Below are 144,179 nucleotides of genomic sequence, written 5' to 3'. Positions count from 1 at the left end.
CATAAGACCACCCCTCCAGCCATCCCTGTCTAGTGAACGGCACTGCCTAGACCTGCTGTCCCATTTCTGTAGCCTCATCTGCAGTAAAATTGTCTCCTTCAGATATTAGACAACAAATATTATTTTACTTAAATGCTATTTAATTCTTTAATTTAATTTAATTTATTTAGTTTTTATAAAGACGAGGTCTCACTCTATTGCCCAGGTATTGCTGGTATTGCGGGTATATTGCTGGTCTCCAATTCCTGGGCTCAAGGGATGCTCCTGCTCGGCCTCTGAAAGTGCTGAGATTACACGTTTGAGCTACCATGCCCAGCTTTAATTGCTTTCCATTCCTTTACTCAACATGTATTTTACTGGGCACTCTCTACCTGTCAATGTTCTAAACACAGGTAAGAAAGTAATTAGCAAGATAGGTGCTTGCCTTCAGGGAGGAGAGGGTGGAGGTTAGGGGGAGAACAGCCATAAAGCAAGAAACACACATACAAGATAATTTCAAGCAGTACTGGATGCTATGAAGACAATATAACGGCATGATGTAGCCAGGGGTATGTGGGTTTAAGAAGGCCACTTTAAGGAGGGCGGTCAAGAAAGGATTCTCCGGGCAGGTGACATTTGAGGTAAAACTTGAAATATGAGTAGGAGTTTGACAATCAACGATCTATGTGAAAATTATTTCAAGCAGGGAAGAAAATAAGTACAAAATCCCTGAGGCAGCAGTTCCGGTTCCAGGTAAGACCATGTAAGCACATTCCATCCTGTCTCTCCCCGTGAATGTAGATATAAAACCTAGGCAGAAGTCATGGAGCTTTCTTAATTTAAGCACTAGAAGCAGATTGGAGAAGACCATAATCTGAAATACCACTGAACCAGCTGTGAATTTCCCTTTTTGTTGTTGTTCTGATTTCAAGACATCCTGATGCCCAAAGTTGGGCACTGGACACAGAGAAGGCGTGAGGCAGGAGAATCCCTCCAGTTTCGGCTTCAGGAGAGAGAAAGGGAATGCCTAATGCTAAGTAGAATTAAGATTTTTCTTTTCATGGCTGGGCACAGTGGCTGACATCTGTAATCCCAGCACTTTCAAGGCCAAGGCAGGTGGATCACGAAGGCAGGAGTTCAAGACCAGCCTGGCTAACATGGTGAAACCCTGTCTCTACTAAAAATACAAAAATTAGCCAGGCGAGGTGGCACGCACTTGTAATCCCAGCTACTCGGGAGGTTGAGGCAGGAGGATCACTTGAGCCCAGGAGGCATAGGTTGCAGTGAGCTGAGATCATTCCACTGCACTCCAGCCTGGACAATGCAGTGAGACTCTGACTCAAAAAAAAAAAAAACTTTGTCTTTTCTTTTCTCTGTTCTCTCACATGCCAGCCCAAAGCAATCCAATGGTCACAACAGTTGCAATGAGTGCCATGGTAACAGCAGTAGAGGTGCCCAGGGCCTAACCTTCTGAGGAGGTGAACCATCCTCTCCAATCAGAGGTGCTGTAGTCCCAACAACGTGGGGAGAACACCTGCTGTTTTTGTTTCTCTTGCTGTGCTCCCACCACCTGGCCTGCGAGGACAAAAGCACAGTTGCAGGAAGTGCACAGCTGAGTGTTGTTCTAAAGGCCTAAGGACTGAACAGGATGGCAGCAGCGACCTGAGAGGCCTGGAGACCACAGAAAGGAGCAGCCAGGAAAGGCGTCCAACACAGTTGTTAATGATGGACCCCAGTTTGCTGATCATTCACAAAGAAAGAGCTAAATATAGAGAAAAGACCAACTCTATAGCAAAATAGATGAGAGACATGAACACAGGTCATAAAAAAGAGAAATGTGAATGACTTTTAAACACATGAAAAAATCAATCTTGCTCATAAGGAGAGAAATGTGGCGTAAGGCCATGATAAGATACCATTTCTCATCTATTGGATGGGCAAAAAAATCCAAAAGATTGACAACGTATTCTGTGATGGTATTCTGAAAGAGATCTTTTCATTTGTCGATGGCAGGAAGGCAAAAGGGTACAATTCCTATAGAAGAGAATTGGGAAGATGTATAAAAGTTTCCTTTGCGGCTGGGCATGGTGGTTCACACCTGTAACCCAGCACTTTGGGAGGGCAAGGTGGGCAGATCAATTGTGGCCAGGAGTTTGAGACCAGCTTGGCCAACATGATGAAACCCCATTTCTACTAAAAATACAAAAATTAGCTGGACACGGTAAAACCCCATCTCTACTAAAAATAAAATAATTAGCTGGGCATGGTGGCACACGCCTGTAGTCCCAGCTACTCAGGAGGCTGAGGCACAAGAATCTCTTGAACCTGGGAGAGACTCCAGCCTGGAGGACAGAGTGAGACTTTGTCTCAAAAAAAAAAAAAAAAAAAAAAAAAAAAGTTTTTTCCTTCGCATTTTCTTTTTGACCCAGAAACCCGTGTCTGTCCCAAAAATACACTTACAGAAATATGAAAAGCTGCACATATACTATGCCAAGTATAACTGGGCATTAATAAGAATAGCAAACGACTGGAAACTGAATAAACTTGGCTGAATAAATAATAGTACATGCCTGCAATGGAGTTGTAAAAATGCTGTGAAGTGATAGCTAAGATATAATAATGAATGAGAAAGCAAAGCCGAGAAAAATATTTTTAGTAAGCTACTGTTTAGATGCATATGCACTTGGCCGGGCATGGTGGCTCATGCCCGTAATCCCAGCACTTTGAAAGGCCGAGGTGGGCAGATCACCTGAGGTCTGGAGCTCAAGACTAGCCTGGCCAGCATGGTGAAACCCCATCTCTACTAAAAATACAAAAATTAGGTGAGTATGGTGGCATACGTCTGTAATCCCAGTTACTTCAGAGGCTGAGACAGGAGAATCGCTTGAATCCGGAAGGCGGAATTTGCAGTGAGCCAAGATCACATCATTGCACTCTAGCCTGGGCAACAAGAGTGAAACTCTGTCTCAAAAAAAAAAAAAAAAAAAAAAAGACATGTATGCAGATATGTATGCACTTGTATGTATATTACACAAACCTACACACACATATGTATAATATGCTTATATATATTTGAAACAGAGTTTTACTCATTGAGGAAGGCGGAACGGGTAGAGGGGATAAGGTGAGAAGCTAGTCTTAATAAAACTTATTTCATAGATTTGACTTTCAACCATATTGTTTAAGTGATTAGCTAATAAAAATAGAAGTACTCCCTTTTATTTCACAAAACTATTAGTTTACAAAAACTAACAGTACTTTGAAAGGAATTATTTCACATGGCTTTAGTAATCTGAATACATATCCCCAGTGGAATATCTCGAAGGAAAGAAAGAACTACAAAAATAATCTTAAACTATTTTCAGTAATTATATTGTTAGTAATAATTTTGCTATTATTATTCTGAAGCCAAATACCACAATCTGGGTATTAGCAGTGCTCATTTCTCATTGTAGGATATGTTATGCTCATTGTAGGATAAAGCAAGTATGTCATTTTTGTTTGTTTGTTTTCTGGGGTTTAAAAAATTTTTTTTGTTCTGTCGTCTAGGCTGGAGTTCAGTGGCTTGATCATAGCTCACTGCAACCTCCACCTCTCAGGCTCAAATGACTTTCCCATCTCAGCCACCCAAGTAGCTGCCACTACAGGTGTGCAACACCATGCCCAGCTAATTTTTGTATTTTTTGTAGAGATGGAGTCTTGTCACGTTGCCCAGGCTGGTCTCGAACTCCTGAGCTCAAGCGATCCTCCCCGTTCAGGCTCCCAAATTGCTGAGATTACAGGTGTGAGCCACTGTGCCCAGCCGTAAGCCATTGTTAATGTTAAGACCCAAGATTTTCAGAATAGGAGAAAAAAATACAAATAAAAAATCGAAGAATTAATACCCCGTAATGATAAATTTTGAATTATTACAAACTCTTGCCTTTCCTTTTAAAAATAAAAAGTATTTCTAAGCTCTGTCAATGAAAAAGTCCTAGAAGTAATACTAAACCCAATAGAAATGAGCACTGCTAGTACCCAGATTGTGGTATTTAGATACCATTTCCTTAGAGAAATGATTGACTCGGCCAGGTGTGGTGGCTCACGCCTGTAATTCCAACACTTTGGGAGGCTGAGGTGGGCGGATCACCTGAGGTCAGTAGTTTGAGATCAGCCTGGCCAACATGGTGAAACCCCCACCAAAAATACAAAAATTAAGGCTGGGCGCGGTGGCTCACGCCTGTAATCCCAGCACTTTGGGAGGCCGAGGCCGGAGGATTACCTGAGGTCAGGAGTTCGAGACCAGCCTGGGCAGCATGGTGAAACACTGTCTCTACTAAAAATGCAAAACTTAGCTAGGCGTGATGGCAAGTGCCTGTAATCCCAGCTACTTGGGAGGCTGAGGCAAGAGAATTGCTTGAACCTGAGAGGCAGAAGTTGCAGTGAGCAGAGGTTGCAGTGAGCCAAGATGGTGCCACTGCACTCCAGCCCGGGCAACACAGTGAGATTCCATCTCAAAAAAAACAAAAACAAGAAAAAAATTAGCCAGGTGTGGTGATATGCACCTGTAGTCCCAGCTACTCAGGAGGCTGAGGCAGAAGAATCCCTTGAACCCGGGAGGTGGAGATTGCAGTGAGCCGAGATTGCACCATTGCACCATTGCACTCCAGCCTGCACGAAAGAGCAAGAATCTGTCTCAAGAAAAAAAAAAAAGACATGATTGACTAATGTTGGGGTCTGCCAAAATGAAGATGCGCCTGGATATCATGTTGTAATAAAAAGCAAGGAAGCCACATATATATATATATATATATATATTTTTTTTTTTTTTTTTTTTGAGACAGAGTTTCACTCTTGTTGCCCAGGCTGGAGTGCAATGGTGAGATCTTGGCTCACTGAAACCTCCGCCTCCCAGGTTCAAGCGATTCTCCCGCTTCAGCCTCCCAAGTAGCTGGGTTTATAGGCATGTGCCACCAAGCCCGGCTAATTTTGTATTTTTACTAGAGATGGGGTTTCTCCATGTTGGTCAGGCTGGTCTCGAACTCCCGACCTCAGGTGATCCGCCCGCCTCAGCCTCTCAAAGTGCTGGGATTACAGGCGTGAGCCACCCGCCCGGCCTAAGGAAGCAATATTAAAGAAGACTGTGTTGTATCAGAAGGACTCAGCAGCTATGGTGGAAAAGCTCCCATGGCCAAAACTGGGATAATGTGAATATCCAAAACAGCAATAACTAATTAATCGAAACAGGTCAAATGTATTAAATGTCATGAGTTCATTAAAAAAAAAAAAAACAACTACTCACTTTTGAAAGATACTAGGGAACCAACTCATTATTCTGAATACCTGTAAATAAAGAGACAGAATCAAGTATTTATCCTTGTTCTCAGAATTTCTAAATAATTGATGAGGGAAAAAAATCATCTTTAGAAAAGAATTCCAGTTAAAAGAAATGAAAAGGAATGACAGAATTAGAGCATGACCGGCCAGGCATAGTGGCTGATGCCTGTGGTCCCAGGAATTTGGGAGGCTGAGGCAGGCCAATCTCTTGAGTCCAGGAGTTTGAGATCAGCCTGGCCAACATGGCAAAACCTCATCTCTATCAAAAATACAAAAAATTAGCCAGGCACCATGGCATGTGCCTGTAGTCCCAGCTACTCTAGAGGCTTAGGTGGAAGAATCGCTTGAGCCCAGAAGGTGGAGGTTGCAGTGAGCCAGGATCACGCCACTGCACTCCAGCTGGGTGACAGAGTGAGACCCGGTCTCAAAAAATGTAAATAATAATAATAACAGAATTAGAACCTGACTACTTTTGCAAACTCCAAATGAGATAATGGATCTAAGAAACAATGATCAATGGCAGCAAATATTACCATAGAAAGAGACATCCCACACTATGTGCCTCCTAATGGACATTTCCATCACCACCTGTACTAGTTTCTAGGGCTGCTGTAACACAGTGCCACAGACTGGGTGGCTTAAACAACAGAAATTCATTTTCTCCAGTTCTGGAGGCTAAAAGTCCAAGATCAAGGCATTGCCAGGGTGGATTTCTTCTGAGGCCTCTGCCCTTGGCTTACAGATGGTCATCTTCTCTCTGTGTCTTCATGTGGCCTTCCCTTTGTAACTGTCTGTGTCCAGATTTCCTCTTCTGAAAAGGACACCAGTCATATGGGAGTAGGGCCTATCCTAATGACTACATTTTAATAAAATTACCTCTTAAAAAACCTCATCTTCAAATACAGTCACAGTCCAAGGTACTGGGGGATAGAACATCAACATTTGAATTTTGCAGGGGTACAATTCAGCCCATAACACCACCCACAAAATAGTCTTGTCAAAAACCAGAATGTGAGGCCAGGTATAGTGGATCATGCCTGTAATCCCAGCACTTTGGGAGGCCGAGGTGGATGGATCATGAGGTCAGGAGTTCGAGACCAGCCTGGCCAACATGGCGAAACCCCGTCTCTACTAAAAATACAAAAGTTAGCCGAGTGTGGTGGTGGGTACCTGTAATACCAGCTACTCAGGTGGCTGAGGCAGGAGGATCACTTGAACCCGGGAGGTGGAGGTTGCAATGAGCCAAGATCGTGCCATTGCACTCCAGCCTGGACGACAAGAGCAAGCCTCTGTCTCAAAAAAAATAAATAAAATAAAAAACTAGAATGTGAGGCCGGGCACGGTGGCTCATGCCTGTGATCCCAGCACTTTGGGAAGCTGAGGTGGGCAGATCGCCTGAGGTCAGGAGTTCGAGACCAGTATGGCCAACATGGTGAAACCCTGCCTCTACTAAAAATACAAAAATTAGCTGGACTTGGTCATGAATGCATGTAATCCCAGCTACGCTGGAGGCTGAGACAAGAGAATCGCTTGAACCCAGGAGGTGGAGGTTGCAGTGAGCCAAGATGGCACCACTGCACTCCAGCCTAGGTGATGAGGTGAAACTGTAACAACAACAACAAAAAAAGATAGAAAGAAAAAAGAAAAGAAAAGAGAGAACGGAGGGTGCCTGCAGATCTCCAGAGACTTAAGAACTATGTAAACCAAATGCTAGATGTGGGCCTTGTATGAATCCCAATTAAAACAAATACCTTTTTTTTTTTTTTTGACAGAGTTTCACTCTTGTTGCCCAGGCTGGAGTACAATGGCGTGATCTCGGCTCACCACAACCTCCTCCTCCCAGGTTCAAGCGATTCTCCTGCCTCAGCCTCCCAAGTAGCTGGGATTACAGGCATGTGCCACTACACCCAGCTAAGTGTTTTGTTTGTTTGTTTTGTTTGTTTTTTTTTTGAGACGGAGTTTTGCTCTTGTTGCCCAGGCTGAAGTGCAATGGTGCAATCTCGGCTCACTGCAACCTCCGCCTCCCGGGTTCAAGTGATTCTCCTGCCTCAGCCTCCCAAGTAGCTGGGATTACAGGCATGCGCCACCACGCCCGGATAATTCTTTTTTTGTATTTTTAGTAGAGATGGGGTTTCTCCATATTGGTTAGGCTGGTCTCAAACTCCCAACCTCAGGTGATCCGCCTGCCTCAGCCCCCCAAAGTGCTAGGATGTGAGCAACCGCATCTGGCAAAACAAATACTTTTTAAAAAGATACACTATGAGGCAATTGGGAAATCTGAGCATTAACTGATTCTGGATTGTTTTACAATACTAAGGAATTATTGTTATTTTTAGATTGATAATGGCATTGCAGTTATGTTTTTTAAACCAGTCGTCATCTTTTAGAGATATATATTGATACATTTACGTGGATGATTCGATGTCAGGAACATATTTCAAAGTAATCCAGTAGGGAAGGAGATGGCGTATAGGTGAAATAAAAGCAGCAATGAGTTAGTGGTTGTGTCTGGGTGATGGGTACCTCGGGGTCTGTTATACCACTCTCTACTTTTATGTTTATGTAAAGTTTTCCATAATAAAATGTTTATAAGTGAATGAATGAATAAATGAACAGACGGATAGATGGGTGATTATGTCATGCATCCCTTTGGGCAAAGGCAAAACCACTGAGATGAAAATAGGGAAGACTAATGTACTAAAGGAGCAAAATTAGAAATAAAGCATGGCTAACAAGTAATAGAAGTTACCCTTTGTAGCGAACCAGCAAGGTTCCAGGGCAGGCCCTAGGCAACATTATCCATCTATATTTATAGTTAAAAATCTCTATTGCATTTCATTTTTATAACATTCCTGGAGCAGGGGAAAAATGGGTCATCCACATTTTACATATAGGGAATCTAAGACTCAGATGCCTAAAACCACAAGCTGGTGAGGACCTGAGATAGACCAGCACCCAGGATTTTGGTCTATAACATGTATGTCCTTCCCTTACCCCTTTCTGCATCTGGAGCCCAAAAAAGAATGAAATAATGGCAGATCCTTGAGTCAAGAGAGAGCCTCAATCTGGAAAAAACCCTTTAGTTTTCTTTCTTTGTTTTAGGAGCTTACTTTGCCTGTCTTCTATTATTGCTTTATTTATTTATTTATTTATTTATTTATTTATTTATTTGAGGCAGGGGTCTCATTCTATCACCCAGGTTGGAGTGGAGTAGTCTGATCTCCACTCACTGCAACCTCTGCCTCCCAGGCTCAAGCGATCCTCCCACCTCAGCCTCCCAACGAGTAGCTGGGTCCACAGGTGTGAGCCTCTCGACTCACTGCAACCTCCACCTCCCAGATTCAAGTGATTCTCGTGCCTCAGCCTCCCAAATAGCTGGGATAATAGGCATGCACCACTGCAACTGGCTAATCTTTTTGGGTATATTTTGTAGAGACCGGGTTTTGTCATGTTGCCCAGGCTTGTCTTGAACTCCTGAGTTCAAGCTATCTGCCCACCTCAACCTCCCAAAGTCCTGGGATTACAGGTGTGAGCCTCGGCCAGTGCTCTTTATTTTTGAAAGACAAAAAACAAAAACAAAAAACAAACAAACAAAAAAACCCCACTTAAGAATGGCCCTCAACCAACAGAAGCGCTTATAGTCACATTTATTCTGCAGGTTTGTTTTTATAGCAATGAATACCAAACCTTCTCTATCCTCATGATGACAAATTTTGAGTTATGACACTGACGTGAAAATGTGAAGGAAGCACAGAGCGGGAAAATATGTGTGCATCCTTATCTTCCGCTGTGAGTTTCTAGATGCTTCTCTACGTAAAATGAAACTACTCAGACATGATTCACGTGCACATGGTATCTCAAATAGAATATCAATCGTTTTCATTTGGAGAGTATGCTTTGGTTCTGTTTTTTATTTTCACTATGCTCTTTTTAATAATACAGGGAAGTAGCTCCATTTTAGAAAGATTTCCATCAAAACAGATAAAAATGAAAGGTTAAGCCCAGGAAACTCAAGCTCAGCTCTCCTGCAATATTCTACAACCAGGCATTACTGAAACTACTAGCATGTTAGCATTTCTATCCCTCCAGATTTTTACCTTCCTCATGAATATTAGGAAAAGAGTTTGCCCCTTCCAGAATCATCTTGACACTGCCCCTTAAGCTGCTTATTCTCTGGCCACTCCTCCCTCTGCAAAAGTAGTGTGGACGGGTCTGAGGAGTGGGGCCTCTGATTTCCCTTTATCAATCTGTGTGGAGGGGTACAAAAGAGTTTCGGCCAGAAGCAGTGGCTCATGCCTATAATCCCAGCACTTTGGGAGGTCGAGGTGGGTGGCATGCACATGTAGTCCCAGCTACTCAGGAGGCTGAGGTGGGAGGATCCCTTAAGCCCAGGAGTTCTAGGCTGTGGTGAGCTGTGACTGCACCCCTGAAATCCAGCCTGGGCAACAGAGTGAGACCTTGTCTCAAAAAAAAAAGAAAGATCTGGCATCTCATTCTTGAAAAGACTAAAAAGTTCCCTTTAAAGTTATTTCCAAACTGGGTGCAGTGGCTCATGCCTGTAATCCCAACACTTTGGGAGGCCAAGAAGGCAAATCACTTGAGGTCAGGAGTTCAAGACCAGCCTGGCTAATATGATGAAACCTCGTCTCTACTAAAAATATGAAAATTAGCTGGGCATGGTGGCGCATACCTGTAACCCCAGCTACTCCGGAGGCTGAGACAGGAGAATTGCTTGAACCCAGGAGGCGGATGTTGTACTGAGCTGAGATTGCGCCACTGCACTCCAGCCTAGGTGACAGAGTGAGACTCCATCTCAAAAATAATAATAATAATAATAATAATAAATTAAAAATAAATAAATGAATAAAAAATAAAGTTATTTCCAAAAGAGGTTATATACAAAGATAGAAAGGCTGACAGAACTGGAAGATGTTGATGTTTAGCTTTAAGGCTGTATCTAATCCCTGAGCTACAGTGTTCAGAGTAAGCAATTTGTACTGTGTAAATACCCTGCAAATAGCACAGTTTTATTTATTGCTTGTATCTTTTTGTGTTGCAAAGTATTAATTTTCTATATGTATTTTTTTTTTTTTTTTTGAGAGAGAGTCTTGCTCTGTCACCAGGCTGTAGTGCAGTGGTGTGATCTCGGCTTACTGCAACCTCTGCCTCCCAGGTTCAAGCAATTCTCCTGCCTCAGCCTCCTGAGTACCTGGGACTACAGGCACGCGCCACCACGCCCAGATAATTTTTGTATTTTTAGTAGAAACGGGGTTTCCCCATGTTGGCCAGGATGGTCTCAATCTCTTGACCTCGTGATCTGCCCACCTTGGCCTTCCAAAGTGCTGGGATTACAGGCGTGAGCCACTGAGCCTGGCCTATGTAAATGTTTTTAAAGCATACCACAATATTTGAAGTCTTATTTTGTAATTTCCTTATTTTTTCTTACAAGTAGCCTCAAAAAGTGGAAGTGGCCCTGGCTTCTCTCAATATTGGAAAGGCCTTGAGGAAGATACCTGAAGATAGCTCAATATCTGAAAGACCTTCCTGAAGAGGAAGAAGAGGAGAAGGTGGTGTGGTTAACAGCTGCAACAACAGTTAGCACACACTGAGCACTTTTCTGTGCCAGGCACTGGCAAGTGTCCTAACTTAACTCACATTTATTAGCACATTTAACATGCAGTAATTCATTAAATCCTGAAGACAACCCTATTTAGGCAGGAGAATAGGGTCTGGAGGCAGGGAACCTAAGGCCCATTCGAGCTGACTTCCTAGAACTGAATCAAAAGGAAAACTCCACCTTTCTAGTCTCAAGTAACAAAAGGATCAGAGGCTACTCCTTTTGCACTGCCTTGCAGATGAAAAATGGAAAGTACCTCTGACTGATCCCCTCCTGCAACCAATCAGACTGGTTGCAGGCCTAGTCTTCATTTGCATAGGGGTGTAACTTTGTAACTTCAATTCAGCCTCTGATTGGTCACCTTCCACAAATAATCAGACTGCTCACAGGCCAGTACTTCATTTACATTGGTGTAAACCAAGTAACCAGTGGGAAACCTCTAGAGGGTATTTAAACCCCAGAAAATTCTGTAACCAGTGCTCTTGTACTTTCATTTCAATAAATCTGTGTTTCCATTGCTTCATTCTTTCATTGTATTGTTTGTGCATTTTGTTCAATTCTTTGTTCAAAATGTCAAGAACCTGGATGACAATTTGTAGTCAAGACCCTCCACTGTTAACACTGTGAAGAAGGTATTATCTCCAATTTACAGATAAGGAAGCTAGAAACTGAGGCACAGCTAGTAAGTAGCTGTGTATCACATTTTACTGAGAGGTTGTTGGAGGAAGCTAAGGGGAATTGCAGACTATGGGGAAATACTTTAAAACTATATAGAAAGTATAACTTTACAGGGAAAGCACCTAAAAGTTTAAACCTTTCATAAGGGGAGTTTCCTTTTGGGAGCCCTAACATCTTAACCTTATTTCTTGATCCTCATATTCTTTTATTTATTTATTTATCTTTTCTTTTCTTTCCTTTTTTTTTTTTTTTTTTTTTTTGAGACAGAGTTTCACTCTTATTGCCTAGGCTGAAGTGTAATGGTGTGATCTCGGCTCACTGCAACCTCCGCCTCCCAGGTTCAAGTGATTCTCCTGCCTCAGCCTCCCGAGTAGCTGGGATTAGAGGCATGTGCCACTGACACCCAGCTAATTTTATATTTTTAGTAGAGACAGGGTTTCTTCATGTTGGTCAGGCTGGTCTCGAACTCCCGACCTCAAGTGATTCACCCACCTCAGCCTCCCAAAGTGCTGGGATTACAGGCATGATCCACTGCACCCAGCAATCCTCATATTCTTATATGAGAGCACTGCCTTCCTCTCTGCAAAATTCCACCCGTCTTCACAAGGGATTTTCTTGCCCCAGGCCAGCCCTCTTCCTCCACCAGGTGAAATGTGTTCCCCACAGGGGAAAAATATCCAAGTGTGAGTTAGTCCAGAATAACACTGAGAAAACTGGCAGGGGGAATTGTTGGTACTCCAGGTGTCTGGTCGTCTTTGGTGTCTCTCTAACACAGTAGATGACAGTTAAAGATCTTTATTCTATCATGGCCTGTCAATATTTGTTGGGTCATATTTGCATCTCCTAAATATTAACATTAATTGTCAGAGGCAGTTTCATCTTAATCAATCCTCAAGGATGTCAAGAAAGGTCTTTAAATACTTCATAATTTGCAAATGTATCTTCTTCAACAATGGAGTAGGTGCTATGGACTACTACGGTTAGTTTATTTGATTCACTGTCCTCTTCCCCTCAAATTAGGATTCCGTTGGGCAGACCATCTTCCTCCCCATGACTGCCTGGGATGGGAGGAGAGGTGGTCTTCCAGCTCCACCACAATGTGAATAAGGTCATCTGAGATTTTTTTTTTAAAACATACTTTCTCTACATTGTAACTGACCAATAAAAGAAAGACTATGGTTAATATTCTTCCTGGTCACATTGTATCCCAGCACCAAAACTATTTATAGAGAGTTCCCTGAGGGCCTGGTTGTTATTAAATCCTGTATAAATACTTTCTTTGAGCCAAGTATCAGGCTCTGGTCCTTACCCGGGTAAGAGGTGAAAAATCTCATGTTAATGTTTTATTGTGGTAAACATTACTCGGGGCTAGTCCCAGTAAAAGGAATCAATCTGGCATTATAAACAATTCAAAGGCAATTTTTAGAACGAAAGCAAGCAATTCTCTATGAATCCTTTACAATGCCCAGAATAACAAGTTAAGTGTTCCAAACCACTTTTACACCTACTACATTGCTTCAATCTCACAATAACCCACAAAGGTCATTAGACTTGGCATCATTACCTACATTAAATAGACCAGGAAATTGAGACTGGGAGAGTTTCAGTGATTACACAAGGTTACCCAGCTAATTAATCACACAGCAAAGCTTGCTTTTGACATCCTAGTCCAACTCTTGCCAAAGCATTGATGTTTGCCTTCTTTATATCTGTAAAGCATTTTACAATTATTCCCTCTAATGCATAGTTCTATTGACAACTTTTTAAATTCCTTTAATCCCCACAACCACCCTATGGGCAAGTATTATTTTTTTTTTTTTTTTTTTTTCTTGAGAGGGAGTCTCACTCTTGTTGCCCAGGCTGGAGTGCAACGGCACGATCTCGGCTCACTGCAACCTCTGCCTCCCGGGTTCAAGCAATTCTCCTGTCTCAGCCTCCCAAGTAGCTGAGATTACAGGTGCATGCCACCACGCCCGGCTAATTTTTGTATTTTTAGTAGAGACAGGGTTTTATCATATTGGTCAGGCTGGTCTTGAACTCCCGACCTCAGGTGATCCTCCCACCTCGGCCTCCCAAAGTGCTGGGATTACAGGTGTGAGCCACTGTGCCCAGCCAAGTCTTCTTATTATCCCCATGTTATAAATTAGGAAAGTTTACAAAGTTATTTACCCACACACACTTATCTAATCACACTGGGAGCGCCCTTCTGGCCCCTTAGGGTGTTCATTGTTGTGTTAATCAAGATTACAAATTTGAGATCCTGGAATGATCTCTGAAACAAATGTGCTCAAAGGGAAAGGAGCAAAGGTTCTTGATACAAACCAGGAGCCAGCAAATTTCTAGTCATTATTAACATTAGGAATAACTTCTAAGAGTTACCATCAATTAATTTTTAACCAAGTACCAAAATAATTCATTGGAAAAAGAATAGTCTACTCAACAAATGGTGCAGGAACAACTGGTTATCTACATGCAAAAGAATGGAGTTGGGTCTCTACTTCATAGCATATACAAATATTAGTTCAAAATGGATCAAAGAACTGAATATAAGAACTAAAACTACAAAACTCTTAAAAGAAATGTAGGCCTGGGTGCAGAGGTTCATGCCTGTAATCCTAGTGTGTCCAGAATTGGTGGGTTCTTGGTCTCACTGACTTCAAGAATGAAGCCGTGGGCCCTCGCGGTGAGTGTTACAGCTCTTAAGGCAGTGCGTCTAGAGTTGTTCGTTCTTCCCGTTCGGAGTTGTTCATTCCTCCCTGTGGATTCGTGGTCTCGCTGGCCTCAGGAGTGAAGCTACAGACCTTTGCGGTGAGTGTTACAGCTCACAAAGGCGGTGCGGACCCAAAGAGTGAGCAGCAGCAAGATTTATTACAAAGAGCAAAAGAACAAGGCTCCCATGGTGTGGAAGGGGACCCTGGCAGGTTGCTGCTGCTGGCTTAGGCACCCTGCTTTTATTCCTTTATCTGGCCCCATCCACATCCTGCTGATTGGTCCATTTTACAGAGAGCTGATTGGTCCATTTTATAGAGAGCTGATTGGACAGTTTTACAGAGAGCTGATTGGTCCGTTTTGACAGGGTGCTGATTGGTGCATTTACAATCCCTGAGCTAGACACAGAGAGCTGATTGGTGCATTTACAATCCTCTAGCTAGACATAAAAGTTCTCCAAGTCCCCAGTAGATTAGCTAGACACAGAGCACTGATTGGTGCATTTACAAACCTTGAGCTAGACACAGAGTGCTGATTGGTGCATTTACAATTCTCCAGCTAGACATAAACGTTCTCCAAGACCCCACCCAACTCAGGAGCCCAGCTGGCTTCTCCTAGTGGATCCTGCGCTGGGGCCATGGGCGGAGCTGCCCGCCAGTCCCGTGCCACGCGCCTGCCCTCCTTAGCCTTTGGGTGGTCGATGGTACCGGCCGCTGTGGAGCAGGGGGCAGCACCCATCAGGGAGGCTCAGGCTGCACAGGAGCCCACCGCGGGGCAGCTCAGGCATGGTGAGCTGCAGGTCCCAAGCCCTGCTCTGCGGGGAGGTGGCTGAGGCCCAGCAAGAATTTGAGCACGGCGCAGGTGGGCTGGTAGTGCTGGGGGACCCGGTGCCCACTCCACATCTGCTGGCCTGGTTGCTAAGCGCCTCACTGCCCAGGGCTGGCCGGCCGCTCCGAGTGCGGGGCCTGCCAAGCCCACGCCCACCTGGAACTTTTGCTGGCCTGCAACCACCATGCGCAGCCCTGGTTCCCGCCCACGCCTCTCCCTCCACACCTTCCCGCAAGCAGAGGAAGCCAGTTCCGGCCTCAGCCAGCCCAGAGAGGGGCTCCCACAGTGCAGTGGTGGGCTGAAGGGCTCCTTGAGCATGGCTGCCAAGGCCCAGGAGGTGCTGAGAGTGAGTGAGGGCTGCTAACACGTTGTCACCTCTCAATCCCCCCCTGTAAACAGGACACCCCAACTGCTGTTGGGAATTTGGCCGATGACCACTCTAGCTACTGCCTACTGCATAGGGGTGAAGAAGGGGCCCTGCAGTTGTAGTGTCCTCCAGAGGGGAACTCTTTAGGCCAGTGGAAGGGCCAGTGGATCAGTCCAGGAGTCCTTGGTAAAATTGTTAGTTGAACTCATTTGAGGTTCCATTTGTAAGACCATCTGTAGCTTGATGGCCTCAATTCTAGAGGAAACAAATTTAATAAGGAGGTTAAAAATACAGGGTCCAAAGGTGAGTAACAGCAAGATGGCTGCTGCAGGACCTAGAAAGGGGAGAAGACATTTTGCCCAACTCCAGAGGTTGGTGTAAGAATTTGAAAGGTGTTGTCTGATTTCAGAAGCCTTTTCCTGTAAACGCTGGGCAGCATCTTGCATTATCCCTGACTGGTTAGTGTAAAAACAACACTCTTCTCCTAAGAAGGTGCAGAGTCCTCCTTTCTCAGCAGTGAGGAGGTCTAGGCCTTGGCGGTTTTGGAGAGTCACTGCTGCCAACAAGTCTATTTGGGATTGTAGAGTAAGGATAGATTTTGCTACTTCTTGCAAACTGTCTAAAAAATCATTTGAGAGTGTGTGGTAGTAGGATAATGAAGTAGATAAACTGGCTATTCTGGTTCCTGTAACAGTAGCCATTCCTAACCCTATAAGTAGGGGTGTTAGTTGTATGGCTCTGTGCTGACAGACTCAAGCTTTGAGGGGTACTGATAAGGTCTGATTTCCTGGGGCAATGTTAATGTTGGGACTTAGAAATACTAAGGTACAGGTGCCTGTCCAGTTAGTGGGGAGGCAGATATATGTCAATGTTCCACATAAGAAGAATATGCCTTGGCTGGGTAGACAGAAATTTACCCTGGCTTTTAAAGGAATAGGGTACACTGTTTTTTTCTTTACTACTTCCATCTCTCTTTCGTTCTCTTTGACTTCTTCTTTGTCTCTTCCTCTCTTTCTGACTCTCTCTTTGACTTTCTGTGTCTCTCTCTTTCTCTCTGACTCCATCTTTGTCTCTCTCTTTCTGACTCCCTCTTTGTCTGTCTCTTCCTCTCTTTCTCTTCTTTCTTTGACTTTTTGCCTCTCTGTTTCTGTCTCTCTTCCTCTCTGTCTCCTTCTTTGACTTCCTGTCTCTTTCTCTCTTTCCTTTCTGCTGCCTCTGCCAGCTGCTTATGCTGCTGTTCTCCCATCTCCTTCCCATTTTGATGGCTTTGGCAGTGTAAGACTGCCACCTCCTTGGGTTTTTGCATTGCATGCAATAACTCCATAATTTCCTTGTGGTATTTAATGAGGGTTCCCCCCAGAGGTTAGGAACTCCCTTTCTTTCCATATTGCAGCATGGGCATGTAGGATTGGATAAGCATACTTGCTATCTGTATATGCATTTATTCTTTTTCCCTTTCCCAGTTCTAAGGCTCAGGTAAGTGCCACTAGTTCTGCTAACTGGGCATTGGTCCCTGGGGGAAGAGGCTTACTTTCAAGTACAGTTACATCACTAACTATGGCATAACCTGCCCTTTGTATCCCATTCTCCACAAATGAGCTTTCGTCGGTATATAGGTTAAGGTCAGGATTAGCTAAGGGGAGTTCTAACAGATCATCTTGGCAGCATAAGTCTGGACTATAATTTGTTGGCAGTCATGCTTGATTGGTTCCCCATCCTCTGGGAGAAAAGTGGCAGGGTTGAGGGCCACACACATACATATTTGAAGCACTGGTCCCTCAAGGAGTAGCGCCTGGTATCTAAGTAGGTGGTTTTCTGATTGCCATAAACTTCCTTTGGCACCTAGTATGCCATTTACATCATGAGTAGTCCAGACAATGAGTTCCTTTCCTTGTATCATCTTGATAGCCTCTGACACTAAGACAGCCACCACCACAACTACCCATAAACAGTGAGGCCAGCCTTTTGCTACTACATCACTTTCCTTACTTAGACATGCCACTGGTTGTGGGGTTGTCCCACGAGTCTGAGTAAGGACTCCAACAGCTATCCCTGCTCTCTCTGTGATGTATAAAGAGAATTTTTCTCCTGTGGGAAGGCTTAAATCTGGAGCTAGTACTAGGGCCTGCTTTAAGGTTTTGAAGGCTCTTTCTGCCCCTGGTTCCCATTCTACTAGATGAGTATTTTCCCTCTGGGTTTCCTTGATTAGAGTATAGAGGTGCCTGGCTATCTCGCTGTATCCAGGGATCCATAGTCAGCAAAAGCCAGTGATTCCAAGGAACCCCCGCAACTGTGTTAATGTCTTAGGGCAAGGACAAGCCAGTATAGGCTGTGTTCATTCCTTGCTGAGGGCCCTGGTCCCTATGGCTAAGATTAGGCCTAGATATTTGACCTGCTGTAGGCAAAGCTGGGCCTTTGACCTAGACACCTTGTACCCTTGATTAGCAAGAAAATTCAAGAGATCTAGAGTAGCCTTCTGGCATGAGGCTTCCAAACTGGTAGCCAAAAGTAAATCATCCACATACTGAAGGACCAGAGTGCCTGGACTTGAGAAGTGGCCTAGATCTTGGGCCAATGCCTGACCAAACAGGTGAGGGCTATCCCTAAACCCTTGGGGCAAGACCATCCATGTAACTTGGGATGTGTTTTCTGTGGGATCCTCAAAGGCAAAGAGAAACTGGGAGTCAGAGTGCAGGGGAATACAGAAGAAGGCATCCTTGAGTTCCAGAACTGTGAACCATTCTGCTTCCTCTGGTATTTGAGAGAGCAGGGTATAGGGGTTTGGTACAACTGGATATGGAGAAATTACTGCCTCATTGATGAGTCTAAGATCTTGCACTAGTCTCCACTGACTGTTCGGTTTTTGTACTCCTAGAATTGGGGAGTTGCAGGGACTGCTGCATTTCCTTACTAAGCCTTGAGCTTTTAAATGTTTAACAATATCCTGTAGTCCTTTATGAGCTTCAGGTCTTAAAGGATATTGACTTTGATAAGGAAAAGTGGTGGAATCTTTTAGCCTGATTTGGACTGGGTGGCAATTTTGCCCTTCCAAATTGTCTTTCCAATGCCCAGACTTCAGGGTTGATTCCCTCTTCAAGCAGGGGACAACAAATGAGTAACTTGTTCTCCATATTCGTGTAGATAATAGCTCCAGCCTTGGCTAATATATCCCTCCCTAATAAAGGTGTGGGACTTTCAAGCATAACAAGTAAGGCATGTGAAAAGAGCAAAGTCTCCCAATTACAACTGAGGAGGTGGGAGAAATACCTGGTTACAGGCTGTCCCAGGATTCCTCGGATGGTAACAGACCTTGAGGACAGTCATCCAGGACAGGCGATTAACACTGAGAGGGCCGCACTAGTGTCAAGGAGGAAGAAAATTTCCTGGCCCTTAATGGTTAAACGTAGCCGGGGCTCATTGAGGGTGATGACATGAGCTGACACTTGCCCCAGGCACCCTCAGTCCTGTTGTTGGATCATCTGGTTGGGGGCTTCTGACCCAGAGAACATTTGTCCTCTGGGGCAGTGCACCTTCCAGTGATTGCCTCGGCATAGTGGACATGGATGAGGGGGCGGCTTGTTTCTCATTGGACAATCTTTTTTTAAGTGTCCTTGCAAATCACACTGGTAACAAGCCCTACAGGGCAATTGGCCTGCTCCATTTTCTGTCCTCTCTGAACCACCAAAGTTTGATTGTCTGAGGGCCATGACTAAGGCTGTGGCCTTTCTCTGATCTTGCTTTTCCTTTTGGGCCTGTTCCTCTTGGTCCCTATTATAGGACACCGAGGTTGCCAGGTTTAATAATGCCTCCAAATTTTGTTCAGGGCCCAGGGCTTTCTTTTGGAGCTTTCTCCTGATATCTGCGACTGATTGGGTAATAAATTTATCTTTTAGAATCAATTGACCCTTGAATGATTCAGGTGACTGGGCAGTATATTTTCTTAAGACCTCCCACAGCCGCTCAAGGAAGGCAGAAGGATTTTCTTCCTTTTCCTGAGTTATGGTGGACATCATTGACTAATTCATGGGCTTTTTCCTAATTCTCCTTAGTCCTTCTAGAACACAGGTCAACAGATGTTTACAACTCCAGTCCCTGTGATCTGCGTCAAGGTCCCAGTGGGGATCCATACTGGGGATGGCTTGCTGACTGGTAGGGAATTTATCCCTTTCTTTGGCTGTCATTCTATCATTTACTTGACTAACATACCAGGTATCTCCAAACTCTTGGGCTGCAACTAAAGCCGCATTCTTTTCATTAAAGGCCAGGGTTTGATCTAACAGTAGCATGACACCTCTCCAAGCAAGGGCAAAGGTTTGCCCTAGACCCTGTAGGACATCTATGTACCTATCAGGATCATCTGAAAACTTTCCCAGGTCTGCCTTGATCTTCTTTAAATCAGAGAGGGAGAAGGGGACATGTACCCAGGTTGGGCCAAATTCCCCTACCCTGACAGCTTGAAGGGGACATAACCAATAGTCTGGGGGTTTTTGTGGTCCTTCAGAGATTTCTTTGCTTATTTCTTTCTGGGCAGGAGAGATTAGAGGAGGATTATCATTAATATAAAGGGGAGCTATAGGAAGGCTAGGATAAGGGGGTAAGCTGAGAGGTCCTCCTGTGGGATGTAAATTGCAAGCTTTGTGTAGTTGTGGATTCTCCCTCAATGAAAAGAAGGCTTGGACATAAGGTATTTCACTCCATTTGCCTTTCCTCTTACAGAAAAGGTCAAGCTGCAGGATAGTATTGTAATTTGTACTTCCCTCAGGTGGCCATTTTTCTCTATCAGAGAAAATATTGGGGCCAGGCCGTAGGGCAGAAAAAAATGAGCTGCCTCTTTTTCAGGGTTTGTGGGTCAAATTGGTCCCAATGGCTTAGGATGCATTTCAAGGGTGAGATTGTTGATGCCTGAGTGTTTCCCATCTGACAGACAAAAACCGCCTGTGGTTTTGGTTTGTTTTTTTCTCGCCCTGCCCAAGAACTCGCAATGGTCCCTGGCCCCTGCTGATCAGAATAGTTGTGCTCACTGACACAGCAGCAGAAACAACCCCTGCCCAAGAACCCACAACGGTCCCTGGACCCTGCTGATTGGAATAGGTGTGCTCACCAATGCAGCAGCAGAAACACTAGTTTTCCTCCCAGACCACAAGGAGGACCGAGGAAGGTCAGATTTAGTGGCCCTTACTGACGCATTCTTGAAAACCTGCACCCTTGCCTGTCCTCCTAGACCACAAAGAGGACTGAGAAAAATCGGATTTAGTGGCCCTTACTGACGCATTCTCGAAAACCTGTTAGAGTCCTAAGCATTCTCCTGTTAGTATTGGGACCTTACCCATGTCCTGTAAAGATGTTATGCCCAGAAAATGAAGTGGAGGGCCATACCCTGAGGGAGGGAAGGGATCTCCAGAGTTGGAAGAGTGATGCCTTTCGTCCTCACTTATATGAATAGGAAGGATAAAATTTCTGAGGTTCCCCATCTCCTAGCTTCAGGAATAGATTTTGTTCGGCCTGCTCGTCTGAGGAGGGATCCTAAAATTCCAAACAGTACCCCCTACAATGGATCTTTGGCCAAAAATTATGTCTTTCTGATTGGTGAGCCTGGGTGCCTACAGAAGGTAACAGAGTCATGGAGTTTATACTAGAAATCATTCTTATAGAAGAAACTAGAAAAGCACCAGAGACAGGGAGTGATTTTTAGAAGCAGGACTAGCCTCGGAGAAGAGAGGCGAGAGGAAGTTTGTCTGGCAGGCATTAGGACACAGAGGGCAAGGATCAGGATAGATAGGATAGATGGGCAAGTCTTGCTTGGGCGACATGCCTTTGAGAGTTCCACTCATGGCCACAGGCTCAATCAACTTGTTGTCGGGACCCCAGAGCTGAATGGCTTTCCTCTCTGTCGACCCTCAGCTCAGCCCAGAAGTACAGGAAAAGCAGAAGCTGGTTCCAGGCAAACCAACCCTCCCAACTCTGAAGAGTCAGGGGTTTTTAGAGAGAGCCCTTTCCCAGAAAGCCTGACACCCATGTCTTTAGTCCAGCGGCCACACTAGTTGCTTTTAACTGGCCGACAGGTGCCCAGTGTTTAGCCCCTGAATTCTAAGGAAAAGTAGGGCAGAATAGCAAGTGAAAGGGGTCCGATGGTACTCACTGCTTGGCGATAGGTGACAGTCTCACTGCTCAGCCGTAGGCAATGATCTCACTGCTTGGTGATAGGCGATAGTCTCATCTGGGTTGCCAAAATGTGTCTGGAATTGGTGGATTCTTGGTCTCACTGACTTCAAGAGTGAAGCCACGGACCCTGGCGGCGAGTGTTCCAGCTCTTAAGGCAGTGCGTCTGGAGTTGTTCATTCCTCCCATCCAGAGTTGTTCGTTTCTCCCTTCCAGAGTTGTTCATTCCTCCCAGTGGGTTCGTGGTCTCACTGGCCTCAGGAGTGAAGCTGCAGACCTTCGCAGTGAGTGTTACAGCTCATAAAGGCAGTGCGGACCCAAAGAGTGAGCAGCAGCCAGATACATTGCAAAGAGCAAGAGAACAAAGCTTCCACAGTGTGGAAAGGGACCCGGGTGGGTTGCCACTGTTGGCTAGGGCAGCCTGCTTTTATTCCCTTATCTGGCCCCACCCACGTCCTGCTGATTGGTCCATTTTACTGAGAGCTGATTGGTCCGTTTTACAGAGAGCGGATTGGTCCATTTTACAGAGAGCTGATTGGTCCGTTTTGACAGGGTGCTGATTGGTGCATTTACAATCCCTGAGCTAGACACAGAGCACTGATTGGTGCATTTACAACCCTCTAGCTAGACACAGAGTGCTGATTGGTGCATTTACAAACCTGGAGCTAGAAACAGAGTGCTGATTGGTGCATTTACAATCCTCCAGCTAGACATAAAAGTTCTCCAAACCCCACGTGATTCAGGACCCCAGCTGGCTTCGCCTACTGGATTCCGCACTGGGGCCGCAGGCAGAGCTGCCTGTCAGTCCTGTGCCACACGCCTGCACTCCTCAGCCCTTGGGCAGTCGATGGGATCGGGTGCCATGGAGCAGGCGGGGGTGCCCATTGGGGAGGCTCAGGCCGTGTGAGAGCCCACCATGGGGGGGCTCAGGCATGGTGGGCTGCAGGTCCCGAGCCCTGCCCCGCGGGGAGGCGGCTGAGGCCCAGCGAGAATTCGAGCACGGCACAGGTGGGCCAGCAGTGCTGGGGGAACTGGTGCCCCCTCCTCAGCTGCTGGCCCAGGTGCTAAGCCCCTCACTGCCTGGGGCCAGCTGGCCGCTCTGAGTATGGGGCCCGCTGAGCCCATGCCCAACCGGAACTTGCGCTGGCCCTTGAGCATGCCCGCACCTGTCCCTCCACACCTCCCCACAAGCAGAGAGAGGTGGCTCTGGCCTCAGCCAGCCCAGAGAGGGTCTCCCACAGTGCAGTGGTAGGCTGAAAGGCTCCTCAAGCATGGCCAGAGTGGATGCCAAGGCCGAGGAGGCACTGAGAGTGAGCGAGGGCTGTTAACACATTGTCACTTCTCACTAGCACTTTGAGAGACCAAGGCAGATGGATTGCCTGAGCTCATGAGTTTGAGACCAGTCTGGGCAACACGGTGAAACCCTGTCTCTACCAAAACACACAAAAAAAATAGCCAGGTGTGGTGGTGTGTGTGTGTAATCCCAGCTACTTGGGAGGCTGAGGCAGGAGAATCGCTTAAACCTGGGAGGTGGAGGTTGCAGTGTGCAGAGGTTGCAATGTGCAGAGATTGCACCACTGCACTCCAGCCTGGGTGACAAAGCAAGACTGTGTCTCAACAAAAAAAAAAGAAATGTAGGGGTAAATCTTCAGGACCTCAGATTAGGCAATATTTTTATTCATTCATTCATTCATTCATTCATTCATTCATTCATTCATTTAAATAGAGATGGGGCCAGGCGCTGTGGCTCATGCCTGTAATCCTAGCACTTTGGGAGGCCAAGGCAGGCAGATTACCTGAGCTCAGGAGTTCGAGACCAGCCTGGCCAACATAGTGAAATGCCATCTTTACTAAAAATACAAAAATTTGCTGGGTGTGGTGGTGTGCATCTGTAGTTCCAGCTACTTGGGAAGCTGAGGCAGAAGAATTGCTTGAACTCAGGAGGCAGAGATTGCAGCAAGCCGATATCTCATCACTGCCCTCCAGCCTGGGCAAAAGAGCAGGACTCTGTCTCATAAATAAATAAATAAATAAATAAATAAGGCAGAGAGCGCAATGGCTCACCCCTGTAATCCCTGCACTTTGGGAGGCGGAGACGGGTGGATTACCTGAGGTTGGGAGTTAGAGACCAACCTGACCAACATGGAGAAACCCTGTCTCTATTAAAAATATAGAATTAGCTGGGCGTGGTGGCAGGCGCCTGTAATCTCAGCTACTCGGGAGGCTGAGGCAGGAGAATCACTCGAACCTGGGAGGCAGAGGTTGCGGTGAGCTGAGATCACACCATTACACTCCAGCCTAGCTAACAACAGCAAAAAAAAAAAAAAAAAAAGTACAAATGGCAAATAAGCACATAAAAAGATATTCAACATCACTAACCAACAGGGAAACATAAATCAAAACAACAAAGAGATACTACTTCATACCTACCAATAAAAAAGACAGATGATAGTAAGTTCTCTTTTCTCTTTTTCTTTTTTTTCTTTAACCTCATGATGCAACAGTAGATAATACATCGTAACCAGGATGTGGAGAAATTAAAACCCTCATACATTGCTGGGAGGAATGTAAAATGGTAATGCCGCTTTGTAAATCAGTCTGGAAGCTACTCAAAAACTTAAACATAGACTCCAGAGGCTGAGGTAGGAGGATTGCTTGAACCCAGGAGTTCGAGGCCAGCCTGGACAACATAGCAAACGCTTGTGTCTAAAAAACAAACAAGCAAAAATATAGAGTTACCATGTGACCTATCAGTTCCATTTGTAGGTATATACTCAAGAGAATTGAAAACATTTCTGCAGAAAAATTTGTACACAAGTGTTCAGAGCAGCATTATTCATAGTAGCCAAAAAGTAGAACCCAAAAGTATATCAATGGCTGCATGGGCTGGGCATGGTGGCTCGTGACTATAATCCCAGAACTTTGGAGGCTGAAGCAAGAGGATTGCTTGAGGTCAGGAGTTCAAGACCAGCTTAGGCAACATAGCCAGAATATTTTTTTAGAGACCTTGTTTCTAAAACAAAATTTTTTTAATTAGCCAGGTGTGGTGGTGGTGTGGGCCTGTAGTCCTAGGAGTACCGGGAAGTTGAGGTGGGAGGATCGCTTGAGTCCAGGATTTTGAAGCTGCAAATGAGCTATGATTGCCCCACTGCACTCCCTCCTGGGTAACAGAGCTAGACCCTGTCTCTAAAAAAATTTTTTTAATGAAATAAAATAAAATCTGAAGCATGGGACAGGGCACAGTGGCTCATGCCTATAATCCCAACACTTTGGGAGGTCAAGGTGGGTGGATCACTTGAGATCAGGAGTTTGAGACCAGGCTGGGCAACATGGTAAAACCCTCTCTCTAATAAAAATACCAAAAAAAAAAAAAAATTAACCAGGCACAATGGCAGAGGTCTGTAGTCCCAGCTACTTGGGAGGCTGAGGCAGGAGAATTGCTTGAACCCAGGAGGTAGAGGCTGCAGTGAGCCGAGACTGCACCACTGCACTGCAGCCTGGGTGATGGAGTGAGACTCCATCTCAAAAAAAAAAAAAAGATTCATGGGCCAGACACGGTGGCTCACACCTGTAATCCCAGCACTTTGGGAGGCCAAGGCGGGTGGATCACGAGGTCAGGAGATCGAGACCATCCTGGCTAAAACGGTGAAACCCCATCTCTACTAAAAATACAAACAATTAGCTGGGCGCGGTGGCAGGTGCCTATAGTCCCAGCTATTGGGGAGGCTGAGGCAGGAGAATGGTGTGAACCCGGGAGGCGGAGCTTGCAATGAGCCAAGATGGCGCCACTGCACTCCAGCCTGGGCGACAGAGGGAGACTCCGTCTCAAAAAAAAAAAAAGATTCATGGATTAAACAAAGTACGGATATCATACAATGCAATAATAATCATTCATAAAAGAGAAATGAAGCACTGATATATGCTACAGCATGAATGAATCTTGAAAACATCACTTTTAGTGAAAGAAGCCAGACACAAAATACCACATATTGTATAATTCCATTTATAAAAACTGTCCAGAATAGGCAAATCTATAGACATAGAAAGTATACTAATGGTTGCTAGGTGTTGCGGGGAAAGAGGGAAGGGAGGTAACTGCTAATGGATACTGGTTTTGAAGGGATGGTCATGAGGATTGCTTGAGGTCAAGAGTTAAAGACCAGCCTAAGCAACATTTGCTGGGTGTGGTGCTGTGCATCTGTTCTGGAATTAGATAATGAAATGGTTTCATACCTTGTGAACATACTAAAAAAAATCACTGAATTGTCCCAAGAGTGAATTTTATCATATGTGAATTATATCTCAATTTTCATAAAATTAACTTCTGGCTTCTCATGGGTGCTACATTAAGGAAAACAAATCACTAATTCAGGGTACCTAAGCTCATCCTCACGGACCCAAGTAAGGAAATAACAATGCTCAGCAAACCATCAGGGAGACCAGATTGGTTCTTGAACCTCTAGAAGCATTCTAATATCATCCATGCCAATCTCTAGTGAGTATGCATTTATACGTTATAAAATGACTAGCCCCAAAATGACACTGTGGCTGAAATCTGGCTTCAGGGCCAACCGACTCTTTTCCTCACTAATCTTCCTACTTCAGTCTTTCAGGCATTTCCTCTGTAGCATCAGAAAGAAGAAAGGTCGAGTTTATGATTCATTCACAGATAAGTGAACTTAATTCTGCATATTTTACTATTTTACCGAGCACTTGGGAAGTGCTAGACATTTGCTAGACACTAGGGAATCAGCTGCAATCAGGATGGCCATGCCTTTGCCTTCAAGGAGCTTATATTCTTATTTGAAAGACAGATAAAACTATAGTAGGCTGGGCACGGTGGCTCATGCCTGTAATCCCAGCATTTTGGGAGGCTGAGGCAGGTGGGTCGTTTGAGTCCAGGAGTTCGAGACCAGCCTAGGCAACATGGCAAAACCCAGTCTCTACAAAAACTACAAAAAATTAGCCGGGCATGATGGCACGTGCCTGCAGTCCCAGTTCCTCAGGAGGCTGAGGTGGGAGGATCACTTAACCCTGGGAGTTGAAGGTTGCATAAGGCCCAGCCAGGTATTTGTTTTTCAAAGTCATTAGGTTTTGGGGTGGTCTCTTTCACAACAATAGATAACTGAAACAGGAAGTAATGGTGTCACAAGTGTCTCCACATCCTTGATAATACCCTTAATCCTAATCTTGCCTCCATAAATAGTTCCTTCCCATCATTCTGTTCAATAAAACCCTTTTGAGTTCTGTTTTCTGCTGTGGCCCTGCCTAATACAAGCAAATTAATAAATTCATTAAATAATCACAGATATTTGTCGGTACCAGGATGAAAATACATAGGCTACTGTGACAGGGAATGACAGAAAAAACCAACCTCAGCTAGGGAAGACCTTTCTGACTCACTCTGTCTGAGCCGGTTTACATCTACAGCAAAGAGGCAGATGGAAACACAGTGCTAGAATGGGCAAGGTGGTGGCAATCTCACTGGAGGAACCCGCTTCTGATGTAAGTCATTCTTTTTCGTTTTGGTGTCTCTGCCATGGGCCACTGAACTAGAGTCTGCAACTGCTTTCGGATCTCTGGATGTATCATTCATTTCATTATTTCTATTAGGCAAAGCATTTGAAGCAGAAGAAAAACAAATAATGGGAATGACCCCTTCCCTGGTTGCCTGCCTTGCATCTCCCAATACACCTAAAAGAGCAGTTTTGACAGGTCTGAGCCGTATTGACCAAGACGAAATAGAACTGAAAAACAAGAGAGATGTTAAAAGGCATTTCTACAGAAGGTATAAAAACACAGGTTTGCCTCAACTATAAACACTTTGAAATCAAAGCAACTTATTTTTATCAATCCAATTGGCAAGCATTCCAAAGAGCAATGGCATCCAGTGCTCGTGAGGATGTGACAAAACAGGCTGTTCAATGTGTTGCTTGGTGAGAGTGAGAACCGCCCTATAACTTCTTTGGTATACAGTCTGCCAACATCCAATTAAATAAACACAAATCTTCCCCTATACCCATGTTTGAGAATCTATTCTAAATACCATATGTAAAGATAAATGTAGAAACATCCCTTTTTGTTTTTGAAATGGAGTCTCATTCTGTCACCCAGGCTGGAGTGTGGTGGCACGATCTCGGTTCACTGCAACCTCCACCTCCCGGGTTCAAGCAAATTCTCCTTCCTGTCTCCCGAAGTAGCTGGGATTACAGGCATGTGGCACCATGCTCAGATAATTTTTGTATTTTTAGTAGAGACAAGGTTTCACCATGTTGCCCAGGTTAGTCTTGAACTCCTGACCTTAGGCAATCCACCCATCTCGGCCTCCCAAAGTGCTGGGATTACAGGCATGAGCCATTGTTACTGGCCAAGAAATATTTATTTTATTGCAACATTATTTACCATAGCAAAGCCAAAAATAGAAATAATCTGACTTGGCCAGGCAAGGGGACTCATACCTGTAATCCCAGCACTTTGGGAGGCCTAGGTGGGCAGATCACTTGAGCCCAGAAATTCGAGACCGACATAGCAAGACTCCATCTCTATTTTTTTTTATTTTTGATAAATAAATACATGATCTAAGGCCGGGTGAAGTTGCTCACGCCTGTAATTCCAGCACTTTGGGAGGCCGAAGCGTGTGGATCACTTGATGTCAGGAGTTCGAGACCAGCTTGGCCAACATGGTGAAACCCCGTCTCTACGAAAAATACAAAAATTAGCCGGGTGAGGTGGTGTGCGCCTGTAGTCCCAGCTACTTGGGAGGCTGAGGCAGGAGAATCACTTGAACTGGGGAGGCAGAGGTTGCAGTGAGCCTAGATTGTACCACTGCACTCCAGCCCGGTGACAGAGTGAGACTCTGTCTCAAAAAAGAAATAAAAATAAAAATAAAAATAAAATGAATACATGATCTGACTATTCATCAATAGGAGAATTGTTCAATAAATTATGGTACATTCATATTAAGGTATTACACCATTATTGAGATATGAGAAAAAGAATGAGTTACATCTATATTTATCAAAATGGAGGCATATCCATGATAAACTATTGAGTATTTTTTAAAGCAAGCACTATAGCATGATCCCAAAACAAAATTTACATATGTGCATGTATTATTGTTTATATCTGTCTGAGCATGATGGATGGAGTGTGAAAAAAAATACTGAGATTTTAACAAAATTACCATATTAAATTTTTCTTTATACAGCTTTGGACTGTTTTGCTTGTTAAAATGAATGTATATTACTTTTATTTATTTGTTTATTTTTGAGACAGGATTCCACTGTGTTGTTCGGGCTGGTCTCAAACTCCCAGGCACAAGAAATCCTCCTGCCTCAGCCTCCCAAGTAGCTAAGACTATGGGCTCATGCCACTATGCCTGGCTCTACTTTTACTTTTTTTTTTTTTTTTGAGGTGAAGTCTCACTCTGTCACCCAGGCTGGAATGCAGTGGCATGATCTCAGCTCACTGCAACCTCCATCTCCCAGGTTCAAGTGATTCTCCTGCCTTAGCCTCCCAAGTAGCTGGGACTACAGGTGCATGCCACCACGCCCGGCTAATTTTTTGTATTTTTAGTAGAGACAGGGTTTTGCCATGTTGACTAGGCTGGTCTTGAACTCCTGACCTCAGGTGATCTGCCCGCCTAGGCCTCCCCAAGTGCTGGGATTACAGGCGAGAGCCACCGCGCCCAGCCTACTTCTAATTCTCTTGTTCTCACTGCTCCATCTACCTCAGGCAAACGTGGTAATTTTTTTTTTTTTTTTTTTTACCTTGCATTAGTTTTTCCTGTTCTAGAATTGTATATAACTGGAGCCATAACTTTTTGTGTCCAGCTTCTTTTGCTCACTATTTTTTTTTTTTTTTTTTTTTTTGAGATGGCGTGTGGCTCTTGTTGCCCAGGCTGGAGTGTAGTGGCTCAATCTCGGCTCATTGCTACCTCCACCTCCCTGGTTCAAGTGATTCTCCTGCCTCAGCCTCCCAAGTAGCTGGGATTACAGGTGTCTGCCACCACACCTGGCTAATTTTTGGTTTTTGTTAGTTTGTTTGTTTTTTGTTGTTGTTGTTTTGAGACAGAGTCTTGCTCTGTCACCAAGGCTGGAGTACAGTGGCACAATCTCAGCTTACTGCAACCTCCGCCTCCCAGGTTTAAGTGATTCTCATGCCTCAGCCTCCCGAGTAGCTGGGGTTCCAGGTGCATGTGCCACAATGCCCAGCTAATTTTTGTATTTTTGTAGAGACAGGGTTTCACCATGTTGACCAGGCTGGTCTCGTACTCCTGACCTCAAGTGATCCACCTACCTCAGCCCCCAAAGTGCTAGGACTACAGAGCCACCATGCTCAGCTTCTTTGCTCACTTTTATCTGTGAGATTCATCCAGATTGTTGTATATATCAGTCATTCATTCCTTTTTGTTGGTGAGTCATACTCTATTCCAATGATATTCCACAATTTGTTTATCCATACCCTGTTGAAGGACATTTGGGTCATTTCTGGTTTTTGGCTATTGTGAAAAAAGCTGCTATGGAATATTCTTACACGAGAATTTTAATATAGCTTTTTATTTCTCTTGGATAAATACCTACGGGTTGAATTGCTGCATCAAAGGGTAGATAGATGAGGATGTATGACCATATTTTACTTTTGCAATTAAAAAAACTAATAAAAACATTTCAAAGAAAAAATTTGAAGAAACGGAATAAATCTGTATTAAAAATGATACTACTACTACTTGCTATCTTACTTTCCACTCCCTCCCCTCCCCATAGGTGTTTGAATCTGTCAGATGTTGGATTTCAATTAGTGACCCACCACTTTTCAGGATGAATCATCAAAAACGGGGAAATTCTCATAAACCTTCCCAAGAGGAACTAGGTTTGAATACCACCCACCAGAGGCCATAAGATGCAAGTGATCCTCCTGGAGAACTGCCAGCACACAGGAAAATCAGTTTCCATGGGCAGACACCACTTGCAAACAAAGCAAAACGAAAGTCATGACACTTGTATTCTCTAATAACAGGGTGTCACCAGAATAGATATGTAGCATTAAAAAGAAGAAAAGAGTGTGTTCTGAAATTAGTCAAATTAACACAGCAAAGAATGAGAATATCAAGAAGTAACCTCACTGCAGGGAGGGCTTGTAAACGAATTGTGAACCAAACCTTGGTGACTTCCAAATCTAAACAGAAAGTCTAAAGTGCTACAAAAATTCAATCAATACCCTGAAGACTGATTCTCAGGAAGGATTGGCTAGAATATAAATATGATGTAAAAGAAGAATGTACAGAATTCCCCTCTTATTCACAGTTTTGCTTTCCACACTTTCAGTTACCGATGCTCAACTGCACTCTGAAAATATTAAATGGGAAATTCCAGAAAGAAACAATACTACATTTTAAATTGCTCAATGTTCTGATCAGCCGTTCTGAGTAGCATGATGAAATCTCATGCCATCCAGCTCCATCCCGCCTGGAATGTGAATCATTCCTTTGGCCAGTGGATCCACGCTGTCTACCACTGCCCGTTAGTCATGGAGAGTTTCTGCTCCTGACATCCAACCATGGATATTGTCATGGCTGGATGATCCAGGATTACCTGAAACAGATACTTCTCCTTCTGATGAATCATCAGAAAGTCAATACTAGCCTAATACTACACCACAAGGCCTATGACATTCACCTAACTTCATTTCATCAAGTAGGCATTGTATTATCTCACATCATCACAAGGAGGGTGAGTATGGTACAACAGGATCTTTTTCTTAATTTTTTTTTAAGAGACAGGGTCTCGGTATGTTGCCCAGGCTGGTCTCAACCTCCTGGGCTCAAGCAATACTGGGCATTGTCCTCCTAAATTGCTGGGATTACAGACATAAGCCACCATACCCAGCCAACAATAGGATATTTTGAGAGAGAGAGAGAGAGAGAGAGAGAGAAAGAGAGACTACATTTACATAACTTTTATTACAGTATATTTTATAATTGTTCTCTTTTATTATTTAAATTTTTTGAGACATGGTCTCATTCTGTCACCCAGGCTGAAGTGCAGTGGCACAGTCTTGGCTCACTGCAACCTCTGCCTCCCAGTCTTAATCTATTCTCCCACCTCAGCCTCCCAAGTAGCTGGGACTACAGGAATGTGCCACCACACCAGGCTAATTTTTTGTATTTTTTTTGTAGAGACAGGGTTTCACCACATTGCCCAGGCTGGTCTAAAACTCCTAGGCTCAAGCCATCTTCCTACCTCGACCTTCCCAAGTGCTGGGATTACAGGCATGAGCCACCACACCCAGCCAATTGTTCTATTTATTATTATTGTTGTTAATCTCTTACTGCATGTATTAGTCCACTTTCTTTTCTTTTTTTTTTTTTTTTTTTGAGATGGAATTTCGCTCTTGTTGCCCAGGCTGGAGTGCAATGGCACAATCTCGGCTCACCGCAACCTCCACTTCCCAGGTTCAAGCGATTCTCCTGCCTCAGCCTCTCAAGTACCTGGGAATACAAGCATGCACCACCATGCCCATCTAATTTTGTATTTTTAGTAGAGACAGAGTTTCTCCATGTTGGTCAGGCTGGTCTTGAACTCCCTACTGCAGGTGATCTGCTCGCCTCGGCCTCCCAAAGTGCTGGGATTACAGGCGTGAGCCACTGTGCCCAACCAAGTCCATTTTTATACTATGAAGAAGTACCCGAGACTGGGTATTTATAAAGAAAAAGACACGTTTTTTGAGACAGAGTCTCGCTCTGTCACCCAGGCTAGAGTGCAGTGGCGCGATCTTGGCTCACCGCAACCTCTGCCTCCCAGGTTCAAGGTGTTATCATGCCTCAGCCTCCCAAGCAGCTGGGCTTATGGGTGCCCGCCATGACACCTGGATATTTTTTGTATTTTTAGTAGACATGGACTTTCACCATGTTGGTCAGGCTGGTCTTGAACTCCTGACCTCAAGTGATCTGATCTGTCCACCTCAGCCTCCCAAAGTGCTGGGATTACAGGTGTGAGCCATGGTGCCTGGCATGAAAAAGAGGTTTAATGGACTCACAGTTCCACATGGCTGAGAAGCCTCACAATCATGGTGGAAGGCAAAGGAGGAGCAAAGGCATGTCTTACATGGCAGCAGGCAAGGGAGTGTGTGCAGGGGAACTGCCCTTTATAAAACCATCAGATCTCCTGAAACTTATTCACTATCACAAGAACAGCATGGGAAAAATCCACCCCCATGATTCAATTACCTCCCACTGGGTCCCTCTCACAACACATGGGGATTATGGGAGCTACAATTCAGGAAGAGATTTGGGTAGGGACATTGCCAAACTATATCACTGTGTTTAATTTATAAATTAAACTTTATCATAGGTATGTATGTATAGGAAAAAACATAGTATATAGAGGGTTTGGTACTATCTACAGTTTCAAGCATCTCTTGGAATATATCCTCTCAGGATGGGGGGAATACTGTACTGCCACAGTGTCAATGACCAATTTTAGTGGTAACTGCTGAGCCTATGGCCACCATCACCCCTTTTTCTGGGAACTGGCCTTGAGTCCCAATCCACAAGGTATAGACACCTGGTAGATCAAGTTTGGATTCCAAGTGCCATGGGGAGCCATGGAAGTATTTTGTGCAGATAGTAACGTGGTCGAGTTTGTGATTCAAAAGGCTTTTGGAGTCCAGATGTGGTGGCTCACGCCTGTAATCCCAGCACTTTGGGAGGCTGAGGTGGGCAGATCACTTGAGGTCAGGAGTTTGAGACTGGCCTGGACAACATGGCAAAACTCCATTTCTACTAAAAATACAAAAATTAGCCAGGCATGGTGGTGGGTGCCTGTAATCCCAGCTACTTGGGAGGCTGAGACAGGAGAATCACTTGAACCCGGGAGGCAGAGGTTGCAGTGAGCCAATTGTACGGCTGCACCCCCACCCAGGCGACAGAGTGAGACTCTGTCTCAAAAAAAAAAAAAAAAAAAGGATTTTTGGAGAGACAAATACAGGTATTTGCAATAGTTCAGTTATCTAGAGAGATGACCGTGGTTGACGCTGGCAGCAAAGGAGAAAAGTAAGCCCTAGAGACCCCACCCTGCCAATATCTAGAAGCTGGGAGAGAAAAAATGAAAGTTTTCCAAGGAGCCTGAAATACAAGAAGAACTAGAAGATTCTGGGGCCATGAAAGCTAAGAGAGGAATTTTGAGAAGGAAGAAGTGGTCAACTGTAGCTTAGGAAGTAATGAAGAGGAGCCTTTTTGTGAAGAGGACAGCCTTCTGTTACAGGGAGCAGAGAAATGGGGCTACAGCTGGGAGAAGATAAAGGGACACGGAAGTGACTATAGCATGTCTGTAGCTTCCTGTTGCACCTAAAATAATCTAAGACGGCTGTGTCCTTAACTTGACATACAATTCCCTCCATGTTGTGACCCCTTATGTTAGTCAGCGTCCCAGCAGGAAACACTGGCATTCTCAGGAGTGTAGCCAAAGACCCCGTAGTGAGTAGACAGTTTACTGCAGTGCCAGCAGGGTGAGGAAGCCAACAGCATTTGGGGAAGCATCCAGGGGTTCGCATCATGGTGAAGACATTGCCACCCAAAGCCTGAAGAGACAAGGGAAGGAAACTCAGAAGGGGAGCTGCCTGACACCAGCAGTGGCCACAGAAGGCCCAATGCCAGAAGCACGTGACAAAGCAGGTGTGCAGGGGAAGAAGTACCATGACTTCTCTTTCTTCCATCTTTGGATCCCCTCACAAAATTGGCAGAACCCTCTGGAAGCCAGAAGCCATGAGAATGCAGGTCATGGAGCTCTTAGAGGTCAGAAGGGCATGGGGCAGGACAGAGGATAGAGAATGGATTGCACAGACAAATAACCAGCAGGTCCACGCTCACCTCCCAGGCTCATCTCTGCCCATCTCCCCAACCCCGCCTCAGGGGCCTTCTTTCAGGTTCCAGAACACACCGAGCTACATCCTCCCCAAGGCCTTGGTGCAGGCTGGTCTGTCTATCTGGAACATTCTTTACCTCATCAACTCAAAATTATCCTTACACTCTCATCTTAAATGTCACTTTCTCAGATAGGCCTTTCCTGGGCCACGCCCCTCCCCAATCTAGATAAAATATCACTGTTATAATCTCTTATAGCACCTTGTTCTTTTCTTCCACAACATTCATCATGGTTTGCGATGATAGATTTATCATGGCATTATTTGTTTGATATCCATCTCCTCTATGAGACTGTAAACTCCATGAGAACAGGAATTATGTCTGTTTTTCACAGAACAATTCTTAGCAATGGGCAAGTGCCCAAACATATATATTTATTGAAATACTTAATGAACCTGCTCTAACACTCTCTCCCACATTGCTGAGATCTCCGGATACAAACAGTTTAGCAGTAATGGATCTTTCTTAGTCCCTGTTACACTCCAGGTGCTATGCTAGAAATTTATGTCATCTCATTCACTCCTCACAACAATCCAATGAGACAGGGACTCTTATTAGCCCCATTTTTCCAGTGAGGGAGCTGAGACCTGAAAGGTTAAGTTATCTGGCCAAGGTCACACAGCTCTGTGGCAGAGCCTGGGTTTGAATCAAAGTCCTGCTGACACCAAAGCTAGTGTTCTGAACTCCTCCCCACACACTGCACTGCCTCCTTAAATATCTTACTGTGATTTGGGTTGGCTTATATGTCTATCTTCCATATTAGACTATGTGGGGACCCACGTGGCCCCCCAGAGTTGATATAAAGATTATTTTAAGCTGAAGACATTTGAGATTCAACAGATGCAGAAAGAAGCCTTCTTGGAGCTTCTCTTGTCTGACTCAAGGCAGAAACTCTATGCACATTGCACATATACACATATAAACGAATTCTTCCTTGCTAATTGGTTGTTTGTCTGAGTTGTGAAGACTGCCATAAATTCCTTTTCTGGGGCAGCTTCTACCCTTAGGAGACAGACCAAGAGTAAATCTACCAGAAAGCCCTTCTCTGGGAAGTTTCATGGCCCTAAAGGAGACAGAAAGACTATTCATATCTATATAGGAAAACATGGCCGGACGTGGTGGTTCACGCCTATAATCCCAGCACTTTGAGAGGCTGAGGCAGGAGGATTGCTTGAGCCCAGGAGTTCAAGACCAGCCTGGGCAACACAGTGAGAGCTGAACATACTGAGAACTCATCTCTACAAAAAAAAAAATATATATATATATATATATATTTCCCTCTACATATGTATTTTTATATATATATATGTCTCTACAAAAATATATATATTTGTGCTTAAAGAAAAACATGATCACAAACTTTCTTATCTCCCATTTGTTCTCCAAAAAAAACCTATTTGTCTTCCCTGGGGAAACCTACTTGTTCTTCCCATAGGAATCTTTTCTCCCTGCTCCTCTTCCCCTACTAAATTAGGTATCTAAGCCTCACATTCTAAGCACCCCTTTGAGTTACTCGAGTTACTCATCACTGAGCACTCCCTCTTGTATGCACATTGTACACATAAACAAATTCTTTCCTGGTAATCTGTTGTTTGTCAGTTAAATTCACAGGCCCCGGATACAAACGTCAGAAGGTAGAGGAAAAGTTTTTCCTCCCCTACAACTATAAGTTCCTTGGGTAACAAGTGTTAGTTATCTCTTTAACCCCCATGCACATTGCAAGTGCTCAATAAATGTTAAATATTGACTCTTTCCCACCAGCAGAGTATGGCTATGCTGACTGACCTCCCCACCCCACCCAAGTCTTTAGCCACACGCACTCTGTTTACTAAAGAGCAGTGATCTGTGCATCCATCTCTTCTAAGCTCCATTTTAGTAAGCTCTTTCTCTACAGCACAGTTATTTTCTTACTTATGTATTTTTTAAATATTGTTTTTTCTTTTCTCTTGTTTTTTTGAGATGCAGTCTTGCTCTGTTGCCCAGGCTGGAGTGCAGTGGCATGATCTCAGCTCACTGCAACCTCCGCCTCCCAGGTTCTTGCCATTCTCCTACCTCAGCCTCCTGAAGTAGCTGGGACTACAGGCGCCTGCCACCATGCCTGGATGATTTTTTATATTTTTAGTAGAGACGGGGTTTCACTGTGTTAGCCAGGATGGTCTTGATCTCCTGATCTCATGATCCACCTGCCTCGGCCTCCCAAAGTGCTGGGATTACAGGTGTGAGCCACCATGCCCGGCCTTAAATATTGTTTTTACAAAGAAATTGTTTTTTTGTTTTTGAGACAGGGTCTTACTCTGCCGCCCAGGCTGGAGGGCAGTGGCGCGATCACAGCTCACTGCAGCCTCTACCTTTCCAGACTCAAGAAGTCCTCCTGCTCAGCCCTCCGTGTAGCTGGGACTACAGGCATAAGTCCCCAGGCCTGGCTAATTTTTTTTTTTTTTTTAGCCATGTTGCCCAGGTTAGTGTCGAACTCTTGGGCTCAAGTGATCCACCCACCTCAGTCTCTCAAAGTGCTGGGATTACAGGTGTGATCCCCACACCTGGTCTAGAGCACAATTCTTTTTTTTTTTTTTTTTTTGAGACAGAGTCTTGCTCTGTTGCCCAGTTGCCCAGGCTGGAGTGCAGTGGTGCAATCTCAGCTTACTGCAAGCTCCGCCTCCTGGGTTCATGCCATTCTCCTGCCTCAGTCTCCCAGAGTAGCTGGGATTACAGGCGCCCGCCACCATGCCCAGCTAATTTCTTTTGTATTTTTTAGTAGAGATAGGGTTTCACTGTGTTAGCCAGGATGGTCTCGATCTCCTGACCTCAAGATCCGCCGGCCTCGGCCTCCCAAAGTGCTGGGATTACATGTGTGAGCCACCGCGCCCGGGCCTACAGCACAATTCTTTTGATGAACTGATAGAGTTCAGGTTCTGTTGGAGCTTCAGTGTGAACTCTGGACACATAGGAGCTTTCTGACCTTGTCCAGAAGGACTCTGCCTCAAAAACCAGCCAGCCCATCCTTTCTGACATCCACCCCACTCACCCCTGACTCTGACTTGACCATGCAGGATAAATTCCCGCAGTCACAAGTGCCCTCATTGCTTCACTGATGGCACTTTGCTGTGAGTGGCATTTTCAGAGGCCTAGACTCTAGGAACAGTACATCCACTCCAGGTTCGCCTGTTTCAGGAGACAGAAGACAGAGCATCCCAGGAGGCAGGGAAATGATTCTAAGAGCATTTCTGCCTCTATCTCTTCTCCTGCTGGAGCTTGCCCATTCTCACAGAAGGAATGCAAATATGTTAGCCCTTTAGAGCACCTATCAAGCTTTCTGAATAGGCCCACCTGAGCCCCACTGACAGCCCTGAAAGGGGACTGAATGTCAGCCAAGAAGAGCCCAACTGTCGGCAGAACAGGAAGGAAGGCATGCCCCACCATCAGTCTACCTGCTGCAGAATGCCAGCAGCGCCACAGCAGCCTCAGACCACTTAACTCCTTCCTTCTGCATTGCTTCCTTTTCTTTTATGCTGCTCCCTATTATAGTTTTTTTCTTTTGTTCTTTCTCTCTTTCTTTCTTTTTTTTTTATTTTTTTGAGACAGAGTCTTACTCTGTTGCTTAGGCTGGAGTGCAATGGCACAATCTCGCCTCACTGCAACCTCCGCCTCCCGGGTTCAAGTGATTCTCTTGCCGCGGTCTCCCAAATAGCTGGGACTACAGGCGTGCGCCACCATGCCCTGTTAATTTTTATATTTTTAGTAGAGACAGGGTTTCACCATGTTGCTCAGGCTGGTCTCAAACTCTTGACCTCAGGCCATCTGCCCGCCTCAGCCTCCCAAAGTGCTGGGATTACAGGCGTGAGGCACCGCGCCGGGCCTCCCCTATGATAGTCTTCTCTGTTTTGCTCTTCCCAACCCAGCTACTTTTGTGGAATTCCAAGAGCTGGGAAGGACTTGTGTCATCTAGCCCAGGGCATCACAAATCCCAGCAAAATCACTTAGAAGCTTTTTTCAAAGTACAATTCCCAGACCCCACCTTACATTTAACAGTTGTAAACAACTCTTGCTTTTGTCTGCCAGGGCATGATTATCTTCAGAGTTCCTTCAGAGAAGTCTTTCTTCTTTCCCCACTCCATGTGGTTCTACTAGGGCTACAAATTCTGTAAGGCAGGCCTCTCTAGAGGTGATAGGACCCAAGATAGGCACATGGTCCAAACTGGGCCAATCAGAGTTATCTTTTGAGATGTCAGAGTCAGTGGATGAAAGACCAAAGTGCCTCTTCTCCCTTGGATGCCTAACAGAAAATGTGGTTACAGCTGGGTGCAGTGGCTCACGCCTGTAATCCCAGCACTTTGGGAGGCCGAGGCAGGTGGACCACCTGAGGTCAGGAGTTCAAGACCAGCCTGGCCAACATGGTGAAACCCTGTCTCTACTAAAAATACAAAAAAAATTGGCCAAGAGCAGTGGCTCACACCTGTAATCCCAGCACTTTGGGAGGCCAAGGCGGGTGGATCACCTGAGGTCAGGAGTTCGAGACCAGCCTGACCAACATGGTGAAACCCTGTCTCTACTAAAGATACAAAAAACTAGTTGGGCTTTGTGGCAGACGCCTGTAATCCCAGCTACTCGGGAGGCTGAGACAGGAGAATCGCTTGAACCCAGGAGGCGGAGGTTGCAGTGAGCCGAGATTGCACTACTTCACTCCAGCTTGGGTGACAGAGCAAGACTCAATCTCAAAAAAAAAAAAAAAAAGAAACCAATATTCTGACCTCTGGAGATGAGCAGTCAGGTGTGATCAAAAACAAGACTGGTGAGTCCAAATACTGAAACCAAGGTGCAAATGTTCACCTGCTGTGTCAGTTTGGGTACTACAGGAAACAGAAGCCAAGATGGAATTAGAAGTATAAGATATATTAGGGGAAATGCCTATGAAGGAAAAAGGGAAGTGAGAGCAAGAGCAGGTGGGGAGGGTCTGAGACCGCAAGGAAGTTCTGACACCTGTCAAGGAAGAGAAGGAAGGAAGGAAGATTGGGTAGGAAGAGTATCTGATTGCAGCAAGGCTTTGAGGAAATCTGGGCCAAGTCGATGGGAAGCCCAGGTCAATGATTGCCCAGTGAAGGAGTCCAGCACTAGGCAGAAATGGCCTGGCTCCAGCACACCTTTCTCAGTCATTGCTGGGAATAGCCCTACAGAGAGTATGCCATTGGCATAAATGATCCCAGAGGAAGACAGCAGGAAGCTGTCAGTCAACCACACTCCTTGCAACTGGTTCTCTTGAAAGTAGGTCTGGATGGTGCTTTTCCATGGCTGCCATACCCATGTACCATGAATTAAACTCCCCCAAGGAAACTCTAGGGAGGTGACCACATGAGATAAGCAGTCAGTGTCCATTGTCTACACTGCTTCTTACAACACACATCATTAACATAACTGAGTATATGTGTATATATAGATATATTTTGAGATGCGTTTCGTACGCAATCTCAGCTTACTGCATCCTCCACCTCCCGGGTTCAAGTGATTTTCCTGCCTCAGCCCCCTGAGTAGCTGGGATTACAGGCATGCGACACCACGCCCAGCTAATTTTGTATTTTTAGTAGAGACAGGGTTTCTTCCTGTTGGTCAGGCTGGTCTCGAACTCCCGACCTCAGGTGATCCACCTGCCTTGGCCTCCCAGAGTGCTGGGATTACAGGCGTGAGCCACCACATCCGGCCTTTTTTTTTTTTTTTTCCTTCAAAACATGTGTTGTTTTGGCCTTACTAAAAGTGTCAGCTCATTTAGTAAAAAATATATGTTTTCCTGAAGAGGAGTGGGCGGAGCATTTTCTCATTTATTTTTCTACCATGAACATATTTGAATTGCCACAAAGAAGTTACTATGGAAACTGCTCTCAAACTTGCAAGATAAAAGGTAAAAATGGAACACTTTGTTGACATGCAAATAGTCTCTGGAGATCACTTTTTAACAAAGTCTCCTGGTCTGATTTTTCTGAGTCCTTTAAAGGCTCTCTTGAATTAGAAGTGGACAGGCAGATTTTTTGGCGTTACATTCCAGATGGCTCCAGCTGACTGTGCAAATGTCACAGGTGACAACTCTAGGATGGGTCTAGACATACGCAAACTTGGTTTTGGAATGAGCAAAGAGGCTGACAGTTCCCTGCTGTGAACACCCAAACAGGCCCAGGGGAGGGAAGGTGGTTGTTTTTGGGCCAGGCCCGTTCTGCAGGTGTACTCTGGACTCACTTGTTTGAAAGTTAACTTGCTGAGCTCTTATTTATGCAAAGTAGTTTCTCTTTCTTATCTCCTCTGGCCACATTCCATCTCTGGGATCTTGAGCTGGATAGTCTTTTCAACAAAAAAACACAAACTTCTTATTTAAAAGCCCTATTCCTCTACCCATCTCTGCTCATCTTTACCTGCTTCTCCCCACCCACCTCTCCAACTCACTTCATATCAGCCCAAGTACTCCTATCATTACAAAGCTCTGAGATAACTTTGGATTTCTGCTTGTTGTACTTTTCTGCCTGTCAGTTCCTTCAACCTTGCTTCTTTCTCTTGGGGCCTCAATCCGAAAGCCTTACTGAAACTTTTTTCAAAGCTGCTTTCGGTAATTAAGTGAATGCAACTTGGAGAGGGTTTCCTGTAGTCTCAGCTACTTGAGAGACTGAGGTGGGAGGATTGCTTGAGCCCAGGAGTTTCAGATCAGCTGGGGCAACAGAGTGAGACCTCCAACTCAAAAAAAAAAAAAGAAAAAGAAAAAAAGAAAAGAGGTGGTTTCACTTGAGGGACCCAGGTCAGAAGTTGTTTATTTGGGATTATTGTTACCTAGCTTCATGACTAGCAACCATCAATTTCACTTCTTTGTGAATTGGAGTCTTTATTTGATCCTTTCAATGGATCCTCCCATTTCAACCTCCTAAGTAGCTGGCCTCACAAGTGTGTGCCCCAATGCCTGGCTATTTTTTTTTTTTTTTTTTTTTGTAAAGACTGGGCGGTGGGAGGGGTCTCTCTTTCTTGCCCAGGCTGGTCTCAAACTCCTGGGCTCAAGTGATCCTCCTGCCTTGGCCTCCCAGCCTCCCAAAATGCTGGGATAACAGGCGTGAGCCACTGTGCCTGGCCTGTAATGAACTATTGTAGAACCTAGGATTGGCCTTTTAAGACGTCTTTTCAGGCTTTTGCATTTCTGACAAACGGATGGCCCCACCCAGACCAGCCACTCCTCTGCTGGCCCTCCATCCAGAAGCCGATTCAGCAAAGCAGAACCATTTTCCATACTCCTCTGATTGCATCCCTAACCAATCAGCAGCACCCATGCCCTAACCCTCTGCCCACCAAACTATCTTCGAAAAACTCTAGCTTCCAAATGTTCAGGAAGATTGATTTGAGTAATAACTCTGTCTCTCAAGTGGCGTGGCCAGCATCATGTCAAACTCTTCACTGCAATGACTTGGTCGCAGTGAATTGACTTTATCTGTAAAGTGGGCAGAAAGAACCCGCTAAGCAATTACACTATATGCAATTATCTTAAATGTTTCCTTGATTATTATATGTTTCTTCCAATTACCTTTGAATTCCAAGAGAGCTGGGTCTTTAACTGTATTCCCCATTTCTGGAACATACAAGATGCTCAATAAATATTTGTAGAATGAAAAGAACTGTAAAATTTCAGCAGATGGATCAAATGAAACTTAAGGTTGCTTGTAGTTTTAACATGAGCATTGATAAAAATGGGTAAGTAGAGAAGGAAGTGATGACAACCATTGCAACAAAGCAATGGAAGCAATGTGCATATTTATCCTTAAAAAACACAAACCTGTCATATATATGTGTGTGTGCGTGTATATATAATGTTGGCTTTTTAGTTTCCCGTGGAGTGTGAACTGAGTTTCTGAGGTTTATAGTAAAGCATTTAACAAGGATTTCAGGTAGTTGTCTAAATATAAAACATTGTATCATAGAATTAGAGCGGAAAAGGATTTAGAATACAAGTTCTTCAATTTTACAGGGGTGGAAACTAAGGCCTAGAGATCTAAGTGTACTTGGGCATTGGGAAATAAATACAGCAATGTGTCTGTCGATGAGGAATGCATATGCCAATCATACTTCTGTATAATCATTACTAATAACATAGCAATACTGCCTTACATTTGAAAAGTGTTTGAGTGTGACTAGATCCTGCACCAGTGGTTCTGAAACTTGAGCGTGATCAGAATCACCTAGAGGATTTGTAAAAGCACAGATCGCTGGGCCCCACCTCCAAAATTTCTGGCTCGGTAGGTCTGGTGCTGGGGACTGGGAAAGCTTAAGAGAAACCATCCCAACTCCTCTCAGCTCTCGCAACTCAACCGGCCCCGCTCGGCACTCAGGGAAAACTACAAGTCCCGGCGTGCCCCGCGCGCAGCGGCGGAAAGTCGGGCACTTCCGCTCCACGCAGCGCCGCTGCTACCGCGTCTCGACGTGTCACCGGCGGCGCCGCTGCTGTGGCAAAGGAAGGAGCTGACTGGGGGAGTTCGAGGAGGCGGGCGGCGGTGACCCCGGCCTGGAACTGCCCCGGTACGGAAGTGTTCCGGGATCCGTGGGGAGCAGGAGAGGGAGGCGGCGGCCCGTCCCGCGAGGGGCACGATGTTGAACATGTGGAAGGTGCGCGAGCTGGTGGACAAAGCGTGAGTATCGGGGGGCAGTTGTGGCCGAGGCCCACGTGGGGGAGGTGGGAGGGGGAGAAGGAGCTGGCCTTGGGCTAGGGGTTGCCCACGTCACGCCCCCCGGCTCTGCCAGCCCCATCATGGCGGCGGCCCGCTCCTTCCCGGCCCCGGGCCTCAGACCCGCTGGCGAGGCTGGGGAGGACCCTCCCTCGTTTTAAAAAACATCCTCTTGGCCACCCTTCTCTCTTTTCCAGGCCTTCCCGTCCCTTCCCCTGTTCCAACCCCTGGGTGCCGACGCTTTGGTCATAAGGGGCGGGTTGTTTGGCTCTGGGTCACTGCCCTGGCCGGAGGACTGTCTTGGCCCCAGGCTGTGGGCTTTGCCTCCTGGGGAGCAGGGAAGGTTTGGGGGTGGGGGACACTATGCACTGGTTCCCTGTGTCCCTCAAGGTGTAGTACGGAGAGATCTTAGACCTGGTTGGGGTGTGTCTTTTACCTTCCTTGCCTCTTCTTAATTCCTAATGAACCTGAAGTGTTGGAGTGGGTGGTAGTAGTGTAACAAGTGGCTATTGTGGTCAGCCTGAAGTTACTCAAGAAGAGACTCATCCTTTGCTTTTCTAACACTAGTGAAAGTAGATCACTATATGACTTCTTGCGATTTTTTCTTCTGTTTCTTTTTCCACTACACATCATTTTTGGTGTGCTACTTGTTCCATTCGATTAAATTAAGAGGTCATTAAGAAATTTCCTCTAAAGAAAAAAAAACCCAGGTTTATATCCTGTTGATCTGCTTTTAAAAGCAGATAAAACGACCAGTACGTAGTTGATTTCCTTTAAGACTGAAATAACTTTAGTCTCTTACTTGCACAAGGAAAACCTTAACTTTTAAAATGAGTATATCAGATACAACAGTGGTTAAGTAAGGTCTTCTAGGCCAGCAGGAAATAAAGTTTAAGAATTTAAGCAGTCCTCTTCCTTTTGGGTTTTAATGATTATGCAATAAGTGTGCTGAGAAAAACAGTTGATTTGTGCCACCCACCTAACCTAAAATCAGGAAGTATAGATAGCAAACTGTTTTCTTGACACCAGGAAACAAAGTAATTTCCAGTGCTTTGTCTAATACATCAGGTAGAACTTAGAGCTTGACCATATTTTTATATTTTCTATGCTACCAAGAAGGCAATAGAGTGCCTAAGGAGCACAGGTTTCGGAACCTGCAAAGCTGGGTTCAAGCTTTGTAACCTTGGGGAAGTTACTTATCCTCACAGTGCCCTAGTTTTCTCTGGTGCAAAATGAAAATGCAACGATACCTACCTTAGAATGTTGTTGTGAGGCTTAAGGGTTAAGGGATTGTATTGCATATAAAGCCCTTAACATAATATGTTTGGATTAGTGTACTTTTGAAACTAGCAAATGTTTTGCATTTAGAGTGAAATAAACCTCTTTAAGAAAGAAGCTTCAAGTTTGAAAAGTGATTTGCTTTAATAATTTTCCTTTATAACAACTCATTTGGCTATTAAGGCTTCAGCTATTTATTTTGGACTATTTATTTTGGACTATTTAGCAAAGAATATATATTCTTTGCTTTTGCTTACCAAAGATGAAATAAACTAGATCTTTTCCAGATCTAGGTTCATTGGCATTTTTTTAGTATATTGTGTAAAGATTAGGATATCAACTTAAATAGTTTTTTAAAGGCCAAAAGAAGACTAAAAGCTACCTTTTTTTTTTTTTTTTTTTTTTTTTTTTTGACGGGGTCTCATTCTTTTGTGTGATCATAACTCACTGCACCCTCCAACTCCTGGGCTCAAGTGATCCTCCCGCCTCAGCCTCCCAAGTGGCCAGGACTCCAGGCGTGCACCACCGTGCCTGGCACTGCCTCTTTATTTCTCAGTCAGAGGTCAGCAGAATAAAACCATTAAGAAACACCTTGTTCTCTTAGAGGACCAAATTTGTGGTACTCAAAAATTTGAAGAGGCAGTACATTGTTCATAAGACAGAAATCAAGGCAATATTCCTACTATTGTTGTACCTTTCATATTTGCTTATCACACTTGTTACTAATCTTCATGTGCTTTAGGTTAAATTTGCCATCTAAGTAGTTATCTAAAGGAAAAGCTATTGTTGAAAAATATTATCTATCTTTTTACTACCCAATTTAGGATGTAGACTTGAACCAAATTATTCAAGAACATAGAAGAATGTTGTCACCAAAGACTTTTTAAGGCTTTTGTGGGTGTCTGACACATATTAAGATTAGAACATGAGGTTAATTTACTGATGAGTACTCGGGATTTTAATTTTCATCTTTCACTGGCAAGAAGAGAAGAAATTATTCCCCCTAAATGTAAGCATCTTACAGAACCGTGGATCTGTTAGACTGTGCACCTTATAATGCCATAATAGATATGCAGTATATCCATAGAATGGCTGGTCTGATTATCAGAGGTATAAAATGATGAAGGAACTTGCAAATGAAGAAGCAGTGACGTGATTAAGGGCTAGTCAGATAGATGGATCAATAGAATGAGGGCTTATATGAGAGAAAGGTTAGGGGGTTTAACTATCTGGTTGATATTCTGGCATTACCTTTTTAATTAGTTGTATGTATGATTTGAGGCAGAATCACATGAATCTCCAGACTTTGGGTTCCTTATCTGTAAAATGAGGGGACCCAGCTAGAGTAAGACTTTTTCCACCTTTGATGGCTATTGGAGAAATGCATTTCCATCAAGGAAAAATAGTTGGAACTAGTTTTTACAATAGCAGACAAATTTTGGAGCCATTATCCTCTGTAGACAATTTAGGCTGAAAAGGGAAATTTTCTTAAAAAGTGGTAATCAATAAACGTTATACTTAAATATTTTATGCAATAAATAAGACCATGACTCAGGAAGACTAGGACTTTTAGTGTATATTGATACCCAGTGAGGTTTTACTTCAGAAAAAGAAATGTACTCTTTGAAAAATGTGTTTCCTGGAGCCACTCTTAGATTCAGTATGGTAGCGGCTCTTAAGTATGATGATGTATTTCTTTTTTTTTTTTTTTTTGAGATGGGGTTTCGCTTTTGTTCCCGGGGCTGAAGTGCAGTGGCGAGATCTCGGCTCACTGCAACCTCCACCTCTGGGGTTCAAGCGATTCTCCTGCCTCATCCTCCCTAGTAGTTGGAATTACAGGTGCCTGCCACCACACCCGGCTAATCTGTGTATTTTTTGTAGACATGGGGTTTCGCCATATTGGCCAGGCTGGTCTCGAGCTCCTGACCTCAGGTGATCCACCCATCTCAGCTACTCAAAGTGATAATGATGTATTTCAAACACTGGCTTTTGAGAAAGACTTTTTCTGGAAGTGGGGGTATATTTTCCACAATCGCTGCACCTCCTGGTGGCAGTAGAGGGATTTGTTTTGCAGAATATTGTGGAACTGAGGGAAGCAGATAAAACCATAGGTCTGCCAGAGCTTGGAATGCCAGTATCTTCCCACTCGTCAAGTTGCATAAAAGGCGGTGTGGCAGGAAAGGATAAGTGGCACCATTCCCACCAACTAGGAGCACTAGTTAACCATTGTCATCCTATGACCTATCTTTACTTGTGACTGTAATAAAATTGGACATGTTTATATTTTGTCATCCTATACATGGTAAAATTGAAAGTTGCTGCAGTTCTATTTTCTCTCCAGATTTGAGGAATGTAATGAAGGTGACACGGTAGTGGTAGATCAAAACTGCTACTTATTTGTTCAAGCTCAGCGAATCCTTCTCTTTCCTTGCAAGGAGTAATATTAGTGGTAAATCTATTTCATCAGTGGCCCGCCCCCCCACCCCCTTTTTTTTTCCCCAGAGACAGTCTCACTCTATCCCCCAGGCTGAAGTGCAGTGGCGTGATTTTGGCCCACTGCAATCTCTACCTCCTGGGTTCAAATGATTCTCCTGCCTCAGCCTCCCGAGTAGCTGGGATTACAGGCATCTACTTCCATGCCTGGCTAATTTTTGTATTTTTAATAGAGATGAGGTTTTGCTATGTTGGCCAGGCTGGTCTCAAACTTGTGACCTCAGGTGATCCACCCACCTCGGCCTCCCAAAGTGCTGGGATTACAGGCATGAGCCACCTTGCCCAGCCTCAGTGGCCCTTTTTATGATAGTGATTCAAACAGCTCTGGCTAAGGTCCTAAGGCAACAGCTATGGGTAGTCCATTTTAAGTTATTCTCCTAAGCATAGCTTGCATTTTCCCTCATAAGTTGATTTTTATTGATGTATATTTGCTTGGTTTTAGTTCCTAAATGTTTAGATAATGTAATAGAGCTGTAGAAACTGCTGTTCTAGTCTCCTGATTCCAGAGGGAGAAACTTTTGCTTTTATAAAGAATAGTACATTCATTTATTTTAACAGGCAATACATTTGTTATTTATTGGATTAGTAGTCTAGTTTCTTTTTATTTTTTATTTTTGAGACAGGGTCACACTCAGTTGTCCAGGCTGGAGCACAGTGACGCAAACATGCACACTGCAGCTGGGACCACAGCTGCGCCTCCATGCGTGGCTAATTTTAAAACTTTTTTTGTGGAGAAGGGTTCTTGCTATGTTGCCCAGGCTGGTCTTGAACTCCTGGGCTCAGGCAGTCTGCCTGCCTCAGCATCCTGAAGCGCAGGAATTACAGGCAAGAGCCTTTGCACCTGGTCTAGTACTGTATTTTCTGAACTTGAAACATACAGTACCTGCCTTCAAGAACCTTGCCACTACAAATATGCTACAACTTGAACGGATTATTTTTCTTTTCTTTTCTTTCAGTCTTCAGATATCATCCCCTTTATTTTCTTTATCTTACCGGTAAATCTCTGTTCAGTTTGCTTCTTGGAATTTGAAAGCAGAGATAGTAAGATAGTTGTTAGCTTTCTAGTCTTCCCATGTCAACTTTTCTTTGAACCAATTGTAAGTAATTGTTATTGCTGAAACAATGAATTATTCTCCTCCTTTTCTAGTAACTGGACACAAGTAGATATTAGGAATTTAATTCCAAAGAAAGATGAGTTTGGTTTATGTCTGCTAGCATTTCTTAGGGGTAATTTTCTGTAGTTTAATCTATTTAGTACTACTGTCAGGGTGCTTTTAAAAAGCACTTAACTGCCTCTTATGTTTTCTTGCACGCTTTAGTATTAGTTTACAAGCAGTTTTTCTTTTTTTTTCCTTTTTTTTTTTTTTGAGACGGAGTCTCGCTCTTGTTGCCCAGGCTAGAGTGCAGTGGCGCGATATCGGCTCACTGCAACCTCTGCCTCCTGGGTTCAAGCAATTCTCTTGCCTCAGCCTCCTGAGTAGCTGGGATTACAGGCACGTGCCACCATGCCCAGCTAATTTTTATAATTTTAGTAGAGACGAGATTTCGTCATGTTGGCCAGGCTGGTCTTGAACTCTTGACCTCAGGTGATCCGCCTGCCTCAGCCTCCCAAAGTGCTGGGATTACAGGCGTGAGCCACCGTGCCTGGCCTACAAGGCAGTTTTTCATCTGTTTACTGATATATCCATTGAAAGTACTTAGCCTTTTTTATTTTGAGTGCCATTTGCTAGTAGTCTAAGGTTTCACAACGTGGCTCCACAGTTGAATCTTTTTCTTTTTCTGGACTTTTTTTTTTTTTTTTTTTTTGCTTGAGATGGAGTCTTGCTCTGTCTCCCAGGCTGGAGTGCCATGGTGTGATCTCAACTCACTGCGACTGGCCTCCGCCTCCCGGGTTCCAGCGATTCTCCTGCCTTAGCCACCCAAGTAGCTGGGATTACAGGCATGCGCCACCACGCCCAGCTAATTTTTGTAGAGACGGGGTTTCGTCATGTTGGCCAGGCTGGTCTCGAACTCCTGACTTCATGTGATCCGCCTGCCTTAGCCTCCCAAAGGGCTGGGATTACTGGCATGAGCCATCGCCTCTGGCCTTTTGTATTCTTATATTATTTTCCTACTTGTTTCCAATGTTTGTTTTAGTGAAGATCACTTCACAGATTCAAAGTACATTTTTAGTACTTTTGAAGGTCCTTATATACAGTTAACTTTTTAGTCTCAGCTACCTTTGGTGACAACATATTTTACTGTTTACTCTTCTGGGTTTTTCAGGTTAACACTTCATGTGAGCTTTCCTTGTTTAGCTTAATTATGTGTGTTTGTCCATCTATGTATTTTTATAATAATTTGCTAGCCAAATATACTTTGCCACTATACTTAGGTGCCTCCAGATGGTGTTTAATAAATCTGGGAATAGCCAGTGGTTCAGAGGTGAGAATTGGATTGAAATCTTAGGTCTACTACTAGAAATGGTGATCTTATGTGTTAGAATGGTATCTTCATTTCTCTGTAAAATGGAGATGATATTTTATAGGATTATGAGGATTAAATGTGAAACAGTATAGTACTTGACATACAGTAAACTCTTGAAACATCTATTACTATTATTACTGTTACACACAAAACTGTATAACACTAGAAAAATCAAAGGAATACAGTGTTTGTGAAAATAAAGATATCATTGTCAGACTAGGTTATTTATAAGTATGTAGGAACTATATCTTCATCCATGAAATCATTATTTTCAGTGAGTACTCTCTCTTAAGACTCAGTTTAGCCTACATATAGGACAGCTCATTTAAATACCTCTGTTGTTTGTGCCTTGTATTATTTTTGCTAAATCATAAATGGCTTCTACTTTAATATTGCAAAGCATATTGCAGAAATACCCTTTCAAAAGACATGTTGAGGAATAAAGTCTTTGGAAAGACATATTGCGAATTCCATCTGCCAATTCTTAATATTCTGTTCAGCTTGTTTTGTGTATTCTCAAGATTTTAAAGTAACTGCTAATGTAAAACATTTCTAAAACATAAAAAGATTTACTTTATAAATGCAAATTGAAGCAGACAATTTATTCTTAAGAGACTGAACAATATCAAAAAAAAGAATCCTCTAAAATATGTGATACCAAGTTCATGGTGTTTGACAATGGACAAACAGTATATACAAGGACAGCACATTGGAGAAAGGGCTTTGTGGTTATTCACCCCCTCTTCCAAATTGGCAAGAAATTATTTGGCTTACCAGGGCTCTTTTGCCTGAAAATTAAGTACAGGTAAAGGAACATAATATATTCCTATGTTTGAGCCAATTTATAGCTATTTATTACTTGTGGATAGATTTAGCTAACGAATTATTAAATGTGAGTGATTTTGTTAATGTGCAACAGTGCACATGAATGGTTTATACTTCATTTAAGAAGAGTCTAGTTAGCCAATTTTAGAATATTTCATTTCTGTTTTTTTTGTTTGTTTGTTTTTGTTTTTGAGACAGGGTCTTGCTCTGTCACTCAGGCTGGAGTGTAATGGTGCCATCTCTGCTTCAGCCTCCCGGGTTTAAGCGATCCTCCCAAGTAGCTTAAGCAATCCTCCCAAGTAGCTGGGATGACAGACACATGTTACAACGCCCAGCTAATTTTTGTATTTTTGGTAGAAATGGAGTTTTGCCGCATTTCCCAGGCTGGTCTCGAACTCCTGAGCTCAAGCAATCTACCCACTGTGGCCTCCCAAAATGCTGGAATTGCAGGTGTGAGCCACTGTGCCTGCCCTAGAATATTTGTTTTGTCATGAATTTTATTTAGCTTCTCAATTCTTAGGACAGTATTTAAGTTCTAGATAACTTTAATATAAATAATCTTTTCTAATTTTGCACACACTCATCATTATGTGGTAAACGTACATGCATGCTTTTTCAACAACTGTTGAATGAAATGTTTCATTCAAGAATTCTCATTCAAATAGCCTACATTTTTATAGTAGAAAAAAGATATGCATCGAAAATTCAATTTTGGGGTTGTTTTGTTTGTTTGTTTGCCATTTGTTTTCATGCATTTTTGGTAAATCATTAAAGAACAGTGCGAGGCCAGGTGCCGTGGCTCACACCTGTAATCCCAACACTTTGGGAGGCCGAGAAGGGAAGATCTCTTGAGCCCAGGAGTTCAAGACTAGCCTGGGCAACACAGACCTTGTCTCTATAAAAAAATTTAAAAATTAGCCGGACATGGTGATGCATGCCTATAGTCCCAGCTACATGGGAGGCTGAAATGGGAGGATCACTTGAACCCAGGAGTTGAAAGCTGCAGTGAGCTGTGATTGTGCCACTGCACTCTAGCCTGGGCAACAGAGTGAAACTTTGTCTCTAAAAAAAAAATTTTTAATATTAAAAAAAAGAACAATGCAAATAGGCATACTGAGCCTTTTTCTATTAATTTTTCTCATACTCATTTTTCATTTGTCACTTTTTAAAGTGACTTAGGTTATACAGTTCAAACTACATGTCTTAATTTGTAGTTAAACCCCCATGGTTAAATAATACTTTTTTTTTTTTTTTTTTTGAGATAGGGTCTCACTTGTACCCAGGCTGGAGTGCAGTGGCATGCACGATCTTGACTTACTGCAGCCTTGACCTCCTGGGCTCAATCCATCCTCCCACCTTAGTCCCCCAAGTAAGTGGGACTACAGGTGCTTACCACCATGCCCGGCTAATTTTTTGTAGAGATAGGGTTTCGCCATGCTCCCCAGGCTGGGCTCAAACTCCTGAGCTCAGGCAATCCACCCGCCTCAAGCCTCCCAAAGAGCTAGGATTATAGGCGTGAGCCACTGCGCCCAGCCAGTAATATCCTTAGTTTGATATATTTGGCTTATAAGTTCAGTACTGAATGGGGCTTTGAAGGATGGCCTGTTTCTCATGAAGCACGTAAAATGTTTAGCCCTATTATCTGCTGTCCACTCAGCAGCAAGAGGGATTCTTTAAAAAAACCCATTCTAAGTCAAATGGGTTCAGAACTCTCCAGTGGCTTCTCATTGCTTACTGGCCTGTACAGATCTGGCTCTTTGCTGCCCCCACTCTGATCTCTTCTCCCACCACTGTCCCTCACTTTCTCTCTTCTGTTCAGTGGACCTCCTGTATTACATAGTATGCACTCACACTCGTCACTATTTTTTTTCTGTGCTTGCCTTCCCCTGTTACACATATTCATCTGCTGCCTCTGATACGCAAGTTCCTTGAGGGCAGGAACATTTGTTTTGTTTACTGCTGTATTACTAACTCTTAGAACAATTATGACACATAGTAGGCGCTCAAATATTTTTGAATGAATACATTAAATTTGGTAAGTTGATATTTATTACAGAGGATATCCTTTAAATCCAGATATTTCTAATAATAAAAGCTAATAGTTATTGAGCATTTGCCATGTGCCAAGAACAAAGGTGACAACATTGTTATGTTCAAATTTTCTGATGAGGAAATTGGGCACAGAATGCCAAGAGTGTGCCACAGATAACACATCTAGAAGATAGTCTAGATTTAAATCTAGGTGATATACTTTCAGAATATATATTTAGCAGTTTATGCTAATCTTTTACAAGACATCATGTAAACAAAAAAATTGTTATACAGGCATACCTCAGAGATATTACAGGTTTAGTTCCAAATCACTGCAATAAAGTGAATATTGGAATAAAGCAAGTCATCAAATTTTTAGTTTCCCAGTTCATATAAAAGTTATGTTTCCACTATATGGTAGTCTATCAAATGCACAATGGTATATTTTAAAAAGTACATACCTTAATTTAAAAATATTATATTGCTAAAAAGTACAGCCATCTGAGCTTTCAGCAGATATTTATCATTCTGCTGGTGGAAAATCTTGCCTCCATGTTGATGGCTGCTGACTTATCAGGGTTGTGGGATTGCTGAAGTTTGGGGTGGCTGTGGCAATTTCTTAAAATAACAGTGAAGTTTTCTGCATCATAGATTCTTCCTTTCACAGATGATTTCTCTGTAGCATGCAATGCTGCTCGATAGCATTTTACCTAAAGTAGAACCTCTTTTATAATTGGAGTCAGGCTGGGCGCGGTGGCTCACGCTTGTAAACCCAGCACTTTGGGAGGCCAAGGTGGGCAAATCATTTGAGGTCAGGAGTTCAAGACCAGCCTGGCCAGCATGGCAAAATCCTGTCTCTACTAAAAATACAAAAATTAGGCCAGGCGCAGTAGCTCACACCTGTAATCCCAGCACTTTGGGAGGCCGAGGTGGGTGGATCACTTGAAGTTAGGAGTTCGAGACCAACCTGGCCAACGTGGTGAAACCCCGTCTCTACTAAAAATACAAAAATTAGCTTAGCTGGGCGTGGTGGCGGGTGCCTGTGATCCCTGCTACTCAGGAGGTTTGAGGCAGGAGAATCACTTGAACCCCGGAGGCAGAGGTTGCAGTGAGCCAAGATTGCATCACTGCACTCTAGCCTGGGCAACAGAGCGAGACTACATCTCAAAAACAAAATTAGCCGGCATTCTGGCGCACCGCTGTAGTCCCAGCTACTTGGGAGGTTGAGGCACGAGAATCACTTGAACCCGGGAGGCAGAGGTTGCAGTGAGCCGAAATAGCGCCACTGCACTCCAGCCTGGGGGACAGAGTGAGAGTCCACCTCAAAAAAAAAAAAAATTGGAGTCAGTCCTCTAAAACTCTGCTACTGCTTTATCAGCTAAGTTGCCCACTCCAGCCTGGGCAACAGAGCGAGACTGCGTCTCAATAAAAAAAAAAAAAAAAAATTCTTAGGCCAGGTGCAGTGGCTCACGCCTGTAATCCCAGCGCTTTGTGAGGGAGAGGCGGGTGGATTGCTTGAGCCTAGGAGTTCAAGACCAGTCTGGCCAATGTGGTGAAACCCCATCTCTACTAAAGATACAAAAATTAGCCAGGGGTAGTGGCGGGCCCCTGTAGTCCCAGCTACTCGGGAGGCTGAGGCAGAATTGCTTGAATCTGGAAAGTGGAGGTTTCAGTGAGCCAAGATAGTGCCACTCCAGCCTGGGCGACAGAACGAGACTCCATCTTAAAAAAAATATATTTTTTTTGGCCAGGTGCAGTGGCTCACACCTGTATCCCAGTACTTTGGGAGTTCAAGGCACGTGGATCACTTGAGCCCAGGAGTTGAAGACCAACCTGAACAATATGGTGAAACCCCATCTCTGCTAAAAATACAAAAATTAGCCAGGTGTGGTGGCAAGTAGTCTCAGCTACTCAAGAGGCTGAGGTAGGAGGATTACTTGAGCTCAGGAGGTCAAGGCTGCAGTGAACAGTGATGGTGCCACTGTACTCTGGCCTGGGCAGTGGAGGGAGACATCGTCTCAAGAAAAACAAAAAAAAATCTTTGTTGTCATTTTAACAATGTTCTTCATTGGCAGTAGAGTCCATCTCAAGAAACCACTTATTTTGCTCATCCAGAAGAAGCAACTCATCATTCAAGCTTTATCATGAGATTGCAGCAATTCAGTCACATCTTCAGGCTCCACTTCTAATTCTAGTTTTCTTGCTGTTTTCACCACATCTGCAGAGACTTCCGTCACTGAAGTCTTGAACCCCTCAAAGTGATCCATGAGGTTTGGAATCAACTTCCAGACTCTTGTAAATATTGATATTTTGACCATGAATCACAATTTTTTTTTTTTTTTTTTGAGACGGAGTCTTGCTCTGTCGCCCAGGCTGGAGTGTAGTGGCACGATCTCAGCTCACTGCAAGCTCTCTGCCTCCTGGGTTCACGCCATTCTCCTGCCTCAGCCTCCCAAGTAGCTGGGACTACAGGCGCCCACCACCATGCCTGGCTAATTTTTAATTTTTAAGTTTTCTGTAGAGACGAGGTTTCGCTATGTTGCTGAGGCTAGCCTTGAACTCCTGAGTTTAAGCAGTCCTCCTGCCTTGGCCTCCCAAAGTGCTAGGATTACAGGTGTGAGCTGTGCCCAGCCACTGATATTCTTAATGGCAAAACTAGTATGGTGAATTCTTTCCAGAACGTTTTCAATTTACTTTTCCCAGATCCATCAGAGGAATCACTAGCTAGGCAGTTACAGCCTTATGGAATGTATTTTCTTAAATAATAAGACTTGAAAGTCAAAATGACTTCTTGATCCATGGGCTACAAAACGAACATTGTGTTAGCAGACATGAAAACACTCATCTCTTTGTACATCTCCATCAGAGCTCCTTGGTGACTCCTTGTCCATGTGAAATAATATTTTGAAAAGAATCTTTTCTTCTGAGCAGTAGATCTCAACAGTGGGCTTAAAATAATCAGTAAACTATGCTGTAAACAGATGCGCCATCATTCAGGCTTTGTTGTTCCATTTCTATAGCACAAGCAGAGTAGATTTAGCATAATTCTTAAGGGCCCCAGGATTTTCATAATGTGCAGTGAGCACTGGCTCACAGCTGCGTTAGCCCATGAGAAGAGATTCAGCCTGTCCTTTGAAGCTTTGAAGCCAGGCACTGACCTCTCTAGCTATGAAAGTCCTAGATGGCATCTTCCACTGGAAGGCCATTTCATCTCCATTGAAGATCTGTTTAGTGTAACCACCTTCATTAGATGATCTTAGCTAGACCTTCTGGATAACTTGCTGTAGCTTCTACATCAGCACTTGTTGTTTCACCTTAAGTTTTTCTCTTACGGAGGCAGCTTCTTTTCTTAAACCTCATAAACCTCTGCTAGCTTCAGCTTCTCTTTTGCAGCTTCCTCACCTCTCTCAGCCTTCATAGAACTGTATAGAGTTAGGGCCTTGCTCTGGATTAGGCTTTGGCTTAAGGGAATGTTGTGGCTAGTTTGATATTCTATTCAAACCACTCAGACTTTCTCCATATCAGCAGTGAAGCTCTGTTTCACTTATCATTCTTGTGTTCACTAGAGTAGCACTTTAAATTTCCTTCAAGAACATTTCCTTTGCATTCACGACCTAACTTTTTGGCACAAGAGACATAGCTTTTAGCCTGTCTCAGCTTTCGACATACCTTCCTAAGCTTAATCATTTCTAGCTTTTGATTGAAAATAGGAGATGTGCAGCTTTTCCTTTCACTTGAACACTTAGAGGTCATTGTAGGGTTATTAATTGACCTAATGTCAATATTGTGTCTAAGGGAATAGAGATGCCAGAGGAGAGGGAGAGCGGCAGGAGTGGGCAGTCAGTGGAGCAGTCAGAACACATTCAGCATATTATCAATTAGCAGCACGGTTCATGCTATCCCCAAACAATTACAATAGTAACATCAAAGATCACTGATCACAGACTGCTATAACAGAAAGAATAATGAAAAAGTTGGAAATATTGTAAGAATTATTAAAATGCGGCCAGGCGTGGTGGCTTACGCCTGTAATCCCAGCACTTTGGGAGGCCGAGGCGGGCGAATCACGAGGTCAGGAGATTGAGACCATCCTGGCTAACATGGTGAAACCCCGTCTCTACTAAAAATACAAAAAAAAAATTAGCGGGGTGTGGTGGCAGGCGCCTGTGGTCCCAGCGACTTGGGAGGCTGAGGCAGGAGAATGGCGTGAACCCGGGAGGCGGAGCTTGCAGTGAGCCAAGATCGCGCCACTGCACTCCAGCCTGGGTGACAGAGCAAGACTCCATCTCAAAAAAAAAAAAAAAAAAAAAAAAAAAAATTACTAAAATGCTTAATGCAAGGTTGCCACAAACCTTAAATAGGTGTGAAGCACAGTAAAATTAGGTGTGTCCGTATTTCACTATCAGAAAGGTGAATTAGTAGTATATACCTCACACAAATTAAAAATTACTTGGGAAAAATTTATAGTACTTAATTTTTATTTTATTTTATTTTATTGTTAGTATTTTGAGATGGAGGCTTACTCTGCCGCCCAGGCTGGAGTGCAGTGGCACGATCTCGGCTCACTGCAACCTCCGCCTCCCAGGTTCAAGTGATTCTCCTGCCTCAGCCTCCCAAGTAGCTGGGATTACAAGCGTGTGCCACCACGCCAGGCTATTTTTTGTATTTTTAGTAGAGACAGAGTTTGACCATGTTGGCCAGGCTGGTCTTGAACTCCTGACTTCAAGTGATTCGCCTGCCTTGGCCTCCCAAAGTGCTGGGATTACAGGCATGAGCCACCGCACCCAGGCTACAGTACTTAAGATTCTGAACCAAATTCAGTTACAGGGTGTTTTCCACATATGCACCTATCATAGAAGGAATTTTTTCTGACCTCTTGCAATATTCTGAATAATGCCTGTGAGGTCGGTGACCCTTAATGAGAGGGAAGCAAATAGATGTTTCCATAGGTGAAAAAGAAAATCTTCACTGTTGTTATGAAGGTGTTTTCTGTAAGCAGTTGTAAAAAATATTTTTACATTTGTTGAGCTGTATTATGTGCTTCAGAATCAGTGGTCCTCTGTGACCAACTTTTAAAAGTTTTATAATCCTGTGATCTTTATGTTGTGGTCAGTTTGACATGCCTCAGTGTGTGCTATGTCATATGAATCGGATTTATGCTGCACAACTTTTTCCAATTTTTCTTGTGTTCAGTGTGGATAATTTGGAATAATGTTCTTTAGTTGCTTATGTGCCATCTAAGTACTGTATTTCTGGCATAGGGTGTAAACATCTAGACGTTATACAGTAGCTCAAAATACATTATTGATATCCTTACTAATCTTGGCTGACCTTGTAAGGGTCCTTCACTGGGTGCTTATTAAATAGCAGCCACGAGCCCTGTAGAGTACTATAAGACATGTGACAGTTCGTAGGGTTCCAGTAGGCAGCTTACAGTTCTGTAAGGCATGTGCACATGAAAACTGCATGAAAAAGAAATAGAAAATGGCACAAGATGATATATCAGTGAGTACTTTCTTAGAAGCTAGTTCTGTCATAAACGAAAGAAGGTCCATATTATGCCCTAATCAAATAGTGCAGATTAAATAATTTGAAATATAAATGTTTCTTTTTTGAGAACTTGAGGGGAAAATACGTTATAAAGGTCTTCAAAATTTCAGTAGACAGGTTCTAGAAACAGTTTTCCTTCATGTCAGAAAAGTCAAGTCTAGTTTTTGAGATTGGATAATACATCTAAGTTTAATTACTGGTGAAAAATGAAAAAAACTATAGCCTACTTAAACAGAATATCAAGTATTTGAGTTCACAAAGAGATGTTATCTTACCACTGTTGAGATATAGGATTTTTCATTTTATCATTCTGTTAAGGTTTTTTAGAGTTACATACTTTTGATTAGCATCTTATATTTGGCAATACATATGAATTTAATCAAGCAGAAGCAAAATCTATAGATGATATAATCGGACTATACAATACCAAATCTGTGTCTGCAAAGACGTAATTTTCACATATTGTGCCAGTGCAGGATGTCTCATATTATCATTTTCTTAGAAGGATTTTATGCCTTTTTTTAAGGCTAACTGATTTTACTACTTTTTTTAGATGTTGTCCTGAGGAACAAAATAATACATTTCATAAAATTGCCTTAATAGAGTGTTTTAAATGTAGCACCACCTATTTAAAAAGATAACTGGTTGTGAGTGTGCCACAGCTGATCAAATTTCTTTGAGTTTTAGTTTTGTTTTTAAATGAAGAGTGGGAAGGGTAAGTAGAGGAGGGATGTGAGTCAAGATACTTCCTCTACTTCTGCTTTATACAATGAGGATAAAGTCTACCTTCCAGGTCTGTTAAGAGAATTAAATAAGCTAATATGTTGTGAAAACATTTGCCATTGTGTTGTCAGTAAATTATTGTTCTTTACTTTTGTTTTATTTCTTTAGTTTTGTCATTGTGAGGCATTTTCTGAAGTTGTTAAAAAGTTTAAAATTTAGATGAACAAAGGCCATTTTTAGGTTCCAATTAATAGGAATTAAGTTGGGAAATAAATTTTTATAAAATTTAAACCCCTTTAACAGTAAAATTTTTACTCTGAAAATTATTTTAGTGGCTATCTTATCATACCTGTGAAAACTAGAATTGGGATCTAAAATACAAATAAAACCCTTGGGCTCTACTCATTTTTGAGTACCTTGGATATTTGATCTTCTTGTGAAACCAGTCTAACATATGATACCTCTGGCAAGAAAAACACCTCACCGTCCTATCTTTTATAAAACAAAATCGATTAAAGAGCAAATAAGCTGTGCAAGTGGCCTTAAGCAACTGCCAGCAATAGGAAAGAATATTTCACAGTTCAACTTACACACAAAACAATGTGAGTCTGAAGTTGCTGTAAGTACAGAATAGGAGTGTTTTGCTTGTTAAATAGAAATAATATTTCTATACTTTGTTTCTGTAAATGGACCCTAGGAGCTTAAGCTTTTAAAATTTATTGGAAATTGCATTTGAGGAACTTGTACTGGAATAGATAATGTGTACCACAAGATATGCAGTTGGATTTGTAATGGCTAATATTTGCAAAGCAACTTTCAAATAAATATTTTATGGTAAATATTCAACAGAGTTTTTCTAATAAGTGGGGTGGATATTCTAGTGATTTAGAGTCATAAATAGTCTGTTACCATCATATCCAAATATAACATTTTTAAGATTTTTTACTTATAAGTACTTAAGACTGCTTGACATACTAACATGGCTTTGGGATATTGTTGGTAGTGGGTGTCCCAAAAGAATAAGAATGAAGTTTGCATAACTTACACAATAGTGATTGTTCCTTTTACTGTAACTTAACTATAAAATAAGATTTTAATTATCAACATTAGGTAAAAGTATGTGTTTTAACTCTAGTAAAATTTCCTTTACATTAAAACTTACATCTGTATCTAAAAGCTTATAATGTTCATGCTGCATTTTAACTCTTCAGTGAGTTAGTGGAAGAATGATTGCACTTGAGAGCTACTTATTGGCTAGTTCAGCTCTGAAATAAATGTTCTTCAAATTGTAAAATCAAGAAAATAACAGCTCAGCTGGACGTGCTGGCTCATCACTGTAATCCTAGCACTTTTGGAGGCTGAGGAGGAAGGATTTGTTGAGCCCAGAAGTTTGAAACTAGCCAGGGCCACGTAATAAGACCCTGTCTCTACAAAAAATATAAAATTAATGAGGCTCACAGATTATGTGATGATGCACGCCTGTAGTCCCAGCTACTCAGGAGGCTGAGACAGGAGAATTGCTTGAGCTCTGCAGATGGAGGCTTCAGTGAGCCCTGATTGTGCCACTGCACTCCACCTGGACAACAGGACAAGACACACACAAAAAACCCGAAAAAAAATGATGGCTCAGAATGAAAAGGAAATACCAACCAATCCTTTTCTTTTTTCTTTTTTGAGACTGAGTCTCACTCTGTCACCCAGGCTGCAGTGCAGTGGTACATCTTGGCTCACTGCAACCTCTGCCTCCCCAGGTTCAAGCAATTCTTCTGCCTCAGCCTGCTGAGTGGCTGGGACTACAGGCGTGCACTGCCATACCCAGCTAATTTTTGTGTTTTTAGTAGAGATGGGGTTTCACCATGTTGGCCAGGCTGGTCTTGAACTCCTGACCTCAGGTGGTCTGCCCACCTCGGCCTCCCAAAGTGCTGGGATTATAGGTGTGAGCCACCATGCCTGACCTTTTTCTTTTCTTTTTTAAACACAGGCTCTTGCTCTGTCACCCAGGCTGGATTACAGTGGCACCATCATGGCTCACTGCTGCCTCAACCTCCCGGCATCAAGCAGTCCTCCCACCCTAGACTCCCGTGTAGCCGGAACTACAGGCATATGCCACCATGCTGGCTAATTAGTTTTTGTATTTTTTTGTAGAGACGTGGTTTTGCCATGCTGCCCAGGCTGGTCTTGAACTCCTGAGCTCAAGCAGTCTGCCTGCTTTGGCCTTCCAAAGTGCTGGGATTGCATGTGTGAACCACTGCACCTGACCGCAACCAGTCCTTTTCATGAAGTTTGACTTTGTTCCAATTGTATGTTACTTATTGAGGCATATTAAAAAGAAGAAAATATATACACTTTTTTTTTTTCAAAGAGACGGGGTCTCGCTGTGTTGCTCAGGCTGTTCTTGAACTCCGAACTCCTGGGCTCAAGCAATCCACTTATCCCAGCCTCCCAAAGTGCTAGGATTACAACTGTGAGCCACCATGCCTGCCAAAAATATATTTTTTTATTGAGATAAACGACACATAAAGTTAACAATGAGTAGTAAAGAGAATACATGTATACTTTTTATCCATATTCATCCATTTTTAAGATTTTGCCATCTTTGCTTGTCATTCTCCCTCCCCCACCCCCACCTTTTTCTGTTTACACAAAGGCACACACATACACACACACACTTACTTCCCTCATCCATTTGAAAGTAGGTTATATACATCATGCCCCCTTTGCTTCAATGCTTCAGTGTGCATTTCCTGAGAATAAGGATGATTCTCTTAGATACCCACAGTATAGTTAAAAAATATTCAGAAAATTTGACATTGAAACAATAGTTTTACCTCTTCCATATTCCAGTTTTGTCAGTTGTCCCATTCCAGGATTTCATTTATTTAATTGTCATGATTCTCTAGTCTCTTTTAATGAAGAGTTTCTTAACCTTTCTTTGTCTTTCACGACAGGCATTTTGGAAACTACAAGTCAGTTTTTTGTTTTTTTTTTAAATAGACTATTCCTCAGTTCTTCTCTTTTTTCTTTCTTTCTTTCTTTTTTTTTTTTTTTTTTTGAGGCAGTCTCACTCTGTTGCCCAGGCTGGAGTGCAGTGGCGCAATCTCTGCTCACTGCAACCTCTGCCTTGTGGGTTCAAGCTATTCTCCTGCCTCAACCTCCTGAATAGCTGGGACTATAGGCCCATCATGCCCAGCTAATTTTTTTTTGTATTTTTAGTAGAAACAGGGTTTCACCACGTTGCCCAGCCTGGTCTCGAACTGCTGAGCTCAGGCAGTCTGCCCGCCTTGGCCTCCGAAAGTGCTAGGAGTGAGCCATGGTGCCCGACCTCCTCTTTTTTCTTTTGAGCACCCTTAGCTTCTGGTACAAAGATGTTTTAGGCTTATCCTGAAACTTTGACTGCTTCAGCTCTGGAATCAGCCATTTCTCTGAGGACTCCTTGTTTTGGTTCCACTTAGTGGTAAAGCATATTTTTAGAATAGAGATTATACAGTTGATTATATGTACAGATATATATATATCTGTACATATATATATATATATATATATATAGTTGTTGTTGTTGTTGTTGTTGTAATTAGGAGATTACTAGAACTTCTTGGTATGCAAGATCACCTGTAGTCCAGAGTTGGCACGAGACAAAGTTCTGGTTTTTTGTTTTTTTTTAAGACTGAGTCTTGCTCTGTCACCCAGGCTGGAGTGCAGTGCACGATCTCGGCTCACTGCAACCTCCACCTCCCAGGTTCAAGCGATGCTGCCTCAGCCTTTCAAGTAGCTGGGATTACAGGTGCCTGTCTGCCACCACACAGAGCTAATTTTTGTATTTTTAGTAGAGATGCGGTTTCACCATGTTGGCCAAGATGGTCTCGAACTCCTGGCTTCAAGTGATCCACTGACCTTGGCCTCCCAAAGTGCTGGGATTACAGGTGTAAGCTCTGCACCTGGCCTGGGACAAAGTTCTTTGGAAGTGTGGTGATGATACTTTTCTTTTGAGTAAAGCTTAAGGTTTTGTTTTCTTTTTTTTTGATTGTTTTGTTTTGAGGCAGGGTCTCCCTTTGTCACCAAGGCTGGAGTGCAGTGGCACGATCATGGCCCACTACAGCCTTGACCTTCTGGGCTCAGGTGATCTCCCACCTCAGCCTCCCTAGTACCTGGGACTACAGGCATACACCACCACATCTGGCCAATTTTTGTACTTTTTGTAGAGGTGGGGTTTCGCCATGTTGCCCAGGAAAATCTCGAACTCCTGGGCTCAAGCAATCTGCCCACCTCCCAAAGTGCTGGGATTATAGGCATGAGCCAGCACACCTGGTCTGTTTTCATATTATTAAATCTAAAGAGAATAAGATTTGTGAAGAGCACTACATTTCTGTTCTATTTTCACTACTACTAGCAATGCTATTTGGTTTTTTAAAATTAGTTAAGTGTGAACAGAAAAAAGCATATGCTACACAAGTGGATGTATTCTAGATAATGGTTGTGATTATGGCAATAACATGCTCCCATAGAATATATTCTTCCTAACAATATTTCTTGTTACAGCCTTTCACCTGTAATTCATAGTTCTGTTATATTGCAACTGCTTTTGGCTTTTGAATTGTTTATATCAGTAGCTGATTACTGAGTAAGAGTCTCAATTATGGCAGCACTATTCTAATTAAACGTTGGCACTTTATTTTGCAAATAGAAGTGTAAACTATCCATGTTTGCAAAATTTGTGGAAAAAAGTATTGAGAATTTATAGATAATCTTAAGATGTACATATTAAGCATGTACTTAGGCTGGCTTTACTCACAGAGTAAATATAATTCATTTGAAATATGAAATCGTTGACTTAGGCTGGATGCTGTGGCTCACACCTGTAATCCCAGCACTTTGGGAGGCCGAGGCAGGTGGATCACTTGACGTCAGGAGTTTGAGACCAGCCTGGCCAATGTGGCAAAACCCAGACTTTACTAAAAATACAAAAATTAGCTGGGCATGGTGGCAGGTGCCTGCAATCCCAGCTATTCGGGAGACTGAGGCAAGAGTATTACTTGAACCTGGGAGGCAGAGGTTGCAGTGAGCCGAGATCGTGCCACTGCACTCCAGCACCTGGGCAACAGAGCAAGACTCCATCTCAAAAAAGAAAAAAAAAAAAAAACCTTGACTTAAATTGGATTATATTGGCCATTTGTTAAAAGTGGCATTTTTCCAGCAATTAAGAAAAAATGTATATAAAGCTGAAAAATTACATAATTTTAAGTAGAACAAATATGTTCTTAATTTGAACATTAAGAGTAAAAGATCTTGGCTGGGCACGGTGGCTTACGCGATGGCTGGCATTACAGGGTGCCTATAATCCCAGCACTTTGGGAGGCCAAGGCGGGTGGATCACGAGGTCAAGAGATTGAGACCATCCTGGCCAACATGGTGAAACCCCGTCTCTACTAAAAACACAAAAGTTAGCAGGGCATGGTGGCATGTACCTGTAGTCCCAGCACTCGGGAGGCTGAGGCAGGAGAATCTCTTGAACCTGGGAGGTGGAGGTTGCAGTGAGCGAAGATCACGCCACTGTGCTCCAGCCTGGGGACAGAATGAGACTCCGTCTCAAAAAAAAAAAAAAAAAAAGGTAAAAGAGCTTGAGAAATTTGCTGGCAAGACAACACTGATTTTGAATTTAATGTAAGTAGTATCTTTGTAGCCTTCTTTGGATTTTATAAGGAGTAATTTGAAAACAACAACACATAATTGACATTTCTTTTAGACCGATTGCATTTCTCAAGTATGAGTTTTTAGGATACATGATGATAAACATCTTTTAGTTAATGAGTTACAGTATGTGTGTGTGTATGTGTATATATATACATATATTCCATCCTTCCTTTCCTTCCTTCTTTGGACAGGTTCTCACTCTGCCATCCAGGCTGTAGTGCAGTGGCACAATCTAGCCCACTGCGGCCTTGACCTCAACCTCCCATGTAGCTGAGACCACAGGTGTGGGCCACCATGCCTGGCTAATTTTTTTATTCTTTGTAGAGGCAGCGTCTCTCCATATTGCCCAGGATGGTCTTAAACTCCTGGGCTCAAGCAGTCCTCCTGCCTCAGCCTCCCAAAGTGCTGGGATTACAGCTTCCAGTATATTCTTAATGCTTACATAATCTCTGATAAAGAAGACTCAAATTATAGGTAAGCATCTCATGTCAGATACTCATATCCCAAGGGGAATAAAGTGTTATAACCAGAAGTAACAGGAAGCCACAGGATAACCTGGCTTTTTAATATAATGAGTATTTATTGATCATCTGCAACTCTTGTAGGTACTTGAAAATATACCTGTAAACAAGTTTTGGTAGAGGTAAATAAAAAGAACAAGTAAACAAAATAATTATACATTCTGTGTTACGAAGAAAAGAGGCTGCAGTTAAGAATGATGAGTGGGATTATTTTAGATAGAGTGGCCAGAGGAGGCCTTTCTGAGGATGTGATGTGGCATCTACATTAAGACTGAAAAGCAGAGTGAAGAAAGTCAAAGAAAGTATTCCAGGAGAGGATATTTTAGAATGAGCAAGGTCCTGGATAAAGAAAGAGCTGGTGAGAAAGTGGCAGTGCAGTGTGGCAAGAACATGGAAGAAGAGGAGTAGCTTCAGAGGTTTGTAAGCCACTGTGTGGAGTTTGGGTTTATTCTAAGGGTCATAAGCAGCTGATGAGGAATTTTGATAAGGGAGTGAATGACACCACTATGCTCAGGGCCATGTAACTTACTCTTGGTGCTGAGTTGGATAGTGGATTGGAAGGGAGAACAAGAGTAGAAGGTGATAGTGTCTGAAATCATGATTATAAACAGCAATTAACAGCATGGTCTCTGGACCTTCATCTATGGAATCAGACTGCCTGGGTTCATGTTTTGACAGTTAATGGTTGTGTGACCTCTAGTGAGATACTTAACCTCTTTGTGCCTCAGTTTTCTCATCTGTAAAACGGGGATAGTAATAGTAGCTGCCTCATAGAGTTGTTAGGAGGATTAAATGAATTTTCAGTGGCTTAGGACAATGCCTGGCCCATTAGAGTTGTGTGTATTAAAAACCAATAACCAAACAAATATGGCTGTATTGTGGAAGAGAGTGTGAAGTATGAGAAAAAGCAGTCTTGGCTTTGTACAGTTCTTCTGTGGTAATAGATTGTGCAAAAAAAGGAGAGGGTTCCAGTATGTGAAGTTTCAGTTAACCTGCCAGAAAAGTGAAAATTGTCTATATAAAAGAATTGGTACATCTATAGAAATGGAATTTGTGATGGCTCCCAAATCCATAGTTTACACTCAGCAGGGGTAGGAGAAGTTTTCATGTTTTTGAAGTATGTTTTTTAACCTTAGATTTCATTTAGTTCTTCAAATCTTTCTGTGGGACGCAGAAATCTTGTGCCAAGTTATCTTAACTTTTTAAGTCTTGGCAAGGAGTCATTGAGTTAATTTCAGAGGATATAGTAAATTAATAAATCTTTCTAGTCATGCCCCCAAAAGACGTGGCTTTGTGTGTTTGTTGAGTAGAGGGTGTTTATTTTAGTTCCCTTGTTCATACCTTGGTCTCAGCTCCCCTTTCTTCCTTCCCACCTCTCCCTTCTCTGTTCCCAAGATATCATGGAGTTCACTTACATGTTCATTAGTCAGTTTTTCACAACCCATCTTATGTCAGACATTCATTGTCAGGCACCGAGAGGGAAAGAAAACTGCATGAGATATAGTGTAGTCAGTTCTGGTTATATGAGGTAGCTATGTTTTATAAAGTCGCCTTAAGCAGAACCATTGCTCCTAGGGGAAAACACAGGGGTAGGTTCCTTTGAGCCTCTGGTGACATTTTCTTTAGCCAGTCAGTACATCACTTTGTTTTTTATGTGTGTTTTTATTTAAAGACATCTTTTTTAATATATAAAAAAATTGCTGATTTATTAACATTGAACTCATTGCCAACAGGACTATAACTTATGCCTGAACAAAGCTTATCTCACACGCATTTTTTTCCTGTAAGGCATATCACAATCTTCCTGTGCTTAGGAGCACTACATAGCACTTGAACACTATGCTCAGGGCCATTTTAAACAGCGAAATTGCCAACGTAAAGCATAAAAACATGAAATACGTTGCACCAAATAGATTATAGAAAGGACACTTGTTTGTGGTTTGAGAACTGAAACAAGAAGGCAAAGTGTTACCTTGTTTGACCTCGGATGGGAATGTGTGCTCTGGACAACTCAGGTTTTTTGCTCCTCTGCTTATGTTCATGAACATGAAAGCGCCGTGAATACAGATTTTGAGGTTACATTTTAGTAGTAGTGAGTAGGCAAATTTGCGTATATGGCGTCCATAAATAAAGAGGATCAACTCTATTTGCTTTTTTAAAACTGACTATATATTAAGATAATTAAAATAAATTCATACATAGCCATTGTACAGGCAGAATATAATACATAAGAGTTTAAAAATGTAATGTTGGATTTGATCAAAGGAAGGGGGAAATTATGGGTTGGAAAGAACAGGAAGGCTTCATTTTTGCATCTTTGCTGAAAACTAGGTTTGAAAAGAGGTGGGGATTCTGGAAGCACATAGAGTCACTGAGATAAGAAAGTAAAGGGCATATTGTTAATGCAGTAATGCTAATCAGCTAGTAAAGCAGTGTAATTATCCCATAAAGGAAATGAAACAGAGGGAATGAGAAAAGGCTAGATAGGTAAGTTGAGGCCTGATCATGCAAGTTCTGATTACCAGTTCAATTAGGACTTTTTTTATAGTCCTAAAGAAGCTGTTTAAGAATTTTTGTCCCTTTGTTCTGTTACTCAGAACAGAGTAACAGAACATCTGCTGTCACCAAGACTGATCCAGGAACTGGAGGTTTGTTTTTTTTTTAATCGCTCTGTTGCCCAGGCTGGAGTGCAGTGGCGCAGTGGCGCAGTCTCGGCTTACTGCAACCTCTGCCTCCCGGTTCAAGCAATTCTCCTACCTCAGCCTCCTGAGTAGCTGGGGCTACAGGTGCACACTGCCATGCCTGGCTAATTTTTTTTTTTTTGTATTTTAGTAAAAATGGGGTTTCACCATGTTGCCCAGGCTGGTCTCGAACTCCTGAACTGAGCTCAGGCAGTCCGCTTGCCTTGGCCTCCCAAAGTGCTAGGATTACAGGTATGAGCCTCTGTGCCTGGCCAGAACTGGAGCTCTTTAAGAGAGCAAGATTATTTTGTGTCCCCAGGTGTATGGAATCCAGAGGGGGAGATGGGTAAATAAACAAACATGCCTGTTAACAATACACTGTTTTTGTTTTTGAGGCAGGGTCTCACTCTATCACCCAGGCTGAAGTGCAGTGGCGTGATCACGGCCCACTGCAGCCTTGACCTCCTTGTGTTCAAGTGATCCTCCCACCTTAGCCTCCTGAGTAGCTGGGACTGCAGGTACACACCACCTTGCCTGGATAATTTTTGTATTTTTTTGTAGAGACGAGGATTCACCAGGTTGCCCAGGCTGGTTCGGAACTCCTGAGGCTCAAGTGATCCACCTCAGCCTCCCAAAGTGCTGGGATTGCAGGTGTGAGCTGCCACGCCCTCAAGTGATCCACCTCAGCCTCCCAAAGTGCTGGGATTGCAGGTGTGAGCTGCCACGCCGGTCTAATACACTGGTTTTAGTTGTAATTCTAGGTAGTAGAAAGCAAAGGGTGCTGTGAAGAGCGTGTACACAGACTCCCAACTGTTTTGGGAGTTAAGGGAGGTTTCTTGGAGGAAGTGGCATTCAAGCTAAGACCTGATGATCAGGTGGAGTTAGCTGGAGAGCAGGGACAGAGAGAATAGCCTGTGCAAAAGGCCTATTCTTCAGGTGAGAATGACACATGAATGGGACTGAAGAAGTAAACTGGTATCTCACATGAAGGACCTTTTATATCTTGTTAAGGATTTTGGACTTCCTCCTTTTTTTTTTTGAGAAAGAGTTTCTCTCTGTCACCCAGGCTGGAGTGCAGTGGCGTGATCTCGGCTCATGGCAGCCTCCACCTCGCAGGTTCAAGCTATTCTCCTGCCTCAGCTTCCCGAGTAGCTGGGATTACAGGCATGTGCCACCACGCCCGGCTGATTTTTGTATTTTTAGTAGAGACGGGGTTTCACCATGTTGGCCAGGCTGGTCTCGATTTCCTGACTTCAAGTGATCTGCCTGCCTTGGCCTGCCCCAGTGCTGGAATTACAGGAGTGAGCCACTGCGCCTGGCCTGGACTTCTGCTTAAAGGCAGTAAGGAAGCCTTTGCTAGATTTAAAATAGGAGCTCAATTTCAATTAATAAGGATTTGTATTTCATCAAGAGCTCTCTTTGGCCCTAGTCTGGTAGAAGATGAGTCGAAGCAGAGAGACTAGTTACAAAGCTGTTCCCAATAATCCAGGTGAAAAATAGTGGTGACCCTGGATTAAGGTAGTATTGGTGTGGGTAGGGAGAAGTGGACAGTCATATTTGAGAGGTACCTAGGGAATAGAATTGCAAAGACCTGGGAGTAGATCGGATATTCAGTGGGAGGAAGGGAGAGAAGTAATCTCTCAAGTGATGCTCAAGCCATAACCTTGGATGGTACTGTGCACTGATACAGTAGGAGGAAAATGTTTGAGGGAAAGTGGTGATGAATTTGTGGTGCACTAACATGGCCAACACTAAATATTAGAAAGATTAATGTGGTCATGTAGAAGATGAATGAAAAGAAGATACCTCAGAAGTGGAGAGATAATTAAATGGCTTTTGTAGGAATCTCAGCTAGAAGTGTGTATTCTTAGTACAGAACTAACAGGTGTGGGAAAGTAATGAGAAGTAGACACCAAGCAAATAGTTCCCCATAGATGGTATCAAATATCCCAGTGACAGCTTGCAGCCTGCTCAGCTTTATGATATGCCCCTGAGATCATTTTTCAGGACAAAAAGTAGTGAAACTACCTTTATGTTACTTCTCAAATATACATAGAAAGTAATATTTAAAAAAAGCAGCTCTGGCTGGGCGCTGTGGCTCAAACCTATAATCCCAGCACTTTGGGAGGCTGAGGTGGGCATATGACTTGAGGTCAAGAGTTCAAGACCATCCTGGCCAACATGGCAAAACCCCATTTCTACTAAAAATACGAAAATTAGCGTGGCAGCACGTGCCTGTAACCCCAGCTGCTCTGGAGGCTGAGGTACAAGAGTCATTTGAATTTGGGAGGTGGAGACTGCAGTGAGCCGAGATCCTACCACTGCACTCCAGCTTGGGGGACAGTGCGAGACTCTGTCTTAAAAAAAAGTAGCCTGGTGCAGTGGCTCACACCTATAATCCCGGCACTTTGGGAGGCCGAGGCGGGCGGGGGTGGATCATGAGGTCAGGAGATCGAGACCATCCTGACCAACATGGTACAACCCTGTCTGTACTACAAATACAAAAATTAGCTGGGCATGGTGGTGTACGCCTGTGGTCCCAGCTACTCGGGAGACTGAGACAGGAATCGCTTGAACCTGGGAGGTGGAGGTTGCAGTGAGCCAAGATTGTGCCACTGCACTCCAGCCTGGCGACAGAGCGAGACTGTCTTTAAAAAAAAAAAAAAAAAGAATATTTTCACTGTTGGGACTTGATAAAGCTAGTTTCTTTTGATTATCTCCTATATCCTATACATATTTAATTGGCCCCTATGAACAATGTTACCTCTTTATGAGGGGACCCAAAGAAGTAGCTGCTGGTGTGAGAGTGAGAGATCATCCATCTTTTTTATTGTGCTTTTTGTTGTTTCTTTGTCCTGCTATGTGTTATAAGTAAGGCCGGGCGCAGTGGCTCACGTCTGTAATCCCAGCACTTAAGGAGGCCGAGGCCAGATCCCTGAGGTCAAGAGTTTGAGACCAGCCTAGCCAACATAGTGAAACCTTGTCTTTACTAAAAAATACAAAAAAAATTAGCTGGGCGGGGTGGCATGCGCCTGTAGTCCCAGCTACTCGCAGAGGCTGAGGCAGGAGAATCGCTTGAACCCGGGAGGCGGAGGTTGTGGTGAGCTAAGATCCTGCCACCGCACTCCAGCCTGGGCAACAGAGGGAGACTCCATCTCAAAAAAAAAAAAAGTAAAACACGAAGAAAAAAGAAAACTGTTTAACATAAGGTTATTAAATGAGGGTTATTAAGAAATTAAAACTAAAAGCTAAAAACAGGTGAGAATTTTGAAAGGACTACAATAAAGTTTAAACTTTTTTCTGTTTGTTTGTTTTTTTGAGACAGGGTCTTGTTCTGTCATCTAGTCTGGAGTGTAGTGGCACTATCATGTCTCACTGCAGCCTCAACCTCCCAGGCCCAATCAGTCTTTCCACCTCAGCGCTACCCTCCACCCTCACCTCCAGTAGCTGGGACTACAGGTGTGTCCTACCATGCCTGGCTAATTTTTAAAAATCTTTTGTAGAGATGGAGGTCTCACTCTGTTGCCCAGGCTTAAATGTGTTTATATATATAGAGAGAGAGAGAGAGGGAGAGAGGGAGAGAGGGAGAGAGAGGGAGGGAGGGAGAGGGAGGGAGGGAGGGAGGGAGGGAGTGAGTGGGAGGGGGAGTGTGTGTGTAGAGACAAGGTCTCTCTATGTTGCCTAGGCTGGTCTTGAACACCTGGGCTCAAGCAGTCGCCCCACCTTGGCCTCCCAAAGTGCTGGGATTACAGCCGTGAACCATCTTGCCAGCCCTTAGGTATTTTGTTTAAACCCAACAAAAACTCATGTTTTTGAAGTACAGTACTTTTAAAAAGCAATGTGAAGCATTTACTCTTACGAAAAGAATAAAGCAGATGACGTTGAAAATAAGCAAGGTAGGAAACTAAGATTAACAGTAAAAAAACAAGAGTTTTAAAAAATGAGATTTAAGGCAAAATAAGAGGCTGAAAGCTAGCTAACAAGAATATAAAAACTTAAAAGACTAAAGGAAAACCTATTCATTAGGTAAAAAATAAGAAATAACAGATACCAAAAACAAGAATGGCAAGATGAAAGTATAAACTAAAAATATTTTTGGAAGTTTGAAGAAAAGGACGACTGGTCGCAGTGGCTCATGCCTGTAATCCCAGCACTTTGGAAGGCAGAGGTGAGTGGATCACTTGAACCCAGGAGTTCAAGACCAGCCTAGGCAACATGGCGAAACCCCATCTCTACAAAAAATACAAAAACTAACTGGTGTGGTGGCGTGCACCTGTAGTCCCAGCTACTTGGAAGGCTGATGTGAGAGGATCGCTTGAGCCTGGGAGGTCGAGACTGTAGTCAGGCATCATTGCACTACTGCACTCCAGCCTGGGCGACAGAGCAAGACCCTGTCTCTAAAGAAAGAAGAAAAGGGCAATTTTTTACAATAGCATATACCAAAATGAGTTCCTTGGGATATTAACAAGATGTTCCAGGAAAAGGATAAGTTGTCACAAAAGTTTTAGAAATGTTTAATATTGGTGGGGCACAGTGGCTCACGCCTGTAATCCCAGCACTTTGGGAGGCTGAGGCGGGCAGATCGCTTGAGTCCAGGAGTTTGAGACCAGCCTCGGCAACATGACAAAACCCTGTCTCTACTAAAAATACAAAAAAAAAAAATATATATATATATAGCTGGGTGTGGTGGCATGCACCTATAGTCCCAGGTACTCAGGAGGCAGAATCTCCTGAGCCTAGGGAGGTCGAGGCTGCAGTGAGCTGAAAAATCACACCACCGCACTCCAGCCTGGGCAATCGGAACGAGACTCTGTCTCAAAAAAAAAAGTGTATTATCTCTCTTGGAGACTGACAATGCACCATTAAAATAATAGTCTCTGAGAAGTGTTACATGAATAAAGTTGCCTTTGTTTAAACATTTTCCAGACCTTCCCTGGAACCCTTTTTTGACATAGCACCTATTATATCTTCCAGGCAGAGTATTTTTCACAAAACATAATTTAGACTACTGTTTTAAAAAAATTAAAAATGAAAATCTTGGAAGTTTTAAAGAAACATGATAAGAGAAATCAGCTGGAAATAGAAATAGTTTGAGTTGGGGCTGTCATTCCCAGTCTTTCCTGTTGAAGGCACAGTGTTCCACAGCTAGCCTAGGGGCAGAGAGCAACTTGACACCCTTACCTTCTGGCCCTTCCTCCACCCAAAGCTGTCTTTTTAGTGTTTTTTTTTTGTTGTTGTTGTTGTTGTTTTGAGTCTCGCTGCCATGCCCAGGCTGGAGTGCAATGGTGTGATCTCCACTCACTGCAACCTCTGCTTCCTGGGTTCAACCAGTTCTCCTGCCTCAGCCCCCTGAGTAGCTGGGACTGCAGGAGCACGCCACCATGCCCAGCTAATTTTTTTTTTTTTTTTTTTTTTTTAAGTGGAGACAGAGTTTCACCATATTGGCCAGGCTGGTCTCAAACTCCTGATCTCAAGTGATCCGCCCGCCTCGGCCTCCCAAAGTTCTGGGATTACAGGTGTGAGCCACCATGCCTGGCCCTTTTTAGTTTTTATCTATGCAGGTGGTGCACTGATAGAATACAGACTGCTGAGTCAGGGGAGTTAGGGGTGATCCCCAGCAAAATTAAATCAGCCCAGGGATACTTCCTTAGCAATTTGAGAGAAGTTTTACTACAAGTGCTGTTTTCGTTTTCTTTTAAAAAGTCATTTTTAAAGTTGTATAAATTAAAAATATTTTTAAATTTTTAAACAGATGCTCCCCCTTCAACCCACTCTAGTTATTACCACTCTAACACAGCTGTTTTCATATGTTTTTTTTGGTTCTTCCAGGCTTTGCTCACATGTACATGTGTTTTTGTATAGTTGTTAGTGTTCATATACTTTTGTGTTATGAGGCCTCTTCTTCTATGGCCATGGAAGGAAAGGAATTTTCTAGTGGTGACTGCCTCTGCCTGCTCTGTTGCTTACATGGTTCCAAGTACCATTGCTGCCACATTTTGGAAGGGATTTTTCATCCTACTTCCCTTAACGTCACAATTTGTTTTTCACTTTTGCCAGCCACAAAACAGCCCCTCCTGCAGTCTTACTGCTGCTAGAGTGCCTCTCTGGAAAACAAAAACGCCTTAGCATTGTGGGACCAGCCTGTCTTGAGACAGTTTTTCTGTAAGCCTGTCATCTGCCCAGGTCATAATAGCAGCAGCACCTGTGCTAGAGAGGGAGTAGAAGGGCTTCCATATACAACATAATAAATAATAACAGAAAACTAAATGCTTTACACATGTCATTGCATTTAATCTCCATAATGATAATAATACACAGGTACCTTTCAGATGAGGAAGCAGAGTCACACAGTGGTTGATGTGTCCAGGGATCAGGTAGTATATGCCAGAGACAAAATTCAGGCCCTAATAATCTCTAAAAAATTATTGATCAAGTAATATACAATATTACTTTGCATTTGCCACAAAATAGCCATAAAAGATGAAGCAGTTTATGAAAAATACATAAGTGTGCAATATTTTCCTTTAGCGTGGCCTTGTCTTTTGAAAGTTTCTGGGGTCTAGGTTCATTTTAATATCTGAAAATGGGCAAAATCTGAAAATTTGATATTGGTAACCACTGAAGTTGTAAGGAAGGGGAAATAGTGTCATAGTTTCTTCCTCCCACAGGTCATAATTTCGTTATGGACATCAGGATGTTTTTCTTGGTGTATCGCATTCTTGTAGTTTTCTTTGCACATCTGTTACATAAATTACTAAACTATTTCCTTGAAAAGTTGCCAGTTTAAGTCATGTTTAATAGCGATCAAGAGTTGTTGCTTTTGGGGAAGAAGAACTAAATGACAGACTTTAAGGGGCAGAAATCCCACCACTATCCTGGTTTAAATTTTTTTGGTTTTGGATCAATCCCTATATTTTTTGAGGCATTAAAATAATTATGTGGTTTTGGGTGTTTCCCAAAAGACTTTATGTTGGACTATAAACATTTAATGACCTTTTATATAAAATGAGTTATTTTAGTCCTTGCTTCTATAAGTTCCTATCTTTTCAATTATCCTCTTATATAGACATTTTAGTCTGACAAATTGTTGTTTGAAACTGAACTTGGAGTGTTGACTTTAGTGATTATTCATATTAGGTAATCTTTTCTGACCTTGAATTTTTCATAAAATATTTTCTGTGGCTTGCTTTTGGAAAAAAATTTTAAGATTTATTCTGCTAGTTATATTTTAGGACAAACATATTGGTTGTTAGAAATCTCAGAAATTTTCGATGTGAGTCTGGTTAATTTTGCCCCATCCAAACTATTAATTGAATCAATACTGGAAATTTTCTTGGAATGTTAGGTAAACTCTTCTGTAAGCAAGGTACCATGTATTTCCTAAATGTACAGTTTGTCAGGATTTGGAAACTGGTTTTTAAGATTGAAATTTTTAGATAAAGACTATTTATAATACTGATAATCTGTACTGGATATTTTTAGAGATTAGAAGGGAAAGTATGGTATAAATAGGTTAATGTCAGCTATTCATCAAATTGCTCAGATTAAATTTCTTGCATTACATTTCCTGCTATGAAACCATTCTTTGTGAAATACAATAAATTTTTGATAGATTTTTCTGTACAGAGTTTTGACTTTTTAAAACATCTGGAAGGTTTGACACAGGAAATTTATAATTTTGTTATGATCTCACATGCATGTATGGAAACATGTCACTTGGCTAAACCAGTCCCTGACATCCACCTCACAGCTTAGCTTTGTTCTCCAGCTTTGAGGCTGTGGTACCAAATTATTTCTGTATTAAAAAAAAAAAGAGACTCAAAGCCAGCCTCTTGTGCTGGTAGTTAATGTGATAGAGTCTAAGAAAATGATAATTCATGGACAGAAAATAAATACTTTACATATATTTAGAGAGGAACACATCAACTTTGGCAATAGCTTGGATTGATGACACAGTCAAATCTATGTGGAATCAGTAAATTTATGAAAAGCGTTCTGCTATGCAAAAGTTTACCTGAGAAATAAGACTTTGGTGACGATGTGTATTCATTATCCGGTGGTGAGGATAAGCACAGGATCTTTAATTTATGGATGAATGTGGGAGATTGTTAACAGTCTGTACAGACATTTCCATTTTCATAATTTTGAAGATACACACAAGGGTCTTTAATCTTCCGAGAATGTTAGGAGTTCTTACAGCTTTTTGAATTTTCCTACTTGCAGAGTATTGTTTGGTGTTTCACTTGCTCCCCCTTCCTCCTCTCCCTTCTTCCTCAAACTGAAAAACACTTACATATAAAATAGTTCCATAATATTTATCTATTTTATCTATAAGTAGTACAAATACAGTCTAAAAATTTGAATTAAGGTTACAAGAATATTGAGCCATATCAATCAGCAATGTTCAGTAGTATTAAAACACCAAGAGTGATTACAATTCTGTGGTTCATTTCTCTGCCTTCATGATAATACTGGACTCAACGATTATTGAAATTGAAGGCCAGCATTAGTCAGAATGAAACAAAGAATTTGGAAGTAGAATTGATGTGAGAGTAGGATTGGTTTAAAAAAAGAATACAGTCCTTAATTTTCTGACAACTTAAAACAATTATAATTTTAAAAATAGTTATACCGGTTTCTGTGGTCTTACATCATGTCAGGAGGAAAAAATTGGAAGTGGTGTTTTTGAATATTAAGACAGCATTTTCTGTAATTTTAATCTCATACAAACAGGCAGCTAGAGTTTGGACTTAGGCAGTTTGCCATGTTTTAAAGGTATTTTAGGTCCTCAGTTATAGCAACTAACTTGATCTTTCTTTGAGTATCCAGAATTAAATAGATTTAAAAAGTATTATGGGGCTCCCCTCCTCCTTCAAAGCCTGGTAGTAAGCTGCTTTTTACTCATTTGATCATAATTTTTTTTTTGACTGAGAAAGCTAAAAGATGGGGTATAATATTTTTGTGCAAATTCCTGATGGTTGTTTTTAAAAGCAAAGTTTTGTGTTTCAGCATTTAGGAATTTAGAGTTCCCTCTTGAAAAGTAAAGAGGAAAACAGAAGGTGCGTAATCCAGCATAGTCATTTGTGTACATAGTTGAAGCCATAAATAATATGCATCCCATATGCATATGATATCATTAGATTGAATAGGTTATATGTTTTAAGTATTAATAACTAGGTTACTCTTTTCTGAAATCTTGTTATTGCAGAATGGGTAAGAGAGCTTCAGATTTTAGATGTCTCTGATTTCAGTTTTTCCCTAATCAAACTGGTATTTTCTTTACTTTTAAGAGTACATGTTTAAGAGGAGACACATCGGTTTCTTCCCTTTCAATTAGATGGTTTGTATTTAATATTTACTAAAACCAAAGAACATGTAATTTCCATGACTGAGAATATATCTTTTTAAATATTAACTTGGCATATAGCTCTTCTGTAGCATAATTTGTGATGCTACATTTGATATCATCTTAGACCAGATTATATTCTATGATTTTAGGACAATGTGACATAATAGAAAATGGGCTTTGGAATTAAAAGACCTAATAGTTTTTAGATCTGCCATTTACTAGTTGTGGGATTTGGAGTGAGTTTCTTTAGAGGAAGCGTCCAGGATTGTGATATTTGTTTCTTCTGTACTTTTCCAAACTTTATTTTATTGGAATTCTTGCAATATGGAGGGAGTACTATGGTTTATTATTGCTTTAACAGTATGGCTATTTTACTATAGCAAATACATGTTTACTATACATGTTTACTATAGCAAAATTATCTCTTCTACTGCGCTGTGTTGTCGCTTGTGTTAAGACTTTTTCATTGCATTGTATTTCATTTTCATTTTCAGATCAATGAGAGACTTTTTTTTTTGATGGGTGGTGAATATCCCACCATGTGGACAAATGAGTTTTTCCACCTCCCCACATCATTTCTATAGAGCCCCAGATATTTCGTTAACAATGAAAGTAATCTACCTGTTGAATTTAGGAATAGTAGACTTCTTGGCCGTTGACAGTCACAGGACTGTTCACAGGACTGTAATGAGATATAACTTGATATTAAAATATGAGTATTGAACCTATAAAATGTTCAACTTGCAAACAAGGGTAATGTGGTGGAGGCTATCACCTGATAAAAAATGAATATCACAAGGTTCATTATCTAGCTTCTAGAGTTATTCTTAAAACTATTTCTCTAATGTTATGGATGGAAACATAAAAAGAAAGAGCAAATGTTTCTGGTTTAAGACTTTTGTTACCTGAGGAAACTGTCTTCTGCAGCAGTGGTCTCTAACCTTTTTGGCACCAGGGATCAGTTTTGTGGAAGACAATTTTTCCACAGACCAGGGATTGGGGAGGATAGTTTCCGGATGAAACTGTTCCATCTCAGACCATCAGGCATTAGATTCTCATAAAGAGCACACAACCTAGGTCCCTCACATGCACAGTTGACAACAGGGTTCACGCTCCTATGAGAATCTAAGGCCACCGCTGATCTGACAGGAGGCAGAGCTCAGGCAGTGATGCTCACTCACTGCTGCTCACGTCCTGCTGTGCTGCCCCATTCCCAACAGGCCGGTCCGCAACTCTGGGGGTTGGGTACCCCTGTTCTACAATGTTAATTTTATGGGTGTTTTATGGTTAAAAAAATTATTAAGATTTATACTTAATAAGAGCATAACTGGTTCTACAACACTTAGTTTATAAAAGTATCTTTTCTGAAACCTTTGTGGCATTGAGGATAAAAGTTGACTTTTAAATACAGGTTTTGATGTCAGGAATTATTCATCCCTAATACAGTTTTAAAAAATCATATTAATTCCAAAATTGGGTACTTAAATTGTTCTCTGTGGTTTTGCATACATAGCACTTGGTGTACATATTTTAGTCTGTATGTATATATTTTAGTTACTGTTTGCTGCACTTATTAACCTGATAAAACAAGATATTAGAAGTACAGATAATATTCATGTGGTCTACCATGATGTTTACTTGCCTATAAATAGTTAAAATGTAGCTAATGATGATATAGTACTTATATTTTTAATGGCCTTTAGTAGTTTAACCTTGGTTACAATATAATACTTTGAAAAAATTTGGAAAATACAGGAAAGTATTCATATAAAGAAAAAAACCATTATTTATAACTGTTGCTTGGAACTAAGTTATATTTATTTCTGTCTCCAGATGTTTCTGTCTTTTAAATTATCTCAGTATGGGTGTGTGCATGCATGCATACGTCAAAACACATTTAGAGGTCTCAAATAAAAGATTGCCTGATCTCAGGATGAGTGAAATCTTGACAATAAGCTTAAAACAAAGAGAAATCATGTAAAAAATATAGGTTCATTTGACTTCAGTTTTTTTAAAAGGAATAAAATTTAAAAGGCAAACTGGGAAAAATACTTCTCAATCTGTTTCAGTTTCCTCCTTATTCCTTTGTTAGCAGTTAGTACCACATTATACCTATACTTTATCTTTTCTCTTGGTGTATAGTTTTGTTTTAGCAAAGCATATTCTTGAACTTTTAAGAGGAAAAAATGCCAATAAGGACTGCTCAAGTTTTTTTTATTAATTATTTTACTGATGATTCTTAATGTAGATAAGAAGTATTGACTGTCTGTAAGTAAAAGCCTCATTTTAGCTTTTAACCAATTCTACCTCTGAAAACTGGACTGAAACTTACCAAGTAAAATAATTTGATATTATCTGAATGTCAAGTAGTCAAATAAGCAGAAAATGGAGAATAAAGAGGAGGGCTACAATGAACACTAATAATTTACAAACTGAATAGTTGATCCTTGACTAACTGAATATTGGCTGTGTTTACATAGCTCTAGAAGCATGTGTTAGTCCATTTTCATGCTGCTGATAAAGGCATACCCAAGACTGGGAAGAAAAAGAGGTTTAATTGGACTTACAGTTCCACATGGCTGGGGAGGCCCCAGAATCATGGCGGGAGGTGAAAGGCACTTTTTACATGGCAGCAGCAAGGGAAAATGAGGAAGAGGCAAAAGCGGAAACCCCTGATAAGACCATGAGATCTCGGGAGGGATAGCATTAGATATACCTCAGTAAATGACGAGTTAACGGGTGCAGCACACCAACATGGCACGTGTATACACCTGCACGTTGTGCACATGCACCCTAGAACTTAAAGTATAAAAAAACAAAGACCATCAGATCTCGTGAGACTTATTCACTACCACGAGAACAGCATGAGGGAAACCACCCTCATGATTCAACTTATCTCCCACCGGGTCCCTCCCACAACACGTGGGAATTATGAGAGTACAATTCAAGATGAGATTTGGGTGGGGACACAGAGCCAAACCATATCAAAGCATGTGTGCAAAACTTGAGGACGGTAACTTCTCACAGTTGGCACTAAAGATCTAGTGAGTCAGTGTTGCTGAGTTGTGCAGAGTTAAGTTGCTGGAGTGTTCTGAGAAGCAAATGTGAAAATGAGTAAAAGCACTGTGGAAACAACAAACAGTTTCATAAATATAAACAATAATGATTGTGTCTATGGATTTTATTCTTGTATTCTTCATTCTTTGGTGATTCCTTCCATCTTTCATTCCCTCTCTTAACTTTCTTTTTGGCCTAATATTAGAGTCCGTTAAGATTTGGTATTGGTTAGCCAGTTATACTGCTGAACTACCCAGTAGTTGTAACTGTTAAATTTAAACAGTGTGATCCTAATAATTACGTATCTTTATCAGGACAGAGAAACCTACTCTTCAAGTCACTCATTTTCAAGACTCTTGTTTTAAGCAAAGAGAAAGTTAATATGTTGAGTAAGCCTAGATAGAACACATGTGAGAAGGGCTCATTTTGTGCTTTCTGGTGACTATTAGATTGTTCTCAAAATTACAGATACTATTTAAACTAGTGAAGAAATGTAAAAATTACAGCAACATTTTTTTTCCTGGTTTATGTTCTCTTGTGAAACAGCAGCATTTCTTAAAGTTATTTTTCTTCTTTTACTTTCCCTCCATTATTACATTCTCATGTCTATGTTTGCAGAAATTAAATACAGATAAAAATCTGGAAATAAAAGGTAGTTATTGATGTCGACAGCAGAAATGTTAAAAATCATTAGATATTTTGTGGGTCAAGTTTTCTTTTGATATTACTGTCAGACTGGTTTAAAATAATATACAGAAAAATTTTTTGGTGTTATCAAAGTATTCTTGGTTACTTTCTTAAGTGTTATAATGATAATTACATGAAAGGAAATGTTAAGTAGAAAAGCCTATATCCAAAGACTTTCAGCCTTCAGCAGAAGGTCATAATAATGATTGCCTGTACTTTAAAAAAACAACTAAGTGTAAAGAGATAACTTTTTAAAATTTCAAGTTAGGAATCTCAATTTAGGATTGGTGAAAGTCCCTAAGTCACTTGTTTGACTGTAGTGTTAGTTTAAATGGTATGAAATTTATTGGGGAGGGGCGGTGTCTTTTTCTGTAATTTTGTTTGCAGATCAAATTCTAGACCTTTGTCTGGATTGTTGCGTGTGTGTTTAATAAACCGTTGAGAGTGCCCCCTCTAGCGTCTGTGATATATTCTTAAAACATTTGTGTCAGAAGTTTTCAGAATTAAACTAGCCGTTTTTTTCCTTTAAAATCTGGACATAATTTTTATTTTTATTTTTAACATGGAGGGATTGTTTTCCTTTTTTAAAAAGGTCACTGGAATTATGGGTAGGGCATAGATTGAGGGCAGTAGAAAACATGAGAAAGGAAGGATCAAAATGCCATTTCTACCTTTTTAGAAATAGTTATTTTTAAATGACCTGGAATAAGGCCAAACCATACAGTGTTGTTTTTAGTTTACATTTGTTTCTGAATTAATTGAAGCTTAAAATACTTTGTCTTGGAATTCTTTATGCCATCAAATCTCATCTTGCGGGGGTTCTTTGCAGTTTCTGAAAGCAACAGCTTCATTGGAAAATAGCTTTTTTGTGGGGAGGGGAGTGGGAGACAGGGTCTTGTTCTCTGTAGCCTCAACCTCCTGGGCTTATGCAGTCCTCCCGCCTCAGCATCCTGAGAAGCTGGGACCACAGGTACACACTACCACGCCCGGCAAATTTTTGTATTTTTTGTAGTGACGGAGTTTTGCCATGTTGGCCAGGCTGATATCGAACTTCTAGGCTCAAGCAATCCACCTGCCTCATCCTCCCAAAGTGCTGGGGATTACAGGTAGGAGCCACTGCACCTGGCCTGGAAAATAACTTTTAATAGATCTGGATTCTTTGTGTAAGCGTTCTGTTATTTTTTTGTTTTATGTTTGCCATATCCTGTGGATATACTTAATAACTATATTGTGAGTATGTTCTGATGGCTTCCATTGTTTTTCAACCAAAGAAATGAGGAGATTCTTAGATTATTGGCTCTCTGCCACCTCTCCCTCTAAACACAGCACTCACACAGGCCTTCAGCTAAGAATCTTGTGAAGGGTTACGGAAACAGAACCTTTCTTATTTGACCCCATGGGCCTTTGTCGCTTGAACAAGGAAAGCAGTGTTCTGAAAGCTACAGCATTTATGAAGGCTCTGGTAAAAATATTTCATGTACATGGACTGGAGATTAACTTCTTTCATCTTGTTCTCCAACAAATTAAACAATGCAAAGAGATTTCAAGTGCATTCTTGGTAATGAAATGCTTGGGTGAATTATAATCCTAATTGCTATTGTTCATCTTCACAGCTGCATTCTGACACTTTTAACTGCCTAAGCCACGCATTCTTCAGCCACCAGGATAAACAAAAGCATTCTGAAATTCATCATTTTGTGACATCTTAAATTGTGAATCTGTTATTGGCTGCCTTAGTTTTATTTTGGTTCCATGGTTGATAAAATTAGGAGGAAAATTATTCTTCTACATTTATACATAAAACTGTTGTAATAGAACCATTACTGGATTTTAACGAAAATGTATTCCTTAGTGTTCTTAACATTTCTAAGGGGGGGTGGGCAGTGGAGATTGTGGATTTATTTTAGTCCTGGGGAAGGAATTTATATTTATTTTATCACATTGATTGATATCTTAGAAGGCAGCTTTCTCCAAGATTTGAAAGAAAATAATAGGATTTTGCTTTTCTTCCATAGTAGAACAGTGTTCTGAATTTAAATCTGAAAGCCAGATTGATTCAGTTTTTTGGCAAGACACACTTAAATGCATAATTGTTCCTTTAAAATTTGACCCAAACCTGTTTGTTGGTTTGTTCTTTAAACATGAAGAAATTGAAGTGTTTGTAATAAATTTGAAATTTATATTTAAGAGATTTGAGTGCCAATTTCAACCAAACCTTCCTTATTTTAAAAATATAACTTTCTGATGACTGAAAAACCATATAGCAAAAGTGGGGTATATGCATGTAATAGTTAACCAAATTCTGATTTTTCACTATTTCTAAGACTTAATGCTAAGTGGAAGAATTGAATTGCCATATTCACAGACACCTGTTATAACAATTATTTGGTAATAATTGGAGCTTTCGATGTCAAACGAATACTACTATAGGATGTCACATTTTTGCAGTATTTCTTTATTCTCAAAATGTCTTTGAATTCTTAAATTCATATAAGCATGAGAAATTCCATTTTAACCAAATATTTTGCCATCTCATGTCTTAATCTGATTTTTTCCAAAGTGAATTCTTTCATATAAAAATATTATATAATGTTTTGAAATACTCCTAATAGATGGTTATTTTATATATATTTCCTTTTGTTTTTTGGAGACAGGGTCTTGCTCTGTTGCCCAGGCTGGAGTACAGTTAGGCAATCATGGCTCCCTGAAGCCTTGACCTACTGGGATCAAGCAATCTTCCCACCTCAGCCTCCCTAGTAGCTGGGACTACAGGTGCACGCCAACATGTCTGGCTAATTTTTAATTTTTTTTTTTTTTTTTTAGAGACCACGTCTCACTGTGTTGCCCAGTCTGGTGTTGGTTATTATATTTAATAGTAATAATAGCTAACATATATTGAGTACTTTCTATATGTCAGACACTGTGCTAAATAAACACCATTTGCTGTGCTAGGCTTTGAGGTAGTATTCTTATTTATTGGTTGAGGAAACTGAGATTAAGATAATTAAAATAATTTTGCCAGAGGTCACATAGTAAGTGATTGGAATCAGATCTTTCTGACTCCTGAGGCCCATGTTCTTGATCATTGCCGAAGACCTAAGGGAAAGTTAAGTGTCCATCATACAGTCTCCTGATGGAATATTATGCAGCCAGTAAAAGTGAGGGTTACAGTGAATATATGACATAGAAGTGCATATGATAGAGTAAATGAAAAAAGACTCAAGGATTACAGTTCAGTGTTTATAGTGGTTCTAAACATCTCTAGATATCTTTGATTTATTCTTTTAAAAATATGATATAGATACTGTTCAGCTGTTACATAATTTTGCCTAATTTATAGGATTTCTATAAGCAGGAAACATAAGACTACATTGCATGTAAACCAGATCTGGCCAAGAAACTGACAACTTAGTTTTATAATAGACTCCAGCATGTTCAGTTTTTTTTTTTTTTTTTTAATTTGACCCTCAGCCATTTTTTACTGGACTTAGGCCAGCTCTAATGTAATCTCTCATCTGTATTCTTGAAGGCTAATGGAATAGTAAAATCTGCTTAGAGATAACTCAAGTGTGTTACATAGTGTCCTTGGGATAGCTTGTGCACAAAAGATGTTTTCTCTCCCATCCTGTAGAGGTAGCTCATTAAGACACCCAGTAGTGTCATTATTAAGTTTTCATGTGTTTCTCAGTTTTGATGCTAATCTTTGTGCGTGTGTGCGTGCATTTTTTTCCTCTACAGCACCAATGTGGTTATGAATTATTCAGAGATCGAGTCTAAGGTTCGAGAGGCAACGAACGATGATCCTTGGGGACCTTCTGGGCAACTCATGGGAGAGATTGCCAAGTAAGTGATAATTTGACTCAGCAGTGCAGAAAAAAATCAAAGTATCTTAACACAGAAATATGAAATTTGCTTTCAGATTTAAACTGTTTGGCTGCCAAAATATAAATTTTTCATAATCATTCAGATAGTAATGTAGAAAGTTTCAGATACTAATGTGGGAAGTTTTATGCAATCCATTCCCCTTAAAAATTTGGCTCAAAAAAGAAACTCACAATGTATCTTTTTTAATGAAGTTTTGAGATACGCTGTATCTCACCATGTAAAATTTTGACAAATGCATATAAAATAACTTGAAGTGAAAGTTACAAAAAAATTTTTTCTGTGAACATCTGGGCCATTGTACCAGTGAATGAAGAGCTTGCAAAGTATATTAATTAATTTAATTAATTATCAATTGCAAAGTATTAAATTAATTATTAATTGCAAAGTATTGATTAATTAGTGGGGCTTACATATGTGCCAGGTAGTGTATAAAACATAGGGAAAACATTTTCAAGGAAGTACATATCTTCTAAATTTTTTGAATTAAGTTTATTTTTAAAAACTCTTCGGGGAAACACCAAATTAGAACAAGTCTGCCATCTACTGTCAAAATTAATATATTGCAGACTCTTAAAGAAAATGATTCTTTTTTCAGGGCTACATTTATGTATGAACAATTTCCAGAACTTATGAACATGCTTTGGTCACGAATGTTAAAAGACAACAAAAAGAATTGGAGAAGAGTTTATAAGGTATGGACACAAGTCTGCTTTAATTACTTGACATGCTGAAAACAAATGCTGGAAATTTAAGGTATATATATATATAGGTGATTTTGAAGTATATTAAATCCTAGAATAGAATAATCGAAAACACATGAAGTAGATTTGTTATTTGTGTTCTATTTTCTAGTCATCATGAACAATTGTTCTGAATGAGAAATTCTTAATAATACTTCTAAACGTTGATTATTTCTTAAAATTTTTCCTACCAAAATGTTTGTGCATATCAAAAATAATGAATCTATAGTAGAGTAGTGTGCATGTTTAGTGTATGAGCAGTTAAGATGAATACCACAGTCTGATATGGTTTGTCATCGACATAGAAATTTACCTAATTTTTGATAGTGTTCTCACAGTATTCTGTATCAAAAATGTTCAAAATATAATTCTAATTTTAAATTTATGAATATGAACTTTTATCAGATTCCTTTTGTTCTGATCTCATATAATGCAGAATTCTATAATAATATAGTCATCTATGCTTCTATAACCTACCATATTTTCTTGCTTCTTCAGAATGTTTTTCTTTGCTATCCAAAATGACATAGTTTGGCTTTTAGGATTGAAAACCTATGTGTTAGTTTCTTTTTTTTTTTTTTTTTTTTTTTTTGTTATTTCTTTCTGAAACATTCAGTGTCATTTCCTCAGGTTGTGTATGGTAGGTGTGATGAAATAATTGAAATTTCTGTACATTAAATTTGCTTTTAGATTTTTGGTATTTTAAAAATTCTTGGGTAAACTCCTTTTTTAAAGTCATATATACCACATAAGGACATTTTAGTCAATGATGGTCTGCTTTATGACAGTGGTCCCATTGGATTATAATACTCTATTTTTTCTGTACCTTTTCTATGTTTAGATATAAAAATATTCAGCATTGTGTTACAGCTGCCTATAGTAGTCATTATAGTAACAATGCTGCACAGGTTTGTAGCCAAGGAGCAATAGGTTGTCCCATAGATTGTCAGTGTGTAGCAGGCCATACCATCTAGGTTTGTGTAAGTACACTCTATGATATTACTACAATGACGAAATTGCCTAATGGCACATTACGCAGAACATATCCCCATCATTAAGTGACACATGGCTGTAAATTACTGGTAGAAGGAGGTTTTGTGTCCCTCAGTTTTATCAACCTAACTAGATTTTTTTTGTTTTTGCCGCCCCTCCTCTCCGCCTAACTAGATTTTCATATACCTGATCAAGTGAGGTTTGTTCCAAGCATTAAGTTCAAAATGTACAATTTATTATATAGTATATTCACAAAGTTTTGTAGGAGTAACTACTGTCTAATTCCAGAACATTTTTATCACCCTGTAAAGAAACCCTATACCCATTAGCAGTCATTCTAAATTTACATTTTAACAAAATTTAGTTTGGGGGTGGGGGTTGGTTGTTGTTTGTTTTTGAGACAGTCTGGCTTTGTCACCTAACCCAGAATGCAGTGGCGTGCCCTTGGCTCACTGCAGTCTTGACCTCCTGGGCTCAAGAGATCCTCCTGCCTCAACCTCTTAAGTAGCTAGGACTACAGGTGTGCGCCACAATACCCAGCTATTTTTGTGTGTGTGTGTGTGTGAAGATGTCTCTCTATTTTGTAAAATTTTCTACTTTCAGGTTTTTTTAATTATTATTTTTTGGTAACAATCTTTTTTTTTTTTTTGAGACAGAGTTTCTCTGTCGCCGAGGCTGGAGTGCAGTGTTGTGGGCTCAGCTCACTGCAACCTCCACCTTCTGGGTTCGAGTGATTCTTGTGCTTCAGCCACCTCAGTAGCTGAGATTACAGGCGTGAGCCACCATGCCCAGCTAATTTTTGTATTTTTAGTAGAGACGGGGTTTCACCGTGTTGCCCAACCTTGTTTCAAATTCTTGACCTCAAGTGATCTGCCCACCTCGGCCTCCCAGGAAGTGCTGGGGTTACAGGCATGAGCCACTGAGCCTGGCCACAACCTTTTAAAACAAAAGCCACATAATTAGCCTCAAAATTAAATTTTATCTGGGGAAAATACTGTAGGATTGTTTAATTACCAAATAATTTCTGGCAATTCACAGTTCCATAATGCTCAGATAAAAAGTAAAAACTAAGTCAGCTTTCTAAAACCTTATTGTCTGTTTATATCATACATTCTGATATTTTGAACATCAGAGTTATTTTTTTAAGTCTTTGACAGATAGTATCCAGTAGATGATTTATAATTATTTATTATGCTTAATATAAGAGGAACTTCAAATTGATTATGTAAGTTCTAGATTATGTGTTTAAAGTCTAATGTAAAGAAACCTCACCACCAGCATGAAGATTCTTTATTTGCTAATGTTAGAATTATTTTTTTTTAACTATTTACCAAAGCTCTACTGGAATTTATTTCATTAAATCATTTATTGCTTTGTATTTTTACAGTCGTTGCTGCTCCTAGCTTACCTCATAAGGAATGGATCAGAGCGTGTTGTTACAAGTGCCAGAGAACACATTTATGATTTACGATCCCTGGAAAATTACCACTTTGTAGGTGAGCAATAGAAAAACCTTATAAGCAAATTAAAACAGTAGTTGGAGTTGTCAGTCACCTGAACCAGCTTAGAAGCTTCTCTGCTCTAATTAGAATGTGACTGTTGCTGGTTGTGTGACGAGTGCAGAATCCAAGACGTGGGGCCCTAGAGTATTAATTAGTGAAGACAAGAACTTGCAGAAAAGACTGGCTAATAACAACAGAACCAACACAACATGAGTGTTCGGGTTTATATTAAAATATGCACTGGAGACTGGTCCCCTGTGGTGTCCATAAAGGAATAGCTTTAATCATATGGGAAGAAAAGGTTAGAGCTCCAAAACACACACATCTGTTTGAAGCTGGGTTTTTTTTCCCTCCCACCAAATAATATTTACTGTGCAAAGGCAGCAAGGCCATAGTGTGTTTTGAATGTGAAAGAGGCTAGAGAATGAAGCACATTTCATTTTGTAGCATACCCCCGTTGTAAGCACTTTAAAAATTCAGTTTTTGAGCTATGCTAAAACCTCATAATTAGTGTTCCAGACTTGTACTGGAGAAACCAAGACATTTGTATGCTTTTCAGTTATTAACATGCTAAAGTGGTTCTTCTTTTGATTTGTTTTCTTAAAATATGATAGAAAAACACAGTAGCACTTATGGATATGTCTATTTTGTGTGGTCATCATCAGTAATCCTTTTTAGTGAATCTTTAATTGACTTGCATAGTACCATTATCTGTGGTCCTTTTTAGTTCATCTTTACATGCTCTTATAAGCCAAAATTCCATTTTAGAACTTAGAATTTGCTGAAGAGGAAACAACAAAGTTAAATAGCACAACTTGCCTCTTTCTATTGTTTTTTAAATATTGAAGTTAGTTTCTTATGTTGAAGTTTTTGTGTCTTTTTTTAATCTTAAAGAGCTTGATACATATTAAGTGAATTCTTAGGTTTTGCTTATCTCTTACCATCCTCATAGATGAGCATGGCAAGGATCAAGGTATAAATATTCGACAGAAGGTAAAGGAATTGGTTGAATTTGCCCAGGATGACGACAGGCTTCGTGAAGAGCGAAAGAAAGCAAAGAAGAACAAAGACAAGTATGTTGGGGTTTCCTCAGACAGTGTTGGAGGATTCAGATACAGTGAGTATCAAAGACAAGCTGACACCTAAGCATCAGCTTAGCTTCTTGAGTATATTTTAAGAATCAGTGAAATACCAAAGACCAAAATGCTAATTTTCTTTTCTAGGAATACATAGAATACTAAAATACACGCAGTACCAATTTTGGCTTCTACTATCACATGAATCTTCCTATTTTTAACTTGTGGGTTCGGCAATAGGATTTTAACCATTAATAGCTAATTAAACGGCTGCATACTTTGAGGTGTCATACACAGATTAAAACAGATGTATGCCCTTCCCTCTTAGGATTGCCATTTTAAAAAGAAGGGGGAAGAAAGTTTCTATAACTCGAGAGTTTAGAGTATAAAAATAAAAAGTTTGATCAGGAGATTCATCTTTCTAATTTGAAACCAATTTAGCTGTATTTTTGGCCCAAACCAGATAAGCTTCCTGACAGTCATTCCAGCCTCAGTCTCTCTTTCTTTCTTTAAGCATTGCATAATTTGACATATAAAAGATGACTGACGATACTCTCAGTTTTTCATCTAGGCCTATTGCTTTGTTTATTCTTCCCAGTACAGTTAAGGGCAGCTAGAACATTCATCTTTCATGTTTATTTTTAATGTAATAATATAGTTTCTCTAAAATAGGGCATAGGTGCTTGAAGCAAAATAAGAACTATCTTTCACAGCATGTCCCTTTGGACTTGTTCTGTCTTCTGTGAGCTCTGACAATCTCTTGGTCATTTTGCATATATGCAGACTGGCCAGTACTGTGTATCTTAGCAGCTGTTCATTGAGGCTTGCCAGCTTCCCCCACCCATATATGTTTATATTTGGACTATATTGAGCTCTCATATCTCCTTCAATGGAACCATGTAAAAATCTTAACATATAAAATATCCTTACTCATTTGTTCCTCTGCTTTCCCACTCTCAAAGAAAAAATACTGCGTTTAGTTAGCTGTTTAAGGATGTTTCTAACAGCAGAAAAATTCTTGAAGCATCATATACAAGTCAGTTTTTTTCTTTTCTTTTTTTTTTTAATAGGGCTAACTCATAGGCAGTGCAACCAGAGTCAGCCACAAGTTAGTTTTTGAATTGGGCAAAAATATTTCTCCTAAAACATATAAATAATGTTTTGGAGTTTCTATTTGGGGAAGTCCAAATTTTTTGGATTATTTACCCAAGTAGTAACTTTATTCTTTAGCTTTTTCAAAGTAGTTATAGCAGCTTAATGTGTTTTTAATAGAAATTGCTATTTGAAACTTATTTCCACACTATTCTTGCTTGTATCTTTCTTTTTGCCAGCATGATATATAATTATATCAGCTGAACTTAGAAAATTGAATACGTTTTCAAACTCAGTCACAATGCACTAACTGCAGCATCCGTATTAAGATAGAGTTGGATATCCTGTGTGTTTGCATCACATTCTTTTGCTAAGTTATTATTCATGGTTTATGTTATTCAGACTTAACTAATCACTGTTAGCAGTTTTGTGTGTTTTCTTTTTCTTTCTTTCTTTCTTTCTTTTTTTTTTTTTTTTTTTTTTTTTTGAGGAGTCTCGCTCTGTCATCCACGCTGGAGTGCAGTGTTGCCATCTCAGCTCACTGCAACCTCCACCTCCCGGGTTCAAGTGATTCTCCTGCCTCATCCTCCCAAGAAGCTGGGACCACAGGCATGAGCCACCATGCCTCGCCAGTTTTTGTATTTTTAGGGTTTCGTCGTGTTAGCCAGGCTGACCTTCAACTCCTGACCTCAAGTAATCCACCCACCTTGGCCTCCCAAAGTGCTGAGATTACAGGCATGAGCCACCGCGCCCGGCCAGTTTTGTGTTTTTTCATTCTGACATTAGATAATGTCTTGCCAATATCCAGTATCTTTAGCAGTAATTCAGTATGATGTTCACCATGCCATGCTAATCAGTTTGGTTTTCATCCACTTCCATTTTTTGTGTAAATTTGTTTCTTTCCGAAGTCTAGTTCATCACACTGTTGTTGAAATGTACATACACATTGTTGGAAAATCACTTATTTTTTTAAAAACCATCCTGGTTTAAATTTTGTCTAGAAAACTTCATTTTGTTATGTTTTCTTTAAGTTGATGGTCACTTCCAGATTCAGTAAATATGTTAAAATCCTTAAACATGTAACAGAAAATTTTAGCCTTGCAATTTTAGCAGGCAATTCAGCAAAATGGTTTTGTTTAATCTCCAAAGGCTATGTATCCTTTTAGATCCTATAAACAAAAGTTCAAAACAAAAGCTCCATTAGCCACTTTTTAGTTATTTTGTTGTTTCTCATTGTCCTTTTCGTTTTCTTCCAACCTGCCTTAATTTTTAATGTTTTCTTTTTAAAAAAATACCTCACGTGCTCTCTGTACCTTCTACTGTTGCTTCTTAAGTTGGATTTGGACATGGAAATGGAAGGGTTTCATTTTGTGTCCGTAATTCCTATGTCTCCTTTGGGTCCCTAGGGGCAAGGACTAAAACAAATCTTGACATTTTGGGTTTTTTGTTTGCTGCCACGATCTATTCTCTGCATTCCCAAATTCACACAGAGGCTCTAGGTTTCGCCAGTCTCTGCATATGTTTGGAATGAGTGTTTGAATTGGTTGACACTGTTCTGAACTACTGTTTGAGCATACTTCCTGATTCTAGTGTGTGTAGTTTTTGGTAGTTAGAGTAATCCTTTCTTTGTACAGTAATTACGGAATGCTTTCCCATCCCCTGAAAATTCATTGAATTATTTTTTTAGTTTGATACTGAGGAGTGACAGTTATTGAGACTTTTTAGCTTATTGGGACATGTAGCATTCAGAGTGGAGTTCCTTCAGTTTGTATTTTTTAAGATACTGTTGCTATCCAATGCTTTTCTGAAAATTGGGAAACCATTAAGGGACAGGAATAAAATATATTAAGTGTCTTTTGTGAAAACAGAAAGATTTTCGTTTATCTTTTGCTTATATAGCTTGTGTTGGTTTTGTGTTTTCCACTACTCCTTTCAGTAGCCTTTAAGAACTTCCTGATATGCTGTGCTGTGCATTAAGGTTGTGTAAGTATTCATAAACAAAAGCTTTTGAATCTGCATTCCTGCCACTTAATGACTGGCATTACATGCTATGCCTTGCTGTAATTGTGTTGATTCAGCACTGTGGGAGCTTTCTGTTTTCCTTTGAAAATGATTTTATTATGAGGAAAAGCCTGAGAAATAAGGACTTGTAGATACCTTTTGAATTTAATGTCCTTAGAATTGCTCCTTTTTTTAATGCTCTATCTAGGTGAAAGATATGATCCTGAGCCCAAATCAAAATGGGATGAGGAGTGGGATAAAAACAAGAGTGCTTTTCCATTCAGTGATAAATTAGGTGAGCTGAGCGATAAAATTGGAAGCACGATTGATGACACCATCAGCAAGTTCCGGAGGAAAGATAGAGAAGACTCTCCAGAAAGATGCAGGTATTTTACCACTTTGTCTCCCGGGTCTCTTAGAAAGAGCCCTAAATTTATGCCACTGGGTTTTTGGTTTTTTGTTGGTTTTGTTTGGGGTATTAACATTATCTGAAATTGGGCCTTTTTTTTTTTTTTTAATAGATTTCATTTGTTTTTAGAGCAATTTAAGCTCACAGAAAAATTGTGCATAAAGTACAGAGTTGCCATATACCCATTTCCCCTTCATAACAGGTTCTGTGAACATCTTGCATTACTATGGTGCATTTGTTAACAGTTGAAAAGCCAATATTGATACACTTATTAACTAAAGTCTGTAGTTTACGTTGGGGTTTCCTATATTGTACACTTCTATGGGTTTCGACAAATGCATAATATTCCTCATTACTGTATCATATAGAATAGTTTCACTGCCCTAAATATGCCCTGTGCAGAAATGTGGAACAAGTCTTAAATGTGCAAGTCATCCTTGCACAGGGGGCATGCTAATCTTCCCTGTATTGTTCTGGTTTTAGTACATGTGCTGCCGAAGCAAGCACTGTGCAACTATTTTTAAGATACTAGGTTATACACTACTTGCAATTAGTATTGACATACTTTCCATGTTGCCTCTGTCTACTTATTTTTGAAGTTGATCCTGTGTATTTTTATTCAAGCTAGTAGTCTTTCCTTGGATTTTTTTCCCCAGTAAAAACTTGTATAGATTATTTTGCATTTGGACCTTAGATGATCCAGGGACCTAAGATATTGAGGGATAATGAAGTTTATGTATTAAGTTTAATTAAACGTAAGTCAAAGGATTTGAAATTTAATGCGTCCTTGACATTTCATTATGATTCTGTGCCAGTGTGTACCAGAAAAACAATCCGAATGGATTTTGAACCAGTTTTTGAGAATAGAGCTGTATTTTTATAAACTACATTTTCTGATGGTAGGGCGTTAGTATTTAGTTTTACATAGAACAATACTTTGAGCTTTGCAGCAGTCACTTTTGTTCTTACTTACCAATATTATTATAAACCAATTTTTCTGACAATGTAAAGGGTAATGCATATAGCACTTAATTTACAGAGCAAATTTTACTTTGTAAATTTGACCTTTATCATTTGTGCCTCACAATATCTCTACTAGAGTAGAATAAGAATTTTGCCTTTATTGTTTATAAGTAAAACCTAAAACCCAGTCACACTGTGTGGACTTGCCTAAATAACACAGTTAGTGATGGAACCAAGCCTTCAAGTGAGTTCTCGTAACTAAATACCATCTCTTTTTCTTTACCCTGCGCCAAAAATCCTAATAGTTCAGAATTAGGGATCATTAAAAAGAGGTCCAAACAAAAACACAATCTAATTAGTGTATTTTTAGGATGTTTTCATATCTTTTAAATCCCTAGAATGCCTGTTCAGGAAATACCAACAGAATAATGGCCATAATTTCAATAATGTTTTCCAAACCAAGCCAAAACTTACACAGGCCACAAAAACATTAATGAGGGAAACAGCTCCGTATGTTTGAAATAGGCACCATTTCCCTCCCAATGTTTAGTATTTATAATTATCATATGCATCCTTTTTCAGTATAAAAAAGCTAGATATATACTTGTAAAATAGATTTATTCAGAGTGCTAAAAATAAGTTCTAGCTCTTCAAAGATCACATTCCAGTTTTTCAAACAGTCTTGAAAAGAGACATTTCAGGGCAGGCTCAGTTCCACCACTAGCTGTGTTACTTTAGGCAGATCCACACAGTCTGGTTGGGTCTTAGGTTTTACTTATAAACAATAAGGCTCTGTAGGCTGGTTAGATATCTGTGTGTGTTCTGTATTGTTACTTTCTCTCCTTTGCCCTTCTATCCTTAGTTTTTCGTTTCTTTGTCTCTCTACTCTTCTTTTATTTCTGTTTCTCCCATGATTTTTATTTTTTATATTGCCTCTAAGACAGGATCTCCTAGAGTTTCTAAATCTTTAAAGAGTATTTAGGTTTAAAAGAGTGAAAATGCAGCGAACATGATTTATCGTGATAATGATAGGGCACACCAGGAACTTTTTATCTTAAAGTATTTGTGAAAGAAGAGTAGATTTTTTGACAGAGTTGCATGTGACCTCCATCTCGATGGCATGTTACCTGAATTTCATACTTATTAGTTCACTATTACATTCAGGAATTCTTGAACATTGATCAGATATGGAGCTTCCATTTCATCGTGTGCTAGTCAGATTTATATTTTCAACTTGTAAATAAATTATTTTGCGCTGAAATAAAATTGGACACCAAAAAAGTAAGAAATTTCAGTTTTGCTTGTAGGACTAATGGGAATCTTCAGGTCATTTGTTGTTGAAAAATTAGTAAGGGCTTTTGAATGCATATCAGAACTTGTAGGTTCCTTCAAATGTTTATATATAAAAATATATTTAACCCCTTTGCTCTGTGTGGGAAGTCATTCTTTTTGATCTTTGATTTATACAAGTTCCAGATTGGTTTATATTTAAGTACAAGTTGCTATAGTTCAGTCTGAGGTAAATTGCATCAGCAGTAGTCATAGTTTAAAGGAGAATTTTAAACATTATATTCCAGAATATTTATAAATTAAACTACCTACTCTAAAGTAATACAGGTAATGGAACATGTTTCAAGTAATATTTCTCTCTCTCTCTTTCTCTCTCTGTCTCTGTCTCTGTCTCCTACTTACATCAGAAAAAAACCCAATGACTTGTTACTAGAGAACAGACTAGGGCTGATATTTTCATTCCTAGCATATGAAAAACCCAGGTTTTTACTGTTTAGTTTTTAAAATCTTTTTCACTGTTAAAGAAAAAGGAAAGAAAAAATTGTTGAATGTGGCTGAAGGAGAATTATCTTTAAAAGATTTTAAATATAGTTGTTTTCTAGAAAGCATTTTCTATAGTTATGTAAAAGTTTGATCTCCTGATACTATAGTAAAATAGCACAGTTGTAAAGGGCATTCCCTTATATTTTCATGCATTTACAGATGAGGGTTTAATTATTCGAATTAAGATGTATGATTTTTTTAGCATCCATTGAACTTTTAATATTTTATTATGTACACACATTAGTCTTTGAGAGTTGATGCAGAATTGTGTTGTAAAAGTGGAACTATAGCTATTTGCATACAATCCGTGTCAAGAAAATAATCATCAAATGCAAGTGTTTGAACTCTCAGGGTCTTATCGTGGATTCTGATATCAAATCCTGCTATTTTATTTTTAAATTAAGCTTAAATCTGTAATAAACAAAAACTTGAGTTATTTTGACATTTTTTATTTATACACATTTATGTAAATACTTTTTTGCAGCAGTATTTTAGACTTATATAGGATATTCTCTGTGTTTCCACTTCCGCTCCCCAGCGCACACATATCATTATTCAGACAGCTTAGATAACATTCTGTTGATCCCTGTCAAGTAGTCAAAGTATGAAATTTTGGAGTTACTGCATTTGAAATTCTTTAGCTCAAATCACTGAGGGACCCATTTTAAAATAATCCCGTCTTATTATTTTGCTTCATTTTTAATATCTTTTAGCGACAGCGATGAGGAAAAGAAAGCGAGAAGAGGCAGATCTCCCAAAGGTGAATTCAAAGATGAAGAGGAGACTGTGACGACAAAGCATATTCATATCACACAGGCCACAGAGACCACCACAACCAGACACAAGCGCACAGCAAATCCTTCCAAAACCATTGATCTTGGAGCAGCAGCACATTACACAGGGGACAAAGCAAGTCCAGATCAGAATGCTTCAACCCACACACCTCAGTCTTCAGTTAAGGTGGGAATGGCAGTAGTTTACACATTATACATGGTTTTATTTTTATAAACCGCTCTTAGAATTCCTGCATTAGTAGGCTTGGGCATTTCTAGGCAATCGTATTAATTATAGATCATCTGGCATGTATTACCCAGAGACATTAATAATAAGAAATCTCTTTGAGGGGAGAAACCTGTCCAATTGCTGAATGATTGGGTACTTTCTATGAAAGTAGAAATGACACTTTTGGTTCATTTGGGGAAGGTTGTGAATCAGAACGTAGTGCCTCTGTTCCCTTCTAGGCAATACTGGTTACCAACCACAAGTAGATTCACTAAAGAAAACATTGGAAGTATTTGAAAGTTTTAAGAAATGACAAACGAGGGAGTAAGAAGAGATATATAGGGGCAAGTTATCTCATGTGATGTAGAAACATTGCCTATAAAGGGAGGCGTGTTTGCCTCACAGTCATTACTGATGAGTATCAGAAGAAGCAGCACTGCCTCTTGTACCATCTTCGTTTGTTTTTATTTACCATAGACATGAAATCCACCTGCTAGGTACCTGGCCAAACCCTAGTCTTTTCAACAGAAATCTGCCAAATAGGGAGATTTGCCTCAAAAGACTAAATTATTGTTTTTGTCACTTTCCCCAACTACTGTTTCCCCAGTTTGTGTCTTTGCAAGAGAAATAGCTAAAAGCTGGGAAAAACAGTTTTCTAATGTATCCAGCAGATTGTAGGTGACTCTGAAAATAAAACCAGGCCTGCTTAGTTGCAATAACAAATACCATGTCAGCTTTTGCCAAATATCTGTATAATTTTTTTAATAATAGATTGAGACTTATCACGTATCTTAAAGGATTTTAAATAACAGTTTGTAGTATAGCCTGAATATATGACACTCTGCAATAAATATTTTATATTTGTAGTACAAGCTTTTTCCTTTTCTTTTTTTTTTTTTTTGGAGACCGAGTTTCGCTCTTGTTGCCCAGGCTAGAGTGCAATGGTGCAATCTTGGCTCGGCGCACTCTTGGCTCACCGCAACCTCCGCTTCCCAAGTTCAAGCGATTCTCCTGCCTCAGCCTCCCAAGTAGCTGAGGTTACAGGCATGCGCCACCATGCCCGGCTAATTTTTTTTGTATTTTTAGTAGAGATGGGCTTTTTCCATGTTGGTCAGGCTGGTCTTGAACTCCCGACCTCAAGTGATCCGCCTGCTTCGGCCTCCCAAAGTGTTGGGATTACAGGCGTGAGCCACCGCGCCCGGCAGTACAAGCTTTTTCTTTTTTGTTTTCATTTACCCTCCTCCCCTTAAAAAAAATGTCTAGAAGGTTGAAGTTCTTAGAAAGTTACCCAACTCATTTGGATCTCTTTTTAAAGGTGTTTTGGAATCACAGTATATAGTATTTTAGTCTTCAAAGTTCAAATCAACATGCCTAGGATCTTAGTGTTTCCCCATTGCCTAATAATTGAGTTCTAATTTAGCATGTATATATTGAACATATAGGACATAGGTATTTAGGTATCAGGGTTCTTAGCTCTGTGGAGAAGATAAAAATAGGCCTCAGTTTAGTTTGGGAACTAAATATGAAACATCAGAATATTATCAAATAACACAGAATTATACTAACTTGTGTGATGTACAAACAATAAGTATTGCTAAGGTTCATAGAAATTTAGAGCTGTTTAGCATCTTGACCTCTAATCCAGTGGATCTCAAGCCTTGGAATTATTTAGGGAGCTTTCTTGTAAGACTTTAACAGGCCAACGTCTTGGCCTTTTTATACCTGGGCAGTTATGACTCAGTATATTGTATGGGACTGGTACATATGCTAGGGTTTTTTTGTTTGTTTGTTTGTTTTTAATGAACTAATACTTAGCATTAAGATTTGAGTGGAATCTGGCAGTTACATTTTCCAGAGTGAAATGCAGTCAGAAAAGTGAGGTAGGAAAAAAAGTGTCAATGTTAAGAGACTTTTACACTGCTGTGAATGGAGGTACTTAAAAGTGCTTGCTGCCTCTCCATAAGGATTCAAGGTCAGTACTCTTCTTCCAGAAAACCCTACCCTTATTAAGCTAATTACAGGTATTTATGTCTAAATTGAGAATTGGAGATGGATAGAGCTGATTTTTAGAAAAACAAACTTTTCTAAGCTCCTGAGTTATGTGTGTGTTTTCAGACTTCAGTGCCTAGCAGCAAGTCATCTGGTGACCTTGTTGATCTGTTTGATGGCACCAGCCAGTCAACAGGTAAGCTTCTACATTGGCCTTTTCTTTTTGGTAACCTTGGTTTGAGAGTCATTTTTTAAAATGCCAAATAAAAGATAGATTGAAAAATAAAATTACTTATTTGCATTGGGTTCATTTTTTATGTGAAATTAGTGAGTCTTGAGCATTATTTGGAATCATTGTGTTATTTTTGCTTATCTTTTTATATGTACACCCATTTCTCTATCCCTATTTTATACCTTTTTCTGACCCACCCTCAGACTAGCAAAACTTTGTTTGTGGTCAGTACTTATTGGTGGTTAATAATAGTATCCTCAAATCATTATCATACTTAGATTTTAATGACTCCTCATACCTGATGTACTGTGTCTTCCCTAATTAATAATAAATAGTGTTTCAAGGCATCATGTACTTTCTGAAATTTTTCATCATAGATTTTGGAATCTATAGTTTCCATTTTTAATTTTTTAAGATTAACTTGGAGAAACAAAAAATTGCATTTAAACTGTTGCCTTTACTTTCTTTATAAGCAAAAGGTACTGTTCTGCACATTTTACCGTCTTTCCCTAAATTTTAATTGCAGCTGTCACCTTGGGCATGCCTAGAGATCATTTAACTTTTTATTCTTTTAATTGAACAAATATTTATTGAACCAGACACTGATCTGGGTGCTTGTAAAAAACAGAGTTGTTGTCCTCATGCAAAGGTCAAGTGGAGAAAATAATCATTAATCAGAATCACAAATGGTTATCTAGTGATAAACAATGGCAAGTGCTTCAGTCAGAGGAATGACATTTTCTGAAAGTATGTAACTACCAAACATTTAAAGAGGGCGGCTGGGCGTGGTGGCTGACCCCTGTAATCCCAGCACTTTGGGAGGCCAAGGCAGGTGGATCACCTGAGATCAGGAGTTTGAGACCAGCTGGCCAACATGGTGATACCCTGTCTGTACTAAAAATACAAAAATTAACCGGGCATGGTGGCAGGTACCTGTAATCCCAGCTACTCGGGAGGCTGAGGCAGGAGAATCGCTTGAACCTGGGAGGCAGAGGTTGCAGTGAGCGGAGATCGCGCCATTGCACTCCAGCCTGGGCAACAACAGCGAAAAACTCCATCTCGAAAAAAAAAAAGAGGGCTACAGCAAAAGAACTGTTTACCTTGAATTTCTCATAGATGAGATTGATGATTTCTTCCGTTTGATTTCCAGTATGTGCTAGATTTTGAGTAATTTCTGATCAATTGTTTTAAAGAAAATTGATATTTTTAGGGTTGCATTTGATGATTATGGAGTTTTAATTATTGCGTGACGTGTCAAAATAGCTTAACAAATACAACTTCTGTTTAAAGACAGTCTTTCCAAGCCTAAGTTCATTTCACATTAAAATGTAGACAGTAAGATGGGGGTATGACTAATGTGCAAAGTAAATTTATTATTCCCAGTTGTGTGTAATGATTTTTCAAAATCAAATTGCGGCTGTGCGCAGTGGCTCACACCTATAATCCCAGCACTTTGGGAGGCTGAGGCAGGTGGATCACCTGAGGTCAGGAGTTCGAGACCAGCATGGCCAACATGGTGAAACCCTGTCTCTACTAAAACTACAAAAATTAGCTTGGCGTGGTGATGGGCACCTGTAATCCCTGCTACTCAGGAGACTAAGGCAGGAGAATTGCTTGAACCCAGGAGGTGGAGTTTGCAGTGAGCTGAGATGATGCCACTACACCCCAGCTGGGGTGACAGAGCAAGACTCTTGTCTCAAAAAAAAAAAACTTTAAATTAACATTTAAGTGTTAAGTCTGTGATGCAAATTACTTTTCATTGATAGTTTAGTATAATTAATATAATATAAAGCCCCCTGTTATTTCCTCCTCCTTACCTACTATGTTAAAATTCTTGGATTAGGCATGAACTTTATTCAAGCAATTCTCTTGCCTAAGCTTCTCGAGTAGCTGGGATTACAGTCACCTGCCACCATGCCTGGCTAATTTTTGTATATTTAGTAGAGACAGAGTTTCACTGTGTTGGCCAGGCTGGTCTCGAACTCCTGACCTCAGGTGATCTGCCTGCCTCAGCCTCCCGAAGTGCTGAGATGACAGGCGTGAGCCACTGCACCCGGCCCAGACATCTGGTTTGACCTACTTTCTTTCTTTCTTTTCTTTTTTTTTTTTGAGACAGAGTTTTGCCCTTGTCGCCCAGGCTGGAGTGCAGTACACAATCTTGGCCCACTGCAACCTCTGCCTCCCGGGTTCAAGCGATTCTCCTGCCTCAGTCTCCTGAGTAGCTGGAATTTCAGGCATGCGCCACCACGCCCGGCTGATTTTTGTATTTTTAGTAGAGACAGGGTTTCTCCATGTTGGCCAGCTTGGTCTCAAACTCCTGACCTCAGGTGATCCACCTGTTTGGGCCTCCCAAAGTACTGGGATTACAGGCGTGAGCCACCACACCCGGCCGGCCTACTTCTGAAATTCTTCAATTCCCTTTCCCTTTTTTCTGTAACTGCAAACTGTTCCTAAAATTATTCTTTAAACTTGATTGGACTGTAATGCCCAAGGTTACAGATAGCTACATTAGTTGTGTAACAATTTATGTGATATATTTTTATATGTTTAAGATTTGAACTGTAGAATTAACTGGTAGTTAGCATGTAGTCATATAATACAGATATAGTGTCACAGAATATCAACTATTTTGGACTTCCTGGCATGAAATATTTAAAGGGCCCCTTTCATGCATCTGTGGAAAGTTTTAATGGAGCAATCAGAGAAGAATTAACTAGGAAGGTCAGATGGGTGGATGTAACTTTTCCTCCGTGACATCAAGATTGCTTTGAACAGAGAGAATTATTAAATACCAACATGCTTCCTTTACTGGGCAAGGAACCTTTGAGTGGTTTGTCTTCTTCAGTGCAAACAGTAGTTTGACTAATTAAATAGAAGTAGCAATTGATATTAATATAGTAACTGAGAAAGTTTGAATGAAATCTAGGAGGTTTCTTGCCTTAAAGTTTATTTTATCTTAATAAAAAGCAACTAATAGATATTGATATTAGAAGGATTTTTTTAAATTAAAGTTATCTCCTATTTGAAACCGTATGTTTAACCAGTTTGTGCAGCTCCCTCTTCAATCAGTACATAAATTTAGTTACTCCCAATCTCTATTTAAATATTTTAATAATATCTTTTAAATTGAATTCAGCAGTGAAAGGAAATTGGACATTAAATCTTTAGCACTTACACATGAGAAGGTGTAAGAATCTACCATATTAACATGCTATTTGGTATGTCATTTGGGTGTCATTTACCAGATGTGCCCATATTTATAATAGTACCATCATGCAAGTAATGTGGGCACAAACTGTAAAGCTAAGCAGATATGGCATCTGTACCACTCACCAGCTAAATATATCCTCTGAGAAAATGTTCAGATTTTTGTGTGTGCGTGATTACATGTTCTTAGCATTCTCAAAGGTATATATGGTAAAGTCATTGTAGAATATCTTACCAAGTTTAAAAATATATATGTAAAACCTAACAAGATTTACTTGAGATTATCTTATATCTTAATAAATGTCCCATTGTGGTGATACTCTTTTAAAACTTGTACTCACATGGTGTTTCAGTTGCTTTTACATAAAGTACATTTCTGAGTAAACATTTTAAGAAATGAAAAATAATTTAAAGTACAGTCATGGACTGCATAGTATGTGACCATGGTCCCATATACAATACTATATTTCTACCGTACCTCTTATGTTTAGATATACAAACACTTTCTGTTGTGTTACAGTTGCCTACAGTGTCCAGTATAGTGATATGATGTACAGATTTAAAGTCAAGGAGTAATATGCTATACCTTATAGCCTAGGTGTGTAGTAGGCTAACTAGGTTTGTGTAAGTACACTCTATGATGTTTGCACAATGACAAAATTGCCTAACGCCCCAATGCATTCTGTCATTGAGAAATGTGTGACTATATTTAGAAAATAAGCCAATTAGAAATAGAATGCCAAAAACTGTCCCATTTCTTTTTTTAGTTTATCTCACCTCTTTAAAAAGAAGTCCAACTTGTCTCCTTTGTCCCTTTGTAATTAAGAAATTTAGGTCTTGATTAACATACTGTTACACTAGATATTTCTAGTACAATAAATGAGGTTGAGAAAATTCATCATAATCAATACAGATAGAACTTCAATGACTTGCAATATATTTTGAATGTTTTTAAGTTAAAAAGAAACATTTAAAAGGATTAAGGTTTATCAAATCCGAAATGTGTATTACATTTACATTTGAACCTGCTGCTTTGTACCCAGTAATCGCTAGTTAGTTGAAGACATTTACATGAACATGTAAATACTCACCTTGTTCCAGTCTTAGTACACTAACTTATCATTTGGGTAGGGGTTGTCTCTAGTTTTAAACTAAGTTTACTGAAAATAAAATTTCAGTATATTCTCTTTTTCACTGATTATTAAAAGTAATGCATGCTCAATTTGGTGGAAAACAAGTGATTTACCATAATTTAGACACATAAAGTATTAATCTGGTGAATATCTTTTTTAAATACATTTTCTACATATTCCATTAATGTAGTTATTTAAGCATTTATTATGTGGCAAATCTTTTTCAGGCTTTTAGATATGACTTTTCATTTGTTGGGTTTTTCTGGGTTTTAGTCATTTATTTGTACATTTTGATAAACTGCTTTTCACCTAAGATCTCATGACCATTTTCTTATGATAGTTGGTATTCTTTTATAATACTTTTCATTGCTTTATAATCTTACATTGGGTGGCTATATTATCATTTAGCCAGTTAATCCCTTGTTTTCTAGACATTAGTTTTTTTATTTTTCCAAAATTTTGTAGTACAATAGCACCTTTTAAAGCTTTTTCAGTTTGATAAAGAGAAAATAATATTTCATTTTATTTTGCATTGATGATTGAGTTTGAACACTTCATATTTTTATAGGCCAGTTGTTACTATCTATTCATGTTCTTTATTTATTAGGAGTATTCATCCTTATTGATATTCTAAAACTTGTATATTATAGATAATAATTCTTTGTCATGTATTTACATTTTTTTTGCACTTTGCCATTGCTTTAATGTAGTATAAGAATTCTTCATGCAAAAGTTTGTCTTAATGTAATCTAGATTAAATTTTTTTGTCAAAGAAAATTTCCATTTGTCATTTAAGTACTGTCTAGTTTAGCTGTATTTTCTTGTTCACAATATTGCTTTGGGAAATACATGTTCCCAGCTGGTGACTAAATAACCTCCTTGCTGCCCTGAAAAGGCAGATGGAAATGGTTCATTTATAATGACAGTTCTCACGTGGGAATCTTGAAGGATAGCACTTGTTGTGAAAATTAGCAGTCTTCCACATGCAGCAATTTTTGGTAGACTCTTTTATTTATATTCCTTTAGAATGTAAATGTAGATAGAAGTTATCTGGGAAAATGTTTAAGTATAGAAAATGAATGTGGAATTTGGTATGAATATCATACATACAGATATGGATAGTCCTAGGAGAGAGAAACATTTTCTAAATAAAGAGATTTTTAATTTTTGAGACAGTTTTCAAAGTTGAAGATCACATTTCTTAAAGTACCAGTAAAAGCATAGTATGTGGCACTTTAAAAGATTAGAGAGAAAAAACATTTTCAGAGAAAAACAACTTCTATTTGTAAAATAGTTACATACATCTTTCCATTTTTTGCTCCCAATATTCTTAAGCTACTCATGTTGAAATCAAAATCCCTGTAATATAGATGGAGAGGAATACTATTTGCTATAGATAAGTTATGAACATCATATAATTTCTGTTTTGGTGATAGAAGGTAGGTAATTATCTGAAATACTAAATACAGGATATGTCAGAAATAAAATTTCTTACCAGTTTGAAGTTGTGATCTACAGCTTTTATCCTCAACATGTATTTTCTTTGTATCCTAGACTGAATAAGATTTGAAAATCCCTAACTCCACCAGGGGCGGTGGCTGACACCTGTAATCCCAGCACTTTGGGAGGCTGAGGCAGGTAGATCACTTGAGGTCGGGAGTTCGAGACCAGCCTGGCCAACATGGCAAAACCCCGTCTTTACTAAAAATAAAAAAATTAGCTGGGCGTGGTGGCAGGCACCTGTAATCCCAGCTCCTTGGGAGGCAGAAGGTGGAGAATCACTTGAACCTGGCAGGCGGAGGTTGCAGTGAGCTGAGAGTGCACCATTGCACTCTAGCCTGGGTGACGAGTGGAACTCTGTCTCAAAAACAAAGAAAAAAAGAAAAGAAAATCCCTAACTCCTAACTCGTTTGGTATAATAAGTTATATATTGATGTTTATTCACTGCTTAAATGAAGCAAATTAAAATAATCTTTAATTTTTAAATCCCTTAATGTTATATTAATTAACTATCATTCTGTTACCCAACAGTATACTTGACCAATGTTTTTAACATAAAGGAACTTTACAGAAAACAAACTTATGAATATTAAGCAGCAACTGTTTGAAGCATTCATTTACTTGCTAGGTTTTATTAATATGTGTGCTTGTTTAAATGGTTTCAACATATATAACTCATTGAACTTTTGTGTTCCTTGTCACATTTTATCATGATGTATGTACCTTTAAGGAAGAGAAAACCAGATCACTGTGATATTCTCTTTAAGATGAAGTAAAAATTAGAATAAGCTGTAGTGTAGATAGAATTGAAGCACCTTCACTTTGGTTGGCATTAGTCAACTGGTGAATGAGGAGATATATATGCATATATATGTATGAGCATGTGCATCTGTGGTGAAGAAATGAGGAATTAGTTATGCCTGCTGCTAGTTGACTACAGTAAATGTGCATTAAAAAGAAATACCAAGTACACACATATCAGAAACTGATTTGTTCCTTTTATTACTGTTGGCCATATATTAAGAAGGGGAGATGGTTCTAGTTTAATTAACCCAGTTGAGTGTAGCAGATGGGGCAGAATGTCTTGCAGCGATAAGACAATTCAGAAACGGCACCAGATGTTGGAAGCTGTCCCTGGTGGTGTTTGAGTGCAGCCCAGATGTTCCAGTCCCACCTGGCTAGTTTCTAAGCACTGCGGGCTAAGCAGCTGTGATGTAACCTATATAATGTTCACATAACACTAAAAGCACCATCATTGAACTGCTGTAGACTTCTAAGGTTGTGACTGTTAAGAGGTGAAATCTTTAAGGACAGACAAAAATAAGGACAACTATTTAAAGTTTCAGATATTGGTCTGTTTCACTAAAGTTGAGAAAAAAAGGAATATTACAACTTGAAATAATGTTATAATCGAAATTATAGGTAAAAGTAAATATTCTTACCCATGTATTTACAAATAAAATTTTATGTCAGAATGTAATGTTATGCACACAGAGATTGATTTGCAGACTTATAATTTGGGTCTTACCCTTTTAAAAACACCTATCTAGAAGTAGCAAAAAAGCTATTTTTTTTCCATGCATTAAAAATACAAAATACAAGTATTTACTCTTTTATGGAGTAAACACTACGGGGGAAAACGTCCACCAAAACTATTGTATTGATATTTCTCCCTCTCTCTGCTTAAAATAATTTTTTTGTTTTGTTTTGTTGTTTGTTGCTTTTTGAGACAGCGTCTCACTGTGTCGCCCAATCTGGAGTGCAGCAATCTTGGCTCACTGCAACCTCTGCCTCCTGGGCTCAAGCAGTCCTCCCACCTCAGCCTCCCGAGTAGCTGGGGCTACAGCCGCATGCCACCATGCTCAGTTTAATATTTTAAGGTTTTGTAGAGACGAGGTCTCACTATATTGCCCAGGCTGATCTCTCAACTCCTGGGCTCAAGCGATCCTGCCACCTCATCCTCCCAAAGTGCTGGGATTTACAGGCATTAGCCACCACACCAGACTCTAAAATGATTTTATGCAAGTGGACTTCATCTTTTCCCTTTTTATTTTTAAAAATTACAAACGTACAGGAAATTTGCCCCATTTTCTTTATCTCTCTCTCTCTAGTTCTTTTTTATTTGTTTGTTGTTTACTGTTTGTTCATCTGTATCATTTGAGAGGAAGTTGCAATCATGACATTTTGCCCCTATAATACTTCAGCCTATATCTCTTTACAAGGACATTCTCCTTTACGATTGTGGTATAATCATACTTGGGATTTAACATTAAAACAGTATTAATGTTAATATACAGACCACATTCAGATTTCCCCAGTGTCTCAATTCTGTCATTTCAGGATAGCAATGAAAAAAAAGCTGGGGTCCAATCAAGGATCCTGCATTTTATTTACTTGTCTTGTGAATATCTTATTCCCCAGCAGCATTTTACTCAGGTTTTAGAATCCATTGAAGACTCCTTATAAAGAGCATAATTGGCTAGATAAGTTGTATTCTTTCCACATTATGCTCGTGAAATATTAGTGAGAATTTTAACAACAGATACAGTGTCATTTATCTTACTAGATATAGGACTGAGGAAGGGAAAAGAGTCTATGGTAGCTCATGGGGAACATAGTGACATGAAAATCTAAGTCAACAGACTAGCTTTAGCTTTTATGAGGCATCTGGGCCTCTAATACTAGGTACTTTTTGTGTGGCACTAAAATGGCCTCCAGAAATTATTTACAATTTTTCTCTAGTTCTAACAGTTTTAACTTTTTCTTAACTTCTAGGAGGATCAGCTGATTTATTCGGAGGATTTGCTGACTTTGGCTCAGCTGCTGCATCAGGCAGTTTCCCTTCCCAAGGTATGATTCAATTTGATTGGCCAGAAGTCTAGGGTGGTAAAAAGGTTATTAAAAACAACTCCCATTCCCCCCAAGTCAGCTTCTTTCTGTCATTTTTCTCCTTGTAGTATTCATAATTCATAATTCCTAAAGAATTTATTCACAAGGTATTTTATTGGGCAGATGCCTTAAATGTGCCAAATGAATTATTTTGGTCACAGACTACTCAGGTACATCTAAAGAAAATTGCCCGTATTCATAGGTGACTCTTGTTTAGCTTTTTTGAAAGGGAAAGGAGGATGTATCTCTGTATCTCATTTTATTTAAAAGCAGCAAGAATATTATAGTTTGTGTTTAGTTTAGCTTATGATTTTCATGAATGAAAGTTAGGAACATTGGGATCAGGCCAACTATCTTACTAAAATGCATTCCTTCCTTAATTTAGATATCTTAAAAGCATTTATGTGAAAAATAACCGAACTTCATTTTGACATATCCTAAAATGAGCAGTTGAACCTCAGGCAAAACTTTCTCATTCTTTATTAGAATAGAATTTTAAAACAAAAAAACAGCATTCAAACAGAATATGGGCTTAAACATCAAGGATTGAGGTGAAAGGCCTATTTCTTTTTTTAATTAATATTTTTATCTTATTACCCCTGCCATATGGTAGCTGTTTAACTTTATGAAAACCTCTGAGCCTTCAACTTTCTAAAACTGGGAACAGTGTTGCTTGTCATGGTTCTTTTTGAGGATATTGTCTATAGAGGTATGTATTAGGTGCAGTTGTCCCAGTTACTCTTGCACCAACCTAATAGAATAGGGGCTACATGCATTATTAAGTGTCTTTTTTATTTTTTTTTAAGGTTGTGAAGAGGTTGTGGTATTTGTTTTATAAAATCTGGTCAGTCTGAAGTTTGAGAGAATATTTTTAAAATTTAGCTATGAGAATCTTAAACATGAGGTGAGGCAGGGAGAAAAGATGTAATTTAACTGAGTTAGTGTTGTTACTTATCACAAGTCACATAATCTATTGCTATTATATTAAACTGGATTAAAATTTATATTTAGTAATATTTGGTTAGGTTTGTGAAGAGTTAGGAAAAAAGATACATAGCTTGTAAAATGGTTTGGGGTTATTTTGACTACTTATTTTTGTAAATTCCAAGTATTTTCCAGAAACTAGAATTGTTGAGTAATTTTCTGCTTCATTTTGAAAGTAAGATTATGTCATCTAAGGGTTGATACCTTACTTTAGGCAAACCAAAGTGGAAGGTAAACATTACCCTTATTTTACAGCTTCCCTGTCTAATCTCAAAGTTTTTATGTATATAAAGTTGCCTACTATGCAAATAATTTGAATATGTTAATGTTGCCTAAGTGATACATCTCTTCATCTGTATGGATGTGATTAATATAACCTGACCACCATTACGCAGGGGGCTGAAACCATTGCAACAATGATTAATCATTTCTGAATAATATATGCCCCACTAGAAATCTTTTCCTCCCATGATTAATCATTTCAGATATGAAGTTTTCAGGTGGGGCAACACATTTTGCCCCAGTTTCCATTCATATTCTGCATTATAGATCAAGCAAATAGAAAATCAGCATAAAAGTTTACATTGATCCAGCAGCCTTACTTAGTTTAAATTGTTTGATATCTAGAACTAACTGTAAAACTCTTAATGCAGTCACTTAAAAAAAAAAAAAAAGATCAAAGACATGTATTAGTAAAACCCTGAGGTAAAGAAATTAGCCCAATTTTTATATTAAATTGTTAGTAGAACTTGGAGTTTCTAAGTGAATTATTTTCTCTTTCAAGGGTGCTTACATTTTAATATGGTAATAGAAGAATGTAATTTTAAAGACTTCACCTTATTATTATTCTCTTTTGATATTTAGCATAATGAGACATGGTATTGTAGTGGTTGGTCACTTTTTAGGCTAGACAAAATGTATTTCCAAGTTGTAAATGAACATGGAATGCAAAGAGATGGTGTTAATTAACTTGGAAGGTACATACTTACTATTTGCTTTCAGATGACGGTTTTTATGTAGCTCTTTCTTCACATTTTGCTTTTTCAACTTCCATTTATTCATATTTATTTGTTCCTTTCAGTATAAAAATTGATTAGAGGTTAATTGATAAGACTGTAGTGATTAAGAGTATGGATTTTATGCATTCAACCTTAAACTTGCAAAGTATAATGATAGGGTTTTGCTTGTTTCTGGCTTGGTTGTGTTTTTTAATATTACATGAGTTTTCCTCCTCTCTTTGATTGTAAATAAATGGTCCCAGTTTGAGCAGGCAATGTGCTAAGGTTATATCCCTTGTATTGTCAGTGGAAGTATGGCCAAATAAGTGAGAAATTCTTTTTTTTTAGACAGAGTCTTGCTCTGTCACCCAGGCTGGAGTGCAGTGGCACAATCTCAGCTCACTGCAACCTCTGCCTCCCAGGTTCAAGCGATTCTTGTGCCTGAGCCTCCCAAGTAGCTGGGACTACAGGTGTGTGTCACAACATCCAGCTAATTTTTTTGTATTTTTAGTAGAGACGAGGTTTCACCATGCTAGCCAGGATGGTCTCAATCTCCTGACCTTGTGATCCACCTGCCTTGGCTTCCCAAAGTCCTGGGATTACAGGCGTGAGCCACCATGCCTGGCCATTTTTTTATGGTAAATTCAATGTGTCACCTACAGAGCTGCCAAGAGATGGATTTTACTTTATATTTGGGAGGTTTGTTTTTTCTTTGCCACCTTGTTAACTCTCGTGTAATGTTCATGAGAAAGAATACTGTCCAGATGGAGATGGTACCTGCAGACGTTAATCTGGGTGGACTCAGATCAGCTCTAATTTGTTTCAGTTCATAGATTGTTATATTTGTGCATTTCATGAAGTTTCTTACCCTTAGAGTTATTTCTGTCTTAGTAACAGCAACAAGTGGGAATGGAGACTTTGGTGACTGGAGTGCCTTCAACCAAGCCCCATCAGGCCCTGTTGCTTCCAGTGGCGAGTTCTTTGGCAGTGCCTCACAGCCAGCGGTAGAACTTGTTAGTGGCTCACAATCAGCTCTAGGCCCACCTCCTGCTGCCTCGAATTCTTCAGACCTGTTTGATCTTATGGGCTCGTCCCAGGCAACCATGACATCTTCCCAGAGTATGAATTTCTCTATGATGAGCACTAACACTGTGGGACTTGGTTTGCCTATGTCAAGATCACAGGTAAGTTTTCTGGTTCCCTTGGAATTTGTTATTTATAATCTTTGAGATGCTCTAACTCATCTAATGATAGATTAGTATAAAACAGAAAAATAAGTCCTTTTTATGTGTATGAATATGTGTCTGTGTGTGTATATATACGCATTTGCACATTTCATTTACCTTATACTCTCCCCTAGCCTAGTCATTTGCATTCTGGAAGGCAAGACCTTCTCCCCCATCTTGTAGTCACTGTAAAGCCAAGCATGGTGCCTTTGTACAGAGGAGGAACATGGCAAAAATTTATTGTTACAACAAATTGGTATTTGATAGTTTTTTTAAATTGTCTTTAAGAAAAAGAAATAGGCCAGGCACAGTGGCTCACCCCTGTAATCCCAGCACTTTGGGAGGCTGAGGTGGGTGGATCATGAGGTCAGGTGATCGAGACCATCCTGGCTAACACGGTGAAACCCAGTCTGTACTAAAAATACAAAAAATTAGCCAGGTATGGTGGTGGGCACCTGTAGTCCCTGCTACTTGGGAGGCTGAGTCAGGAGAAAGGCGTGAACCCAGGAGGTGGAGCTTGCAGTGAGCTGAGATTGTGCCACTGCACTCCAGCCTGGGCAACAGAGTGAGACTCCGTCTCAAAAAAAAAAAAAAAAAGGAAAAGAAAAAGAAATAGAGATATTGTTTCACTCATGGCAAGTATCCACTTAGTAAAATTTCTGGTCATGTGCCTAAAGAAATATCACTCATTGGTTGTAAATAATTATTGCTAATATGGAAGATCATTCTCTCGAATGGTGAATGTTCTTCCCAATTCTGGACCTGCTCTACATTATATGAATGTTTTATAGGCTCATCTTTCGACTTTCATTTTCATAAAGAAAACCAACCAAAATGGGAGCTTCTTAATTCACTATTTTATAGTTAAATCCGAATTACCTAGTACTAGCTTAGAATTCAAACAAGTGCAGGCTTGGAAAATATGTGTCTGAATGGTACCAGGAACTTGCTATTTTTGACTCAAACTATTGAGAATATGTGTTTATGATGCTAATTACTCATTTTAATGTGTAGATTCTCGTCTTTGGGGTATTAGGATGAAGGAAAAGAAGAAAGAAGCAGAAAGGTGACTGCTCTGTATAATAGAAATAAGACCTAATGTATGAGTTAAGCATAAAGTCAGTCTACTTTATTTGCAGTCTTAATTGTAACTGTCATAATTCTTTGCATTGGTACATTTTTCATTATTCTTCCTCTTCCTGTTCCTTTTTTCTGTCCTTTTCACAGTTATCCTCAATAACCACTAGGAACCTCTGCTTCTTTCTCCTGAATTTCTTCTTTCTCCTACATTGGTCTATATACTAATCAGTTCAGTTAGTGTTGCTTACTTCAGGTAGTAAAAGTATACACAGAACAGCGAAATGTCAGTCAGCATATGTGAAATATAAATTGCTTTTTGACAGTTTTCCCTTATATCCTTGTATAATGTGAGACATCATATCCTGAATTCTCTGTTTTGTTTTGTTGTTTTGAAACAGAGTCTCACTCTGTCTCCCAGGCTGGAGTGCAGTGGCACGATCTCTGCTTACTGCAACCTCCACCTCCTTGGTTAAAAGCGATTCTCCTGCCTTAGCCTCCCAAATAGCTGGGACTACAGGCGTGTGCCACCATGCCTGGCTAATTTTGTATTTTTAGTAGAGATGGGGTTTCATCCTGTTGGCCAGGCTGGTCTTGAACTTCTGACCTCAGGTGATCTGCCCACCTCAGCCTCCCAAAGTGCTGGGATTACAGGCATAAGTCACTGCGCCTGGCCTCTGAATTGTTTTGAAAGAATAAATTTCCACTTGTGTATCTCCTTAAAGCTATACTAACCTAAAGTTGGTAGTTCCCCCTGGGCATTTGCCAGGGATGGTAGCTTCTAGACTTTGAGTGATGGGAGAATAATTGTTAGTGTAGGTAAGTTGTTGGTTTTATCCACCTCAAACCTGATTGGGACTTCAGAGGAACCTCTTTGGGAAGCTAATGATTCAGGGTATTGAAGACATTAGCATAGAATATTAGTGGTTCTTTTTGTTTCAGAAGTTCATTGTTGTGATTAAATTGCCATCTGATAATTTTTATAGAACAGATGCTTAATTTTTAGAGCATTTTTCTATTTTCCAGCCTTTGCAAAATGTTAGCACAGTGCTGCAGAAGCCTAATCCTCTCTATAATCAGAATACAGATATGGTCCAGAAATCAGTCAGCAAAACCTTGCCCTCTACTTGGTCTGACCCCAGTGTAAACATCAGCCTAGACAACTTACTACCTGGTATGCAGCCTTCCAAACCCCAGCAGCCATCACTGAATACAATGATTCAGCAACAGAGTAAGTTACCTTAAGACGTCCCACTTCTTTGTGTACTTGCAGTCTTTTGCCTTAATGCCAGGACTACTTCAAATTATAAATAAAAATATATCACATAAATTGTAACAGTTAACCAAATGCCTGTCCACTTAAGATATTTTCACATAATATTTACTGGATATTCCTCCTGGCACATTGAATTACTTTATATTCTGTTCTTGGCCTGGTAACATTTATTGTATTGTGGAGAGTTTTAAGGACCTGATCACTAAAATAAAAATTTGCTATACAGATTTTTTTTTAAATATAGGCAAATATGATGGACAAACAAAAATCATCTGATTCTGCCGTTGAGGGGTAATTGCCATTAATACATATTTCTATGTTGTTTTTTTTTTTTTTTTTTTTTTTTTTTGAGATGGAGTCTTGCTCTGTCGCCCAGGCTAGAGTGCAGTGGCGCAATCTCAGCTCACTGCAGCCTCCACCTCCCAATTTTAAGCAATTCCTTGCCTCAGCCTTCCAAGTAGCCGGGACTACAGGCGTGCACCGCCACACCTGGCTAATTTTTATATTTTTAGTAGAGACAGAGTTTCACCATGTTGTCCAGGCTGGTCTTGAACTCCTGACCTCAAGTGATCCACTCGCCTCGGCCTCCCAAAATGCTGGGATTACAGGCGTGAGGCACCGCGCCTGGCCGTTTTCCATCTTTTCTAAGCATATTTTTAATACTTGGGGTCATTCTCTCTATATTATTTCTTATTCAACATTAAGTTATCATTTTCCCTGTGTTGAATAATATTCTTAGGAAAATAATTGTTAGCTCTTGATAGTTATATTAGTGTATGATTTCCCTTGCTAATTATTTCAATTGTTTCCAGCTATTTGTTATTACAAATCAAGATTTTGTATAAATCTTCATACTTCTGTTTTTTTCCTAATAGAATGTTCTAAAAATAAGTCAAAGGATATAAACTTTTTAAAGATTTTTGTATAAATCTTCATACTTCTGATTTTTTTAATCGAATGTTCTAAAAATAGAATAAGTCAAAGGATGTAAACTTTTTAAAGATTTTTTATACACACTAGCTCTTGACAACTTGTTAAGTAGGATTTAACAATAGGTTTTGTAGGAATGTTTTTAAGTTGGCTGTTTTCCCTCAGTCTACTCTTACTGTTTCTACATCTCCGGGGAACCAGAGCCAATAGTCACTGAATATATTTCTCAAGAGGAACCAGTGCAGAGTAATTGATTTCTAATAAAATCACTGTAAAGGAATTTTATTGGGGCTAAAGAAGTATAGATGGTCAAGAAGTTATTAGTTCTCTGTTCTATGAACCTAAGAATTTATTGTGGTAAAGTTCTTCTGTCTGTTTTCTTCTGGTAGATATGCAGCAGCCTATGAATGTGATGACTCAAAGTTTTGGAGCTGTGAACCTCAGTTCTCCATCGAACATGCTTCCTGTCCGGCCCCAAACTAATGCTTTGATAGGGGGACCCATGCCTATGAGCATGCCCAATGTGATGACTGGCACCATGGGAATGGCCCCTCTTGGAAATACTCCAATGATGAACCAGAGCATGATGGGCATGAACATGAACATAGGGATGTCCGCTGCTGGGATGGGCTTGACAGGCACAATGGGAATGGGTATGCCCAACATAGCCATGACTTCTGGAACTGTGCAACCCAAGCAAGATGCCTTTGCAAATTTCGCCAATTTTAGCAAATAAGAGATTGTAAAAGAAGCAGATTGAATGAAGAATTTTTAGCTGTGCAGATAGGTGATGTTGGGATGGAAAATGCTAATCAACTACCCTTTCTTTTATCAAGTAATTAAAATAAATCTACATAAAGAACCAAAAAGGCTGTTTTATAAAAGTGAAATATCCAGTATTTCAGAGGGCCAGGCAAGAGCGCTTCAGATGAGGCAGTCAGAATCATTTTTTCCAGTGAGGATAGACCACAAGTGGGTGGTGAGACCATTGAAAGCCTTTATCAACTAAAGAGCCCATTTAACAGCATAATTTGTGGGAAGACTGGAATAGGGCTGAATAAATGTGTTTGAATCTCTAATTTTATACTTTCTTTTCCTGAGGAACTTGATTTTTCTGTCCCTGGATCGCCTTGTCATAATTGGGTCTGTTCCTTTTACTACCACTCTTGAGTCCATATATGAAATCATTAAAGTTGGATGATCAGTTTTTTATAAAAATATATATTTTTGTCCAAAAAAAGCATACATATGTGATTATGGCTAAATCAAAGGTAACTGGAATGTATATACTTTTGCTAATGTTCCAGCAACACTGCTATTATACTATCCAAATTTTTATTGTAACAAAACCTCTTTAAGCAGTTGGTGATCGCTATGGGACTTTTCCCATGTCTTCTGCTGTAATTATCCTGTGCAGAACTAGGAAAAAATTGTTTTCAGGACTGCTCTATGGTTTCCTTTAAAAGAAAAAAACTTCTGTTTGTTTTTAGCAGTCATTATTTACAATTTGCAGTGATTAACTTGGCAAGGCTTCCTTCCGTGTTTATCTCTGTAGCCATCATTTAAATGAAAAATATTTATTTTTTTTTTTTTTGGGTGTCTGCAAAGATAAAAATCCATTAAAACCTTAAATATAAATGTTACAACTCAATGTTTGCTTTTAGATTTTATACAGTATTTGTTTTGTTTTGGTTTTGAGTGTATATAATGCAGCATTAGCAATATGGTTCCAATAGAGGAGTTAAATATATATTATTAAAGGAGACCTGTAGCAGTCAAAGATTTTATTGATTTAATGACAAAGGAAATTAATTAAAATGTTTTTGTTTTTCTGCTGTAATTCTGCATTAAGCTCACATGAAAATCATGATTCTAGAGTTTGGAATGCAAAATTAATTGTTTTACCCTCAAGCTGGGAATATTTTTCAAAATAAATGCTATAATATAGATATCAAATTATTACCTCCCCATGTTATGTTGAAAATTTTTTTATTAAATTGATAAAACTTTATTTCCATTATATTCATAATGTTCTGTTATACATAACATTAAAATGTTCATTAAAATCAATGTTGAACTGCTTTTTCTTTCATTCTGTTAGACATTTGAGACCATTTGGGGAAAAAATAATTATAGTTTGGGCAAAGTAATTTTTATAAATAATTTAAAATTATTTAATGACTTCTCTATTCTTTCCTATCAGACTCTACTGTTAGGAATTAAAAATGAAGCAGCAAAGATATCCTGACCTGCTCCATTCTTGCTAATGTTCCATCTACAACATTTCTAATTAGGCAGAAATTCATGTACTTCAGCTAAGTGGTAATGAAAAGTGATTCATTTGCTGAATAAGAGATGAGAGTGAGTGTAATTAGCTGACTGCGGTTTTTAATCTTTCAACAATTCAATGTGTTTAACTTAGTTTCAAAGAATAGGAGCTTTCAAGTGTCGTTACATCAGAGCAATCAAGCCAACCTCTGGTGGCAGCATAGTAGAATATGGTCCCTGATATTTAAAACCTATAATCTTAAGTAAATTTTTTCTTTAAGAAGTATATCTTCACTTTCTCAAATATGTATGGTTCTTAGATGAAGTAAATGTTTATCTGAACCTTTGTGTTTTAATTCTTTCTCTAATCAGATTGACCTCTAAAGCATTTTCTGTATCATGCCCTCCTACATTATATCTTCTTTTTTTTTTTAACTTCAACTTATAGTTTCTTATCAGTATTTTTCTTTCAGAGCCCATGAAAGAGAAAAACAACAGTTGTCTCACTGAATGTCTGTCCAGTTTAATGATTTGTCTCCGAAGGGGTTACTAAGTTGTACTTGAAGAAAGGCACAAATACCCCCAAATCATTTGGAGTTGGGAAGAAAATACTCTTTCCTTTCTTTCATTATTGGGTTTCCTTCAGCCCATCCTGTACCCCTTTCCTTCTTCAACCAAAGTTTTTCTGCTTGTATCAATTTTTTATTCTGCCTAATAGTGTGAGGGGAAAGTTGATACTGTTCCAGCAATTTATGTATGGTGAGTCTACATGGCCACTCCAGATTCATTTTTGTTTCCTTCCCTCTGGAGTTTTGTTTTTTTTTTTTCCACTTCTCTGATGTCTTCAAGAACCATATACACTGTTTTTAAATAGTACTTTGGTTAGATGTTTCCTTTTTTTTTTAATTGCCTGAATGATAACCATAATACTATTGGTTTGAGGGTAATCACTAGCAAGTTGAGGCCATAGTTACATTTGGAGGGAAGGGTTAGTACTTTTTTTCTCTCAAATATTTATGAAACAGTTTTCCTTTTTGGCAGATGAATTAAAGAATTTGCCATCTTTCTGAACTTTGCAGTGTCTTATTTTGAAGATAAAGCACGGTGGTATAGTTTCCTAGCTGAGACATTAGGAAATACAGCTAAATCTATACTAAGCATGGAGCAACCTTATATTAAATGGATTTCTGAGGTAAATGCTGTGTGTTTCAGCTCTCCTGAAGACAGCCCTGACTGCATTGTGGAAAGACCATGTGCTGGGAAGCCCATTTCAATCACCCACCATCTGCATGACCTTGAGAATTTACCTGACCTCTCTGGGCCCTTGTTTTTTCCAAAATGAACTTAAGTCTTGAAATGTTGGATAATTAAATAAATGATGAGTGAGGTCCACCAGCACTGACATATGTGCAGTGCATGTTTTTCTGCCTCCCATTCTTTATGTAAATGCTTACATACCAGCAACTTTCTTTGTGCTAAATAAACACTTCACATGTCAATTTACACAGCAAATTCAAAAGTTCGTATTCCTGTTTTACTCCTAAAAGCAGAGTATAGTAAAGAAAGCCTGAGAGACTTGTAAGTTGGTTTCTCATTAAGGGGTTTTACTAGCTGCATGAATTTAACTCCACTTTTTTTTTTTAACTGTCAAGGAAATCGTAAATGAATTGTTCTGTGAATGTATTGAGTCATTTCTTACCACATTAGTTTAGATGTGAGGCAGAGAGCTATTAAAGTGAGCTCTTGGTATAAGATTTGCCACACAATTCTCATTAGAATGTTCTCCACTTTTACAAGCTATAGAGATCAGTTTTTTAATTGATTGACTTGCAGTTTTGTTGACTGATCTTGCTAATCTTCTAATACCCAGATGAGCAATCAGATATAAAGACTAAATGAAATCCATAAAAGGATTTTTTAACTCACTGTGACCTTAATTCCTTTTTTTGTTGTTGTTGAAATAGGGTCTTGCTCTGTCACCCAGGCTGGAGTGCAGTGGCACAATCACCGCTCATCGCAGCCCCAACTTCCCAGGCACAAGCAATCCTTACGCATGAGCCTCCCAAGTAGCTGGGACTACCGGTGTGTGCCACACACCTGGCTAAATTTTTAATTTTAGTAGACAGGATCTCCCTATTTTGCCCAGGCTGTCCTTGAACGTGCGGGCTCAAGCAGTTAGTCTGCCTCAGCCTCCCGAAGTGCTGGGATAGTTGTGAGCCATCCTGCCCAGCCTATGACCTTAATTCTTGTGTGTCTTCCTTTATTAAATGGCAGCGTTGCCTAATACATTGTTCCCGTGGAGCCATGAGTAGCTACCGCAGCCCTTTCCTCTGGGCTTCCTTACTCCCTCAATGGGTGGCAAATCAGCACATGGCCAATTGAAGGTTTACCTTCCCAGGGATTTGAAGCCCTGAAGGGCAAAAGTGGGTTTTGTTTCCAGTTCTTTAAATGTCATTTTAAATAACTGAATTATGAACTATTAAATCCTACTTTTCCTTTCCATTTGATTTTTCTTCTTTTCTTTCTTTCTTAATAGAAACAAGGTCCTACCAGGTTGCCCAGGCTGGTCTCGAACTCCTGACCTCAAGTTATCCTGCCATGCCACCTTGGCCTCCCAAAGTGTTAGGATTACAAGCATGAGCCACCACACCTGGCCTGATTTTTCTTAACTGTACATCCTGCAGTTGTGGTCTTTAAATGCTCCAAGCACACTTTTTTCTACTTTGTAATGAAGTAAGAGTGCTTACAGTTGGTCTACGGAGCATTTTGTCTCAGATCCCTCTTTACACCCTTAAAAACTGAGGACTTCAAGGAGCTGTTATTTACGTGGGTTCCATCTATCAATATTTACCATATTTGAAATATAAAGTGCAAAGCTTTAAAATTATTAATTGGTTTCACAATAACCCGTCATTACGTGTTAACAAACTGCAACTTTATAAGCTATATTTTCCAAAATAAAAATTTCTGAGAACAGCAGCATTGTTTTACATTATTGCGAATCTCTTTCATACCTGACATAATACCAGGTTGGTGCAAAAGTAATTGTGGTTTTTGGCATTTCAGTGGGAAAACTGCAGATACTTTTGCACCAACATAATAGAATGTAGCTGGGCTCTTACTTGTTTCTGCATTCAGTCTGCTGTGATATGTTATTTTGGAGGAAGTTTATGAAACAAGTCTGGTCTCAGGGGTAGGTGGTTGGAAAAGGTCAGAACTTGGAACTTCTGGGAATGGTCTCAGGGCCCCTCAGTGGTCCCCATCCTGGCTTGGCAACTGCAGCTATGGAGAATTATCAGATAAGATGATTCCCTAGTATACTATGTATCCATTTACTTGATTTTTTCTGGTTATAAGATGACCTGCTTGAGGTACAAAGAATTTAGCTTTGCCTGTCACCAGTCATCAGCAAAATGCCTGTCACATGAGATTTGCCCCCCTGGATTCTGAATATGAAAAATTGGTGACATCATAGCATTTGCTCAGTTTTCGAGATGATTTCTTCTGGTACACAGTGCATGTCTACTGATTTTATAGTTTTATAGTTGTGTTACATATTTTGCTAACTGGAACAGAAACTAACTTGTAAGATCACATGGAAGTGTGGACAGGTGTTAAGTGTTCTGAAGGAGCTAGTCATGGTGCTGTTAGAAAAGAATAGGAGCGGAGGCCTAATTTAGGTGGGATCACTCCAGATGCCCCTTCTGAGAAGGGAGCTTTTACACACAGATCTGAAGAATGATGAGAAGGGGACAACCATGCTAGGCCAGAGAGAGTGTTGTTCGGCCACAGAGAACTCCATGTGTGAGGACTCCTTGTGGAGAAAGAGCTGCCACAGAAGCTCATAGGTGTAGCTGGAGCTCTGCATAAAAGGAGTGGAATCGGGGAGATAGGCAAGGACCATGTTAGTAACGCGTTCGGCGTGCTGAGATAAATAATTACTTTATTCTCCTCAAAAGTTCTCCAGAGGGGGCTATCACCACCAGAAATGGAATGTTCTGAAGGCCCCTTTTGCTTTCCTGCCATACTTGTCATATAGAATAGGGCTCACTCTACTTGGGCTTTAAGAAACTTGAATGGAAAATTGGTAATATTGATTTGATATATTCACTATTTAACCTGAAATGCATTAATAGTTCATTTATATGTGAAATATATGAATTGTTTGTATCTAAGGGACCATTTTTATATGCAAATTGAGTATTTCAAATAGTGATAACTTGCATTTGCATATTACAGCTTACAGAGTGGATTCACACTCTTCTTGCCTGATTTTCACAATAACTCTAAGCCAAAAAGTTAAGACACTTATTATTTCCTTGTGATAGACGATAGACAAGGAAACTGAGACTGACTGAGAGAGCAAGGTAGTTATGAAAGCCACATTTCCTAGGACAGGTCCCCGGAATCCAAGTTCAGTGTTACTGCACTGTCCTCATTCCCCTCTATTAATATTTCAGATCTTTGAATTTAGAGATTGTACATGCCACACAAATAAATTGTCAGCTTCTTGCATATCCCTGCGCTCTGACCACATTGTCCCCAGATGCCATGTAATGTTCCACACATGCTAGACAGCTAGTAAAGGGTTGTTAACTAATATGTTTTTAAAATAAGCCCTGAAATGTTTATGTAATCTATTTGCATTTTCGGAAGATCAACAGCAGGAGATGGGCCACAGAGCAAATAAAAACTGATCTCTTCTGAAGGGTAAATCTTTTGTCTTGTAGAAATGGTGATATAACTTAGCATAATACCTTAGCCAAATCCGAGAGCAGAAAAATCCAGCAGATTTGGAGTAGTAATATAACACAAAGGCACCTCAAGGGATCAAAAGATATGTTAAGAGTAAGCTGCAGGCTAAAGGTGGATGGCACGGAATTGCTTGGCTGAGGAATCCATTTCAAAAAGTGCACTCAAGAATTGGAAATATTGTGTGCTCTCGGCCATTTTACATCTGCTGCTGTGATTCTTGCACTTGAGAAATAGAATTGAGATGTCCAGCTACCAAATAAAAGTAGAAATGGAATTTCTAGATTTAAGTTCTTCAGGGAATATTTGAATTGACATCTTTAGAGTAGGGTTTTAAAGAGCATTTAGAAATACCTGGTGGTTTGAAAACCCTACTTGGATTGCCAATAGCTGAACTACCTTATTTTTGATGGAGGAAAAAAATACTCTGTTTAATGGTAAATATAAAATGAGGTTTGAGGCATGGGTTACACAAAGAATCATTTTTCAAGTCCTCTTTTACAGGAAAGTAATAAAGTTAGATAAAAAATATTATTAAAGTATTTTAATTTTAACTGATTTACTAGGTTTATCAGTGTTATCCCTTAGACCTAATTCCTGTGATGAATCAAGGAAAAGAATTTGTCAGTTGTTAAGAACTTTGCACATGCCTTTTGTTTACACATACAGTATCTATCTCTATATAAAATACATAATAAAGATGGGCTCTTAAATACTGTCTCTTCACCAAAAATTTTAGATGTCCAAAGAGTTATCAGATTTGAATGATAAAAAGGGTGGCATAAGGTACCGCTTTAGTAATTAACTGGTTCTTTAATAAGGCCTCAATTACTTTGTTTCATGATAAGGAAAAAAAAAAATATGTTCCAAGACAGAGTTACATTCGACATCTGGGAACCTCCTAACAGCTGGCTACCTAATGAATATGCATCTGCTTAAGAGGCTGTAGACCATTAATAAACCAATAGATGTAAAGCAGAAACAATCTTTGTCAGCTTCAAATGAGATTGAATGCAATGTGCTGTGAAGTGTCACTGTCACACTGAATTGAGTTTGGGAGGTTAACAATCAACTCTTAGCTCCTCATGTCTTTGTATCTCTACGCTCGTGCTGACACTCTTCCCAAACTGGTGGCCGTGTTTCTGATGTACAACTTATTTTTCCTGAGAGCCTGATTTGAGGCTTACATACAACGTCTGTGTCTCAAAAACGTCTTCCATTTTGTTCCACTAAACCACATGTTCACCAAGACTTCTTAAAACAAAGGAGTCATCTCCAGATGGGAAAGGCAGGAAATGTCAGCATCAAATTGGTGCGAGACTGACTTTCAGTGAATTTGAAAATTCTTAAGATGAAATCTGCAGTTAAGTTGGAAACATCATTTGTTGGGTCCTTCAGAAGAAATTCCTTACTCCCTGTGCAGACAGCGATTCTGGTGTTAACTGTTCTAAATGCGCCCTTAGAGTGAGTAGTGCTACCCCAACTGTGGTGTGGTGATGGGCACACTTCCCCAGTTTCTTGGTTGAGATGTCTTGAGGGACACTATATCCACAGAAGCCTTGTTTGAGATTATATCCTGTATGAGGGGAAATTAGACCTAGGTGAGCCTACACTTTCACAGCCAAACATGTACCCATCACTGTTCTCATCCAAGTGCTCACAGATATGTTTTAGGAGAATATTATGGCTAAGGAAGAAAACTGGAAATTCAAGCCCTCGGTAGTTCTTCTAACCACGTTCTATATGCCATTTGGCTTATCTTTTCAAATTGTGATAGAATATACATACCATATGTGTAGAATGTGGTAAGTGTATAATGTGATAAATATATAGGTGTATAAATAACGTAAAACACATGAAATTTTACCATTTTAACCATTTCTAAGTACAGTTCAGTGGCTTACGTTCACATTATTGTGCAACGATCACCACCCTCCATCTCTAGATCTTCTCATCTTCCCAAACTGAAACTCTGTACCCATTAAATACCAACGCCCCAGCCCTCTCTCCTCCACCCCCCACCAACCACCTCTCTACTTTCTGTCTGTATGAATTTGACTACCCTAAGTAGCTATATAAGTAGAATCATACCGTATTTGTCCTTTTGTGACTGCCTTATTTCTCTTAGCATAATGTCCTCAAGGTTCATCCATGCTGTATCATGTTCTAGAATTTCATTTCTTTTTTTGAGACAGTCTTCCTCGGTTGCCCAGGCTGGAGTGCAGTGGTGCAATCTCGGCTCACTGCAACCTCTGCCTACCGGGTTCAAGCAATTCTCCTGTCTCAGCCTCCTAAGGAGCTGGGACTACAGGCGCCTGCCACCACACCTGGCTAGTTTCTTTTTTTTTTTTTTTTGAGACAGAGTCTGGCTCTTGTTGCCCAGGCTGGAGTGTAGTGGCGTTATCTCAGCTCACTGCAAGCTCCACCTCCTGGGTTCAAGCAATTCCCCTGCCTCAGCCTCCCAAGTAGCTGAGACTACAGGCGTGTGCTACCATGCCTGGCTAATTTTTTATTTCTTTATTTTATTTTAGTAGAGATGGGGTTTCACCATGTTGACCAGGATGGTCTCGATCTCCTGACCTCGTCATCCATCCACCTTGGCCTCCCAAAGTGCTGGAATTACGGGCGTGAGCCACCGCGCTTGGCCAATTTTTTGTATTTTTTTTTTTAGCAGAGACAGGATTTCACCAATTTGTCCAGGCTGGTCTCGAACTCCTGACCTCTGGTGATCCACTCGCCTCAGCATCCTAAAGTGCTGGGATTACAAGCATGAGCCCCCACACCCAGCCTAGAATTTCATTCCTTGTCAAGTCTGTGTAATATTCCATTGAATGAATACACCACATATTGTTTATCCATTCATCCATCAATGGACATTTGAGTTGCTTCCACTTTCTGGCTATGTGAGTAATGCTGCTATGAACATGGGTATACAAATATCTGTTGAAGTCCCTGCTTTCAATTATTTTGGGTGTACACCCAGAAGTGGAATTGCTGGGTCACATAGCAATTTTGTGTTTAATTGTGAAGAACTGTCATTTGGCTCTTTTTTTTTTTTTTTGAGACGGAGTTTTGCTCTTCTTGTTGCCCAGGCTGGAGTGCAGTGGCGCGATCTCGGCTCACTGCAACCTCCTCCTCCCGGGTTCAAGTGATTCTCCTGCCTCAGCCTCCTGAGTAGCTGGAATTACAGGCATGCACCACTATGCCTGGCTAATTTTGTATTTGTAGTAGAGACGGGGTTTCTCCATGTTGGTCAGGCTGGTCTTGAACTCCCGACCTCAAGTGATCCACCCGCCTCGGCTTCCCAAAGTCCTGGGATTAAAGGCGTGAGCCACCGCACCCAGCCTTGGCTTATTTTTTATTTCTGTTCTCCTTACCTCGACACAGGGTCTTTAATGGATTCCATTTTCTTACCTTGGCCTTTTCAAGTGGAAAGCTCAGTAAGACCTTAGACTTCATTATTTCTTTTTTTTTTTTATTCATTTCATGGCTAGAAAATAAAGGAAAATGCACACTATGGGAGTAAGTTAAGAAAATGGGAATTCAGGCTCACCTACTCCCCACGAAGAAAAGCAATTTATAACAAATATGGTGTGCTATCACAAGCTGAGAGTTATGGTTGTCTCTCAAAGAACTCATGGCATCAAATGTGTAAAAGCATAAGAGCACTCGGCTGTGTGTGACTCATTTGTTAAATAAAAGAAAACATCACCTTGAATTCTACACGGAGATTATTACTGTATTTATGGGATGTAAGATCCCATTTCCCCCGAAAACTATATAAAAATTACCACCATGACTACCTCATCTAATAAGCCCATATTGCACATGGAAAGCCAAACACCAACAACTTCAAATGACGGATTAGTTCAATGACAGGGGGAAGTGGTTCTGTAGGGAATGATGGGTTGTACCGTTCATGTAAACATGGCAATATTCATACAAGAATTCAGCAGGGGCCGGGCGTGGTGGCTCACGCCTGTAATCCCAGTGCTTTGGGAGGCTGAGGCAGGCGGATCATGAGGTCAGGAGTTCGAGACCAGCCTGGCCAACATGGTAAAACCCCGTCTCTACTAAAAATACAAAAATTAGCCAGGCATGGTGGGTGCCTGTAATCCCAGCTACTCAGGAGGCTGAGGCAGGAGAACGACTTGAACCCGGGAGACAGAGGTTGCAGTAAGCCGAGACCATGCCATTTTACTCCAGCCTGGGCGACAGAGTGAGACTCCATCTCAAAAAAACAAACAAACAAACAAAAAAGCCAATAAAATATCCAAAGTCTGCTCAGAAAATATACAGGATTATCACTGCCCTGAATCAACCAGTATCTTTCTTTCTTTTTTTTTTTTTTTTTTTTTTGAGACAGAGTCTCGCTCTGTTGCCCAGGCTGGAGTGCAGTGGTGAGATCTCGGCTCACTGCAAGCTGTGCCTCTTGGGTTCACACCATTCTCCTGCCTCAGCCTCCCGAGTAGCTGGGACTACAGGTGCCCGCCACCACGCCCAGCTAATTTTTGTATTTTTAGTAGAGACGGGGTTTCACCATGTTAGCCAGGTTGGTCTCGATCTTCTGACCTTGTGATCCACCCGCCTTGGCCTCCCAAAGTGCTGGGATTACAGGCGTGAGCCACCACGCCCAGCCTCAGCCAGTATCTTTCTATTCCCTCTGCTTCTGCTCTCATTTGAGCTCAGGATGACTTCTCACAGTTTTGTGGTTGCCTCCTTATTGCTTTCCATGTTTCTAGCCTCTCCATCTTTTCAAATGTCTTGTTCATCACTCCCCAGCTCCTGAACTATCAATGGCTCCCCACTCCCACCTGAATCAAGTCCAGGTATTCGAGGCTATCTAACCATGGGCTACCTTTCCTGGCTTTTATTCTCCAGCTCCTCTCACATGGGCCAACCAAAGGAAACTGCTTCACCCTCTCGGCACATCTAGTGCCTGTTTCTCCTCCCCTAACACTGCTCCCAGCCAGTCCTGGCACCAGGACCATGGAGGCCTTCACCTGGACTCAGGTTCTGTCAGTTGAAATACCCATTTTTCTCTATGAAAACTCAGTAACTCTAGGGGGAGGGATAGCTCCCTCTCTCCCTCCACTTGGATAATCATATCAATAATAACCATGGAGTAGGCACTCATAGCTGATAGTTCCCTACTGGATGGAAAACAATAATAGCAACATTATTACTGTGGTTATAGTAACTTTTATTGTCAGCTATGTGCCAGGCACTGTGCTCAGAGGTTTATGCCATTATTCCATCAAATTCTCATGATAACTAGTGAGCTGGTATCAGAGTGAAGTTGCAGTTTCTGTGTGGGTTTGATTGTAGAAGCAAGAATACGGCAGATATTGGGTGGGATTAGAATTGCCCTTGAAAATTCCTTAAATTGCACGTGGTTTTGTATTCATAACTCCACACAGCAATATATATGTATAAACATATGCAGTTATGCAGTTCTGTATAATATATACTAAAGTGACTCTGAGTAGAGTACAATTTTATGGCACTGGGTCTGAGTTTTTTCTTTTTTTTTGAGAAAGGGTCTTACCTGTCTAGGCTGGAATGCAGTGGTGCAATCTTGGCTCACTGCAACCTCCACTTCCCAGGCTCAAGAGATCCTCCCACCTCAGCCTCCTGAGTAGCTGGGATGACAGGTGTGCACCACCACGCCAGGCTAATTTTTGTATATATATGTTTTTGTTTGGTAGAGACAGAGTCTCATCATATTGCCCAAGCTGGTCTTGAACTTCTGGGCTCTAGTGATCTGTCTGCTTTGGCCTTAGAAAGTGCTGGCTTTAAAGGCGTGAGCCACCATGCCATACAGCATATCCTCTTTATCCTTCTCAAAAAAAAAAAAAAAAAAAAAAAAAGAATGGACTCTCTTCTGCTCACCATGTTTCAGTTGCACTAGGCTAAGTAGTAAGTGTGTTAGCCTCATTAACCAGAAGAAGAAACTGAGGTTTTATAACTTGTATGATAGACCACGGAGAAAAACATGGGCTATTTCCAGAGAATATGCAAGTAAATTCTCAAATATTTAGCACCACTAACACCAAATGAGATCATCTTTCTTAACAAAAAACAGAGATCTATGGTATGGGAAGAGGCTCCTGGGCTACGTCTCATTGATTCAGATCAGTGGATGGGTGGAGAAAGCGAGGCCTGGCCTCTTACACCACATCAAAGCCCGGGAACCCAGGCAGAGTACCAAGCCTTGTCAATCTTACCGCCTCCAAATGGAAAAGGAAAGCACAGGATGGAGTTGAGGATACGGTCTGCGGTTTGATTACAGGTGTCATCAGGACAGGCTGCACAAACCCACTACAGGAGGACCTGGCAGATACAGTGCTGGTTTTTCAGTAGCTAAAGCAATGTTGCCCAACGAATGGCACTTAGGATTTTTTTTTTTGGTTGGTTTTTGTTTGTTTTGTGATTTTTGGTAGATAAATATTCTTAAATTTAATAATTACACACTTAATTTTTTCTTTTCTGTTCTTTTCCTTTCTTTTCTTTTCTTTTCTTTTCTTTTCTTTTTTTTCTTTTTCTTTTTTTTTTTTTGAGAGGGAGACTCGCTCTGTCGCCCAGGCTGGAGTGCAGTGGGGAGATCTCGGCTCACTGCAACCTCCGCCTCACGGGTTCAGGCAATTGTCTGCCACAGCCTCCCAAGTAGCTGGGATTACAAGCGCCCACCACCACGCCAAGCTAATTTTTGTAGTTTTAGTAGAGACGGGGTTTCACCATCTTGGCCAGGCTGGTCTTGAATTCCTGACCTTGTGATCCACCCGCCTTGGCCTCCCAAAGTGCTGGGATTACAGGCATGAGCCACCGCACCTGGCCCCTTTTTTTCTTTTTCCAGGCTGGAGGGCAGTGGCACCATTATAGCTCTCTCTAGCCTCAACCTCCTGGGCTCAAGTGATCCTCCTGCCCCAGCCTTCCAAGTAGCTGGTACCACAACATGTGCCACCATACCCGGCTAATTTCTTTTTTATTTTTTGTAGTGGCCGAGTCCCACTATGTTGCTCAGCCTGGTCTCAACCTCTTGGGCTCAAGCAATCTTCCTGCCTTGGCCTCCTGAGTAGCTGGGATTACAGGCATGAGCCACCACACCTGGCCCCACACCTAACTTTTTGATTACTTGTTTTCTGAGGCAGAGTCTCACTCTGTCGCCCAGGCTGGAGTGCAATGGTGAGATCTCAGCTCACTGCAACCTCCACCTCCCAGGTTCAAGCAATTCTCCTGCTTCAGCCTCCCGAGTAGCTGGGACTACAGGTGTGCACCACCTTGCCCGGCTAATTTTTTCTTTTTGTATTTTTAGTACAGATGGGGTTGGCCAAGCTAGTCTCAAAATCCTGTTGGCCAATCCATGTTGGCCAAGCTAGTCTCAAAAGCCTGACCTCAGGTGATACGCCCACCTTGGCCTCCCAAAGTGCTGGGATTACAGGCATGAACCACCACAAATAACCGAGGTATCTATTTTATACCTGGAGGTGGTACACAAACTATTTTACTGATAAGATGTTCAATCAACAAGGTCTGGTCACTACCAGCTGTGAAAAATGAGTTGCTAAGCCCCAGCACACACACTACTGTGTTTGTGGCTGTTTCCTCTCAGCACACTTGCTTTCTCACACCCTAGCTGCACCAGATGGAGGGCAAAGTGAGAGAGAACACAGGACCCTGACGAATCCACTCTTGCATAGAAGATGTGTGTCCAGGGGTCACCCTCTCATCTGAGGGCTCAAAGGCTGTTTTTTTTTACAGTCCTTTGGAGATCTCAAAACCCAACCATCTTGATCCAGTTCTAAATTTTAAAAAGGAAAGATCACAGATGGAGTGTGATCACCAATTTTTCTTAATAGTTATTGATAATTCAGAATTTATTTTTCTAAAACAATGGTTTACAAAGCCATGCACAGTGGCTCACACCTGTAATCCCAACATTTTGGAAGGCCAAAATGAGAGGATCAGAAGTGAAAAGGATCGAAGTAGGAGGATTGCTCAAGCCCAGAAGTTCAAGACCAGCCTGGGCAACAGCTTGGTTTTTGTAGACTCCACGTCTACAAAAAACACAAAAAAAATTAGCCAGGTGTGGTGGCATAGGCCTGCAGTACTGACTGCTCAGGAGGCCGAGCTGGGAGGATCGCTTGAGCCCTGGAAGGTCAAGATGGCAGTGAGCCATGTTGGTGCCACTGCACTCCAGCCTGGGCAACAGAGCAAGACCCTGTCTCCCTGTCTCAAAAAAAAAAAAAAGGTTTACAGTAGTTCATTTTCTTAGACAAGACCTACTTAATAATATTCAAAGTGGCAGACACAGAGATTTGCAATGACAATTTGTAGATTATAATGCTGTTACAACGCCAGTGTTCCAGTGATCAAATGAAACAAAAATGGCATAAGAATAGTTTACTTTGGGCTGGGTGCAGTGGCTCACGCCTGTAATCCCAGCACTTTGGGAGGCCGAGGTGAGTCGATCACGAGTTCTGGAGTTCAAGACCACTCAGGCCAACATGGTGAAACCCCATCTCTACTAAAAATACAAAAATTAGCTGGGTGTGGTGGTGCACGCCTGTAGTCCCAGCTACTTGGGAGGCTGAGGAAGAAGAATTACTTCAACCCGGGAGGTGGAGGTTGCAGTGAGCTGAGATTGTGCCACTGCACTCCAGTCTGGGTGACAGAGTGAGACTTCAACTCAAAAAAATGTTTATTTTAAACTATGTGGTACTTAGAGAAAACCATGACAATGAGAAATAGAAGCTTTTGTGAAGACTTTGAAAGCGCCTTCTCATCTCTTTTGAGGACATGGAAGATGTATAGAACTAGCTTTTTCTTGTCCAAGTTCACTGCAAAACTCACAGCTCTTCTCATCCTTAATGCTAGAGAATCACTAGTACACTCCTTTGACTTAGATCCTTGATTAGCATCTATTTTGGGTTGGTGAACAAGGAAAGAGCAACTACGGTCATCGCCAGTGTCCATCGGGGATTGGTTGCAGGTCCCCAGTAGATACCACAATCCATAGACGCCCAAGTCCCAGATATAAAATGGTGCAGGATCTGCACATAAGTTATGTGTCTCCTCCCATACACTTTATTATTAGTATTTATTTATTTTTGAGATGGAGTCTTGCTCTGTCACCCAGGCTGGAGTGCAGTGGTGCGATCTCAGGCTCACTGCAACCTCCACCTCCCAGGTTCAAGTGATTAACCTGCCTCAGCCTCCTCAGTAGCTGAGATTACAGGTGCGCACCACCATGCTTAGCTAATTTTTGTATTTTTAGTAGAGACGGGGTTTCACTATGTTGGCCAGGCTGGTCTCTAACTCCCAGCCTCAAGTGATCCGCCCCCACTGGGCCTCCTAAAGCACTGGGATTACAGGTATGATCTACCATGCCTGGCCTATTATTTATTTTTTATTTATTTCTTTTCCTCAGAGATTCCTGTTCTGAAATTCCCATATACTTTGCATCATCTCTAGATTATTTATAATATCTAATATAATGTAAATGCTATGTAAATAGTTGTACTGTATTTTTATTTGTATTATTTCCGTTGTTGCAATTTTTTTTCTGAATATTTTCCATCAGCTCTTGGTTGAATCCGAGGGTATGGAACCCGCAGATACAGAGGGCTGAGTGTATTTATTTGAATGTGATAGTAACTTTATTCACCAAAGTAGTTCATTTATTCATATAGGGGTCTGCTTATATTTAACCTTTTCTTGTCTCATTTGAAAACAATGTTCTTAATCGACCTCTGAGACATAATTCAGCTTGTGCTCAGAACTGCATATATATATATATATATATATATCAGTTCCTAAGGGTAAAAAAGAAAAAAAGTGCCAATAAGCCCACCAGATAAGGGACCCAGGAAGAGAGGGTCATATGTTGCTGGAATGCTGTTTAGTTCCCAATTAAGAGATTAAGGGGGTCTTTTCTGATGTTTTCCCTTTGGGACCCAGGAGAAACGATATTTTTCTACATATTCGAGCAGCACCCATGGGTCAGATTTATAGCCTAGGCTAGGTTGCTCTTCCAAAGAACTTAGCATCCGTGGGGCAATGTAGAAATTTATGAATATTTTAAAGTTCCATCAACACATCGCGAAGGTGCTGAAACAGATTGGGAATACATTAAACATAGCTGTTACGACTTGCAGAGAATGACAGTGACAGGAAAGAAGTAAGAGAATGAGAAATAGCTCTCTCTGCAGTTTTTCACCTACCCGGACACACACTAACAGCAAAATGCACACACGTTCATTTTATAGGCAGATTGCAAGCAACTAATAATAATGAAAACGATGGTGACATATAATGCTATCTACCATTTCCCTTCAGTCTCTCTCTTACCTGCCACTGTCACCACACCTGGCATCCCTGTATCTCTCCCCTCACTGCCTTCTGCATTCACACACTCGAAAAGGACACAAGGCAGAAAACAACTGGTAAAACTGGGAAGAAGAGCTTTCAGTCGTTCGAGACCCTGCTGTCCATTTGCGAATGTCCCTTTCCTTGGAGAGACCTTCCCTGATGACTTACAAAGAGCTACCCCAGACACCCTCTGTCACATTCTCCTGTTTCTTTTTTCTTTGCTTTTTTTTTTTTTTTTTTTTTTTTTTTGAGACAGAGTTTCACTCTTGTTGCCCAGGCTGGAGTGCATTGGTGAACTCTTGGCTCACTGCAACTTCTGCCTCCCAGGTTCAAGCAATTCTCCTGCCTCAGCCTCCCGAGTACCTGGGACTACAGGCACCCACCACCACGCCCGGCTAATTTTTGTATTTTTAGTAGAGAAGGGGTTTCACCATGTTGGCCAGCCTGGTCTTGAACTCCTGACCTCGTGATCTGCCCGCCTTGGCCTCCCAAAGTGTTGGGATTACAGGCGTGAGAGCCACTGCGCCCAGCCTCCTCTTTCTTTTTTTTTCGCATGGCACTTTGCATCATCTAAAGTTCTTATTTATATTTTGTTTCTAAGTGGATGGTCCGTCTCCCCCAGTAGAATGTAAATGCCATGAGAGAGGGAACTTATCTGTCCCATTCACCCAGTGTCTCCAGGTTAGAACACTGCCTGGTCCTAGAAGGAGCTTAGCAAATCAATGTTGACAGGATAAATACCATGGAATACGCAAAACACAGGGAAAATAAGAGCAGAAAAAAATTACAAAATTTAGAATTGAAAGGAACCCTAGAAGAGCTGTTTGGTAGATTTTGATGTTTGCAAGGATATTCAAGGAGACACTACAGGCAATCCACAACAGTGTCTAGTAAGTAGATAATAAGCACTCAATAAATGGTGGCTAGTATTTTATTTTATTTTTTGAGTTAGGAATCTTGCTGTGTCGCCCAGGCTGGAGAGCACTGGTGTGATGACAGCTCACTGCAGCCTTGAACTCCTGGGCTCAAGCAATCCTCACGCCTCAGCCTCCCAAATAGCTGGGACTACAAGTGTGCACCATAGTGCTCAGGTGTTTTATTTTTACTTTTTGTAGAGATGGGGGTCTCACTATGTTGTCCAGGTTAGTCTTGAACTCCTGGCCTCAAGTGATCCTCCCACCTCAACCTCCCACAGCACTGGAATTACGGGCATGAGCCACTACACCTGGCTGGCTATTATGTTTCAAAAAATTTATTATTTGGCCGTGTGCGGTGGCTCATGCCTGTATTTCCAGCACTTTGAGAGGCCGAGGCAGGCAGATCACCTGAGGTCAGCGGTTCAAGACCAGCCTGGCCAACATGGTGAAACCCTGTCTCTACTAAAAATACAAAAATTAGCCAGGCTTGGTGGCGCGCGTCTGTAATCCCAGCTACTCGGGAGGCTGAGGCAGGAGAATCACTTGAACCCAGGAGGCAGAGGTTGGAGATTGTGCCAGTGTACTCCAGCCTGGGCGACAAGAGTGAGATTCTGTCTCAAAAAAAAAAAAAAAATTATTATTATTCTGAGCTAGAAAAATGACCTGGCCTCAGGATTTGACAGTGTTCTTTCCCAACTCAACAAAAGGATTTAGTTCCTCTTACTTAACCGTGATCCCAGAAATAAAAATTCTACTCTGAGCCTGAAAGCCGCCCCCATCCTCACCCCAGCAATAGTCCCAACAGCTCTGTGCATTAGCAATGCAGGGCTAGTGCTGCAATCCACAGTCTCCTTTGAGAATACTGGGTGAAAAATCCCTGCAGGGTTGGCCCCGGCTTTCTTTGTTCACATTGTTTGCTTTGAAGACCTTAACTCGGTGCTGAGAAATCAATAAGCAGGGATGCTGCTGCCCCAGTATATGTCTCCTTCTGAGTCTCCTGCGGGAGGTTCGCTTCACTCCAACGCACTGATAAGTGGTGAAGTGCCCAACTCTGTCTGCAAATTAGGGCTCTTGTAAGTAATAAAGGAAGACCAAGTTTCGCTTGCTGTGGATTTTCCATCCAGAGTGTCATTAGATAAAACCAAAGTACACATTACAGGTTCGTGTAATGAACGAGCCTCAAGTTAGGTTTGCCGTGATAGGGTTATCAGTCATTGCAAAATTAATTATTTAGGAAAGCACTTTTTACAGGGGGTTTTCATTTAATTTTTGCCCCTTGATGTACGTATATAAAAATGACTAATCCATCGGACATTGCTATTGTATTTGTGCATCTATCACTATTGGGCCTTTTTTTTTGTAATTAGTTTATTAATTATAGCATCTTAATGATCTGTTTAAAATAAATAAACCATTTGCACCATTTCAAAGGTATTTTGTGAGGCTCAGCTGATATTAAAATAGCACCAGCCTTATGTGCTTTTTCAGCAAGTGACCTAATTAGTTAATAAAGTAATTGAATATTAAAAAGGATGTTGCAAGTGATTAAAATTTAAGAGCTTTCAGAATGTTATTAAAGCTATAAATCATACATCACTGTTTTAATTTGCATAGCAACAGAATTACTAATGGTCCCACATGTACACGGGGCTTGGCAATTAGTCCTTCAACAAAATATTGGTGATGTCGATGTACCAAATTCTTTCAACCTCTTTTGATAGCTAAATAGCAACCTGCTTTTGCCAAATTACATATCTAACTGTTGAAATTGCTTCTTGCTCCCTTCGACAGGTATGTACGTTCATTCATCCAACAAATATTTGTGAAAACCTTTCATGCTCAAGTACTGTGCTAGGTATCAGGTATAACAGTGAGAAAAAGACACAATCCTCGTGGAGGTTGCATTTTGGAGTTGGTTGGGCAGAGACACTAGTCGTGTAGTCCCCAAATTCATGCATAATTACAAAAAAGGCAATGAGGGGCTGTGAAAAAAAAGTGTCAGATTCTTCAAGAGGATTTTTCTGGGAAAATATGACCTTGTCTGATAGATTAGGAGCCGAACACTTAATTTCAGGCCAGGGGACTGGGACTTTACACAGTAGAGGACCCTTGTTCAAGCAGGAAATGCTTGATGAATCTGCCAAGGGGGTGTAGGAAGGACTGGCTGGAGTAGTTGGTTGTTTACCAATAGCCATCATGCCTTCCCGCCTACAGGAGTCCCAATTTTGTTTGGGTATAGGGCCAGGGCTATACCTAGGGAATGTAGGCTCAGGCCCAGGGATGAATGATGAGTGTTCTAACCGGTTATTGTAATCCCATTCCTCTTTGCCTGTGATTGCTTTAAGGTGGATGTATTCTGGGAAATGTAAGAGGCTTTGTGGAAGAATTTCCCTTCCTGGTAAAAAGAGATACACAGGGAGGACACTCCTTTCCTCCATACCTTTGGATATTATCATGAGTGAAGGTGATGGCTGGAGCTATGGCAGCCTTATTGAGACCATGAGGGGGAAGACAAAACAAACAAACAAAATGCCACACACAGCTGGGTGCGGTGGCTCACACCTGTAATCCTAGCACTTTGGGAGGCTGAAGCAGGCAGATTGCTTGAGTCCAGGAGTTTGAGGGCAGCCTGGGCAACACGGCAAGACCCCTGATTATACAAAATATACAAAAATTAGTCAGGCATGGTGGCGTATGCTTATAGTGGCTGCTACTTGGGAGGGTGAGGCAGGAGGATCACTGGATCCTGAGAGGAAGAGGCTGCAGTGAGCCGTGATTGCACCACTGCACTCCAGCCTGGGTGACAGAATGAGACTCTGTCTAAAAAAAACCAGTAAAACAACCCCTGCTCCTCCACCCCCCGCCACACACACACATTCCCTAAACCTGATCCCTGATATTGTTTGGTTGCTGAACCAACTATGACAACTTTGGACGTCTTAATGTATGAAATAGTAAGTTTTAGTTGGGTACTCTGTTTCTTGAAGTCTAAAGCATCTCAACTGAACCAGACAGGTAAAAAATGAAGACTCTAACTTCTTCAAGTCACATAAAAAAAAAAAAAAGACTCTAGAAGCTAAAAGACGAATTAGGAGGCTCATATAATTGTCCAGGTGGGCAGTGGTAAAATAATAAATTATGGTGGGGTGAGACAATAGGAATGGAAAGTCAAGTCAAGAGCAGAGCTAAGGCGTCATGGACACAGAATCAACAGAATTTGCCAATGCTTTAGCTGTCAGGGTACCAGGTAATAGCAACTCTCATTCACCGAGTATTTCCTACATTCCAAGCATCATTCTGAGTGCTTTTCAATTCAGTGTCTCATGGAATCATTTCAACAGCTCTATGAAGTACCATTCATTGTCACCATGATTGAATTCTGTTTTTGTCATGGCTTGATTTCCCAATCAAACCCCAGTAGCCTCTCCTACCACTAGTGGGAAAAAGCAGATGAGTTTCTTCATAGTCTTCAGACTTCCTGAGATAGCTGCTGGCTAGAGTACTGCTGTCAACATTTTTTGCTTCACATGGAAAATAATAACATTTTAAGCCACACATTGGAATAAATTGAAGAGGACTTGGGGTATCTATATGGGACTTGGCAAAAGCCTTCATTATATAAGAAAATAAAGATCAAAATTTAAAGAATACATTAAATACTAAAGTTTTACAAAATTCCCCCAAAATAACCTCTTCAATTTTTAATAAGAAATTTGCATTTACTTTTATTTAATTTATTATTATTATTTTTGAGACAGAGTCTTGCTCTGTCTTCAGGTTGGAGTGCAGTGGTGTGATCTCGGCTCATTGCAACCTCCGCCTCCCGGGTTCAAGCGATTCTCCTGCCTCAGCCTCCCAAGTAGCTGGGAATATAGGCACGTGCCACCATGCCCGGCTAATTTTTTGTATTTTATCTTAGTGATAAAATACATTAAGTGTATTTAGAGACAGCGTTTCACCATGTTAGTCAGGATGGGCTCAATCTCCTGACCTTGTGATCCGCCAACCTCGGCCTCCCAAAGTTCTGGGATTACAGGCATGAGCCGCCATGCCCAGCTTGCATTTGCTTTTATGAACGTAGCTTTTTTTTTTTCTTTTTGAGACAGAGTCTTGCTCTGTCACCCAGGCTGGAGTGCAGTGGCATGATCTCAGCTCACTGCAACCTCCGCCTCCCAGGTTCAAGCGATTCTCATGCCTCAGCCTCCAGAGAAGCTGGGATTATAGGCACGCACACCACCACGCGTGGCTAATTTTTGTATTTTTGGTAGAGACAGGGTTTCACCATGTTGGCCAGGCTGGTCTCGAACTCCTGATCTCAAGTGATCCACCTGCCTCGGCCTCCCAAAGTGGTGGGATTACAGGCGTGAGCCACCGCGCCAGCATATAGCTTTATAATATCTTATTTTATGATTAAAATAGCAATTCCTAATCAGATTTTTTTTAATCCCATCAACATTTTTTTTTTTTTTTTTTTGAGATGGAGTCTCGCTCTGTCACCCAGGCTGGAGTGCAGTGGCGCGATCTCGGCTCACTGCAAGCTCCACCTCCCGGGTTCACACCACTCTCCTGCCTCAGCCTCCCGAGTAGCTGGGACTACAGGTGCCTGCCACTGCGCCCAGCTAATTTTTTGTATTTTTAGCAGAGACAGGGTTTCACCGTGTTAGCCAGGATGGTCTCGATCTCCTGACCTCATGATCCGCCCACCTCGGCCTCCCAAAGTGCTGGGATTGCAGGCATGAGCCACCGCGCCCAGCTAACACTTTTTAACAATGGTCTCTTCAAGCTCTCGGTAGTCATCACTAAGATAAACTTTGTTCACACAAGTAAGTCATGTAAAAAAAGTAAAACATTTTTTGAAATCATTCCAAATTTTACAACATCTGAGTCATATTTTAAGAAACAAATGGTTCTTCTTTTTCTTTCATTGACAACAGCAGTGTTGAAATTCCTGCAATCATGTGAATGACTTTCAAATCGAATGGAACTTTCTTAAAGTATTTCAAAATCATGACAATGCTTTAATGTGTAGACCACTCATGCATAGTTACTAAGCACAGCCAGTTTGGATACCACAGAAAGGGTCACGCCAGTCACAAACAGCTGAAAGAATCTGATATGTGTGATGACAGGTTCAATGCTGTGCCTGCCAAGAACTGTCCCCATCCCTGGCACTGTTGAACTTCCACTGGTTCCACGTTGGCCTGATGCTATGCTTCTTGCAGGACCAGCTTCATGGACTTGCAACCTAGACAGCTGCACAGGACCCTGCATTTGGAAGGACCCTATGCTTAGTTTAATGTTCTGTTGCCGCCATCTTGAAATTCTTAATAATTTTTGAACAAGGGGCCTTGTATTTTCCTTTTTCATTGGGCTCTGCATTTCATGTAGCTGATCCTGGCATCTTGGGCAACTGGAATACGAACTCCTTCAGTAGCTACCCTGCACCCTTGCTCATGATGGGCAGTGGCATGTGCTACCACAGGTGAAGCAACTTCTTAGCTGCTGCATTCAACTCATTGACATGGAGCCTAACAATGTGGATGTCATCAGGCTCAGCAGGTTCCATGTTTGCAGGACCATAGGCACACCTTTGTACCTTCCTCCATTTGGCCACCCTCAAGGGACCTTGATGAAGCTGTTGATACTTGTGGATGGAAATAACCGACCCAGAGGTTCCAGCTGCCCCAAGAGGCGAGGCATCAATATCATACCCCACGGTGCACTGACTTGCCATTTGGGCCGTCCCATGTAGGATGCATCCCCAAGTATGTTACTTCATGGTAAGATCTCTGTGACCTGAGATAGGTCTACCGAGTCCTTGCTACCGTGTGTTTCAAAATGAAGGCTAAGTATTGGATTTCGAATACCTACTCCACCCAAGAGAGGCTGGATATGAGACATGATCCCTGAGGGTTCTAGTTGAGGACTGAAATGAAAGGTAATGCTGGAAGGAAATGTTGAGAATCCTTCTGGGTTCTTCATCTGGCATGTGGGGGGTTAAAACAGTTTCTTCTAAATATTTGTTTGAGTTGGAATCTCTTATATTATTTGTAGTTTGGTGTCATAACTTCACTTTGGTCTCTATTATATACAGACATATATGTATATTTTCAACCTACATTATTTAAATATAAGCAAAAACAGTTTCAAGCCAGTGAAGACAAATGACTCCCAGCACAGGGGAGGGCAGTTTCTGCCAAAATACTTTGCATGGAGCAACAGATGTGCTCAGATTGGCTCTGGGGACAGGCAAGGAGATGGGGGCGAGAGGACTTGGCTGAGGCATAATTGGACCTGACAACAGTAGATAAGAGGCTGTAGCACTGGACCCCAGATTCTTCACCCAGAATACCAAATTAGCTCATCACTTTCTGCCTTCAGAGGCAAAGATCAGAAGTATGCATCAGTCTTAGCACAAAGCCATACCAACAGAGCCCTCATAGATTATTTTTCAATCAACACTATATTTCTACTATTTTACATAAATTCATACACAACACTCCCCGATTACACAATCTTACTGTTCCAGCAAGTATTGCGCAAGAGAACTTTGTAGATGTTAACATCATGGAGTCCTTTGCCTGGTCTTCACTGTGTGTGCTTGTGTGTGTATATGTGTTTGCGTGTGTATGCATGTGTGCGCACGTGTGTGTGCATGTGTATGTGTGTGTGCTTGTGTGTATGTGTATGTGCATACGTATTATGTGTGTGTGCGTATGTGTGTGCGTGTGTGCTTGTGTGTATGTATGTGTGCGTATGTATGTGCGTGTGTGTGTGCGTGTGCATGCGTATGTGTGCATATGTATGTGTGTGTGCACATGTGCATTCATGCGTGCAATCCTTTACGGAAGCTCTTGTGGTTAAAGTAGTCATCAGGTTCATGAGCAAAGGAAGAAAAGCTATGACTGCTTTCCCACTTCTTAACATTCTGATTTTCTAGTCTACGTAAGTCCTTCTGGCACTTATAAAATAGCCTGGCCCTCTTGCTACCAATTAGTGGCTTTTCAAGGATGATGAGAAAGCTATAAAAGTGGGATAATAACAGGAGTGGCTGTGGTGGGAATCACAAGATAGGGGAGACGCAAGAAGGAAAGTGGAGCGATTCACCTTCTGGCCTTTCTACTCCCCAGACCACTTTGTGTTTCTTGCTAAATGTTCTGTCTTATGGAATATTCGAGCCCAGATCTTTATAGGAGGCAAAGCTCCTGTCAGGGTTCATCTCTGGGCCTGGGGTGGGGAGGGGAGGACCCTTGGGACCTCACATTCACCGAGACGTCACATGCAGATTATGGCTCAGCTCCAAATGAGGCTGCACACCAGTCACAGATACGCAGAGAGGACTGAACGCTGTCCATTGTTCCAGTTGGATTTTAAAAATATACGAGAATTTTTACAACTCTGCTCTGACATGTCTATATTTTTTAATGTATAGGAAATCTGAAATAATGGAAGTGGTTAGGCTGTCTCTCAACCTCGTGTCTGTGTTTTCATGTTTATTCATCTTCCAGGGCACATTTTCATAACGGGATTTGATGTAACATGCCCAGTTAATTATGGAATACATTTTTATTACCAACACCACTCTTGGTTATATCTTGATCTCCATAAGGAACTGGCCGACCAGGGGAGATAAGCGTGAACTGGCTTATGACTGAAGAACAGAGGTGTTGTGCAGTCAGCATCTGTTTTGCATGTTTGTTCTTTGTTTATCATAAAACAGGTGATAATGATAGGACGTGTAAGAAGCACTGTGTTAATGATAGTGCCAGTGGAGGGTGTGAACAAAAGTCATGACTGTTGAGCAAAAGCTAGAGGTAAATTAAACCCTGGATTTGTTCAGAGTTTAGTTTTTATAGGTTCACATTTATGGCTAGTAGAAAGGTTCTTGGTATTGAAATTGCTTTAAGAATAATAATTTCATTGCTTCAAGTGTGAAAATCCCATCACTGATCCCAGCTCTTCCCACTAAAGCAGGTGTTTTATAATATTGTTTTTGTGGATGGTACCATTTTATTGCCAGTGTGAATATTATGTAACATATGCAGATTATATACATGCAACATTTATTAACATACAGTGCATTGATCACCGTGGCCCAGAAACTGTTTGCAGATGGCACAAAGACATTTTAATGTCAACAGTTATATATTTATTTTAACGTGGACTTTCACGTAGGGCAAGTTTCCCAATTTTCCATTGGTGGTAGTGATGTACAGCTTCCTTGTAAGTGAGGCAGCAGCCTTACACGTGTGGTACTGGTTACTCTGAAAAATGAGTCACTTTTAAAATTGGTAACTTTTTAAAAGTGAGTCAATTTATAGAATTTATTGAACAATCTTGAATAAATAAAAATGTACTGGGTCTGCGTAGGATAAGGCAAAAATCATGAAGGTGCTCTGTCAAGGACCAAGTTTTGGAAACAATGGGCTATGTAATAAGAAGATGTAGGCTTTGTGTTGGGTTTGTGATAGTGATGATAGCTACACTGAGCCATCCTAGTGACCAGTGCCACATGTGTAAAGTTGCTGCTGCCTGATGCCCCAGGAGCGTGCCTTCCACGTGACACTAATTGGCCCACACAGGAGAGAAACCATGACCTTGTCCTCATTAGCCACATGCTCAGACCAGCTGAGCTAGCTCACTCTGGGTCACTGGGGTCCCATGTAGGAAATTACCATTCCAGTGCCCTGTGGCCCCCTCGTAACCCCAACTAATGAATGTCCCGTGGAGCCTAATGTCGTTCCTGGGGGAACACACAGCTCTCCCAGCAGTGGAGAAGCTGATAACATTCTGAAGTTTTAACCCGGGGAGAGCCAATTGAGGAAGCATGGAGAACTCAGGAAGCCTAGAAGCAATCTTTCAAACACCTGCGTGCTGGGAAAAAAGGAGGAAAACATCCAACTCTGTCCATCTGTTTGCTGGGTCTGGTCTCAGGACACAGAATGGAAGCACAGGGAAGTTAAGAAAGCCGTTGAGCACGGCATAGCATGTTCATCAAGCATAAATGATATTAGGGGATTGCTGTATGGCCTGAGCACTTGACACCAGCAAACCTATGAAGCAGGTGGCGTTATCCCTATATTAGGGATCAGGAGTTTCCTGAGGTAGTAAGAGAAGGAGCTGGGGATCCTCCCAGGATTGCCATCCTATGGAAATTAATACAAGTTGAAGGGCAATTTTACAAGCTGGACAGACAGCTTGCCAAATGCCTCCTTTAGCTCTAAGGAGAAAGATACAGTCCTTCAAGTAATAATTTTTTTTTTCTGTAGCTTTAGGCACTTCCATAGTTTAGCCGTGAGAAGAGTTTCTTTAATTAGACGATTTTCTAGTCAAGGCTGGGACAAAGCATCCTTCCCAAGTGTTGGGGAAGATTGGAAAGGGATGGTGAACTTTCTCAATGTATACTGAAGAGCTGGGGAGACCACCAGTCACTCCATCTTCTTTTCAACAAGATTATGGGATCAATACCCCTTCCAGGACCAAACTAACTAGTGGGCAAAGGCCTCCTAGCACTCAATTGGCAGCCACTCTTCCTAGAGCCACAGCTGGCCTGCTGCCCCTGGGGGTGCTCCCGTCCCTGGTTCTCTCTAGAAGCCAGGAAGCCCTGGGTGCATGTGCCCACTCCCAGCCAAAGAGCAGCGTGAATTAGAAGGGACTAGACACTTGTAGTAAACCACCACACTGCATTTTATTTTCCGAGATGGAGTCTTGCTCTGTCGCCCAGGCTGGAGTGCAGTGGGATGATCTTGGCTCACTGCAACCTCTGCCTCCCAGGTTCAAGCAATTCTCCTGCCTCAGCCTCCTGAGTAGCTGGGATTACAGGCACGCACCACCACACCTGGCTATTTTTTTTTTTTTTTTTAAGTATTTTTTTAGTAGAGACGGGGTTTCACCATGTTGGCCAGGCTGGTCTTGAACTCCTGACTTTGTGATCTGCCCACCTTGGCCTCTCAAAGTGCTCGGATTACAGGCGTGAGCCACCACACCCAGCCATGCTGCATTTTAATTCAGCTTTCTGATTTCTGATTAGTTTAGGAAGATGGCTCAGCTTACTCTCAAATTTTTCTGGTTAATGTCTGAGAAACTTAATATTTTAAAGGTGCAATTGGCTGGCAATAAACTTAAGAGTCAGTGAGACCTAGATAGACCCCTCAATTCACTATTTATTAGTAGAGAGATTTTAGCAACTTACGTAACCTCTCTGAGCTTTAGTTTCCTCACATGTATCAAGGGGATAGAGTCTTCCTCTCATGGTGGTATCTGAACAAGGTAATGCATGTAACATGCTTAATACAGGGATGAAATGTTATAAACGGACCGTGTCTCTTATTGCATGATCTGTTTTCTGCCTCTTCACACAGCGTGACTAAGTGAAATGTGGTGCAAGTTGCCCAGGATCAAAATGGCTCTTTATTATAACCTCATTTTTAAACATTTGGAGACCAATACCTACTATTATCTCACGTACTGTACTCCTCTACACCACAGGAATAGGCTGCTGAAAAATTATGCTTGAGGTAGGGAGGGAAAGGCTTTTTGAAGGTCTTGGCGTGATGTGCGAGGGGCCTGACTAGCACTGCCCACCCCCCACTTCTGCCCCCCAGCATCTCAACCTAAAACAGGTTTTCCTCTGTTTATTAGAAAGTTCCCTCTGGCTCAAGAGCATATTTGCTCACGATCTTGGAGTGGAGGTTCAATTCTGGCCACAGAATCATAAGAGAGCTGCAGCCTTTCTCACAAATGGGCTTTCAGGCAACATTGGGTAGAACTGAATTGTTTCAAAGTGAGACAGTTGCTAAGAAACAAGGGCTTTAAGAGAGGCTTCCCCGGGCAATCCCTTGGCAGCAGGTGGGAAGAGGCTGGATGGAGTTGACAGTTTCTGAGATGGAGTCTCAGGATGGTACAGTAGCGAGAGGCCCCTTAAACAGCAGACACTGAGAAATCCCGCTTTGCCACTCTTCCCCAAGCACATTCACTACCTGAACGCCATCAGTCAGGCTTCCCGAGTTTCGAATTAGGTAAATTCAATATTGAAAAGAAACGTTCATATTGCCACTTGGGTTGATTATAGCTTGTTTTTCCTTAATTAACTCAGTCCTGACTGGTGAGCATTTAACGATAAATTGTAGCAGTGACTGGGGACCTAGAGACTCGGGTCCTTCTGGGACCTCTAGGTAAGCAGTTTTCTTTAACCTACTGCCACCTAGTGGTAAATGAGCAGACTGAAAACCTCTTCATCTATAACCAAGGAGAAAACGGTTGGCATTTTTTTCTGCTTGCCACTCCTATCTTGGAAGCACAGGGAGAGTGATCGATGTGTCTCTTTCCACTGGCCTCCACTCCCTGCCAACATTTAACTGTCACTGTACATTTACAGCGTCAAGCTAGCTGACTCTTTTGCCATTATTTTGATTAATGAGGACATTCTCATTTAATCAGAAGTATCTGAGATTCAAAACAAACAGGCAAGGACCAGACATAAGAGCACACGGGTCTTGCCTCCCTTTCCACTGCAGCAGTTAGAAACTTCCTGTGTGTCAGCTGGGCTCAAGTTAATGGATCCTTTAAAGTGAGAAACTGGGTCTTGACAGTTAACTTGAGGTTTCCCCTCTAAGAATAAATGTGACTTTTCTTGTCTACCTTACCAGGTGATTCAGTTCTGGAAGCACACAGAAGAGATCAAGTAATCAATGTGGCAAATCTGGGGCAGCTAAGCTTCCTGTACATGCACAGTGGAAAGCTGGTGGCAAATTTAAATGTTTTTGGAAGAATGTGAAGATTGATTTGCAAAATGTGGTAAAACACTCAGAGGGGAGCAGAATGAATGGCGATTTCAGCAGATCATGAACAAAATGGACTAGTGCCAGTGAGCTATTAGGTAGAATAAATTCACAGGGCAATTGCCACTGCTTGCAGCTGAGAAGAGAGAATTCAGTATGTGGGCCAAGTTCCTTTCCTAAGCATGAACTTCAAGTAAACTTGGAAGAAAAAAGCCACCTCAAGAGTGGTGATTTGTTTATTTTTCTTATTTTAATTTTTTGAGATGCAGCCTCGCTCTATCGCCCAGGCTGGAGTGCAGTGGTGTGATCTCAGCTCACTGCAACCTTCGCCTCCCGGTTTCAAGTGATTCTCCTGCCTCAGTCTCCCGAGTAGCTGGGACTACAGGTGCCTGCCACCATGCCCAGCTATTTTTGTTTTTTTTTTAGACTGAGTGTTGCTCTGTGGCCCAACCTGGGGTGCAGTGGCGTGATCTCAGCTCACTGCAGCCTCCGCCTCCCGGGTTCAGGTGATTCTCCTGCCTCGGCCTCCCGAGCAGCTGGGATTACAGGTGC

At 40.9% G+C, this 144,179-nt stretch overlaps 1 protein-coding gene and 1 non-coding gene across 4 annotated transcripts; one reads left to right on the top strand and one right to left on the bottom strand.

Moving 5' to 3' along the window:
* Positions 1 to 42,954: 42,954 nt before the first annotated feature.
* Positions 42,955 to 115,609, top strand: CLINT1 (clathrin interactor 1). 3 transcript variants are annotated; one of them, XM_009241232.4, is made up of 12 exons: positions 42,955 to 43,217; positions 84,341 to 84,445; positions 85,083 to 85,179; positions 87,608 to 87,716; positions 88,675 to 88,839; positions 92,100 to 92,277; positions 95,810 to 96,056; positions 98,214 to 98,283; positions 106,935 to 107,009; positions 109,922 to 110,214; positions 112,414 to 112,564; positions 113,929 to 115,609. In XM_009241232.4, exons 1-12 carry the CDS (start codon positions 43,177 to 43,179, stop codon positions 114,273 to 114,275), a joined length of 1,878 nt encoding a protein of 625 aa, XP_009239507.4. In that variant the 5' UTR covers positions 42,955 to 43,176; the 3' UTR covers positions 114,276 to 115,609.
* LOC112133536 (U6 spliceosomal RNA) lies at positions 92,701 to 92,807 on the bottom strand. Its single transcript, XR_002915183.1, has one exon. It is a non-coding gene; the product is annotated as a U6 spliceosomal RNA (small nuclear RNA).
* Positions 115,610 to 144,179: the final 28,570 nt, after the last annotated feature.

The sequence above is a fragment of the Pongo abelii genome, chromosome 4 (assembly GCF_028885655.2).
Source record: "Pongo abelii isolate AG06213 chromosome 4, NHGRI_mPonAbe1-v2.0_pri, whole genome shotgun sequence".
In the NCBI taxonomy this organism is placed as follows: Eukaryota; Metazoa; Chordata; class Mammalia; order Primates; family Hominidae; genus Pongo; species Pongo abelii.
Note: the sequence above shows the minus strand (reverse complement) of the source record. Positions and strands in the feature narration are given on the sequence as shown.

Excerpts from the sequence above, each read along its gene's own strand:
- CLINT1 (XM_009241231.4), top strand. The coding sequence starts at position 43,177 with ATGTTGAACATGTGGAAGGTGCGCGAGCTGGTGGACAAAGC. Across the intron at positions 87,717-88,674 it reads GGAAAATTACCACTTTGTAG|ATGAGCATGGCAAGGATCAA; the intron begins GTGAGCAATAGA and ends CCATCCTCATAG. Across the intron at positions 110,215-112,359 it reads TGCCTATGTCAAGATCACAG|CCTTTGCAAAATGTTAGCAC; the intron begins GTAAGTTTTCTG and ends TCTATTTTCCAG.